This window comes from Larus michahellis, chromosome 2 (genome assembly GCF_964199755.1).
Source record: "Larus michahellis chromosome 2, bLarMic1.1, whole genome shotgun sequence".
Lineage (NCBI taxonomy): Eukaryota > Metazoa > Chordata > Aves > Charadriiformes > Laridae > Larus > Larus michahellis.
Window position 1 is genome coordinate 160577290 of NC_133897.1, and position 120384 is coordinate 160697673.

Below are 120384 nucleotides of genomic sequence, written 5' to 3' on the forward strand. Positions count from 1 at the left end.
ATGTATCCCAAAAATATAGTGTATGCACTCTAATTCAGTCCTGAGGGAAGGGAACAGATTCTGTGACTGTGATATAGAACAAAGAGCAATAGGTTTGTACCTGCTCCGTGCAATTGCTGCGATGCAGCACAAACCCATCTTCAGTCAGCAAATCCATGGAGTTCACAGGATCACAGACTCACAGAATGGTTGCGGTTGGACAGCACGTCTGGAGGTCATCTGGTCCAACCCCCCTGCTCAAGCAGAGACACCTAGAGCCAGTTGCCCAGTTGTCCGGTTGCCCTGACCACAACAACCCTATTTCGGAGACTCCACAACATCCCTGGGCAGCCTGTGCCAGTGCTCAGCCACCCTCACAGTAAAAAAGTGTTTCCAGATGTTCAGAGGGAACCTCCTGTGTTTCAGTCTGTGCCCATTGCCTCTGGTCCTGCCACCGGGCACCACTGAAAAGAACCTGGCTCTGTCCTCTCTGTGCCCTCCCTTCAGGTATTTATATGTGTTGATAAGATCCACTTGAGCTTTCTCTTCTCTAGGCTGAACAGTCCCAGCTCTCTCAGCCTTTCCTTATAGGAGAGTTGCTCCAGTCCCTTAATTATCTTTGTGGCCCTTCAATGGACTCTCTCCAGTATGTCCACGTCTCTTTTGTACTGGGGAGCTCAGCACTGGACACTACTTCAAGCGTGTCTCACCAATGTTGAAGAGAGGGAAAGGATTGCCTCCCTCAGCCTGCTGGCAACACTCCTAATGCAGCCAACACACAATTAACCTTCTTTGGCAGAAGAAGACATTGCCAGCTCATTTTCAACTTGGTGTCCACCAAGATTCCCACATCCTTTTCTGCAAAGCTGCAAGTTTTTGCATACATTGACAATGAAGATATTAGACTACGCAGGATTCCATTCATGCATATCTCTCTGTCTCCCAGCTACACAAGTAGTTTTTAACCAAACCAAGGCAAAACTCAGAACATCAACTCCTTATTCTACAGAGCTTCTCTCTCCTCAGGTCTCACAAATAGCTGTGAATCGTGACATTCTGAGATGAAACAGGCTTCAGACCCTCAGGCTAGGTAAAATATGTATGTGTAGCTAAAATATCAAGGTAGGTGAAACATAGGTGAAATATAAAGTTAATAGTGGAATAAAGGCAGCTCTCAATCACAATATGAAGAGATAATATTCATTTGGCCAATTTAGGTTTGACTTTCTAGGCAGGCAGCAGATTTGAATATATCCAGAAACTCTTTGAAATATTTACATTTTCTAAGGCACTGATCATCCACAAAGAGACTAGGAAGATGTATGAGTAATAAAAGCAGGTTATGGGATAGAAAACTGATAGTACTTGAAATATCCAAAAGACAAGTAAATAGTAAACAAAACTGTTCAGAAAGATTTCAAAATTACTTTATCAAAATGGCAAATGTCAAGGACGCAGTTTCAAAGAAATAGATTTAGGAAAGCATAAATTCTCATATGAGTGGATTTGGAACAAAATACAGATCTTAAGCAAATGAGTACAATTTTCGTCATTCTTCAAGCTCCTGGTGAAACTGCATGCTTGGTGCTGCAGTGACAGTTTGTGATTTAATGAGAGGCTGTCCATGTAGGGAAAGACAGATGGTATGGGACTGGAGCGCAGAAGAAAACATAGAAGGTATAGAACCACAAGGGGGAAAAGCCAGAAGCTGAAAAATAGCTTTTTAGTTACAGATACTAGTTGTGTAGTCTTAGAATTAAATCAAAGCACAAAAAGAAAGAAATGACCCCTAATAGCAGCTGAAGGTTCATCCTTCAGAAGAAAATGCCGTTATTGATATATCCTGGCAGATTCATATGTATCACCATGTCCCACTGCTCCTACACAGCGGAGAAACTTACTAGAGGGCAGAAGGGTCAGGCTAGAGCACCAAGAATTTGTTTTTTTCCTATAACTATCCTTGGACAGGGTTACCCTATTTCTGAAAGCCAAAAATATATGACGCAGTCTTAGAGGCCTCAAAAGCAGCCCAACTTTCCAAAGGTATAATGGTATAAGAGCATGATGTTGAAGAGTTGATTAACCTCTCCCACAGCTCCCCGAACCTCACCATTCTCACCTCCAGAACTCTACCTTCCTAAAACTTCCAGCTCCCTGTCTGCTCCAAGCCCCTCAGTCTATCTCTGCTCTTCCTGCAGGTCCAAGAACCCAGTCTTGCACCAGGCAACATCAAGTCCTACCTTAAATGCCTTCTTGTTTATGCCAGCATCCCACCCGTTAAGCCCCAAACCTCAAGGTACCTCTGTCACTCAGATTCCCTCTGCCCCTTGTCTTATTCTGGTTCACAGTGCTGCATGTTCCCTGTATTTAAGCTCTAATGCCCTTTAAACTTTGAGTGGTTGCTGGCTGGCCAACTGTTACCTCTCTCACTGCCTCCTTCAGTAAGGCATGACCTCCAAGGTGGAGGGAGACTTTTCACAAGGGCATGTAGTGATACGACAAGGAGGAATGGTTTAAACCGCAATAGGGTAGATTAGATATCAGGAAGAAATTTTTCACTGTGAGGGTGGTGAGGCACTGGAACAGGCTGCCCAGGGAAGCTGTGGATGCCCCATCCCTGGAGGTGTTCAAGACCAGGCTGGATGGGGCTTTGAGCAACCTGGTCTAGGGGGAGGTGTCACTCCTATGGCAGGGGGGTTGGAACTACATGATCGTTAAGGTCCATTCCAACCTAAATAATTCTATGATTCTATGGTTCTATGAAAATACCACTTAGCTATCCAGGGTACAAGCTACATTTACCGAAACCATAGGAAGACACACAGTGGAGAGGAAATAAAGTGGACATACCTACCAGTTTGCTCTCATTTACACTGCAAAAACTGGGCTGGGCAAGGAAAAGAGAGAATACAAAACACATTTTAAGCCAATTTCCTTTTACTTGCCAGCAGAATTCTCAACTGACTCGAATCCTGATCAGCATGAACACCATACAGGCAAACATCAGAGCATGGGTGAGATAGGAGAGCAAAGAATTAAGAATATTAGTGGAATATGACTTCTAGACAGGCTTCTTTAAGTACTAGGGACTGGTGTGCAGCATTTTTCAGTTGAAACACCACATTGTCATAACATTCTTGCCCTGTGATTACATATACTTGGTACAGCCGGTCAGTGGATCCTTTCCAGCCAGGGAGGACACAAAGGGAAAATGAATTAAGCAACGCTTGTTCTGATCACCTGAGACGTGAGAGTACTGTATCATTCCTGTCCTCGAACCAAAAGGTTATCTTCCCACATCTGTGTGCCACAAAAATTTTGAAAAATTGATTTGTTTTTATTATTTCACAGGGGGAAAAAAAAGTAGGTAAGTTGCTTATTTTCAGTTATTTGAAAAATCCACCTTCTTACACATTTGCACAATACTGCATGTTTTGCAGAGTCTCTTTTCATATATAAAAAGCTGATTTTGTTGAAAATGAAGGAAATACAAAGAGTTCTGTTAATTCTGATTTTCATAATGTTCCTTTAAAGAGATCTTAAATCCTAAGGTTTGGCTGTATGATTAAATTGTCTTTCTGGAATGTTCCTTTTTTGGAAAATATGTCCTGATGGGAAAAGCTAGACTGAATAACTGTAGCTAGCCAGATGTTACCTGTAATTCAGAAACATTCCCAAGGTACTCTCAACATTTTAGGTATCTTTGTATGATGCCTGCTCAGATTATTTTACATACCTTTGGCATGCTGACAACTAAGTGGCCGGTTGTTTGTGATCTTTTAGCAGAGCTGATGTCTGGCTTCACTTCCTCAGGGAGAACAAGCTGAAATGGCTATGAGAAAATATGAAATTGAAGTATATCATGCTAAAATATCTCTTTTTTTTTCCTTTTTTTTTTTTTTTAATTAACCTGGACAGAACACGTGAAGAAACATCAAGAAACATCACTGTCACATCCTTTGATCTTAAGCACAGTATAGGTATAAATCCTCTCACTTTATATGTAGTATTACTAATCCTAATAAATGATTAGCATGCTAAACAGCTTTTACTTACAAGTAAATTCATATGTGTATTCCTGAATTGCTGTCATTCCTGAAGTGACATTTCTAAAGAAGGTTATAAAATGATGCTTGACTTATATTAGCAATTAAATGAGAAAGATTATCCAGCCTGTTTCAGACGTAAAGTAATTCTGAAGTTTCGTTTATGCAGTTGGTACAGTCAAAAATAGGGATTTTGGTTTACTGTTTAAGTACTTTGAATTTTTTTTAAAAATTGATGATAAAATTAAAACTAATGAGAAGAGAGAAAACTGGAACAACATCTTAAATGCCCTTTCAAAAGAATATACATACATTAGTTTCTGTCAGCTATAAATTCCAGATTGTAAAATTGCTAAATTCTAGCCTCGGGCAACTGGAAAGCTCTCTTCTTTGGTGAATTATGGTACACTGTGTGAGGGGAATAAGAAGCGAGAAGGAGAGAAATCTCATTTCAGGCTTTGCTCGTCTTCTGGTTAGGTCTTCCACAGTTTATTCGTGGTCGAAAATTGTGCAAGTATGAACGAATGGTTTTTCTGCATAAGTGCACACGGTTAGTAACTCAGAAAAGTCAGATCCAGAGCCCACTGAATAACTATGGTAAGCATTAACTCTTGATTTGAAATGAATGTAGTAAGGAAACACTAACCTTTCCCTTCACCAGTACTCGTATGTAAGTTGGCTGGACATCAACATCAAGCAGAGAAGTGTCCAAGTGTCTTCAGAATGAGATATAAATAAATGAATCAATCTACATTACAGTCCAGTAAATAAGCAGTGCAGACCATATAACTCTTAAATGGTGATTTCACAGCTTATAGAATACAAACTTTAATTTCAGTTAGTAATTTCTATGAAACATTATTAGGATTTAATGTCTTTGGAAGAAAAACATGATCTTCCTGTGTGTTCACAGAATGTCAATTCAAACAATGTCTAAATTCTGTCAACTAAGAATTCAAAATCTCTGTGGAAAATGAAAAGGTCTTTCTTCTATTAATTTAGTGCTTTACATTAATATGAAAATTAATTTATTTGCTATTTAAAATTGTAAAAGTATTTTATCATTTTTCTTTCTGAAGACTTCACTAGTGAATTATAATGAATTCTTCTTTATCCATAGAATTTGCTGGAAAACAATGACCAGAAATACTTTGTATGCCCAGAAAACACAGTACTTTTAAATTTCAGTACTGTCAAACAAAATTTGTGACCTGTAAAAGCTCCACTTTAATATCTACTCTTCATCATGTGACAAATACACTCATGTTTCTGTGACCTACGAGTGAATGCACAAGTACTTATTCCCTATTTCCCTTCTGTTATAAAGTTAATTCTCAGATGAGTTTTTCAAACTTTTTAGTTTGCATTTCTCACAAGGAAGCATAGAATATTACAACATGTCCAACATTTTATTGCACCTGAGCGGATTTTCTGAGGCTCCAAAAAGAACATGGAGCCGGCCTCTTTTGGGGGAAATTAATGAGCTTTAAGGGAAGAACGCCTGGCATGAATAGTGTTTCTGTGCTATAAAACTAGTTCAAGCTTTAATCTAACAAGTTCCTATTATGGGTAAATAAGTTTGTGGGTTTACAGCTCTCTCCTGAAGTGTGGGCAAGGCCACTGTACTGCTTAGTAGTATGAATTGTCAAATAGTTATCTGGTTTTCTTGTCATATTTTGGCCTGGTTCAACCAAAGTTCTTCCAGGCAATGTCCTGGCACAGTTTGGGAAATAGCACGGGCCATGGACTTTTTCCAGAAAGAAAGGAAAATAGGACAAGGTTAATGTATTCTGTCTTGGGAAGAAGAAGAATTTAACTAGAAGGACATGAACTCTACTGGAGCACTTGTAGGGCCTGAGAATGGGCAAACCCCACATTCCCTAATATTGCAAATGAAGAATGGAAAAGATTTTACATACATCTAAAAGCACTGGTGTAGAGGAAACCTGCTTGTGGAATGCAGGAAAGATCAATTCCAAAAAGGACTATTAGACTCATTCAGAACAGTCTGAAAGGTTTTTGGTTTATTCAGATTCATTTCTTTGGCACAAACTTCAAGATTGATTCGGTTACCCCCTATGTTATTTGTTTGCCTCTCATTATTTGCTTTCCTCTCATTACAGAGAGGAGTATATTTGAAAAACTGTGTATTTGAATTCAAGAATGGCAAAAATTAAGAGGAAAAAAAATACCGACCTGTAAACAGCAAGATCCAAGATGATTTGGTTGTTTTCTTCATCATCTTTCAAAGAGAAATGAAGCCTAATAACAATAACAAGAAACACCTCCAGGATAATTACAATTGAAGTGAATAACCAAACATTATGGCATAATTCAAATTCAACTGCTAGCAATTTTAGATGAATACAAATATCATGTAGATGTTATGTCACGTGATCATTTTAGAAGCAGTTGCAATTTTCCTCATAAACAGAAAACAATACTGGCATTTGAACCAAAGTCATTCTTACATTTACTTTCTGTTCTCCCCACCCAACCCGCAAGAAACAAACAAACAAACAAACAAAAAAATACTGCTGAAGGTCGGTTAAAATTCAGATCAGACTGTCAATGCAGAAAGAGAGACATCTGCTGGTGAAATCTGTCTTCTCTGTTAACATCTGCATAGAAAAAATAGTTCCTGCGAAGCCTGGAACTTGGTAATTCTAATCTTATCATACGTTAAAAAGAAAAAAAAAAATGCATCTTTTTTCATAGCAATTAATTTGCCCTGAGTATAAATATCTGCCTGTGCATTTTCAAAATAAAACACAGTTTGCACGATATCCTTGATTCTACAAGCTTTATAATATTTGTTGAAAATGAGACTGCAGATTGTATCAGCTGCATGTTTGTGATCTGCTGGCTGAGTTCTTAAAATTGTGAAAGAATCTTACCAGTTATAAATTGAAAAGAACACCTATTACCACAGCTGTAAGGAGATCTAGTCTAGGCTTACAAGTTCTGCTCATATACTCAAACATTTCCCATGTATTGAAGTAGAGAAAAAACAAAATAAACCCCACCTATAAATAAGAAGATTTTTATAAATTAGTTATTAGTATAAAATTAGAGGGTTTTGCTTAACGTAATTTATCTGGAATATTTCGGTGACATTAAAATCCTTAGATACTTTGGGTTCAGGTAACAGAAAGCAGCTCAAATGTTAAAAGTTTAGATGATACATTTTTTCATCAATCAAAATATTTGCCAGATACACATTTTAACTCTTTGCTCTCCTGTATTCTGACACAGTCAACTTGTAAGAAAGCTTATGGAGGTTTTAGTTTATCGGCATTTTTTAACGGAAAACTGCACAGAATGCAAAACAGCTTTGCTTCCCGTTCATGTTTTTTCTCTTCCTGCATCACACATTTTGAGAATTCACTAAAACATGAAAGGTGAAAAAGAGAAAATAATTGTATAATTTTCTAGAGGGAAGTTTAACCAGAATTGTTCTCAGCAGCATGCAGCCATTCCTCTTGCTAACCTTCCAAAAGAACATCAGAGAAGCTTGGACATTGCTTTGGACATTAGACTTTCGCACTGAAGCAAAAACTTTGGAGAATACCATCTGTCTACTTGTGTCTCTTTATTTATTTCTCTCCAATACATTGCCATATTGCGCTGAAGAGCTGTGATATTCTTGTTGAAGCCATGACAAAAACTGCTCATTGATCTGTCTTTACGTGGGCACAAAATTCTAATCCAGAAACCTTGGGTGACATAAACAGGACTGCTACTATCAGCGAAATCTAGAGGACTGGATTTCTTCTAAAAAGATAGCTAGAACTTTACTCCAAATGTCTCTGTTTTTTAGAGATGTAATCAAATTCTATTAATGCAAGATGTAAGCTATTTTAGACTTGTATTCTTTGAACTAGAAAATTGTTTAAATTTTTTTTCCGTGAACACATTTTTAACAAAAAAATACATCAATACAACGGTAAGTATCTTCTGGTAACGGAGTGATGGAAAGCACATGGGCTCTTCTGCCACTACCTTTAATTTTCCCTACACCACTGAAAATTATGCACCGATCGTGTAATGTAGGTTTTCAAATTCCTTGAAATTGCATGGATTTATAAATTTTCAAGATTTAGAAACCATTCTTCATGCTAACAACAAGCATGCTCTTAGCTTTGATTTTGCAGCTAAATCAGTCTTAAGATGGAAAAACTTGTTCAGAGGGCAGCAGACAGGTAAGTGACTTTTTATCAGTCTCCGTTCTCCGGGGAGCCGTTTATAAGGAAATAGTGTTTGCACTCTCTATCTCCTGTTCTCCCTTTAGAAAAGGAAGGCCTCGTTCAAGCGAAACCAATCGTACCGCTATTAGCAAGATTCCACTATTAGCAACATGCTTCAAGAAAAGACCCTTACCATAGAAGGGAAAAGAATAAAATGTCTTACATCTTTTACAGAAAAACAAGCTTTTCTATCATCAAAGACCTTTACTTACTGAAAACTAATTCTTTCCAGCATCAGAGCATAATTTTAGAGGTCAGTTTTCCCACCAGAAATATAATACTGCAACGAGAATTTGTCAGCCCTCTTATTTTTGTATTGTCGCGTATCTTGGAATAGTTGCCCAAATCAACTATAGAGAGGTTAGCCTGTTTAGCCTCTTAACATTACGTACTTAGGCACATTCACATTCAGAACTTTTCCTTCTGCAGTGACCAATGTCCGAGGAGGCTTCTCTCTCTTTTTTGATTCCCTTAACAAAACAGAAAGAAAAATGGTTTATAATTTCATATTCTATTATTTTATGTCATAGCAAAAAAGAAAGAAGAGGATGGCAAGAGGTAAGAATTATCTGATATTTGATGTTAAGGATACAACTTATTTTAGGAAAAAACCAGGTTATATCAAATGTCCAATTGCACGTTAAATGCATCACGTAAAGATGAGCAAGTGCTTGTAATATTACATCTTACATTGATAATAACTTCTTCTGTACGTCACAATGTCCATTATCAAAGAGTAATATATCAAATTTATGTGGTATAACTTAAGAAATCAGTGACTTGCTTAAACATATGAAATGGGACGTTTTTCTAGTTATGAATAGTCATACTAATCATGAGGTATCATTACTGTTAACTGATTTGCAAGCATTTCTAAAAAAAATTTAATCACGCTAACAATTTCTTTTACTGAACAAATGCTTGTCATATCTCTAAATAGCATGTCTATCAGTCACTATTCTGCACTAGTAAATAGAATTATAATGGTGAAAAGATTACGAGCAGCACCAATTATGACACAGTATGACCAAAGTGTGTGGCATGTAGATTATTTATTGATGCATCTATTATGTTTTTGTTGTGTTCTTCCTTCAAAATATACAATATATATTACTGGTGGAGACTTTAATCATCACTATCCATGTTTGGATATCAGCAATTAAACTATATCTGACTTTCATTTAGTGCAATGAACAAGCTACCTTAAATTTATCTGACAGAACAAAGCAGATCACTTTAAGATCATTAAGACTTGTAGTACTGGGATTTTCCTGTAAAAATGTTTAGATGATAAGCAAGGAGAGGAAGAGTAAGGAATGTTAGTAACATGAAAAGGAAAAATCTGCTTGCACCTCGGTAAAAAATGTCTATGTTTTCTTTAAAAATACAGTACTGTAATTGTTGCTTTGCATTAATCCACTCTTCAGCTGGTCAATATAGTGTGCATAGCTACTAAAGCACATCAAAAAAATAATTCTCAAAAAGAAAACAGTGATACACTGCTTTTTGTGTTCCCAAATCTATTTCTTACTGTAAGTTCAAGATTAAGAGAACCCTAAAGGTTAATCACTAATGAGGGAAATAAATTATATGAGATTTACAGAATCACAGAATCACAGAATCACAGAATTTCATGGCTGGAAAGGACCCTTAAGATCATCGAGTCCAACCAGACAACCTACAATCTCTGCCACTAGAGCATGCCCTGAAGAGCCACATCTAGACGTTTCTTAAATACCTCTAGGGATGGTGACTCAACCACCACCCTGGGCAGGCTATTCCAGTGCCTGACCACTCTTTCAGTAAAGTCATTCTTCCTAATGTCTAATCTAAACCTCCCCTGGCGCAGCTTCAGACCATTTCCTCTGGTGCTGTCATTATTCACTTGGGAGAAGAGGCCAACACCCACCTCTCTCCAACCTCCTTTCAGGTAGTTGTAGAGGGCAATGAGGTCTCCCCTCAGCCTCCTCTTCTCCAACCTAAACATGCCCAGCTCCCTCAGCCTCTCCTCATATGACTTGGTCTCCAGACCCCTCACCAGCCTGGTAGCTCTCCTCTGGACACGCTCCAGCACTTCAATGTCCCTCTTGTACAGCGGGGCCCAGAACTGAACACAGCACTCGAGGTGAGGCCTCACCAGTGCCGAGTACAGAGGCACGATCACTTCCCTGCTCCTGCTGGCCACGCTATTCCTGATACAAGGCAGAATGCTGTTGGCCTTCTTCGCCACCTGGGCACACTGCTGGCTCGTGTTAAGCTGGACGTCCCCCAGCACCCCCAGGTCCTTTTCTGCCGGGCAGCTTTCCAGCCACTCTTCCCCAAGCCTGTAGCGCTGCTTGGGGTTGTTGTGACCAAAATGCAGGACCCGGCACTTGGCCTTATTAAACCTCATAGAGTTGGCCTTGGCCCATCGATCCAGCCTGTCCAGGTCCCTCTGTAGAGCCTTCCTACCCTCAAGCAGATCAACACTCCCACCTAGTTTGGTGTTGTCTGCAAACTTACTGAGGGTGCACTCAATCCCCTCATCCAGATCATCGATAAAGATATTAAACAAAACTGGCCCCAAAACTGAGCCCTGAGGGACACCACTGATGACTGGCCGCCAACCAGATTTTGCTCCATTAATCACAACTCGCTGGGCACGGCCATCCAGCCAGTTTTTAACCCAGCGAAGAGTACACTTGTCTATGCCATGATTCTCCAGTTTCTCCAGGAGAATGCCGTGGGGGACGGTGTCGAAGGCCTTCCCAAAGTCCAGGTAGACAACATCCACAGCCTTCCCCTCATCCAGAAGGCGGGTCACATGGTCATAGAAAGAGATCAGGTTGGTTAAGCAGGACCGCCCTTTCATAAACACATGCTGGCTGGCCCTGATCCCTTGGCTGCCCTGCACTTGCCATGAGAGCTCACTCAAGATGATCCTCTCCATGATCTTTCCTGGTACCGAGGTCAGGCTGACAGGCCTGTAGTTCCCCCAGTCCTCCTTCCGACCCTTCTTGTAGATGGGCGTCACATTAGCCACCCCCCAGTCATCTGGCACCTGCCCTGTTGACCAGGATTGTTGATAAATGATGGAGAGAGGCTTGGTGAGCTCTCCTGCCAGCTCCCTGAGTACTCTTGGGTGAATCCCTTCTGGTCCCATAGACTTATGTGTGTCTAGGTGCAGAAGCAGATCATTGACTACTTCCTCCTGGATTATGGGTGGGTTGTTCTGCTCTCCATCCTTATCTTCCAGCTCAGAAGGCTGAGCACCCTGGGGATAGCTGGTCTGACTATTGAAGATGGAGGCAAAGAAGGCATTCAGTATCTCAGCCTTCTCCTCATCATTGGTTGCAACTTTCCCCCCCACATCCCGTAAGGGATGGAGATTCTCCCTGGCTCTCTTTTTGTTGATGTATTTATAAAAGCTTTTTTTGTTGTCTTTAATGTTAGTGGCCAAGTTGAGCTCCAGCTGGGCTTTTGCCTTCCTAAATTAGATCACCTTCGGGGAAAAAAAAGCGTAAAAAAAGATTCAGTCTATAAATACAATGGATTTGAAGAAATAAAAACATTTGAGTGGAGCTACTGGAATGACTACATAAAACAAATTCTGTCTAAGAAAGATGCACAACTCCTATTCTATTGTATAAATCAGAGCTTTAATGAGGGATTTGTGGGCTAGCAGTTCCTACACCTGAATCCCTACTCTTGACACTTAAATGCAAAGCAAATGAACCACCACTCTGTTCTAAAGACACAGTTCTCAGAAATGCTCCAGGAAATTACTTCCTACTACCTCTTACCTGTTAGTAATCTGTTTCTAGATGAAATCTGTCTGCTCATGTGAACCATTTCAAAGCAAATTCAGTCATGTCATAATCATCAGACTTTAAGGTAACTTGTTTAACTTTGTGCTGAGATGAGCTGAAAGGCCTTGTTTTGGCAAGGCCAAACAGGAGATCCTGTGGACCTACTTTTACACTTTTCTGATTTTTTTTTTAATGAACCTGCAAGTATTCACTCATTTAGCAATAGCCAAAGGTGCTCAGTTTATTATCAACTGCCCAACTATAACCCAGTTGGCAAATTTAATGTGTGCTAACATGTCATAAATAGGTTCAAATTTACCATTGGTCTGATTGAGTTAATCACAGAATCACAGAAACTTCAGAGTTTCAATTTTATACTGAAATGAGCATCCTTTTATACCGAGTAACTTACATTAAAGTTAAATTTCACCGGCAAGGATGATTTGAAGTTGTTAGGCCACTTTTCTGTTCTCACCTTTCTCATGCTACCTAACAAAAATCTCACCACCAAAACAAAATGAACCGTGAAAGGATTTTTAACTCCTTTAAATCTGTTGGAAACTGAGAAAATTTCAGAAAGGAATTATTCTTTATTATAATGCTATTTGGACTCTCCTTGAATGCTTAGAGGGAAGTATTTGGAACACATTTTGCTTTTGACTAGAGCAAGGCATCCCCAAACACAGCAAGATTCTAAGTAGCTAGAGTCTGAGTTTCACAGTAGCTCTTCTGGGAAAGTGCTAGACCTTGAATTAATAATAGCAACAATTCATGCAGATTTCCAGATTTCTTGGATAGTTCCCTAGAACTGACTTTTTCAATATTTAGGCTTGAAAAATCTTCTAAAAAGCATGTCCCTAAAAAGAACAGCTAGAAAAATCTCTGGCACAGAGATGCTGTTATATAAGCAAAAGAAAAAAGGAAAAAAAAAAGAAAAAGACATTGCTTACAATGTTTGTGGAACTGATCAGCCAGCAGCAGTAAAATAACTTCTTTTGCTATCATCTGCATTAATTTTCCATGGTCAGCAAAACAAGTGGCAACTTTAGAAAGATTTAAAGGCTTTTCAGGGGCCAGACATCTTCAGATCCACCCATGCCAAATAGCAAAGATAATGTAAAGAATCTTATTACTCAGGACAAATATCTTTGATAAAGTATGTGAAAAAATTTCTAAATCTCATAGAAAAGGTGCCTGAAATGCCACTTGTGCAAAAATTTTGCAGCTTGGCCGATAGGGCATTTATGTAATGCAACCTGCACTCCGGATAAATGTTTTTAGCAAGAATATTAAACATTAAACTACACAAAACACATTAGTTAGATGGCAGAAAAGTGCAACTTTTAAAGTCCATAAAATGGAGTTGAAAAGAGAAATTATATTTAAAAACTCTATTTGAGAAAAACAAAATAAAAGGTTTCATAAATATCTTTTAGAAAATAAAATACACAATCTGAATATTTTATTTAGATTTTATAAGTATATTTGCACTGGCAACAGGGATTTAAACTGCCAGTTCTCATATTTAATGTGAAGCAGTCACCTCCTTCTACTCTGTACCTTTGAAAAATTTCCCTTCCTGAAGTCATAGAGTACATTAAAATGAAAATGTACCTTGTATTGTCTTTAGCTCTCCGTTTTTCTTCAATATATCTGTGAGTTTCTAATCTAGTCTCTGGAGTATATGGTGTAGGCTCCTCCCAAAATCTTCTGTCTTCTTCATCATCTTCAGCTGTTCTCCATGTTTCTTGTTCTCTGTCTCCTTCTGCCTGATGGTTTTCTTTGTTCTGTAGAGAGTCTGGGCTACACAAGACCATACGGAATATTATCCCAATGAAACGAAGGAAGACTAACAGTACTTGCTAATGAATTCTTCCAATAATATTTTTTTAACCCAATAATAACAGTTGTATAATTCCTACCAAGAACAGTATCTTATAGATTTGGACAACATTCTCTGCTCTGCTTCTTTCAGCAATCAACGAAACATTTCAACATAATGTTTTTCATTGACTTTACTAAGAAGTGATCCTGTGGTTATGCCTAACCCTCTGAAAACCCTGATAGATAGTTCAACAGATTTAATTTCAGGAGTAGAATTTTCAGATACCCCCACAACTTTCAGGTGAAAGAAAACCTTCAGTCTGTGTGATGTTTAAGTATTCCCAATATCAATCAGCAGCAGATTAGACATTTTATAGGGTAGTAACATTTTACTTAGGCATTTCCTGAAGTGTCATCTTAGAACCTGGATCATTTTTCCCCCTAGCTCTAAGCCTCTGTAATCTTCAGAAATTCTCTATCAATGTAGAGAGTAAATTAAATTTATATTACATATGTGATCTGTGAGGAGAAAGTTCCACAGCCAGCCCCATGGATCTTAGTCTCTATTGTGTTAAAAATAAGATGGATGGCAACTGCAGTGGAAGATGACCCCAGACAAAAATCCTTCTGCTATCTAGGTAATTGGGTGATATTAAGCGAGGAAGTGATATTAGGTGGAGGAAGTACAGAAATCAGCATTCCATAGCCTTTTGCATCTCACAAGATCTGCAATATTCCGTTCCAGTCTTCATATCTAATAACTCTAAAGCAAAAGAAATTATAGGTGAACAGCTGCTTTCTCTGGAACCCCTCCATTACCTTAAATAACAATTTCCAGCTGTTCTCCTGAAAGAAGCTATCAATTACACTATTTTGGCACCCAGACAATTTAGCTTGGAGCTTTGGGACAAAAATTCTGTACTGTCTGCAGGTCAGCAATTAATTATGTTTGTAATTAATTATATTTTTCATTAGAGTTAGCATGCATGAGGAAAAATAATTCAGCTAGAATCAACAATAAAGATAAAAAAATTAAGTGGAATTATATAAACTATATTTTAATGAGGAAAAATAAAATTCATAATGAAGGAAGAGATGAATGACTTTTACTCACAAACTGTTGTTTCTTGCTGTTACCTGTCAAATTCAAGCTTAGATTTCATTTGTTTTTCTTTCTTGTCCTTTCTTTCTTGCAGTCTTCTTTGAGCCTCTTCTTTTTCTCTGGCTCTTTTGAGAAGGTAAGCTCGTTCCTGTTCTCTGATTTTCTGTTTCACTTCTGGATAATTTTGAAGTGCTTGAATCCTCTCTGAACGTTCTATTTCTTTACTATCCAAACACTTCAAAAATGGAAAAAAAAACCAATATAGATATATGAGAAATTTTAAGTATATTCAAACCAATAAATCCATTAAACTGTAGGTTAATTTTGAAAAATTACTTCCTGTATAAAATTAAAAATACACCTTTGAAACTTCAATAGCACTACGTAAATTATACTGTATTAAAAAGAAGTACAATAAGTTGCTATTCAGGTCTGAAAATGGTTTTGTGTGCCTGACGGCTGCATTTTGCATTTTCCAGGAATTTCAGTTGGTCTTATTAGACTATGCAGCAGAGAGGGTCCCTTCAGCCATTTCTGATAGTTGTCTGACCTTGATTCAGCTCATGGAATTATTACAAAATTATTTATTTTGATGTGTTAGTTTATTGCCAACTAAGTGAGCTGAATATACTCCTAATAAGTTAAGCAAGCGTCTGTGCTTCTCCAAGGGAAAAAGTGTGAGCATAGTTCAGGACTGGGACTGCCTGTTTCGATGGCAGGAAATCGTTATATCAGAAAATCATTATACAAAACCTCAATCTCAAAGTATCTATTTACAGTCAATGCGATATGGTGCATTTTTACATCAATTTCTATCTTTCTACTGCCTTACACTGTTGGTTTGGTACATATTGTTGGTATGGAACCAACAACCTGGTAACTTTCTTCAATCATGAAAATAATTTAAAAATACATTGTGTATATAAAAACAAATGAAAAAAAAAAGCCAAAACTGTACAGTGTATTTTTTTTTCAGAACTTTAAGATTCTCCAACGAAAATGACAGAAAAGTTAACAAATGAATGTGGTTCAGTCAGAATAGAAGCAATTTATTATCACATTATTTACTGTAGTCACTTATTCTTCAGAACAGAATTCAATGTCCTGTGGACAGTAAGAAAAAGACACCTAGTTATCCTACCACAGGCATTTATTTTCTTTGAGATTAGTATATTCAGTCCACAATCCCGGTTATTGATTTGGAAATAAATTTACTTTTAAAAATCTTACTTTTAATTGATGAAGAGTTGCTACCACGTATTGCCTATAACCTTCAAATTCAGTACATGGGTTACCCACGAGAAACAGTTCATTCAGGTGTATATTATATTTTAGGGTTTCTATACTGGAGAGTTCACCAATGAAATTTGCTGTTAGGTCAAGTTTCTTCAGTTCTTCACAGCCTGGTTGAAAAAAACACAATTCAATTTGTCCATAACATATATGTACATGACACACACACCCACATGCACAAATGTACATATGTACACACTTGGATATAAAACTGTCTGCATTTGTTGTCTGTATACTAGTTTCATCCTATCAGAATACATCTCCTGCAAGCCACACGTGAAAGAGTGACTCACAGCTTAAGTTTATGAGGTCACAATATTTATAGAAAAAAAGAAAATCTCAATAAAATACAAAATAGCAAAACTTATTATAGATTTAATCTCTATCACAACTTTGTGGTCGGTGCTGGTATACTACATGAGCTATTAAATGTTTCATTTACGGATAAGTTAGATTTCAGTTTTAACAGTCTGATTGCCTTGGCACCCCTCCTCAACTGAGTCTTTACTGTATGGCTAAAAGAGTGTCTAATTGCTTCAGGAGAGCAGGATCAATTATGGGTTTCATTTCTGTGTACCGTGAATCTTAGGTAACATTATTCAAGTGTAAAGATAAGGTTATCTAAAAATTCACTCCAAGACAAGATGAGGTTTTCCACTCTATGGACACAGCTATTGTTGTAAATGCTTTATCACCGTTTAAATTATGAATACCACTCAGAAAATGTTGTTTGTTAACCAAAACCGATTCATTATAAACAGAAACTCTAAATTAGCTAACAAGATGCTCTGGAAAATCTGGATCCAAAATTTATCAGCCTCTCCTTTTATCATAATCTCCCCTTGATTCATAACCTTGACTCTAAGAGTAAAAAAGTTTAGTTAAAAGCAACCTCAACTTCGGTGCTCATGATTGTATTCACTTCTTTTCCTTTGCAGGTCTATTTGGCAAGTATTTTATGCATAATGGATCTGCAAGAAAATAAACAACTCAAAATTATTTATTATGGGATTTAAATAACCCAAATTTTTGCAAGGCTCACTCCCAAAGTTTATGACTCCTAAGCAAATGACAAATCACCATAATAAATAATGCTGCCTGATAGAGGAACTTAAAATTTACTGGCATAAAAACAGATGCAAATTTCTCAAAAAACTGAAAAATATGTAATGTACTACCTATTTCTTCAACTGTTACAAATTTGTGTTTAGCCTATTTGCTTATTTTTTTAATTTGATTTAAGCTATCCTCTTGTAGACTTAAAACAAAACAAAATAAAACAACAAAAAAACCCCACCATTTTTTCACTGTTCCCTTGTCAAGGTGGACATTTTAAAGATTCAGCAACTGGCCTACTCAGACTCAAGAAAGAGAAAGAAATCAAGTAAGAAATTATTCAAGTGATAAAGAATGTGTTTATGGGTGGCTCTAAGTCCTAGATTTTGATCTTGGGAAATGCTAGATCTGTGCACATGCAATTAGCTGGAATACTACGTCCAGCTCTGGAGCCCTCAGCACAGGAAAGACATGGACCTGTTGGAATGGGTCCAGAGGAGGGCCACAAAGATGATGAGAGGGCTGGAGCACCTCTGCTATGAGTCCAGGCTGAGAGAGTTGGGGTTGCTCAGCCTGGAGAAGAGAAGGCTCCAGGGAGACCTTATAGCAGCCTTCCCCTACTTAAAGGGGGCTTATAAGGAAGACAGGGACAGACTTTTTAGCAGTGCTTGTTGCAACAGGACAAGGGGTAGTTGTTTTTAAATTAAAAGAGGGTAGATTTAGATTAGAAAGAAGGAAGAATTTTTTTACACTGAGAGTGGTAAAACACTGGCCCAGATTGCCCAGAGAGGTGGTAGATGCTCCATGCCTGGAAACATTCAAGGTCAGGTTGGACAGGGCTCTGAGCAACCTGATCTAGTTGAAGATGTCCCTGCTCATTGCAGGAGGCAGGGACTAGGTGACCTTTAAATGTCCCTTCCAACCCAAACTGTTCTATGGTTCTTTTCTGTGATTCTATGAATTACAATGGTAGGATAGAGGATTAAACACAGAAAAAATGGAGCAGACTTCATGCAATGACAGAGAAAATGACCATCTGAAAAACTCTTTAAAAATAACCCAGACTGCCAGTTCAACCTCTGCACAGAGTAGAACCTTCTTGTGTCTGACACTTGATTGCTGAAGTGAAGATGACTGCTGAAACGTTACACAAGAGAGACTTTTCACAGCCTGCATAGCGTTAAAAAAACCTGCATTGCTCCAGCTAATCTGCATAACAAATTATCTTATCTTTAGAGCGGGGAAATACAAATTTCATGAAAAAAGCGAATTCTTGCCTTGCAAAGTATTAAAGAATAGAGCTATCATAGCTAGCAATACTGACGAAAGAGAATACAAAAAGCAAATTAAAATACATTTACAGAAGTTCGATGACAAAACCACAGTGGTAGGAAGCATTTGATATAAAGAAGCATTTGTTGAAACTCTGCACAAAAAAAGGCTCTTCCTAAGAATCAAGAAAGTATCTCTAGTGGTGGACATACTTAATGGCTTCCACCCTATTTTACCCTCTTTTAAGTCACAACTTAAGTGTTTCAAAAGGCAAAATGGTTTGTTTAAAACCTGACCTTCCAGATTTTCAATTCTTTCAATGTTGTTCAAAGCTACATTTAAATATTCCAGCTTCTTGAGTTTGCCCACATTTTCTGTAACAAAAGAGAGATCTGTTATTTCAGTTTTCTTGTAAAGGGCATTATCATTTTACTTGCTCACTTGACTTCAAAGAAACAATAAATCAGAAAAAGAGGAAGAACAAATCAGAATATGTATCAGATTACTTGGCATTAATATTTTAATATTAATGAAATACAAAACAGAAATGATCTCTGAAAACACAAATTAAAAAATAAAAAGAAATAAGGGAGGTTATGAACACATTTTTTATCACATATCCATAAAACACTTATATCATGCGAGAGGACTGGCCAAAAAGCATGGTGAAACATACCATCTGTCTGGAAACTCAGAAAGGATCAGGCCATACTTAGTCAAGCTTTATAAAATTAGACTTTTGCACTCATATATATAAAAAAGATTGGCTTCTTTAGTATATATTTAATTTTTAAAGATCTTTTATCTACTGGGTTAATACAAGAATCCTCCTCTCCTCCCTTTTTAAAAATTTTACAAATAAGGATTTATATGGCTTCAGTATGAACAAAAAAAAAGCCTCCCCCCCTCCCCACCCAATCTGGAATCTAATCTGGATTATTTTTGCCATGAACTATTGAAATTAGCAGGTTCACAACCTGTGGGGTTGTGTAATAATGGCTAGCATTTCCTCCTTTGAACACAGAGCGGGGATAAAGAGGGAATAGGGTAGCAACAATCTTCATCAGTCCCCCAAAGGTCTGAAAAATGCCAATACCCCTTGAGATACATGACACAGGTCAGCCCTACATCTGAGATGAGATACATACTATAACTTGGGTCACATTTCAATAATTTCTCGCCAATAACCAGGTGTTTCGAAGATCTGACTGGAAAACCTATCCAATGAAGTCATCAAGTTTACCCCAAACTCTTAATTCACAAGCCGCACTGATTAACTGCTGTATAAACTGCCCCTGCTGAGACAAAGGAATAAATTCAAGCAGGGGGAGCTTTATCTAACCAACACAGATCATGTCTACAGCTGAATTAGTCGTCTAGGATCCTCTATAATCAATAAGGAGAAACAGGCTCTTCAAGGTGCAATTTGTCTTATCTTAATTTGTCTGTCTAGAACCAGTGAACCAAATCATGCTCAAAAATACACCTTTTCTTCATCACTGCTTATAAAGGGAGGCTTCAGTAGCTGTCTAAAACATAGAAGTCTAAAAGTGTGGTGACGTGAATCCTACCACTTGGTTTACTAAGACCTTGGAGAGACATTTTCTTCTTAATTCACAAACATGATGAAATTAATTTCTCAGCAAGGACCTGCGCAGCTTAGGTTGGCTTTTAGTTTTTCTTACAGTATTTCTGTAACGGCAGTGCCTGTACACATGAAAATGTGGGAGAGACAAGTGTTGAAGCCAAAGGCATCTTGTGGGTTTTTTTCCATTTATAGAAAAGAACCAGGACTCATCGACACAGTGGATGCCTTGCAACTTGCTGTCTGATTAGTAGGCAAGCGGGATCTTGAGGGCTGTGTAAAGGTTTTCTTTAAGAGGAGAAAAGACACACCCCATGAGAGTAAATAGAAACCATTCAGCTATAGTATTTTGAAGTGTGCTTGGAAATGCTGGGTGCTCTGCACGGACGTGTTGGTAACCATTGGGAAGAATTATGTCTCAAATTCAGTACTTTGTAACACAACCCCTATTGGAAACCCTTTTGATCACTACTTATATAGTGCATTTTTTTCCCCATTTGTTACTAAGGCAGTATCTTGGAAAGCTATTACATTATACAAGAATATATGAAGTAGGAAGTTGCCCACTTTTCCAACTCCTAGAGCTAGAGTAACTTAAGATAAAAATTGAATGTCTCAGAAAAGAGATTGCTGAAAAAACCTTGTGTCCAAAAAGCAGTAATTTGAACTGCAACATGATATACCGCAGTAACCTAAAGGGGGTATAAGTGTTGACAAAAGAACAAGATGAAGTCTTGTGCATTACTAAGGACACAGTAACAGAGAGAAAAATGAGTTCTTTTAGTCCCATTTTTGATGGGGCAGAGCAGCATAAAGCAGTTTCAAAAACCTTATTCTCTGGGAGAAGATTCCTCTAAGAAATGCAGATGTTACCAGTACAGATACTTCCTAGGGGTTTCCTGATGAGCTCCTGAGAGGATTTTAAGCCTTTGCCTACAAGTCCTGAGCACACAATTTCACCCTAAAACTATATTTTTGTCTTCCTCTTAAGGAACTTCAAAGAAATATGCTAATATAATTCCTGAGCACTTTTGACTTCCCATTCTTCATCTACACACTGTGTGTAGAGTCTAAGCTTTTCCAGCCCAAGGCCTGATGTCATATCTTTAGAGAGCCTAGCAAACACGTGAACCTCTACCACAAAACACAGACCATAGGAAATTATAGCTTCTCCTGTCATGCAGGATGACCATTGAGACCTCACTGTAAAAAGTTGCCTTTCTGCACAAAAGCAAGCATTTTATCTGAATGAAAATTATTTCAATGTTAACAAAAAAGACCGTTAGTATAAAAACTGAACTTAAAAAAGAGCATGAGGAGAGCTAGTCCTACGATATCACAGTCCACGGCATACGCTAAATGGTCTCCCTGTTTGCCACAAAGACAGGATATTTAAGTTATACCTTGATTCATGAGATTTTAATTAATAAATGGTATAAATGGTGTTCCACACTCATATTCTAGTGACTTGTATCTCCGTATGATCTTTTAAGTTAAAATTTCTCTTTCAAATTTCTGAGCTTCTTAGAAATACATTAAAGAGGCAGGGAAAGTAAATCTTATAGGAGCAGATCCACAAACAACTTCTCTGCAGTTACTCACCCTGCATTCCCTTAAAGTATAACACAACAGACATACTTTTCCTGATTTCAAAATTCTGCATGTAAAACCATTTAAAAAGAAACACATCCAGAAAATACTTACCAATTTTTGGAATTAGATTATTCTGAAGATAGAGAATTTTTAAATCTCGACACCATTTGTCAAGATACTCTAGTTTTTCTATTTCCTGCTGATGTAAAGAGATTTCTTCCAGTGAAAAAATTTCACAGTCGTTATGTTCTGCACGTCTTCTAACGAGATCTTCAGTGACTGAAAGAAACATTAGATGTCATGTCTCCCTTTAGTCATGTTCCACCACCTGACTTATGAACAACTTATAAAATCATTATAATCTTTTGTTGTACCGTAGCAAATACATAGCCGGTAGGAACACCACCACCACCACCACCAAAAAATCTGCTAGAAAAGACATCAAGTGCCAAGTAACTTCACCCCGATCTGCCACAGTAAACAGCATTTGTGAAACACACTTCTGTCACCTGTAGCATTTACAAAAATCCATATGAAAACTGCTGAATCTTCCATAAGACTGTGACACTACCCCTGCAGAAATCAATCCAGCATCCATTATTTTCAGCATAGCTTGGGTTGCAGATTGATTCATGTAGACAAGCAACGGTGGTTTATGCTCTTTTATTTCCTGATGCCAGATGTTAACAAAAAGTAAACTAGCTACGTATTCTTCCGCCAGCACAGTGTGCACGGGAATAAGCACGATGAATGCTGAAAGTGGGCAGACATTTTTCACTTTTTCAGTGCTTGAGGCAACTCCATAACTAATTCATGCTTATAAATGTTTACATTAGAATGAAATTTAATCCTGGGTATTTCTTAAGCACTACCAGCTCATTAGCAGCCCAGCAAAGGAGTCTCAGGGGCTAAAAGACATCAGAGACTTGGGCTCAGAGTTTTCACATAGTAATATTTAATGCCAGGCAATCTTTCAAACAGTGAAAAGGCTCTGTATAATGAAGGTAAAGAAATTCTATGAGAACCAGTGCTCACTCTTTAGCTAGACGTTATTACTTCGTTTCCAGCCCACTGCACCAAAAAAGCAGCAGCATTTTCCTCTCCTTGACAAGCAGTGAACTACAGTGAAATACTGATTAAAAAACTAGGGTTTTCTTAAATTAGCATAGGTATTTTCTTGATGGTTAATGCCAAAAAAAGACTCGCAAGCCTTTCAAAAAGACTGAAGAAAAATAAGTAAAAAGAGGAAATATACAGAGGACTGTGAAAACAAATTGTTCCTACCACGCATTAATTAAAAGTATTCTTTCATTGCTTCTTTGTCTCAGGGACAAACCTCTCAGGGAGGCTTTGTGAAATCATCCAGTTTTATTAGTGGTCCTCAAATGGCTGCACACATTCACACGGACTGGTCTGCTACAAGCTGGGTAAACGACATACCAATACAGCCCAAACTTGCATGTGTCAGTGTAGCTCCTCTATTTACAGCCTTTGGGAAAAAGGTGAAACTGGCTTTGCATCTGTTGTATTATTTACAGATGAGCAGGCTTAAATCTCCCTTCTATTCAACATTTTCATCTAACGCGATTTACAGAACTATATAATGGTGATATTGATGTTGATGTAAGAGAGGACCTTATCTACACATTAAGCATATTGGGGAAGGTAAGTGTCTTTTTCTTTTTTAATCATGTTGGGCAGGTTCGTTGCATCTGAACAACCATCTTCCCTTCAACAGCCCATTGATTAAACCTGATTAAATTAACAGAGAAAACAGAAAAAAAGTGGCAATAATGGTGACTAAATATTTTAGTCTTCACAGAAAACATGAAAAACATCAGCATATATAATAAGTTACTTCGCAAATCTTCTGGAAATTAAAAAAAAAAAAAAAAGGCCTGGTTACTAATGTGTTTGGTGGCAGATCTTCCGGTGCCAGCTTTTCCAGTACAAACAGGTATGTTTGAGCAAGAAAACAATATTCCACAATCTGTGTACATAAACTCTGAAGGCAACATTATGCTCTATACCTTTTATGTAAAAAGAAGTCATACAAATTATTCCAGACAGTTTTATTACAGCCGGATTTCCCTTTGCTGATGAAAAGAAAATTGAAGTGACTGTTGCAGTGACTATGCAAAACCTCCACTTTCATTACCAGGTGGTTTTGCAAAGCAGAGACAACCATTCCCAACAGATGCCACTGTGGAGCTTGAGAGACCCATTTTGAGGACCTGCTGCAGGGAACTGAGTGAATATTTGACATTTTATATGCTATCTAGTTTATTTAAGAGGAATGAGGGAAACAAACTTGTAAGAGAAAACAACAAATTATTTTTTTAAAAAAAGCTTTACCAGGACATTGAAAAAACACATTGTAGCATTACTTCTCACTGAGAAGTTTGTTAACCAGAATATCTGATGTGTGCAGTAATAGGAGAAAGGATCAGTGACCTGAGAGATCACAGCTACTCCTGTTTTCTCATGAACACGGGAGGAAGTAAGAGATGGCATCAATCAACTGGAGATAACAAATCTTGAAAATCTTACAGCTGGACTTCCAAAAGCTACATGCTTTACTCAAAAAAGAACAGATATGAAGGAAAGCATTAAAGAAATGGAAAGAATAAGCAGGTGGACAGCTGCAGGTATATCAAGAAATGGTGGAGGCACCTGTGTTTCAGAAAAGTAAAGTATTCAACCATTATTTTAAGACTCAAATTCATAGCATGCTGTTCAAGATATGAAGCCATTCTCCTTTAGGTAGTGCCTGCTAAAAGGGGGCGTCTGCCAGCTTCATGCAGAGGGAAGGAGTTCCTTTCCAAAGCACTATTTTGGCACAGCAAGGGACTGACAGTCCAGTGACAGTATATAACCAAAATAAATTACAGGGAAAAATCACAGATAAAGGGAACTCCTCGGAAGCTTTTTTCTTGACTGATATGTATGAGCACTCAGTATTTTCTGGTCATACTGCTTTACCTCTAAAAGTTTAGCAATTCATAAGTAATAGTATGGTGTATTTTAACCTTATACAGCGTTTTTTTACGTGTCTGATCAAGTGTCTGCATTGGCTACTTCTACCTAAAAAAAAAAAAATTATCATGTGATGTTGAAAATTTATAATTTCAGGGAAAGGCTGGCGCTGACAGCTCTAGGCCCAGACACAAGCCATCCCGTTGAGCATCTCCCCACACACTGGGGGGTCCATGCCGGGACCACCTGTGCTATGCTGGGTGGAATGAAATGGATTCCTATTCCCAGGAAGGAGGGAGACCAGTTAATGCAGCCAGGCGAGGAGAGCAAGGAGGCAGGAAGGGAGAGGGCTGTGGGGGATGGCGGGGAAGGGGGGCCAGCGTGAGAGGGAACACGGTGGCCAGGGAGCGGGGCGCATCCTGGGAAGGAGGACAGGGTCCCGGGGGAGGGGAGGAAAGCGGCTCTCGGCGACACTCACTCCGCACCATGGCCGCCCCTCAGCTTCCCGCCGCCGCCATTACAGGACGCCGCGGCGCTGCCATGGCAATGGGGCGGGCGGGAGGCGGCGGCGGCGGGCGGGCGCTGCTGTGGGCCGGGCCGGTCAGGCCTCTGCCGCCGCGGAGCCGCTGCTGCCCTCCGTCCCAGCGGGCGGAACTGCCCGTGTGCCCGCCTGGGAAGGAAAATGGCTTTTGTGTCATCCAGAAGTAAGATTTCTATGACTCCGGCTGCTCCTGACCCCTTTCTTTGGCTGGGCAATCCTATATCAAGTGCCTCTTCCTCTGGCATGTTTCTTTCTTCTGACCTTTGGATAATACTTTTGTCCTCCTCCTGCATATCCATCAGCTAGTTTGCCTACTGCATTTTGGGCTGAAAGCATTTTTTCCTGTTGTCTGTGGAAGCTCTGTTTCCCCATGATTCATAGAATCATTTGTGCTGGAAAAGACCTTTAAAATCATCGAGTCCAACAATTAACCCAGCACTGCCACGTCCACCGCTAAACCACGGCTCTCAGCACCACATCTACATGTCTTTCAAATGCCCCCAGGGATGGCGACTCAACCACTTCCCTGGGCAGCCTGTCCCAATGCTTAATAACCATTTCAGTGTAAATTTTTTTCCTAATATCCAGTCTAAACCTCCCCTGGTGCAACTTGAGGCCATTTCCTCTTGTCCTATCGCCTGATACTTGGGAGAAGAGACCAATCCCCACCTGGCTACACCCTCCTTTCAGGCAGTTGTAGAGAGCAAGAAGGTCTCCCCTCAGCCTTCTTTTCTCCAGGCTGAACAACCCCAGCTCCCTCAGCTGCTCCTCATGAGACTTGTGCTCCAGACCCCTCACCAGCTTTGTTGCCCTTCTCTGGAACCGCTCCAGCACCTCAGTGTCTTTCTTGTAGTCTAATCAAACCTAAATGTCATCTCCCACTACCAGGAAATTCTCATATAAGTTTAAATAAGGCTGTAGGTTTTTTTTTTTTTAAATGATCAAATTAACTTATTAAATCGTTTACCTCTGATGTAATACATGGAGCTCCCCACAGCCACTCTGCAAATTTCTCATTGTGTTGCTATTTAGAAGATTGGAGAAAGGAGGTGTCAGCTACTAAGTTTTGTGGCGATAACGGGGCAGAAAGGAGCAGAAGTAGTTTATCCACTTTAGTTTAACTCATAGTATTTGTCCAGGTCTGTCAGACTAGGTAAGTAACAAATCCTGAGGGCAGGGATGTTCATGTAGCTGGTTGGATGGCACCACCATGTGGCCCACGGCCACCCCTCAGAGCCACAGAGATTAAAGAAGGGCCACTGGCCAGGCCTTGCGCTGCTTACCCATTTATTTCATATTAAATTGCAGGCCCCTTCAAATAATGACTGTTATAGCTGCACCTGTTGCTAGTACTATGCATTTATCACTTGAGAGCATTGCTCGTAATCAAAGTAAATCAATTTCAAGACGAAGAAAAAAATCCTGTTCTTGCTGTGTCCACTATTTTAAATGCTGTTTCTACATTGTATTGCACAGAAATAGCTGTGTTATTGCGTTATGCTAAAAACAGAGGGTTTTTTTCGCCACTTGTGCAGAGATTCCATACAATAGTTCTGAAGAAAGAAATATAAAATCTTCAATTAATTAAATTTCAATATAGTAAGGTGTGGCGGGTCAGCCTTGGCTAACTGCCAGGTGCCCGCCCAGCTGCTCTCGAACTCCCTCTCAACAAGACAGAGGGACAAAATTCAATTAAAAGCTCATGGAATGATATAAAGACAGGGAGATCACACAGCAATTACCATCATGGGCAAAACAGACTCAACTTGGGGAAATTAATTTAATCTATTGCCAATTTAACAGAGTAGGATAATGAGAAATATCAACAAATCTAAAACCACCTTCCCTCCACCTGTCCTTTCTTCATTCCAAACTCTTGTACCTGTATGTCCTGATTTAAACCACACTTATTTATAATCAGTGTATATGCAGGTCCTGGTTTGCCAAAATTGGTTAAGCTGCAGGATTACTTGTCTGAGCAGGTAACTTCTCACTTGTGATAAGCATAGAAGAGGTATTCTGTGTATACCAGTGATTGAAAAGCTCTCAGAGTGTATTTGTTTTCCTCTTGTGAAGAACAGCTTTGTTTCTGACTCAGGACTAAACTATTCAGGAAGTCAGAAAGCAGTACTTTGGAGCGTGTGTTTGCAACACGCTTGTCCTAACCTGGTGGCTTAGCTAGATGGCGGAAAGCTAGATGCTGAAGTAGGATAATCACACTGGTTTCTTGTCCTTTTTAAAATTGCAGGCTCTTTAGAATGAATCCTTTAATCCGTGACCTTGATTTTTTGGGAATAATGACATAATGACATAATGACAAAGAGTAACATACCATCCTTGAGTATCCAAGGCGTTGTGCTAAGACTCTTGGATGCTCAAAATCCAAGACTGTCATTGCAATACGGCTCTCCAAGTTGTGCCTTGTTGTTTCTAACTTCCAATATACTCCGTTCAAAGGCTAAGAGGTCTGCCAGATTGTCTTGTTGCCCTTGGGATTCCTTGAACCCTGACACAGTTTCAGCAACAATGTCCTTTTGAGCTTCATGTTTGCCATGTAAAAATTCAGATAAGCCCAAATGTTTTTAGCCTTAGCAGCATTTTAGATTTTACGTGCTCAGAAGAATTTTCTGATGCATAGAAAGAATGATGATTCATAAATCCAGAACAGACGCACATGCTCTCAGCACGTAGACCTACATGTGAGCTTCATTGAACGAAAGGTTTGCAGCCCATACAACTTCAACATAATATAAATATACGAAATTTGGTGTAACTTGCAGGTATGGTGTTGTACAGCTTCTCAAGAGACTTTTGCATTCATTTATTTTCAAATTAAATACAAATTTTATATTTACATATCTTGACCTATTTTGTTCGTTATTTTTATGCACTTATTTTTCACCCAAATTATGTACTACGGGCTTTAAGTAGCACAAGCCCGAATTCTTAGCATGAAGTGATGTACATGAAAGAGATATTTTATGAGCCACATTACAAACAGGAGAAAGGAGTTGAGAAAGAAGAAAAAGGGTCCCATCTGCATTTTTTCCCCAAAGAAGTTCACTTTACTGCCTTAATACACTATAAGTTTATTTGTTACATGCGTAAAACAATGCAATACAAAATATATTTCTATGTCATAACAAAAAGAGGCTTTACAGCATTTTTATTACAGTGCATCAGAAGTATTTTGAATATGTGTTCACTCCATCAGTACATACTCATGTAAGGTGCTACAGCCCCAGCAAATTGATATCCGTGGACAAATCTTAGCTGTTAAAATGCTGCAGGTCAGAGTCTTACGTGGAATCAGCTGATTGATACCCACCCAGAATCTGAACCTATGTCTTTCTATTTATTTCCTATTAAATTATTATTATTGGTTTTTGTTTTGTTGTTAGGATTTATAATTATTGTTGTTATTATATTCTCTGGTGGTAATAGTTACATAGTAACTGTAACAAAATGAGGCTTTCATGTTCACACCAAAGTACCAATAAATCCTCTTCCAAAGAGCACACAATCTACAGGGCAGGACATAACCTCACAAATAACAAATTCATTGAAATATATGTAATTCCGAACAATAATCTTCATTATTGACAACACCCTCAAACACAGGAAGAAATGAAAGCAGGAACAACTTCACTGATATATAAATGCCAGAGATAAGGAAAAAAAAAAAGCAGCATAAGGAACCATAAAAAAGAAATAATATGAAATGAAGTAACAGTTTTGATCAGTGTATATTAAAATGTACAAAGAGTTTACAAAACATTGCAGCTAATTCACAAAAAAATACATCAAAGAGGGGATTCTGCAGAACTGGACTAAATAGCCGTACCTGTATTCTGTACCAGTGTGGTTTACTCCATGTCATTGTTAATCTTTTTATGGTTTGGCTTCTATAAGTAATGCTTTCAGGGTAAATACAAAACAGACTTGCTCACAGACTAGGATCATTATAAGCTAAGGGATGCCATAAATATCATCGTGCTTGCTGCTGTTCCCTTCAACATGAACATTCCCCTCTACGCAGAACTATGTGATATATACTCAGGAATGACCCTGAAATTCAGCTGAACAGAGCAAGAAATAAGAGAGTATAAGACAAGGTGTAGTGATAAAAAAATAAGAGTAACGAACGGTATGAGATAATGCACAGGGGGTTATAAATCTCTATCTTGAAAGTCTTCTTTGATTCTCTTTTTCTAAATAAGGTGCTATATTAAAGAAGAGTAAGAGTTTAATCATTGGGGACAGAAACATAAAGTTCTAGTTGTTTTCTCTGTTTGTAGATGTGTCAGTTAATCATTAATCAACAAGTGGTTGATCTACTTTGCTAGAACTACATTTCACAATTATCCTAGGCTTGATACTGTAGTTAACAGAAGCTGCCAATACTAAGTACCTCTGAAAGTCTGGATTTGAACATTTAGGTTAAAAAATGTCGTCTTCAGTTTTTCATCAGACAGATCCTGGCTTCAGTTTTTCATCGAACGGGATTGACCCTGTTATTGTGCCTCTTTTCAGAGAAACAATACGAGGCTTGCTTTTATGTCCACTGGAATATACGGAAGGGAACTGCCAAAACCAACCATTCTGGTAACTGAGTAGAACTTTGTTAATTCAACATTAATGAATATTATGGAGGGCACATCTTAACAGATCCCGAGAATCTTATTTATAGCCCCTGAATTCCAATTGCCAAATTGTCCCAGAACTTCCCTCTCTCCAGATCAGAACAATTCTAATTTGCAGCTTATATTTATTCATAGACAGATTATAGCAATTCATTTTAGACCAAATTTTTGTCAAGCTGTATCAGTTTTTTCTTCACTAGTTTGCAGTGAACTAACTTGTGTACAGTGAACTCAGGTTTTTCTAGTTTTCAGCATAATTGCTTCAATGACAGCAGGGCAAATGCAGTCTTAGACTTTTCTCTCGGTATAGAATTTAGTTTTCCAGATTATTCTTCCAGGAGATTATTTAAACACTTAAGATCTTTGTAATAATTTCATTTTAAAAGTGAATTTAGTAATGGACCTGTTATAAGTAGCAATAAAATAGGTAACAAAATATTTATACATAGTACACAATGATACTCTCAGTTGTCTCCATAGTAAAAGTAAAACAAGAAGAATTGTTTAATACTGAAAAAATTATTCAAGTGTATTAACTGTAAGTAAATATGAGTATGAGTTTTATAACTACTATTATAGTCACATAATACAGCAGTTTTATGAAGAACATTCTATTTTCACCATTTATTAAAACTATAAAACCTGGTCTTGTTACGTCAAATGGTCTGTCTTCATATAAAGTGAATTTAATGCAATGGGGAAAAGTAAATTACTATGCACAATTGGTAATTTGGGTGAAACTTCCCTCTTTGAGCTCTTAATGCTGAGCTATTGATGCCTATCTTCAAAATACACCAGCGTATATGTCCACTTTGAAAGAGAAATGTGCATTTTAATTGAATTTCAAGTACCCTTTTCTTCATTGCATCACTTGTTCAGATTTTTGATGCTAGAAATACAGCTATGACCTGCTCGAGTTTGGCTTCGGTATAGAGTAGAACAAACACTGGTGTTCCAGTTTTGTCGATTCTTTCTTCCACTGGAACCTTTTGCTTGCATGCTTTTGCTGCAGAGTTTTCAAATGCCGGTCATTATGCCTCCCAGCTTGATTGTACCTCACCAGCAGACCTAGCCCTTCCACAGGCAGCATTTTGGTGTCTATTTACCAGCTGGGGCTGTGCTAGCACTGCTTTTAGCACACCAGGGGACAAGGAGACGAGAAGCAGCACTGGTTATAGAATGATTTGGTGGGTAACAGCATCCTCACACATTATCATCATTTTGTTGCATGGGAAGATGAAATCCATGCTGTCCTACCTAAACTGGCATGCAGGGAGATATTTTAAGAAGCAGATTATTAAAAGCTTGGAGTCACGAGATAGCAGTTTTTGGTTACTCACAGGTTCTATGTGTAATTTAGTCTCTGTTGTAGCAAAGATCCAAGCTGAAAAACAGGGCTCAGTGTTTCCACCGTGAAGCTAATACCTGCAAGTCTCGTATTTTTGTATACGAACCAAGTAATTCAGATTTGTCATTGCTTCTCCACATCCTGATTCCTGGTTTTCTGAATAATGCTTTCCTTCCAATAATATTTATTTCTTCCTTTTTTTTCTCTTTTCTCAATGCTCAGCATAAAGGCCAAAAGGCAGTGCAAAAAAGCTTCTGAAATACGTTACCACATGTACTCAGCCACTCTCCAAATCCATCATCTTTGACAGTATGTTGCTACAAGAAATAAATACATAAAGTATGGGAAGACATCAGTTTTTTGTAAAAAACTGATTTAATGGGGATTAAAAAACACTTTTTACCATGACTTTATTATCAAAAAGCTTGTAGGACCCCATGCCTATATAGGACTTCATTGACATAAGAAACTACAGCAATTATTTTGCACGACTGCTTTCAGAAAGCCACAAACAAGTAGGGCCTCACTCACAGTTTTGCAGCCCGTATGAATGAATGCCCCCCAGAATGAAAAAAAGCTAAAATTAATTGTATTTATTTTGCAGGAAGAACACTAACAATTCCCTTTATTTTTTCCACAGGAATGCGTGTAACGATAGCCATAAGGAGGTAACCAGTCATTTGATGCTGAAGAGCTGAGGAAAATAAATTTGAGAAGGAGGAGGAGGAAAAAAGAAAATTGTTAGTGAACTCATTTCGAAATATACAGAAGTAACTATTCTACTTTTAATTTTTTATGAAAGGCAAGAGACAAGCTTGTTTTGAAATGTTGGAGGTCGTGTCTCTCAGTAACCTCTGCCAGTCTGTATTTAGTTTACTCCTGCTAGGCAACAAGTCCCAAGTTCTCTGCTCCCTCCTGTAGCACCTGCTTTAGTTAATATTGATACTGGCTTTCAAAATCAGAGTCAGTGTCAAAGCTCTGGTGTTACAGCCCTTACATAAACAATCCCACTGGCTTTGAGAAGCGCCATATTTAGCGTCCACTGCTGCGCACAGTGGATGCGTAGGATGCGTTTTTCATCACAGGCTTTAGTAAGTCTGCAAAGTGATGAAATACCTGCGTACAGTTCTAAAATGCTTTGTTCTCAGGATGAACATCCTCTTTCTGAGGGCCGATTGAAAGGTTTTCCAGGTTGCGTCTGCAGCTGTGCAGATGCCTTTAGATCTCACAAGCTGAACTGCACTCAACCAGCGAACTGATGAACGAGGCTGTTCTATCCACACTATAAGGAACACAAAACTGGGCATAGCACCACTTAGTTCCTTCTTTTCATTTTCATTTTTTTCAAAGTAAAGATATAAAGGAAAGAATGGAGCTGGAATTGGGATGGCTAGCTCCTATTAGAAATAAATCAGTCCTCTTGTTTTAAGGGTTCCAAGCTCCACCAATACTGAGAAATGCTTGATAAACAGAAACTGGAGACCGAGAGTGAGGCTTGACTGAAAAAGAATACGGAAAAGAAGAATCTGTGTTTTTCAGATATTCCGGACTGATACATGTTGATGTTGCTTCACTCCTTCAGTGGAATGGTACCAAGTTAGAGCAGTACAGCACCTGGCCCTACTGTTCAGTTTAAACTTGGAAAAAGAAAGACTTGCTTTGCCCGTTACTGAAAAACATGGTTTTTTTTCTGGGCTGAAGCACAGCACTTGTTTAACAGCTTACACTATTTATCAACTGTTGTCAAACAATAAAAAAATATTTCATCCAAATAAAATGAAAAAGGAGTTTCAGATAGAGAAGTGGAGTAATTCGCAGTGGAAACTGGCAGGGGTCCTGCAGCTAAACCGCCTTTTAATGAAAAGTCCAGGGAACCTTTCTGGCATGCTTGAACCCTATTTCAAAATAGGGTCACCCCCAAAAGTATGGAATTCTTTCTAAATTTAGAGATATACTCACCAATTGTTCTTTCTTTCCAATTATTTCCTGGGGGGGGGGAAAAATAGAGCATACAGTTTTGTATGTCTTGATTTAAACCACAGTTTGTTATAATCAGTATGTATGTAGGCTCTGAATTGCCGAATTTAGTTAAGCTGTAGGACTGCTTGTTTGAGCAGGTAACTTCTCACTTGTGTGAGCATAAAAGAGTTATTCTCTATATACCAGTGACTGAAAAGCTCTCAGAGTGCATTTGTTTTCCTCTTGTGAAGAACAGCTTTGCGTCTGACTCAGAGCTAAACTATTCAGGAAGTCAGAAAGCAGTACTTTGGAGCGTGTGTTTGCAACACGCTTGTCCTAACCTGGTGGCCTCGATTTTATTGGGAGTGATGACATAGTAACTAAGAGTAACATACCATCCTTGAGTGTCTGAGGTGGTGTGCTAAGACCCTTGGATGCTCAAAATCCAAGACTGTCAATGCAATACGGCTCTCCAAGTTGTGCCTTGCTGTTTCTAACTTCCAATATACTCCATTCAAAGCCTAAGAGGTCTGCCAGATTGTCTTCTTGCCCTTGGGATGCACTGCACTCCTGAACCCTGACACAGCTTCAGCAACAAACAACGTCCTTTGGAGCTTCACTTTCACCACATAAAAATTCAGATAAGCCCAAATGTCTTTAGTGTTAGCAGCATTTTAGATTTTACATGCTCAGAAAAATTTTCTGCTGTGTAAAACGTGAAAGGATGGTAATTCAGAAATCCAGCACATACATACATTCTCTCAGCATGGAGGCCTATGTATGAGCTTGCTCTAGAGATATAATTCAGACCTTCTAAATATGTAAGTCTCTTTCTCCGGAAGGATTTAGAAGCTACAGCTCTGTGCAAAACTTTGAAATAAAGCAGTCTGAAACAGCAACATCAGCACCTTTATTCAACTGATCAGACTGATTTAATACTTCTTTCTAAGACATTTACCAGACTACAGTGTAAGTCAAAGGCAAAGCTCTGTCCTGAGCCTAATGGTGCATGGGCTTAGTGGGGCCAAGTCATATCAGTTCTGTAGTCCCTGGAAGGTGGTGATGGGGCTAGCGTCATAGTTAGCTGGTTTTGTTTTTTCCAGTTAAAAGTAAAGACTCAATTTTGTAGCCTGGGAGGAGGCTTCAGTGCAAGGTTTGAACACACACCTCTGGATTCATGTAAAGTTACTGCCCTTGGTCTGTCTCTGGATCTTCACGTTGTGACATACTGGTTTATGGTTATGGTTTATCTTCCTTTTCTGCTAACAGATAGGTGTTACAACACTTATAGTGCATTATGAAAAGGTGGTTTTACAAAAGAAATGGAAAGTTTCTATGAATACAAATCAGTAACAGGAAAAGTCAAATCCTCCATCAGTAACTTCAGATCATGCCTTCTATTTTTTGACATGAAAACAACAAAAGGAATCCCTCCTTCCTCTTCTTAATGTAAAATTTCTCAATTCCTCTACTCATCACATGACACTGGAGCCACTTACCAAAACTTAGTTGTTTTGAAAGATGTGTCAAGACTGAAGAAAGATGACACAGCGGCATCTTGGGACAAAATAACTGTGAAATGTAAATGTAAAATCCTGTAACTCATTGAAGGTTACATTCTGTCCCCATATGCCCACATATTACTCTTATTTAGCATCAATAAGAGCTGTGGATGTACATCCAAGGATGGATTTTCGTCCTCAGATGTGACTTAATAAAATATTGTGTGTTGAATATAAAGGAAGTCTGTACTTACAAACTAAGATCATCAGCAACAAAGTGGCAGACAATCCTCCCAGAAAATATCTGAGAACATAACAATACCCATAAAGGTTAGAAAAAAGACCAAGGGATGCATATTGGGTTAATAGAGGTGAAGCCTGGGTGGGAGAAGGAGAGAAGGTTCTTGCAGATGAACCCTCCATACTCTGGTAGGTGAACTACAATTTGAAACTTTAAATTACTTAAACTGTTGAGGATAACCTCTTAGAAATAAATACCTCAATATTCCCAGACTGAGAGAAACACCCACATTGGTCACTTAGAAAGGCAGCGATTCATCTGATTCTTCTCAGCCTTTCAAAACCTCTGTCCAATCACACTTGACAAAGTAGTCATCATATCTGCGTGCATATTTCTTATTGTTGTGCTTATCTATATAGCTCAGATATTTAGATATTTGCCTGCACTGACTACCATGTGAAAATATATTTTCAGAGTAATATATATCTAACTTTGCAAATGTGACCCTTAATTTAGGTTTTATTCACCAGTTGAAATGGACTAAGCAACATTATCAGAAACAACAAATAAAAGAAATAAAAATTACCTTGTACATATTGAAATGATTAAACACGTCATCAGTGCAACCATCTGAGAAAGGACATTTTGCACTATCCTGGATTCTAAAACAAAAATCAGGAAAATAATTTTCATGAGTTTTCAGGAAAGTAAATATATGACAAGAGATGTTTGCAAAGACTTGTGAGGCCAGTCCTTTCAGTTCCTTTTTAAGAGAATTCGCCCAGAGCGATTCAAAGCGGAAACCTAATTTTCATGCTCTGGGTGTCTCTCAAGAGTCTTTTTTCCCCACGACCATAGAGACACTGTGCCCTCCACGCTCTCAGAAAACAAGCCTTTCTCAATAATGGCCTGTTTCAGTTCTTGTCCCCATGCCCTTTCCTCCATTTTCCTCTTCACTCCACTTTTTTTCTTTTTCCATTTATCCCTGAAAATAGGAGAGGAAAAGATGCGAGCAGGGAGGAGTAAACAAGTAGATATCAATTTTAAGATTTTGTTATTTTCAATCAGTTATTTAAAATATATGTTTCAGGAAATGAATTCTATTCTGCAAGGGGGCATATCAATATTTTTAATGTGAGTATTCTCAGTTCACTCTAAAAACGAGGCATATCAGAATAAGAATGTGACATACCTGCATTCCTCAAAGTCTCTTCATTGTCATTTGTCATAAATGGAGAGCAGGATTTTGAAGACCAAATTGATTTTTCAGGCTGGATATACTCATCATGTTTGGTGAGAGAGGCTCCATTAGCTGCTGGAGTTTGTCTTTGTGGCACATGGCTGTCATATTCAGAAGAAATGTCTGAATCACCTACAAAAAAAGTGCATATGTAACTGAGATTGCACAAAAGAATCGCTTTGAGGCTTTGTGTTAATGAATTTTGTGGGGGAGAAAAAATAATTACTTAATCACAGGGAGGTTTCCAAATTGTTAGGAGTAGGGAATTGGCAGGTTCAACGTATGCAGGAGGAAATATGCGGAGTAAAGACAAAGCTACATAGAGTGTAACACAATGAAATCATTAAAACAGCCAGGTGAAAGCAGAGAGTGACGCCTATTAATGACACCAGCATAAACATCACTGGTGATGACTTTGGATTCAAATTCAGTCTAAAGCCTTTTTGGCACAAAGGTCTTTGTGGGCTCATACTTTTTTAATGCCAGGAGCTCCATTCACCACTTACTTAAAATTCTGTTGTTCATCTATCCTTTACCTGCACTTCTTGGCCAACAACCCCTGCAAAACCTATAGAAAGAGATAGCCAACTCCCACTAAATATAGACTGTAGTGTTGTAGCTCGATTACTTGGTACCTGGTCAGAGCTTACCAATATCGCTCTGACTGCTTTCGAGTTTACTGCGTCCATCAAGCCAAGGATCATCTATGTGGGAGGGATCCATATTGCTGAGAACGGTGCGGTTGACCCATGAACTGCAGGCATCAAGATTGAACAAGCTGTCCAGAGAGCGACGGATTTTCTTCCTTCGCCTGAATATGCTAGAAAGAAAAGATACGTTGTCAAGGAAGCCTTCTGATTGACACACCAGAAGGCTGTGCTGCTATACAGCAAAACCTGGACAGGCTGGAGAGGTGGGCGGAGAGAAACCTTATGGAATTCAACAAGGGCAAGTGTAGGGTGCTGCACCTGGGGAGGAATAACCCCAGGCACCAGTACAGGTTGGGGGCTGACCTGCTGGAGAGCAGCTCAGCTGAAAGAGACCTGGGAGTCCTGGTGGACAACAGGATGCCCATGAGCCAGCAATGTGCCCTTGTGGCCCAGAAGGCCAATGGCCTCCTGGGGTGCATCAAGAAGAGTGTGGCCAGCAGGTGGAGGGAGGTCATCCTCCCCCTCTACTCTGCCTTGGTGAGGCCGCACCTGGAGTGCTGTGTCCAGTTCTGGGCTCCCCGGTTCAAGAAGGACAGGGAACTGCTGGAGAGGGTGCAGCAAAGGGCTACCAAGATGATTAGGGGATTGGAACATCTGTCTTATGAAGAAAGGCTGAGGGATTTGGGTCTCTTCAGTCTGGAAAAAAGACGGCTGAGGGGGGATCTTATCAATGCTTATAAATACTTAAAGGGTGGGTGTCAGGAGGATGGGGCCAGGCTCTTTTCAGTGTTGCCCAGTGACAGGACAAGAGGTAATGGGCACAAACTTGAGCCTAGGAAGTTCCACCTAAATGTGAGGAGGAACTTCTTTACCCTGAGGGTGTCAGAGCACTGGAACAGGCTGCCCAGAGAGGTGGTGGAGTCTCCATCTCTGGAGATATTCAAAGTCTGCCTGGATGTGATCCTGTGCAGCCTGCTCTGGGTGACCCTGCTCTGGCAGGGGGGTTGGACTAGATGATCTCCAGAGGTCCCTTCCAACCCCTATCATTCTGTGATTCTGTGAATAGAGTTAATTTTTCTCTTTGAGCAGAGACAGAGCTCTAAAGCTTGCAGGACTGACATGAAACAACGAGGTTCTGGGTGTTGTTCCTCGCTCTGTTCTTCACACTGGGTATGTCACCAAAAATGACTGCTGCACGTTGCAATATCAGGGAATGTATTAGCAGCATGGCGATATATCACACTGCTGTTATACTGGATATCGTGATACCAAATGATACGGAAGTTATTGGGCTCTGATATTGCTCTGAGTGGTCTCATGCTACCTACGAGTTTCACCCTACCATGTCCCATTCCGTGCAGCCTGACTCCACTGTACTTCAACTTTTTTGAACTACATTTTATATACTTTCCTAAACTGATGTTTTTCTGAAATCAAGAGAGATCTTTTCCCTGAGTAAGCATTTCAGGACTAGACCTTTTTATTTTTATACATAAAGGAGCATATATATGTACACACACTAATTTTCTTATTGCTAATTATGGTAACACCCCATTGGCAAAATGAGGTGTAGCTCTCCTTTTTCTTTATTGGTCACAACTCCAATTACAGCAACAACTGTGTACTGAAGAGTTTTTGGGTAGTAAGATTAGACATGACTGAAAATTAAGTTATTTCAATCACTGCATTCTCTAAACCAAATCAATTGAGATGAAGGCTGAGGGGAGACCTTCTCGCTCTCTACAACTACCTGACAGGAGGGTGTAGAGAGGTGGGGGTTGGTCTCTTCTCCCAAGTAACAGGCGATAGGACAAGAGGAAACAGACTCAAGTTGTGCCAGGGGAGGTTTAGACTGGATATTAGGAAAAATTTTTACACTGAAAGGGTTATTAAGCATGGGAACAGGCTGCCCAGGGAAGTGGTTGAGGCACCATCCCTGGAGGTATTTAAAAGACGGGTAGACATAGTGCTTAAAGATATGGTTTAGTGATGGCTTTTGTCAGGGTTAGCTTGATCTTTTGCCAAGCAAAAGGCAGACAGACACACAGATACCTTCAGAGAAGTCCGGAGATGTGGAGACAACTGAGTAAAATCTGCATATAGTTCACTTACCGAACTAAATTCTCTTTATACGTAACACTTGTCTGGCATGGTGTCAATGTTATGTTGCCTTCTTCATCAGACAGAAAACTGTCTTCTGTCAAAATGTAATAACCATTAGAAAGCAGGCGAGGGCTGCGGCGACATGTGGAAAGGGAGCTGGGCAGAGGATTTGTGGAACAACACTCATAGGCAGGGTCGTAGTCCAAAAAGGCACAAGCATAACTGAAAAGGAGAATTGAAACCCTCTAATTTAGTGAACGTCTAGACAGTGCAAACCCATGATTTAATAATAATGAATTTACATTACCAGCTGATGGGGGCTGGTAATGACATGGATTTAAAATATGGGAATAATGATGTTACTTCTGGACCTAGGGGATTTCGGCTAGCTCGAGTGTGCCTGCATCACACTTTCCAGAGCTTCACATGGCAGGAGGGCTCCATGCCAGGTGGAGCATTTATTTCACGAACGTATGGAGCCAGCTTGAATTGAGAAGTGGATGGTGTATTTCTGTGGCGGTGCTCTTGGCCAAGGAATCCTGCCAGATCTACACCTACCTGGAGCCATCAGAGGAATTCCAGTATTTTACTTCTCTGAGTTATTCTGCATGGCGTGAGCCTGAGTGCCCCTGAACCAGGCAGGATTTATTTGCTTTTTATAACCTAGCCATACTTAATGAAGATTCAAGGATACCTGACTTTCAATTCTCACAAATCCTAGGATATCATACAACTAGAATAACATGGGATAAAGTCTACATGTGGTGATAACTTCATTCAGCACTGAAATATCATTGACTTTGAGATGAAAGGTAGCACAGAAAAATATACAATGTGTTATTTAAAACAGAAGTGAGCAGTGACAGAGGTGAAAGAATCTAAATGTTGTAGACAGACCTTATCACCATGTTCCAGTATTTAAAGGGTGGCTATAAAGATGGAAACTCCCTTTTTACAAGGAGTCACATGGAAAAGATGTGGAAGGGGGATGGGTACATGTTACTCCTGGGAAGATTCCGGTTGGGCACAAGAGGAAAATTTTTCACAGTGAGAACAATCAGCCATTGGAATAATCTCCCTAGGGAAGAGGTGGATTCCCCATCATTGGACACTTTTAAGATTCAGCTGGACAGGGTGCTGGGCCATCTTGTCTAGACCCTGCTTTTGCCAAGAAGGGTTGGACCAGCTGATCCTTGAGGTCCCTTCCAACCTGGTACTCTATGATTCTATGGTAGCATTTTAGGATTCTATGATACTTAGCTCAAGTAAAATTGGATTTATGGTTAGTCTTTTCTCCTCAACACCTTTGAGTTCCAAGTGGCCATGCAGTGACATCCATGGACAGAGAGGAAGACACTGGATTGATTCAGTATCTGACATGGGTTTCAGCAGCAGGTTTAACTATCCCATACGGCCTGTCACAGAGGGACACCATAAATTCAGTGGAGGGAAAAGCAGTTGGAACAGAGATACTCCAAAACCTTGTAACTGCAAAGCCAGTGCTTCCAATCTCCACAGCAGTACTTCTGAACTTCCACTTAGAGCAGTAATTGAATTAATATCCGCACTACGGTTCTAAGTGGCCCAAAAGGGATTTTACAAAATCTCCAACAAAATACAAATAAAATGAAACAAGTATAATTTTCCTCAGTACCTTGGAAAAATACGTTGTGAGAAGCTGCATCCATGTTCTCCATTAAACGCTGTTGAACCTGCAGAGGCAAAAGCCAAATGAGGAGTCATTACCATATCCACTGACAGCTCAAACAGTTGACCGGTCTTCACTGCCAGCTACCTTGTGCGTATCAAAAAGATCATAAAAGAAGCTAAAAAAGAAAAGGAAATTAAGAGAGAGATTAAAGGAGATAAAACAGATGAAAGAACGGGGGAAAGACATAGCGTTTATATGAAACTTATCTCAACCAGGACAACACAGGATCAGAGCCGGTCATAATCAGCTACTCGTACTCTACACAGCTTACAACCTTGAGAGAAATATTTATGGACACAAATGTAATAGCTGCAGTAATTTTAATGGTGTTTTCCCAGAAATGTGCTTCATGCCAAAAATAGTACATGTGCTGGCAGCAGATACAGAGTAGAATGGAAGGGCCACCATTACCATTACAATATATTTTTCGGATTAAAATTGCAGACATAGCACAAGAGGCATAGGGATAGTGTCAGTGACAAAGATTTGACAATAATATGGTGGCAGGAGAGTAAGGAAATAGAATTTGTCTGGATTACCATGGCTCAAGTCTGCAAAGGGCTGCCAGGCGTTCAGCATCTGACAGAATCAATCTTACAAAATATGAGCAATGGCTACCCATAGGGAGGATTTATATCTGTTATTACATGGAAAGATAAAAGATATGATCTTTCCCTAGATTACCTTGCCTCTCCTGTATCTTTAGAGCATCATGCTTACAACAGCGCTAGTAAATGCCCATCATTCACCTCCAAGAGGAGACAGGTCTAAGAGAATATTCTAAGAGAATATTCTTTTTTTTTAATGTTCAATTATGAGCTGAAGAAAAGAAATGACATGAAGGTCGATGTTTCAACTTTGGTAATCTTGTGTATCCTCATTTGGAGCTCAGTTGTCAGTCACAGCCTGGACGTGAAGCCTGCCTGAGCCTTGGGACCAGGCAGGGTCACCGAAGAAGAGAAGTAAACCTGCCAGAGTATTTTTTACGAATCAGTCCTATTAGCCTACTCCTATACATATCGCTTCTCCTACGCTTGATAAAGAAAAAAAAGAAAATCACTTTACATGAGAAAATTATGCTTCAGCACTTGCAAAAACAACTTGAGGAGGAGACAACTGGAAGAAACTTGGTGGAGGTATAAAGAGATCAAGAGATCATTCTCTTGGTGGAGGTATAAAGAGATATAAATAAAGAGATATAAATGGTGGAGGTATAAAGAGATCATTCGGTAAGAATGTCACAGAGCAAATTGTAGAAAAAGTGAGTGTATTTCATAGAATGCTGTATTTCATAGACTGACATGTTGTAGACATTTATTTTTTCGTATACAATTAGGTCCTGCAATAATTTATCTTATTTTGGGCAAAACTTTTAATAGTGCAAAAATACTATGCTCAAGACCAAGAAATTCATCCATACTCTAAAAGTAAATACAGGAAGAACTCGACAGGTGGTTTGTAGATCTGGATATAAAATAAAACCTGCAAAATCTCAAATCTTATCAGTCAAACAAGATCCCCTCCACAACAGATTTTTTTTTTAAATCAAAATCCCAGACGAATGTGCACAAATTTACTTGCTCCTGGTGTCGATGCAACACGTGGTATTCCATACATCTTGCAAAGGATTGTTTCATACACCTTGGGGTAACAGGCAATGTAGATTATCTGTAAAAGAGTTTAAAAAGGAACAGAAGTATGTTTTCTTTTGTCTTTTTTGCAAATGAGGATATATAAGATCAATATATGTCATATTATAATATATTCTCTCTTAGACAAAAGTGATTGATTCAAGGGCAGATTTGTTTGAAAAGGGATGCAGACCTATACCTCAGCATCAGTTATAGCGACTACAACTCTTTAATAATCTGAGCGAAGCTTTCCAGCAACTGAAACCCTTAACACAGTTGTATGGCATGTGATTTTCTCAGTTATGATAATACAAAGTAGCAACCACTAAAAAAGATTAACATTTAAGAACAGTAGCTTACATATGGGTAGTGCTTTCATTCGAAAGTGTTGACACCTTCTGATCAAAGCGGCAGAACAAACCACAGCCCTTCCGTTACTAATCTGAATTGTCTCATAAATTTGCAAGGTACGTCTCTGCAGGACGCTTGTTTATCTGCCACCCTCAGTGGAAGTAAAATTTAAGGTAAAATAGAGTATATACATATATTTATAAAAGAAAGCGAGAGATACACGTATGCAAATATATTACTGGGGAGGCGATGGCTTTCTCTCTTTTGAAGAACAGTTAATAAGCAGTTGTAATTTGCTTTCAAACGTTTTTAAGTAATTATAATATCAAGCTTCTGTAAACAGTCATAGAACAGGCAATCCAACAGGATTTTTTTGCTGCCCTCAGTGACAAAAATTTTTGTCTCATGCGTTAATGAAGAGGGTTCCTGAAAATCATGATTGAATCAATGCTGGAGAAAGCACAGAAACATCATGTTGTAGACAATGCTGCACAGTGTTCTGCTTTCATTTAATATTCAATCCCATTTCTGGGCTATTAACAGCGTGAGAAGCTATAGTAACAATATAAGCAAGCCAAAACAAAGCATCTCAACCACCACTGTACAATGAAGCAGTAGTATTGTATCTGTAATCCCCAGAATGAGCATCAATGCAGAACCTTTAAACTATGTCATGAGAAAAGGCCAACAGCTTTAGGAAATCTCACTAAAAGTGGATCTGAGGTGAACGCGGCAATATTTTATGCGAAGAATTCAAACAAAAGCTTAAGGCAACAACCCCTGCTTGAATTTCAAAACACTCAAAAGCCCATGTCGTAATATTAAAAAAAAGGTCACTGTCCAAACCAGTTATATTTAATCACCTTTCCCTCCAAAAATCAAATTAATCTTTAAGCCAATGATGCCCCTCACTTGGTAGCCAGCAACCCCTCGTCCATCTTTACATTCTGAATATTTACATTAGTAGGTACCAAATATAGTGCTAATTATTAAAACAGCTGAAGCCCAGGCAACCAGCTCTATTCTGCTGTACCTACCAAACACAAGTGTCTACAAAGATAGTTTTATTTGTTCACACACATCAGTCATTTTTGAAGAGCAGTCTAGTCTTTTCTTCCTGCAGATCACGATAACAACACTCACAAAAATACAAAACTTCCTGAAGAGCAGCATAGAAATGAATCCAAAGCTTAGTTATTCCTCAGCTGCCAAATGTATTAAGAGATAAGTATGTGTAAAATCTTCCAAACCTGGAAAATCCATTTCTATTAACACATGGATGCAAAAACGTTGCTCATCATCAACAGGGGAGCCTCGGAGACGTGAAGTGGAGGGTGCTCCTTCTGCGGCTGGCTGGCAGAGATCAGCCCTGGGGCTTGGGAACGGCAGGTCGGTGAAGTCCCCTGTTTCCTTTTGAAAGCAGCCCGTGCAATCAGCGGCACGGCGGAGAATGAGGTCATGCTTCCTGTCAAGTAGCCTCACAGCAGAAACACTCGTTTTGAAGAGCAAAGCGAAGATTAAGATTAGCCCAGTGAACGCTCTCGCGGGCCGTTGCGAAAGAGAAGATACACTATAAATAACGGTTCGCTCCAATTATGAGATGGGGATCAAAGACAGAACCTGTTCTCATGAAGAAAACCAACAACAGATTTTTGTTTCGGATTTATTTTTCTACCTCATTCACAAAACTTTAAAGTAGTATCTCCAAATCGCTCCATTTGTTGAAATACTTGTGAGCCTGACAAGCTTTGATGTATGAAAATTATCCAGCTACCAAAAAATCTGTATACAGTAACAAGGCATTTTGCAAAAGCACTGTTATACAGAAGATGCACTTGGTGAGAGTTGAGAGTTGTTTAAGTTTCACAGTCAAAACCATTATTGCAAATATATACCGTGCAATGTTAAGATAAATTCCTTTGAAAGGAGAAAGGAATAAAGTAGACATATTCATTGTTCCACTCTATATGTTTCATACTATGTAAGGTATCTATTCATCATACCTTAAAGTATACAAAAATAAAGTCAAATCCACGTAAGAGAAATGGAGCCTGAATAAAATGTCCCGGCGCTCAAGATGATTTGGCAGTAGAACTATCACACACAGAAGTAATATAAATCAGCCGCTCGACACTGAAGAATTATACAACCTCAGCAGGCAAAACTTCATCTCCAGACAAATAGATGAGATACGCTAGTAGGTATCTGTCCTGGTGTCTATATGTACCGCTGCCAAAAAGAAAGCATAAACCTCATAAAGTGTGGTTGATTTGATTTAACGATATTTTGTTTCCCTGGAGAAGGAAAAATACTTCCACTGATAACAAAGGAATGTAACATTCTCACCTCACAGAAAAGGAAACAAAAATAGGAATTAGGCAATTAGGATGTTACAAAAGAGCTTCTGTTTGGGAGCTACACCAAAATGAACATTTTAAAGTCCTTTTGCTCAAACACAAAAACACAGGGCCATGTTCATTCTTTGCATCACTTCTTTTAATTTAGTGGAATTATGCCAGGGAGGAAATTTAGTCCAACACTATTTCCATGGATGCATGGGCTTCATCACAGCAGGATTTCCCAGGCCACCCTGTCTCTCTACAGGCAATGGACATAAATTCCCAATAGTCTTTAAAACTAGGTCACCCACTGAAGAATTTCTACACATACATTAATTTACTTCTTGGGAGTATTTTTCATTTCTTTTTGTATTCTTCTCAATGGGAAGCAGTTAATTCTGAACTTGGGCTGCTTTTTGGAAGGACGCTGGCCTTTCACGTTTGTCTATATAGTTAAAACATACTGCGTCTATATCATATTTAGACTTAGAGGTGTTTTCTTTTTTAATCACTAATGTTCATATCTGAAACTCACTGTTCCACAAGCTTCTGATGCATAAACTTTGTGCATTAGTGAATATTTTATAGGTAGGTGCTAGCCTAAACCTCTGTTTATACACAGACACAAAGGTTTATATACAGCTTGTTTTTGTTACCTGTTGCTCCTCAAACTTCCTGCCCCACCCCAAGCCCCACCTCAACCATCACATTTCAAGTTCTAAGAAATTAACCCCCCAACAAGCTTGTTGCGCAGCAGTTTTATGCCCGTTGCATACATTGCAGGCTCAACCCGCAAAAGGAAGGAAATGAGAAATCACAATACTAAATACCGTGTATCTTTCTGCTCTCCTCCCAGGCTTGCTCTGCTTGTGACAACACGACAAATAAAGGAGAAAACATATTGTGCTGGGTCTGGCAGTCCAAGAGAGGTGAGGCTGGGGCCTGAAGGTCCCACTCTTGTAGTAAAATTGATATTAACTAGAAAAATGAAATGTAACCTGTAATCGAAGCAACCAAGGGAACCTGTTGCTGCTGTTAAAGGTCCTTTATACGGCCCCAACCCTATTTGATCATTTATAGAGAGATAGTAACTAGACATGATTTATCTAAGATGAAATTAAGGAACTAACTACTAGACAATGTAGCTTTGTCGATAAGCAGGATATTCCTGTCAGAGAGTGATGAACTGTAGGCCTGGTCAGCAAACCGAGAAAACCACCTGGAACTGCCACGATTAGAAAAGAGGTAGGTAAAAGGTAATTTCAGCACGGGGAGATCGTGACCACCGACTCATTGACCACCTACGCAAATGATACCCCCTACTCCAAAGAGAACAATGGAAGATGAAAAAACAGAGTCTGCGCACTAATTTACGCAGAAAGTGAAGAAATCTCGACCAGTCATTAAGAAAATAACAATGAATATGTATTAATTGTATGAATATGTAATAAAAAGTGTATGAAAAGGGAAATTTTTGAAACTGAGGCATGCTTCCGTTTTGGGATGAGCACCCTATTTCTGGGCATTAATGGAATACACTTGGAAATACCTCTGCTCTGTGTGTTACTGGCTTGCACACCGGGTAAAGAACCCAGATTTAGGCCACCACCACCAGCATGGAGGCTGAAGATGTATACCTGGTAGGCACAGACAGCAAAGACAGACACACGGAGCACTCACATGAACACACACACACCAATGGCCTCATCCTGCTCCCCTCTCTGGCTGAGCAGGATGGAGGTCCACTAGTGAGAATACACACACACACACATATATATATATATCTGCACAAGCTGGATCCCTCCAGAAGCTGGGCTCAGACACTCAGTCCGTCCAGTAGTTGCCCCGAGTTCCCAGTCTCCCCAGCTGCTGGCATCTGGACATATGAGCCCTCAGGGTCACAGCCCCACTCCATTTGCTGGTACAGACCATCACACACTCACATCTAGATGGTCGGGCTCCCCCGGTCCTCCACAGCCCATTCCGTATGCCATTACCCTTAGAGACACCCCTGGCCATAATGTGTCCCATGCCCCCAGGCAGCAACCCTCCTCAGTCCCAAAGGTTCTCTGGTGTTGACCCATCTGGGTGGGCTTCATGCCTGGACACAGGGGCTGAGGCTCCTCTGGGCCAGCCCTGGGAGAGGCCCAGACAGAATGTCCCTTCTTCTGAGCCCTTAATTTGGGTTCCCCCCTGCCTTTGTGCCCGGGTGCTCCTCTGGGCTGGTGCAAACAGGGAATTTCATGGGCTGATGGCCCTTGGGATGGGCCTGAGAGCCTTTGGGGCAGGCTATTATTTGGGGTCCCCCTCCTGCCATTGTCTCTCTGTGCTCCTTTGCGGGTGTGCAGATGAGCTTTTAGCACATATTACACCATAAGTCTGCCATCTCAGCAACCCACTGCAACTCAATCACAGAATCACAGAATGGTAGGGGTTGGAAGGGACCTTCAGAGATCACCTTGTCCAACCCCCCTGTCAGAGCAGGGTCACCCAGAGCAGGTTGCACAGGAATGCGTCCAGGCGGGTTTGGAATGTCTCCAGAGTTGGAGACTCCACCACCTCTCTGGGCAGCCTGTGCCAGTGCTCTGCCACCCTCAAAGGAAAGAAGTTTTTCCTTATGTTGAGATGGAATTTCCTCTGTTCCTATTTGTGCCCGTTGGCCCTTGTCCTGTCCCCGGGCAGCACTGAAAAGAGCCTGACCCCATCCTCCTGACACCCACCCTTTAGATATTTATAAGCATTGATAAGATCCCCTCTCAGTCTTCTCTTCTCCAGGCTAAACAGACCCAGGTCTCCCTGCCTGTCTTCATAAGAGAGACGTTCCAGTCCCTTGATCATCTTTGTAGCCCTCCACTGGACTCTTTCCAGCAGTTCCTTGTCTTTCTTGAACTGGGGAGCCCAGAACTGGACACAGCACTCCAGATGTGGCCCCATCAGGGCAGAGTAAAGGGGGAGGATGACCTCCCTCCACCTGCTGGCCACACTCTTCTTGATGCACCCCAGGATGCCATTGGCCTTCTTGGACACAAGGGCACACTGCCATGCACTGTTATGCTAAACACACAATTTTCAGAAAGGGTATTTTTCCGGGTAGAGTGGATGGAGTGGCCATGGTGGAGGGACTAGAGTGCTTATTGACTGAATGCAATTGAGAGTAATTTTTTGCTTCTGTAACTCTCTTTGAACATCCTGGAAAGCTCACAGCATTTAGCTTCAGTGACCATCAAATCAGGCCATGTGACCAGCAGAAGGAGGGAGGTGATTGTCCCCCTGTACTCAGCACTGGTGAGGCCACACCTTGAGTCTTGTGTCCAGTTCTGGGCACCTCAATACGAGAGAGATATCGAGGTGCTGGAGCGAGTGAAGAGGAGGGCAACGAAGCTGGTGAAGGGCCTGGAGAATAAATCTTATGGGGAGCGATTGAAGGAGCTGGGACTGTTTAGTCTGGGGAAGAGGAGGCTGAGGGGAGACCTCATCGCTCTCTACAACTGCTTGAAAGGAGGTTGGTGCTGGTCTCTTCTCACAGGTCATTAGCGATAGAACAAGAGGGAATGGGTTCAAGCTGCAGCAGGGTAGGTTTAGGCTGGACATTAGGAAAAAATTCTTCCCAGAAAGAGTGGTCAGACACTGGAATAGGCTGCCCAGGGAGGTGGTGGAGTCACCATCCCTGGATGTGTTTGGGAGTCGTTTAGATGTGGTGTTAAGGGATATGGTGTAGGGGAGAACTTTGTAGAGTGGGGTTGATGGTTGGACTCGATGATCCCAAGGGTCTTTTCCAACCTAAATGATTCTATGACTCGTCCCATATCACAGCTCTTTGCTAACACTGTATATATAGTACCCAATGAGTAAAAAATAGTCTGAGATATCTGTAAATTGGTTGAACCATCCAAAAAAATAGCAGGGGAAGGGCTGGTCTTGTAGTCTTGCTGCAGGGAAAACTAAGACTCATTTTAATTCACCTTTGTGAATGATAACATTTTAAGCTAAGCGCATTCCTTTATCCAGCAGAACCATTTAGCAATGTTTGAGGTACCTTGGTAATTAAAAAAAAAAAACAACCCAACAACTCAGAAATCCAAACATTTTATTTCAATTTTAAGAGAAGGCTGATCCTGCATAAAGTTAGCATGTCATTGCAGTTTACAGAACTGGCACATCATACACAATTTTAATAACCTTATCAGGTCAGCTGTATGAACAAAGATTAATTTGCTTTAAGACAGGAACAAATTAATTTTTAGTGTTATCAGATGGAAATCCCACTCCACCCTATCAGAGACTTTCTCAGTTTCAGGGTTGATTTTTTTTTCCCTAAATTCATTATTTTAGCTTAATTGCTCTTGCAATACAGGCAACAAAGGGCATTTCTGTTTTGCATGCTGGAGTACAATACATAGACCTGTAAAACTTAGAATTAGCTCTGAGCTCGCTGATACACCCACGCTGCTTGGATCTCAATCGCTGTATTATACTAAACACACAGTCCAGGCAGACAAAAAGTGTTTAGAACGTATCCGAGTCAAGGAAACCTGTGATGTACAATGACACTTCTCTGTGTAAAGCCACAACCAGTCTGTGTTGCATCCCCTTGCTCTTTGATTACATGGTATCAGTAGGAAATTTGGTTGATATATAACTTGATGTAGCCATGGGCATGTGCTTGAGAGGAACTTCATACAATGTCGCATGACAATATAAGAACAGTGGAAAAGCATACATGGGGCAAAGAAGTACTTCCATTAGAATCTGCAGCTCCCCCACCTTGCATCCAAAAATATTGCTCCTCTAAAAACAATTTTAGCAGAGGAAGTAAACAAAAGGAAGAGGCTAATAATCAGATCCATCAGTCGAGACAGAATTTAGTCAAGGTCCCTCATAGACCTTGGGTGGGTCCTCATTAGAGTTCTTTGTAAAGAACTGGCTGACTTAATTTTATTAAGGATTACAAAAACTCATGAACTAACACTCTGCAGTGTCTGCAGTGACTAGAAGCAGCCAGGACAGAGCTGGCTGTTGGCCAGTTGTGCTCTCGCAGCATCTTATCTGTAGACAATTGAAACGTTAATGCCCTGATCACTGGTCTGAATGGAGAATAAACGGGAACGGGGCTTGAGGTGGCAGAGGAAGCACTGTATGAATGGTGTGTGTTCATGGTGCCTGGACTAGCTGGTCATTAAGCTTCCAGCACAAATCCATATGCAGCATCTTAGGACACCCATACTGAGAGGGAAAGGACAGGGAGTAAACCAGGCAGGACAGCATGGGGAGACTGCTCACTCTCAGCTTTAAATGGTATCAAGGGGCATGTCCAAACACAGCACAATCTTCACAACCTAGGAATAACCCATAATACATGTTGAAGACTCAATTGCCAACATTCCTTGTCTTCCATGTCACCAGTTAATGCTAGCCAGTCCACCTCCATAGCAGCACCTTGGTGGCTGAAAGATGAACAAGCCACCTAGAGGTACACAGCTTTAGGTTACCAGCTAGGTTCCGGCTCTACAGAGGGCTCTGGACAGGCTGGATCGATGGGCTGAAGCCAATGATATGAGGTTCAACAAGGCCAAGTGCAGGGTCCTGCTCTTGGGTCACAACAACCTCGTGCAGTGTTACAAGCTTGGGGAAGAGTGGCTGGAGACCTGCCCAGGGGAAAAGGACCTGGGGGTCTTGGTTGACTGCCAGCTGAATATGAGCCAGCAGTGTGCCCAGGTGGTGGCCAACAAGGCCAACAGCATCCTGGCCTGTATCAGTAATAGGGTGGCCAGCAGGACTAGGGAAGTGATCGTCACCCTGTACTTTGCACCAGTGAGACCCCACCTCGAGTGCTGTGTCCAGTTTTGGGCCACTCACCACAAGACAGACATTGAGGTGCTGAAGCATGTCCAGAGAAGGGCAACAAAGCTGGTGAGGGGTCTGGAGAACAAGTCTTATGAGGAGCAGCTGAGGGAGCTGGAATTGTTTAACCTGGAGAAAAGGAGGCTGAGGGGAGACCTTCTCGCTCTCTACAACTACCTGAAAGGAGGCTGTAGAGAGGTGGGCGTGGGTCTTCTCCCAAGTGACAGGTGATAGGACAAGAAGAAATGGCCTCAAGAGGCAGCAGGGGAGGTTTAGATTGGATATTAGGAAAAATTTCTTCACCGAAAGGGTTGTCAAGCATTGTAACAGGCTGCCCAGGGAAGTGGTGGAGTCACAGTCCCTGGAGGTATTTAAAAGCTGGGTAGATGTGGTGCTGAGGGACATGGTTTAATGGTGAACTTGGCAGTGCTGGGTTAATTGTTGGACTCAGTGATCCCAAAGGTCTCTTCCAACCTGAATGATTCTATGATTATGTGACCAATGGTGGAGGATTTTGCACTGCTGGTTCCTGAGACAATGGTACTGGCAAAATACTGATGATACTGATGCCATGGTCATTTCTATAATAAATCAAAATGACGAATGTATAAATGAAGACAAACAACAATTGACAGTGATACTCCAATAACATGCTTTAAAATGCCTGTCTTACGTGCTATTTCACACAGCGCCCTTAACAGTTGTCTCTCTATTTCTGTGTAAATAACCACTGCTCCTTTCTGCCTGAATGCCAGTATTTCAGCAAAGTCTAAATTTGGGAAGCTTGTACTGAGAGTCCGTAGGCCTTTCTGGAAGTGTTTGCAATTTTTCCAGATATGCTCGTGCCATACCTGTCACATTTCCAGCTGGATTCAAACTGATGTTTTGGACTAATTCAACTGCTAGGGAGAGGAAAAGGCACAGGCAGCCTTGGTATCCAATGGAGGATCATGATACACTAGAGGCGGAGTGGTTTTATAGCTTGGATGCTATCCAGCATTGCATAAAGATCAGGGATTTGAATGTGGCCTACAAGGCAATTGAGGACAGAGACCAGAACTCTGATAGCCTTCCAGGAACCTGTCCGTGGGATGCCAGCACAGACCCAATGGCCAAGTATCAAGAAACAAGTGACCCCTCCCATAAACAAATGCTTTGCAAGCATTTCACAGGCAGGGTTGGACACTCAGGGATAATCTCTTAATTGATGACCATCCTTCAGTCCCCGAGGACAACCGAATTTTCACAGGACCACAAAGGAGACAGGAAAATGTGACATTAGTTTTACAAAGGAACTGCTATTGCCTGCTGGCAGAGGTGATGCATTTTTATTTCCATTCTCACTGTTGGATTCCACCAGGTTGGACAGATGTGAGTTTTGGAGTTCTGTTTTCCTTCAGTCCAAGTTGCAAATTCTCTCTGCGCATACATCTTGGCGATCTGACTACAAAACTGTTCTTGCTGGACTGCGTGTTTTGAGGTGATTTGCCTGTTAGCCTCTCCTTTCCTCTTACGTTACTCCCCAGTATCGTTATGACTGCAATAAACATCCTGCTGCTGAGTGCTCAAATGGTGACTCCAACACAGCCATCGCCTTGGCTAGACATTCCTTCTGTCCCTTTCCCACCCTGAGGTCAGCTCTCAAAATGGTAGACCATGAAAAACTTACCACTGGGATATGTTTACGAGTCAAGTGCTCCGTTGATCGACCGTAAAGTATATGCTGAATTTCAGTCTCACAGGGAAATAATCGAGGAAATCAGTGTAAAATCAGAGCAGGTATTAGCACATTTTCTGTTCAGGCTTTCTGTTCTCATCAAGGCTTTAAAAAAAATCCTCAGTAAAATATTTACTGATGTGTGTGTTCCAATCTACTGACTCCCCCCTCAAACCAAAACACAATCCAAGACATATGGCTGCAATATGTAAGGCAGAAGTAAGCAACACATTGCACGACACTGTTTCCGAGGCAAAAGCACAATTAAATCTCAGGAGGTCTAGCATTCATTGCAAAACAATATTCATAGCACAGCGAATGTTGACTATGCCCTCCCAAAATATCAAATGGATACACAGAAAGTGGTTTAACCAGGCTGTAACATGGCACAGCAAAGCTGCCTTCATCCAGAATGGGTAGCTGCTCCCTTCCAGCCATGCAGAGCATCAGGAGATACCACTCTGGTAGGGGGCAACTTCACCTGCCTCCCATCCCATCCCTTTCATCTCCACCAACAGTCAGCGTTTGCTCTTTCTTCTCTTTCTTCTCTTTCTTTGTGTGGATTTGGGACTCTTTCACTAATGTGAAACTATCTGTACAAATGCAAATTTCATTACTCACCTGACCTTAGCAGGTCCTTACCATCCTCATCTTACCATACTTCACCCTTACAATATTGCTTGTAAGGAACCTTACTTCTGGTTTATAGCTTCATGTCGCCTCTCCAGCGTGCAGTGAAATAAAGTGCTGTGGTTGCAACACCTGTCAGCAAACAGACGGGTCTCTGGGAGGAACCATTTATTGAGTTAAAGACGTTCTGCAAAGACCAGTGAGCAATTGCATAAAAAAATGTCCAGCTTCAGTGTCTTTCAAAACTGGAAAAGACTGGGGTTGGTGTCCCAAACCCATGGGGTTACTGCTTTGTTTGGTGACCATGGTAATGGCTGTTAGATACTTGCTTTTCCCATAGAAGGCCAGATACTCCAAAACTCAGACCCTTTAGGATATTTCCCAGCATCTGGAAAATTTAGGGCTTTAAAAGGAAAAGAGAAGTATTTGCTGAGATACTGGAAATCTTCACAAAAGGAGGGAGGAATTTCAGGAGGGGAGGGAGTTTCTAGGATTAGAGGAAAAGAAGGGCAGAGAAACTGAAGAGGAGGACACAGCAACTGACGCCAGAGTGTCAAAATGGACCAAGGAAATGGCAGAAAAACGATAAATGATGACAGAGCAGAGCCAGGCTGTGACCAAGCTGCCTACACAGACGGATAGAGCAGGGCAGAAGTGCTGCTGCATGTTTGCTAGGCTGAGGCCGTGCAGGCACCATTTAAACACAAGCACCAGCAGTCACTTTAAACATGTCTCCCTACTACGAAAAGGATAAAGACAAAGATGAAGTTTTATTCCATTGACTAGCACCTCGTGATTGCAATATCTGACTTTTAAAGTAGTTCTTTTATGGACTAATCCAATCGCCCCCAAGAAAAAATAAATGGCAAAATAAACAAACTGATGTCTGGGTCTCTCACCATAATATCTTTTTTCCCAGGTGTTTGATCATTCTCCCAGGTCTTTCCTGAACCCTTCCAGTTTTTGGATGGCTTTTCTGAACAGTAAGTTATTTTAATAACAACATACTGGTGCCAAGTGCAGAGATAATGTCACCTCTCTACTCCTACTCGGTATTTCCATGTGCATGTGCTTTGCAAAGACTGCATTAGTCTTTTCAGCATCAACAGCACACCATGAGCTCATGCTCAGCTGATTATGAAATCCTCTGTTCCCCCTCCAAGACTTTGTGAGTCACTGACTGGCAAGATAAAATCTCCTATCCAGTTTGGTTTCCAATTTATGGTCTGTATAATATTCACAATGCTAAATACATGCTTTGTGACCGGATTAAACACCAAATTTTGCGAGGAGACGAAGTAATGAAATCTCCTTTCCTGCATCTCTGCCTTGCGATGATGTTCCGGTGCCTGAAGGAGAGTAAGCGCTGAGCTTTTCTATCATGGAGGGGTCGAGGCAGTCACTCTTCCCTGACCAGTTGAGCATTTTAACAAAACAGGTTGGGATAATGTGATGAGACCTCTGTCTCTCTGTCAAGCTTGAAGTTAGGCAGAAGTTCTGGAAGTAAATGGAGAAAAGGAAAAGGGAAGGCAGACATGCAATGCAGCCATGTAAGCCCCGTTTTCCTAGGAGACGAGACTAAATATCAGAGACGTTTTTGTGCTAAAAGAATAAAAAAAGATCTTGGCCAAAGTTGCTCCTCACTGGCTTTATGGTGGAACATAGTAGCTGAAATGGGGTCCTGGGCCATGGGCAGGGTGGGGGACGCACTGGGGTCAGCAAGTCAAGGCCAGTAAGGGCTGTGGGTGCCCTCAGGGCAGGGCAGGGTGGGTATACCTGAAATGGCAGCAAAGGAATGGGGACACTGGCTGGGGCTCCTTGACTCCCTAACTATTCTGATAATACTGGAACAAAATGTTGCCTTGTACTGCTGGACCACAAGTGGACTTCTGTGTTCTGAAGGCAGCACGGTAGGAGTCATACATAGCACTCTGCGTTGGGGCACCCCTTCCTCTGAGTCTTTAATTTGGGTTCCCACCTGCTGTTGTGCCCCTGTGCTCCTCTGAGCTTGAGAAAATGGGCCTTTGATGGGCTGATGGCTCCTGGGAGCTGCCAGGGCAGGGTACTATTTGGGCTCTCCTTCCTGCTGTTGTCTCTCTGTGCTCCTTTGTGGGTGTGCAGATGAGCTTTTGGCCCATATTACTGAACACCTGGGGCTTGCTGTGCCTCTGCAGCCTGCCGTCAGCTCTGCCTCCCCCTCCTGACAGCCTCAGCAGTGAGGTGATGCTCACCGTGCCGCGCACTGCTCTGAGCCCTTCTCACGTCACAGCACAACCCAGACAGCCTCCGGCAGTCAACAGAGCATGACTCAACCACCCACACGTACCCGACCCCATCCTCGCTACTTCTTTTATCTTTCCCCCGTCTCTGTCTCATTGGACAGAAGCATCTTCACTTTTCTAACAGCATCCTAGTGCTGCATGTTCGTTGCCACTCGGAGAGGTCGCATTGCCGACACAACCACCATCACCACCCTGTAACAAACCCTCGAAACGAAAGCCTGCACCAAAACTACGCAGACACTAGTAACAGCTGGAGAATCCAAATAAATGCAATGACAATGTTTTTATTAAAGAGAGAAGAAAAAGTGCTTTTTTTGGTTTCGTTTCTTTTGCTTTTCTTCAAGCCTCCTTCCTCCTTCAGTGTCTCCTGCTTGCCACCACTATCCAGAAAATGGGAACAAGGAAAAGTCAAAGGAGGAATAAAAAATCCTGTAGCAAATCTAAAATATCACATTGCACAGTCTCCCTGTAAATACTCTGAAAGTGGGAGGCAGCCTCGCAGGGACTAACCAAAGTGGATGGGTTGACCTCAGACAGCAGCCGAACACCCACACAGCCACTCGCTCACTCCCCCCGCAGTGGGATGGAGGAGAGAACAGGAAGAACAAAAGAGAGAATGTTTGTAGATCCAGATAGAGATGGTTTAGTAAGTGAAGGAATGCAAAAAAAACCCTGAACCAAACAACACAACCCAAAAAACCCCCAAGCAATGCAAAGCACTTACCACCTTCCACCAGCAGACCCATCCTCAGCCAGTCTCCCAGCAACGGCTGCCTTGGAAGACAAAAGCCCCACCATTCTTCTTCCTCTGCCCCAGGTTTTATTGCTGAAGTAGATGTTGCATGGCATGTAATATGCCTTTGGCCAATTCAGGTCAACTGTTCTGGTTATATCCCCTCCCAGTCTCTTGCCGACACCCAGCCTACTTGCTGGGGGGCCAAAGTGGAAAAAAAAAGCAAGCCTTGATGCTGCACAAGCGCTGTTCAAAACATTTCACCATACAGACAGCTACGAACGTCAACTCAACGCCAGCCAGACCCAGTACAACCTCCACCCCTTGTTCCACACCATTCGCACCGTACTCAGGTCCTACACTCTCCAATACATCCCCAACAATCATGACTCCCCCCCTCCTCATCTTTTGACATACACACAGACATCATTCCCTTAGGCTGTGGGACATCCCGCTTCCACAGAAGTCCAGTCAATTCATTCAGTCCATGACTTGCACTCCACACAGCAGCTTTCCACATCAGATGGTTTCGCACAACACAACAGGATACACTGGTAAACAGGGCATATTGCCTTTCACTTTCTGCTAATTGATTATACTCTTGGGCCTAAGCCACCTCCTCAGGTGATGATCTGAAATCTCTGCCTCATGGCCAAACTGTGATCTCTTCCAGGATTCACAGGCAGCTGGGGTTGCCTGTTTGAGGCTGTTGCATGATCAACGCTACCCACTTACTTCATGTAGTGTCAGTTGTATAAGGTATAGGAGGGACCCTTCCTATGAACATCTAGTGCAGCACAGGTACCTCGGACCCTTGATACCCCCAGCTCCAGAACCCTAGAACACCCTGGATCTCTCCAAGTGTTTTCTGCCAGAGGCTCCTGGTGAGACGATGTTCCCCAACTGCAGTGTAGAGCATATTTCTCACAGCCCAAGGGCTACCTCACAAACTATCTGCTGTCTGTTCTGCTGCTGTTTAGGGCCTAACTTGAAATAGTTCTTCTTTTGGGTCACTTGATAGAGAGGACTCAAGCTGAGAGTGCCCCAGAATGTGCAGTCTCCAGAAACCCGCTATGCCTAGGAAAGGTTGCGTTTCTTTTTTGTTAGCTGGTGGTAACTCGACTGTTATCTTACTGACATGGCCATGGGGATATCGTGATGCTAATCTTGCCATTACAACAAGGTTGGAAACATCTGTCCTGGAGAAGAAGAAGGAGGAAGGTCTCCACAAGATGGTTCCCAGAGTACTGGGATGGCAGCAACGGAGGGGCCAGATACCAGACTTGACTCAAGGCCAGTACTTTTATCATAGGTCTCCCAGGCAAAGCAAACCACGGCAATAAGCAGCACAGCAAACACCAAAAGCTGAAAGCCACCCTGGAGTTTAGTATGCAGCAAGAAAGGGGGCAAATAAGCCAGCGCGTATCAGCTGTAATAGCTATAAACCCAGCCTGGCACACCCGACCGACTCCGTCATTGCCTGAAGGCCCATGCCGGGTGCCAAAGGGATGGCGGTGAGCAGGCCCCACCAGCAGCCAAGCACCCACCCAGCTGCTCGCCCCCCCCGGCGAAGAGGGGAGGGACTGGGAAGAGCAAAAGCAATGAAATCCACGTCTGGAGACGCAGCCGGTCCCACAGGCGAAGGCGTGAGGTAAATGCAGGCCCTGGTGAGGCCGCTGCTCGGTGCCCGCTGACCGGTGCCTGGCCGCCCGTGGGCCCTGGCCACCTCAGCGGCCTCCCCGGTGGCCACCCCCGCCCCTTCTCCCTCTCGCCTGTTGTGACGGCTGAGGTACAGTATGACAGCAGCGGGGAAAGCCGTGACGCTGTGCCAGCGCCGCCTGCGTCACCCGCGGGCGGGCGGGGGGGGCGGGGAGACCTGCTGTCAATCAATCACTGGCGCTGTCAATCACCGGCGCATGTCAATCACCGCGCGCCGCCGCGCGTGCGCGCCGTCGCCTCTCTTTGTCTCTCTCTCTCTTTCCCCCCCCCCCCCCCAACCCGGCGTCACGCGGCGGCGGCTCCGCAGTCACGTGGCGGGGGCGGGGGGGCGGTGGCAATGGCGGCGCCGGGCCGCGCCTCGCGGGCGCGTCGCGGGGTGGTGACGCGGCGGCGGGGCGCGGGGAGGATGGGGCTGTGAGGGCGGCCGCCGCGCCGGACAGCCCCCGCCGCGCCGAGACGCGGCCGCCGCAGGCCCCGCCGCTGCCGCCTTTGCGAGTCGGAGGAGGAGGCGGTAAGGAGCGCGGGGAGGGCGCGGGCGGCTGGGCGGGCGGGCGGGAGGCCCCAAGCCGTCGCCCCCTCCGGGCGGGCCCGGCGCGACGCGGGGCTCCCTCACGGCGCCCAGGGCCTGGCGGGGCGGCGCCCGCGGCCCTCCCCGCGCCGGGCCCTGCCCGCAGCCGGGGGTCCGGTGGACCGCGACCGCTCGACTCTTCCTCAGGGCCTGCGGGAGCGCCGAGCCCCCGCCGGCCGGGGCCCTCCGGCGCTCCGAGCCGGACCCCTTTGTGTCTTTCGCGCTCGGGGAGCGGCACCGGCTTCCCTCAGGCCGGTCACCGTCTCCGGGGCAGCTGGCCCGCATCCCGCTGCCGGCCTTGGCAGGAGAGCCCCGTGTAAAAACTGGTGAGCGGGTGCCGCTGTCCTGGTTGTCCGGAGCGAGGGGGCTCTGGCCCTGCGGGCTGGCACCCGCGCTCCTCGGTGGGCAGGCAGTACCCGGCCCCAGCGGCAGACCCCTCCGAGCTGCGGGCTGGTAACGGTGGTACATCAGAAAGTCACGGTAATAGCGGTAGTGGTCATAACAGAGAAGTGGTGGTTTTTTTTTTTCTTTCAATTTTTCTTTCAATTAAAAGGCACTTGTCAACGAAACTTACTTCGTGCAATGAATGAGACTCGAGAGTGCATAGAAAAGCTGAAGACGGCTTTTTTGTTTCTTTATTTTTGTTTTTGCTAATTTCATCTTACTTGTCCTTTAGGCCATATTTGTCTGTAAATTTCTCTGCTCGGTAAGGTATGTTTTTCTTGGTTTTGACCTTTTCTACAGCAGAGGAGAGAACACACTATGTCTAGGTAACTCTAAAAATTATGCTGCAGAGGGATGTCAAGGAATTACATTGTAGTACCCTTCCAGACGTGAGCACCAGATTTTTTTTTTTTTTTTGGCTTAAGGTTGATGACTGTTTTTTGTTGTTTTTGAGGGAAGAAAATCTGAATAAAAATACGTGCGGCTTTTTTAATGCCTTCTTTAATGGGCTTTGACTATACTTGTGAAAACTAAGCAGTTAATGGAAAGTCAGGATAGAAATTTTGCATCTTTTTCCACCCTCTGGAATATATTTGCTGTCAAGTGACATGTTTTAGACAACATTATGTGTTTTATATGACCTTTTTTTTTATTTTTTTTCTCCAAAGGCATTGAAAAAGAAAATATCAAGATGAGTAAAAAGCCTCCAAATCGTCCTGGAATCACATTTGAGATTGGTGCTCGTTTGGAGGCACTGGACTACTTACAAAAATGGTATGGAAGCATTGTAGTGTTTGCTAAGAGCAAAATTATTTTGTGTATATTGTATGTTTTGACGTCTAATTATAAAAGTGAGTGCACCTATTAATTGACTGTTTCACATAAGAACTTTATGAATTGCCACATAATGCTTCTGTTAAATCTGTTATCTTTTAGGAAAATATTCTCTCTTCAGAAATCAAATTACATTTTTCTATGGGTTTTTGTTTGTTTGCTTTTATTTGCTTGTGCAGCTGTAGTATGCAAAGAGCATTTCCAGAGTAGTGTAGAATGCAGTGTCATGTGCGGGGTGATCAGTGTGTTGATGTGGCAAACTTCTGTGACTAAAGACTTCTTTTGTTTTAGTTTGAAGGCATGCAAGCGAATTTGCTTTGTGTTCGGTTATCACACTTCTTAGGTTCAGAAAACTGATTTTTAAAAAAGAAAACATCCTTAATTGGAGTTCATGGAATAGGTAAGTATGATTGTATTTGTATCAAACAGCTGGAGGAATGAAGTGCTTAAAACTGACTCTGCACCACCCAGTCATGAGTAAGAGTCTAAATAAGGTCTATATAAGACCATAAAATGGAAATTTATGGGCACAAGGGCCACGCCACACAGCATGCGTATTGTGAAAGGAGTTGTTCTTTTGAAATTGTTAGTCAAAATTTTATTAGTGCAAGTGGTCTAATTTCATGATGTACGCTGTCCCTACAATTTCGGTTTGAAAAAATCCCTAGTTTTATTAGAGAAGATAACACAGGCAGTTGATGCTTCTGACCAGAATTTTTTCCTCAGCTGCTTGCTGATTAGTTAGGGCTAGGAAATATAGAGGCCTGTGCCTGCTTTTCTGTTGCATTCCTGGAGAACTAAGTGTGTTCATATAAATATCTGATCCTGCTGACTCCAGGTTGTGTGATATAAAAGTCCGTGTATTATTTGCATGTTTACTCCAGTAGTTATATGCTCCATATAAAAAGTTGGGTTAAACTTTTTTATCTGTAGAGCTTTGATTTTTAATTGTAGCAAAAGTGTTTTAATAAATGGTCTCTAAAAGAAAATATGGTTTACAGAACAGTCCTTGTTCTTAGTTGTTGCTGTAGAGTGGGTTTTCAACACACTGATTTTTTTTTTTAACTGAATGCCAAGATCATGAAACTGTCTGAATAGTGTTATAAAAATAAAATAATTTTACTAGAACTTTTTATAGCATCTCCTGTGACTAGAGAGAATTGGTTAATGTTACTAGATAACAAAAGTTAATATGTAAAAATAGCTTCAGCTTAATTGTGTATATAAAAAAAAAAATAATCACTGAATATCCAGTGTATAGTTTGTATCAGATCTGCCCAGCCTTTTCACAGGGGAGGGTCGCGTGCCAGTTCTGGAGTTCTTGGCTAAGTTTGGACTTGTCAGCCACGGTCTCCGTTGCAAGCTCTGCAGCTGAGCTGCTTGGTATTTTTGTGCAGAAGAGAGTCTATTCTGAACTTTCTGGGAACTGATTCATCATGTGGACCACCAGGTAGAACAAGTCAAGTTTATATGCATGTAAATGGTTGTGGTGCTGTATTCGGGAGTGGAAAGGTAGTATTAAAATTTTGCAGTTACAGCAACTCTGAAAACAGAACTTTTTTTTTTTTTTTTCCCTTTTTCAAATGAAGTAATGTCCATGCACATAACCACAGAGTTTATTAGAGAAATCCTATTGTCATGTTACTGTTGTGACATGTGCTGGAATAATAGTCTGTGTGATTTCCACCCCCCCACCCCCCCCCCTGCCCTTAGCTTTCTGTTACATAAGGGGGTGGTGGATGTTTTTTAAATTCTTTCTATATATAAGCTGTATGCGTTCCCCTCATCTGCATGCAGAAATAGAACATACTTCAAAGAAAATGAAGTTGCTGAACTTACATGAAATCTCTTTATATTCTTTTTAACAAAACCAAAATTGAAAAGCAATAGTATTGCTTAGCTCAGTCTTTCTACAAGCAACAAATTGGGAATGCTTGCTGAAAAACAGCCTTTGAAAGGGTTTTAATTTTTTCCTCCATTTTTCTGAAAGCCTGCTGTCATTTAAAGGTCCGGAGTTCATGACCAGTTAAAATCTTAATCAAGAAGGGCTTCTAGAGGATTGGAAAAAATAAAGTTCTACTCTATTTTTTAGCTTTCTGAGGCACTTCTATGGGTCTTAAATTTTCATCTATTTAGTAGTTGCTGAAATTAATCTCATGGAATCTGGTGTTCTCTTTGAATTCTGAAAACTTTGGAGAGGGTATTGTGTACCTTGACTATTTATTGCTTAAAACCTGGGTACTTTTAAATGAGGAAGTTTTTTTGTAGACAGCATTTGGGTCGCTGGTGTCATTTGGCATGTGTAATTACTGAGTAGAAGAAAGCCTGGTCAAACTGATCAGCAAAGACAGGCTGTCAGTGAGCATGTTTATTTTTGTTTTATTGTGGAGGTAACTACAACTGCTTCCTTATCAAGTACAAAACAGTATATTGTTGCAAGGGAGGTCATCTTCTGTAATGAATTTGTACCACTTGTTAAATTTAAATTCACTAAAGCAACTATGAAATGCAGCTCTAATGGAAATCAATGTGGTTGGCAGATAGTGAATGAGATGGGACTGACTGGTAATAGAAAAATTTTAAATATATATGAGATGATCAGGGGTCTGGGGTGTATGACCTGTGGAGAGAGGGTGAGGAAACTGGGCTTGTTTAGCTTGGAGAAGGCTTCAGGAGACCCATGATCAGTCTTATAATACCTACAGGGATGTCTTCAAGAAGACTTAGCTGAGCTCTCCACAGTAGTGCGTGATTGAAGGACAAAAGACAACAGGCACAAGTTGAAACGAAAGAGATTCAGGCTACGTACAAGGAGAATCTTTTTCCCTGTGGGACAGTTAAGCAGTGCATCAGGTTGCCCAAAGAGTTTGTGGAGTCTCTGACATTGGAAGTTTTCAAGGCTGGGTTGGATAAAACCCTGGAAAACATGGTTTGATCCCATAACTGACTCTGCTTTTAGTGAGAGGTTGGACTAGAGGCTTTCTGAGGTCCCTTCCAACTTGAATTGCCTTATGATACAAAATTATACAATGGTACAATATGCATACTATGATACAGTATCATACAAAAACTGATACATGTGCACTCGCAGCCCTATGCCTCTTGCCGACAAAACAACTGAAACAGCATTAAAACTGCATATATCTGCAAGTACATTCCCATGTGGAAGACTGGTTCTTAAGCTGTTAGCTCCTACAGTAGGACACAGGCTCTGCAAAACTGATGTATTTAAAGATACATCTCTTTTTTTTTCTTTTTTTCTTTTTTCTTGTGCCTTTCGGGGCTCTAGCTTCTTTACTGGTTTCCCGTAAGTGCCAGATACTGCTTTGAAAAAAGCAACCTTGTTGTTTATCTGAGACCATAGTCTTTATTAATCTGCTTGATCTAAACTATGTTAGGTAATGAAGAAAGCACAGATACATGGCCCTTGTTTCGGTTCTGAAATGGAAACAGCTCACTAAAATAGGTTAGTTATCAAAACAACAGCACTTTGACTTGCTATATTTGATTATATGGATGGATTATTTTTTTTTTCAGTATGGAGGAAGCTTTTTTTCCTGTAAGACTTTAGGAAATCTTATTTTGTACAGTCCGTCCTTCACATTTCAGTTGACTGTGTTGCTTGACAGCCAGGTATTTGAAAGGACTGTGAAGGCTCTGTTTTATATTGATATAATACTATATATATAATGAAAAGTGAGGAGTTAGAAATAGGTGTTTGTAGGTACCAGAAGACTATTTGTGAAGAAGTCAGAATGGAGGGCGTTTATTTTTATATCCTCTATGAGGTAGAAGGAAAGACTTTTTATACTGTTACTGTGAAGGCAGGAAGTATGTGTCTGTTTATAGACTTCGTAGGTGCAAACTTAGGTAAATTTACTAATGTTTTTGCACCCTTTTTGACAGTTTGAAATAACTATTGTCACACCTCCCAGGGCAGTTCACCACTGTTTTTGGTGGCTTTTGAAGGGTCAAAAGGAAGATGATGTAAAAATGAAAAATACTGTCCATGTGGCCATTAATACGTGTTCGGAAAATGGTGGTGTTTTTGTTTTGTTTTTATGCTGTCAAGAAATGAAAACTGTAAGTTTTCCATTAATTTTTCCTATAAGAACATTGGAACATGTTTTCCTACATGAACGTCAGACTAGTGCTTCATAGTGTAGATTTTGTAAACTGTATTAAACTTTGCGGCTTTACAAAAATGTTGTGTAGTTTTTACTCGTTGGAATCACGGGAACCTGAGAATGGAGAGTGTGTAATAAGTGAACTCGGCAGATACCATCAGCTAGCAATAGTTTTCGTGTTCTCTCTTTAAAAAAACATGAACAAAACCCCCTGAAATTTGGATGAGAGTTTATTTGGGATTATTAAATACTATTTCCAGCATGCTATTAAAAAAACACACCCAAAACTTCCAGGTTATTGTTTCTTCCCACAAAAAGAACACTTGCATTATTGAACTGGAGTGCGGTGGTCAGGTTTTTTTTTTTTGTTTGTTCGTTCATTTTGGGTTTTTTTCTTCTGTGAAAAGTAAAGACTTTTTCCTCAGTTTTTTAGAGCATATTTTCTGATTTGTGCTGAACAGATGTTGGCAAATCTGTGTACCAAATTCATTTTAATCCTTTAGTGTGGAGTGCTTTCTGGGGGCAAACGGTAACTGGAAGACTGTTAGGCCTTACATGTCATTACATTTCGGCACTTTAAAGAGTGACATTGGTATTTCCCTTTGTCATACTTTTTCATAATGCCTATTTGTAGCTTTGTGATGGAAGGAACTTCGGCATAAAATTTCTCATGTGTGTGAGATGTAACCATCTTCATATTAATCTTCTTCCTACAGAATAAATATTAAAAATTGCCCTTAGCCATAGTAGAAGCTTTCCTGTATGCGTTGTTACTAGAATTCTTTAAAAAGGTTGATTAATAAATTTATGTTGCCATTTTATCTTTTATTAGTGGGAAATGCATACTTGGCTTTGAAATATGTGTATAACTTTGCAGTTTATGAAATTGATGATTTTCGATGAAAGTACAAAAACCATAGCACCAGAAAAATGCTTCTGTGCAGTGTAAAATTTGCAATAGTAAATTCTGCAATACCTATGGTCTGCTCTTTTCCACTGTGGGATCAGTATTGTGAAATATTACTGTTTATACATATTTGTGGCACACCGTGTCTAAATTTAGTGGATATTGAGGGTAATAGCTTATTGCTAAATACATACAAAGTTATTTTTGGGCTGCCTAATAACCAATCATATATAGCTTGGGTGGTTCAGAGATTTGCTAAATCTTCCATCTCTGAGGACTGGAGTTGAGTGCAGGTTTTGGCTCTGTCTTGCAACCACAATACATTGACGAAACAGATAATTGGAATAAAGACATTATGTGATGATATCATTAAGATTTAACTGTGCAAAGCCAGTACCATGGACTTTGATTCAGAGCTGATAATGATATTTTAAAAAGACCTTGATAGCAGAAATTATGTTTATCAAAGAGATATTAACCAATAAATACCTGGTGCTGTCTTTCCTCTGTTGAGTGATCCCTAATGAAACTTAATATTTTGCTTATCATCTTTTATTAACTGATGTTGGCTTTACTCTCTTGTTTCTTTTTCTTTTCTATATATATTAATGTCTCAATTCTTGACTTGCTGAATTTTCCTTAAAACTATCTTCATTTTTATGTATTGGTTTCTAAACTATACTCTGTATTTTACTTCCCCTTCTTTCTCAGTGTTCTCTTTACAGGACAGCATACTACATTTTGCCAATTTATCCCTTCTGTTGTCTTCTACACACGGTGTGTGGAATGTTGACTTTGCTGATGATGACCAGTGAAAGCTACCAGCTGTAACAACAATAAAAACGTGGCAAAGGAACCACTATAGGGCAGAGCCGTAACGGGAACAGAGGATTTCCATTGTAGATGCATAGGAAAAGGAGAATTCTGTCTTTTGGCTGATGGTCCCTGAATTTTGTAAAATAACTGTAGTTTTGCATCACTACCTGGCTGGCATGTGATAAATCTGAAATTTCCAGCTATAGTGAGAAAGAGCACCATCACTCTTGTCTTTGATTTCACTACTGCAGCCTCAGTGCTTGTGCACAAGCTCTCATTTTTGATTGCTGCAAAGTGAATTTCCTGTCCTCTTGCTTTTCTGGTGTTCTTCCTTCCTTCCCTCTGAGAAATGCTTTTTGTGTCATCATTTATTTCTATTTGGAACTCTTTTAGGTAACGCTTTTACTCATACATTTGCTGTAGTAACAGTAACTTTACTTTTTCCTCTGCTTTGCTACTCTTCCTGCTTGATCTGACACTTTGTGTCTAGTTACAAGAAGTCTGAATTTGGAACGCTCCAGAAGATGAAAAAAAACTAGTAAGAAATTTGTGATAAAATTCCTAAATGTGGCAGCATGTAGACTTAAGGAAAAAGCACCATCAGAGGCAGGGCTTAGAAAAACCATCTCTTGGCTGACTTATTTTCTTGAAGCCTTGTTCAGAGTTAAACCAGAATGCTGCTGTGGTTTGGTCAAACGAGGACAAATGCTGATGTTGGGATTCAGGTTTTGACCTGTGAGTTTTAGTTTCTGTTTTGATACAATATATCATCAGTTTCACTGTTCTTGTTAGATTGTTGTTGTCAGTCTACTTGAGAGGGGAAAGGAGGTTGATCTTGTTGCTCCTCTGAAAAAAATCCCGTGGAGTTCTTCTATCTTGAAAAAGACTTTGTTACCAGGGCAGCAAATGAGAATCTGCAGTTTGAGACTTAGACTTGATTGGGTTTTTTTTTTTTTTGAAGTTCAGTGAGAAGAAATTGACAACTTAAAGAATGGCTATGAAAACATTTCGCATTTCGGAAATGTATGGATGAGACAAATGCAACAAGAGATTGGACTGTCTGTGCTTTCTGATCTGAGGGTGAAATGTGGCTGAAGTAGTTGCAGTTGTAACCTAGAAGATCAGAGAGAATTTTTCTTATTCAGGAACTCCTGAGATGTTTAGATGTTGGAAAGCCATATGCATCACTGCAGCTGAAGAAGCATGACTGAAGAAATGAAGGAGCAAATTGAGTTTGACACCTTTTGTTTTAATGCCCTGTTCTAGTCACCAGGAAATAAGGAAAAGCCCGTACTTCCTGAAAACTTCTAATCAGAACATAGTTCTAAAAACTTCTTTATCAGCACTGTCAGTATTTTGGAGAGGAAAATATTAAAAATGGAAAACGTTGACGGGGTTCCTGTATGTTAGTTTTGTTTCTAGCTGATAGAATTTGCAGTAGGACTGGAAATGGGTCGCTCGAGCTCTGCTGTCTTACTGTTGCTCAACAGTAGCACTTTGTTAGAAAAACACGTTGCCTCTTACTGAAAGTGAAAGACGGTTGTCCTTTTGCTGTGATTGTTCTTTCAATACATGTTTTGTTAACTTTAGAGCATCCCTAGTATATTGTCTGAGAAAATTTGATGATCTAATTAACTTTTTTTTGTAGGAGATTCTTTGTGCTATTGAATCTGTTTCAGTACTTTTGTGAAAGGCAGAAGGAGCTGAATTCTGCATCATTCCAATTTTCTCTGCACTTCATACAGTGGAAATAACGGGATCTAATAATTTTGGTGGAGGAAATAGTGTGACGCAACCAGTTTGTGCCTTGCTAGCTTACTACAGTTTTGTGAAATACATCACTTACGTGAAACTGAAATAAGACTGACTGAAATAATAATTGCTGAAATTAAAGAAATATGCTATTTTTTTGCCTACAAATGTAATCTCAAATTTTACAGTTCCTTATCTATATATATGCCACACCCAAGATTAAATCCTAAGACTTGATCTGGTTGCAGCTCAGTCCTGGTTAGTTTTACTGAGCATAACTAATGTTTGCTCAGAGTAAAATCCACATGTTAATTAAGACTGACGTATTTATTTTAGTGCGTGGAATTACAGAGAGATGACTGCTAAAAAGTCATTATTATGAATCAAATTTAATGGCAGTGAAACCATGAAAGTTGATCTATAAATTAATAAGCCACTTAGATTAAGTAAGAATGTTCTGTTGAGTTATGGGTTTGATTAATTGCTCAGATTTGTCTGGAATCAATGGTATAGTTTGAGACATTTCGTATGATGAAAGTAATGAATGTACTCTTGAAACTATTTTATATTCTTGCCATCCAAGCAAATGAAAATGCTTGCACGATTCTGCTTTAAACAAACTCAGGTTTTAAAACTGATAAGCACAAACTTCTAATGCCAGTTTCAGGCCATCGTGGTCTGTGAGTTTGAGGTTTAAATTTGTGTATAATCATCTGGCTGGGATGAAACTGATGACATATCACTGATGTGTATAGATAACTCTTAAACTAAATGCTATCCTATTGTCAATTTAGTAACTTCATCTTTTTCAGACTTGTAGATTTTTCACTACAAGGTGTTAGTATAACTTTCTGAATGGTCATGTAAGCACTGTTGTGCTTGTTTGGATAAAAACCCTGGAAAAGGCTTATGGATTTATCAGTTTACGTTTGTCATTCAAGGTATCCATCTCGTATTGAGAAGATAGATTATGAAGAGGGGAAGATGTTGGTCCATTTTGAACGTTGGAGTCATCGCTACGATGAGTGGATTTACTGGGACAGCAATAGGTTGCGACCCTTGGAACGACCAGCATTAAGGAAAGAAGGGCTGAAAGATGATGAAGAATTTGTTGTAAGTTGCACATTTATTTCGTCTTTGACTTGTCCTGCTTGTTTTCCTGCATTAAATCTTTCTAGCACATAATGTTAGGAAAAAATCTGAATGATTAAAATATTAACGACTAAATTTGTATAAAATAGGATTTTAAACCTGGAGAAGAAGTCCTAGCTCGTTGGACAGACTGTCGATATTACCCTGCGAAGATTGAAGCAATTAATAAAGAGGGTAAGCATTCATGTATGGTCCATTGGTAAGGACTTTTCCGATGCTATGCTGTAGCTGTAGTCTGCTTAGAAAATTGGCATGCATAGTAAGTTTTCCTCACTGCCTCAGTATTAAGTAAAAATGTTTCTATCCTGTGAAACTTAATAAGAGGTTTGTCTTTTATCTGCATGGAATTAAACTATTGGAATTTCTCCGGGATAAGAAAATGCTTAATGTTTCCTCAGCGATGAGCAGAATTTTTTGTTACAAGTATTTTGTACTATTGTTGATTTGGGTTAGCGATATATTTAAATTTTAGTAATTGTTTTAGGAATGGTAGGTCTCTTTACTGAAGAAAGTTCTCTTTATTGAAGAAAATGGAAATAGGGAAATAAAGGAACAACTTGGATGCAGTACTTCGCAGTGAGGTGATATTTCTAATGAACATGAATAGAAGTTGAAGTTTTTACTGTAGTTTAATGCAAACGAGGATTTGATTGTGAATAGGTTTCTCTGTTGTGGCAACTTAAATATTACATAATTCTTCCAATGAATTATGAGCCGAAACGGCGCCGTAGATTAAACATGCTTGAAATTGTCCAAGTGGACAAGGAACAACTATATAAAAGCAGGATTTCATTGAGGCTGTCATTTATTTTTCTTAAAATTCTTGATCCTGACCGTAGGTAGCACCTGGTTACTTTGATCATATAGCCTACAAAACATTTTGCTAAAGCTTTCATAGTAACAAGGCGTGTTTGTTTCTTAACTACTCATAGTGATTACATCAATCCTCTTCTAGGAACATTCACAGTACAGTTCTATGATGGTGTTATTCGATGTCTTAAGAGGATGCATATCAAATCTATGCCAGAGGATGCAAAAGGGCAGGTAAGAATACTTTAGGTATCTCTTTGTGAGGTTTTATATTGATTATCTTTTTTAATATCTTGAATAAATGCCATCTAGCACAACTAGTTTTAGATTACAGTCTTTATTCTAGGTCCTGCACTGCCTTGCTTCACCAGTTTTATGGATGATGCTCCAGAGTGTGCTGCTCAAGTAGTCTTGCCGCTACCTGAAATGTCTATCTGCCATACACTCCATTGCCAACTAATCTGTTCCCAGAGTTTTGTCTCGCAGAGTTTGCAAAACGAGGGGCATCCAGAGACTTTTTCCTCTGGTGTCCTGTCAGAAAAAAGCTTTAGCTTGTCAGTAGGCTGTGCTGCCGATTTATTTATTTATTCCTCGCCCCATCTCTTTTGTTTGCTACTGTGGTAGCTTTTTGCCCACATGTTCTTATTAATATGACTGTTCTGTGGGGGGTTTCTCCCCTGTATCAGAACTTTTGGGGATTCAGACAGATAAGTATTTCTTTATCTCTGATAATGTCCACTTGCTGTTAAAGAAGAGCAGCTCAGTAGAAACTGAGGGAAGCTGTGAAGTACAGGGTATGATTTAGTCACTAGGTGTATCTTTACTTGCAAAAGAAAAGCAACATTGAAAATGTTACATGCTTTCAGTGGAAATACCATGGCATTTATCTTGTATGGTAACTGTATTCTTATAGTTAATGAGAAATTACTCCACTGAAACTATTTGAGTCTGGGAGACAAGAAATGTGAAAAACCCCTGTTTTTAATTGCTCCCAGTTTTCTTTAGAATACTCCTTGTAACTTGGCAAACAAAATCCAGGTATTTCATAATTACTGTTGTAACCATCCAGATCACAACAAGGGCAGGTGGATAAGCGAAATGGCTTGAAAACCTTTCTGTGTCCTGGCCTCCAGGTTACAGGTAGCTGCATACTGGGATCGATCACCTGTGCAAAGAACACTGGAACTTTGTGCAGGCAACACTGCACTACTTAAACTATGTTTCCTTAAAAAGATTAAACTGAAATCCGTAGTCACGCTAACACTGGCTGCTTGCTGCAGTCTTACAATAACTCTCTTGAACCAGAATATAATATTTTAAAAAATATTTTCAGTATGACAGTAAGCTAGGAAGCTAGAATATTTCATTTTACTTCATAAAAAGGATCACTTGGGTAATATGGTTGTGACTGAATTGAAACAGCTCTTCTGTGACGAGGTAAAGAAGTCCCTCACTTGATCCTTTGCTTTTTCTAGGGAGCTATGTCATATCTAATCTTGAGTTACTACTCTTAGGCCACAGGTATTTTAAGCTTAAAAAAAATAGTAAATCCATTTCTTAGCAACCATTTTTATGTCCAGACATACTTGGTGGCAGTCCAGCTCATCTAGTATTTCTAATTTTTCTCATTAGTTGAGAGTTATGGTGTCAGTCTCATGCATCTCAGGGGCTGAACATAGGTGGCTTCAGTGAGATCTTGAGAAAGACTAAGGGGACCAAATTTACACTTTCTGAGTTGGATTTAGATTTTTTTAAGTTGCCCTGCAGCAAGAGCAACACCAGTTATGCTTTCTATAATGCTAGCTGAAACTAGTCTTTTAGCCTTTCATTTTGCAAAATTAGAGTTAGGCAAGAAGTTCTGTAGGTTTTAAAGGCTTTTTTTTCTGCAACATCTCCTACATCATTATGCTATGGTAAAAATGTTTGTTTTTCAAAATATTTTAGTGGTATTTAAGAATAAAAAAGTGATCTAAGATTTGGTTTGAAAATCAGTTATCTGAAACTGAGCTTTGTACAAGCCTAGAACTCAAACGAATATTTTTAGTTTTTTGCATTATTTTATAAGAAAATATTCACTAAAAACTATATAAATATTAAAAAAATGCCAAGAACATAACTTGATTTGAAAAGTAGTGGAGTTGGCAGATCCAAAACTTCATGCTTAATTTAAACCTGTCTTGTTTTTTTGTCTGTTTCCAAAGGAAAAAAAAAAATACATTTCAAGAGATGGGCATTAGCAAATTTAACAAATGTGAGATCTGTTTGGAAGGTGTGTGCTAAGCATGCAGAATTTGAACTATGTGGAGAAAGAGAGATATAGACTAGTTTAGTTAATTCTTTGATTTGAATTTAGTGTGTCTTAAAGGGAGAGTTTGTAAACACTGTAACAACCTATTTTTGAGTTGCAGTGGAAATGTGTTTTAATAAGACTCAGCTGTGAGGATGGAAAGGCAAAATTGTTAAAGGGTGGAAAATATTTGTGTGGCTCAATGCAATGAGACTATAGGTTAGGTTACTCTGCAGATAAGTTCAAATTAATGGAAATCACACAGAAATGTGGGTAACGTAGTACAGAGGAAATAAAAAAAAAAGATGGGGATATTGAGACTGCCCTTGTGAGAGCACGTATGAAGTATTTGGATAACTTATTTTTCTGTTTCATGTTTTTTGTTTTATCTTCGATATAATTAGGCGCGCGAGAGGGAGCAGATAGCGCCGGAGCTGAGATTAGTGACGGAAATCGAACCAAAAGAAGTGAGTTTTGAGGAGGGTTTTGAAGGAGAGGGAGGGGACTTGGCACACAGGAAGAGGAAGCTGAGGAAAAAGCATGGATTTGCGATTGGGACAGAGGAAAAAAAGAAGATGTGACAGGAGACAATGTGAGCCAAGATGTAGGTGGGGCAGACTGTTTAGAATCGAAAGGTGAGGGTAAGGATTCCAGGCTTGATGTGGAATCAGCCAGTCAATAGATTGATGATGTTTCATGTGTGTGTATGTATGAGTGTGTGGGTGCTGGGAGTTGTGTGATGTGTCAGGAGAAGAAAACCAGCTGAATCTTTAATACTGTAGAGAAGCAAAAAACTGGTGGTGGTAGGCAGGTGAAGGGAGAACGATAAGTGTGTGTGAATTCTGCTGTTGGCACAAGGGTTGGATTTTAGAAATGATTCTGGGTTTTGCCTTCCCGCTGTTGTGGGTTTAAGGTAACGCAAAGGAATATTTTAAAATACAAGTGTCTTAGCCAATTAATGTGTAAGACTATTGGGTAAGTTCTACTAACGTATTTCTTGGTCGTGCAATTTCCTGTGTTTTGATTTAGTGAATCTAATTAGCGTAATGACAGTTTTCCTTGGTAGTGATAAAGTAACGTTTTGTCTTCTAACTACCATGTCCCATTACTTCTCTCCTGTCAATTTTCTCAGCTTACTTGAAAGGTGAATTTTAGTAAGAATAAAAAAAGAAGGAAATACACATTTTATTTTTTTTAAGTTATATATGTAAATGAGAAACTTCTCTGGGGTGAGATGCTATGGGAAGTGGGAAATCAGACTAGATGGTGCAGCGTAACTGTGGCAGAGTGACAAAAGCACAGCCAATAGAGTGACAATGTCAGGGAGAAATAGAGGAAATTTCTCTTTGGAGGGTTTTGCTTTTTGTTTATTAATTTGTGATGCGTTCATTTTTGGGCCCTTGGCTTTAGGTATGCTGAATGCTCTGGGGAAAAGTCCTGCTATCAAAGATTTGCAACTAGTTTGTATGATATCTGTGATATTTAGTGTCTTGCTGTTATGGTTGACAGAGTAGATATCTTACAACAACTCTGAGACAGATTTCAGAATTCATTGCGCTTTAGCCTCCCACTGTTGTTCTCCCATTTTTTTGTTAAATTTTTCCAAAAATTCTGAAAAAGGCACAAATACATCTTTTTAAAGAAGGAGTTCCTGTGCTTTTCAAAGGAAATTTCATCACCTTAGCATCTTAGATGCTAAATAGTTTTCACATGTCAGGAGCTGGGCAGCTGAGCAATTGCTCTGTGACAGTTCAAGGCTAAAAAGCAGGAATTACAGGTGTCACTTCAGTCCCTATATATTTACTCCAGAGTCAAAAGAAAAATGGACCCACAGAGCTTCTGGCCAATTCAGAACCACAAAATTGTTGTGGTTGGCTGGGACCTCTTGAGATAATGTTGTCCACCTCCCTGCTCAAGGTTCTCTTCACTGAGTTTGAATTTACATGTTAGTCTAGAAAAAAAAGTATAGCTATCACTGTAATTAATGTCTCTCTGCTCTGGCTTCTGAATGTTTAACCTTTGTTTCCTTCATTGTTATATGTGTCCTGCTACCCTTTGTAAGCTCCCTGTCTTAAGGAAGGTATCCAAACAATGAAATAAAATGCAAACAAAAAAACCCTTCATGTTGCACCAGAACAGCTACCATTAGAACAGGATACTTAGCTCATTGTGATCCTTGAAGCTCGATATCTTTGACAAGCTTCCAATTTCAGGGTGCTTAGCTTGACTGAAAACTAAAATACTGCTTAGAAGCTGTTTTGATGCAGGCTGTGCTTCCTTTGCTTCCCACTTTTATCATAAGATCCAAGCTCCAGCCATGTTACTGATCCTCTTCATCCCTTGGCCAGGGTACAGTGTAAGACTTCTACTCTCAGGTCTCCTAACTCCTCACCAGCACAAATAGCTCAATCCTTTTTTTGTCCTGCTGGATGGGCAAGGCTCTGGATGGACTGGAGCTAATGTGTGTGCTCGTTTTGGCTGGCCAAAAAAGAGGTATGTGTGTTTTTGATTGACTATGCAGCTGGCAGTTAGACACGCTCTTTGTGGCTGGCATGTCACCAAATGGCCTTGGTAGTTGCCTGTTGTGTAAGCATTGCCAAAGTGCTTCCAAACTTCTCTGCTGCTAGTTAGACTGAGTGTGTGCGTCTTGCATTGACAGTTTGGACACAGAACACTTCATCTTAGAAGAATCAAAACTGTTGGTGTTTCTAAGCATATAGCTTGATGCAATGTAGAAGCATAATCTATGGAAAGCAGTGATTTAAAAGTATTGAGCTATGGAAGAGGAAAAGCATACTACAAGGAAAATTAATGCTACGTATATTATATTATGCTTTTCTCATACACCAAAGAAGGAAAAGAAACCTCAGTAGAAGAGAAATTTTCAAGACTTATAATATGTAATGAGTGGGGGAAAAATTGCATTGAAACAAGATTTATAAAATCAAGATACTTTAGGTATCTTGCATGATAACATAACGAGGAAGCAGTCCAGAATAAAATATAGTCTCTTCACAGTTGGGGAACCAAAAAAGTTTTACTATTTGCAAAGCACTCATGGGAAACTAGACAAAAAATAGTCTTTATCATACCTTTTTTTTTATACGTGGTAGTACAAATCTACAAATACTCAAGTTGCCATTAAATTAATTATCGTTCAAAACACTCAGTTGCTTAATTTTTACTGGTGGAGGATGAACATTGTTACTGTTTTTTTTTATATTGCATATAACTACTCCATGGAACAATATCTGTACTTTGATGTTATGGAAAATTTGAAAAAAATAGTAAAAAGGATCAAGTTAAAATTTTTGCAGTCAGATTGATCCCTGACACTTGGGAGACATAAGGCAGGAGACTGATTAAACTAATGTAAAGAGCTTGGATCAGCCTTGGAAGTATTTAGTTCTCTCTGTTGACTTGTAGGTGGGTAGACTTCGTCGGTACGCTAAAAAGTAGATGAATTTGGGCTGTATGTTCTGTTGTTCACTCCTTGGATGTTTCTGTGTGGTCAAATAAGCCATTATTCCAAATGGCACTTTTATTACCTTAAATGTGGATTATGAAATTCAGTCACGTTATAGAGCACTCTATTGAAATTGAGTGAAACTTGTAATGTGTAATACAAAAAGAGTGCTATCTGTAGTTATTCTAGAAACACAGATATAATTAGAAAAGGGTTGTTCCTGCTTTATCAATTTAATTTGGGAAGAACTCTGCCCAATCACGCAGCTGACTGGACCGTGCTTTGAGTTGATTGTAGTTTTGAATAGTCGTTAAATTCGAGCAACAATGAAATTGGTGCATTTCACAGCCAGAAGGGTAAGCAAACAGTCAGTGTTCTGGGATTGGGAGTCCTGGGTTTCTAAGGCTAGGACACATCAAATAGATAGTGGGGAATGTGTATAGCCGGAATTCTATATGCAGTGGTTTTTTGAAGTGTGTGTTTTTTTTTTTTTTTTCTTTTTATCTGTGGCATTCAAGTTTATTTAGGCAATTTGGGAAACTCATTTTACACTCTCTGAGTAGTAGCCATAAAAATAAATTCAACTGCTTTTGAACATTTCTAGATGAAGTTTCACTGGGTTTATAAGTATTTTCTGTTTGAATCTCAGGCACTTTTTAATACTTACTCACCATGTTTTCCTTTTTGGAGGATTGGATAGCTTTGGTCAAAGCTGCTGCTGCTGCAGCAGCCAAGAACAAAGCAGGAAGTAAACCTAGAACCAGCGCAAACAGCAATAAAGATAAAGAGGACAGAAAATGGCTAAAAGTTCCTTCAAAAAAGGAAGAAACCTCAACCTCTACAATTATGCAGGAAGTCCAAAAAAAGGAAGAGGAGCCTACATCCAGTGACACATTTGGTAAAAACAAATTCTATAAAAGATAAATAGGCTTTTCTGTAGTGCTGAAGTAGAATTCCTGTTGTTAATTTTGCTATTAAGTAAGAACTAGTATTTCTAGAGGAAGACATCTCATTTGCTATTATGATAACTTTATGATACATAACATTAATCAGCTTAGAATCAACACTAGTTCAGTGCGCATTTACTACTTGTGCAAAACTTCTAACAAGCTCTAACAAGAGCAGAATGTAGGTTTTTTTTAATTACTTCATTGTACACTTTTATTCATATTCCTGCATCTTCTATTACCTGTGAGATAATCCCTGATTCTGTTCTAAGAAAAAATATTCCAAACATGGATGATATATCAGTGTTCAAGGATGTTTGAAACTTTTTGTGGTTTGATAAGAATTTATTCATTTTAATAGTCTTTAATACTAATTTCTCATAATATTGAGTAAAAAATTAGAAATTTTGAGGTAACCTGTGCCTAATGCTTCAGTGTGTAATACTAAATCTTCAGAATGTGTCATTTTAATTTTTAATAAAATTTTAAAGTTTCTTTACTGCAGTATTCTAATAGCAGTTCTGAAATACTTGAGTATTTTAGGTGTTGTTACGTGTTTATGAACTGTGAGTTTATTAGGTTTCTCTTCTGTTTAAAAGTAGGATTTCCTGTAGTGGATGTTCCAAAGATGGCCTTTGTGCAGGCAGAAAGCACGTTATCACACAAGAGGAAAAGTAATCTAGGCAACTCATTTCAGGCAAAGAGAGCTCGTCTTAACAAGATCACTGGTAAAATACTTTTTTTTTTATTATAGACTTTTTTCCTTTTTAATGTAGTGCTTACATGTAAGGTACTAAAGTAGATTGATAAAAGCACATTCATGTGCAGGTACTCACTACAGTCTTTTACTTGTTAGGAATTTTAATGGAATCTATAAAAGGTAATAAATTCTACCTTGTTCATAAAGTCAGAATGGTCTCAGACTTGATGTTTTTAGTTTTCTAGGAAGGTAACCATCCTGAACTGATGAGTTTCTTCAGTATATTTTAACTCCAGCTGTACAATTTCCTTCATTATCGGGTGAATTTGGGGTTTGTTAGCAGTTCTTAACGTGGTCATGAATTACATACCGCCACTGTAAATGAAAGCTTTTGTTAGCTGTGGAAAAACTAAAAGTTTTGTCATAGTTTGTCATAAAGTAAAACTGTTGCTGTAAAGAGTTTACCGTATGCCATTTTAAAGTATACCCACCTAACTACAAATTGAAGCAATGAAGATCTGAAACATTTTTTTTCAGTGTCTAAGACATTAATTCCCTACATTTATTACTCAAAGGTATTAACGGGAAACAAGTATACAGTTATAGAATACATTTTATACAACGGGAAATGGAGTAATAGATCATTGGTCTTATCTTTAAAAGTTGAAAAATGCATTTTATTCCAAAATTTAATAGAAGTTTACTGAACTGTGGAAAAATTCTTTCAATTTGTATCCCTCCTCCCCCATACCCCCCAAAAAGCAAGTTGGGTTGCCGGCATTGATCCTGTCAGTATTTAGGATGAGGTAATATGTTTGTACCTGTGCTGGGAAAGTATCAGGTGCTTTTCAAAAGCTGCGTGAAAAAAAGTTAACAGAGGTGGCCCTTGGAGGGATGGTAGGATAGAAAAGCATTCCACTCATTCTTCTAGTAAATATTTTGTGTGAAATCTGACAAACTTTTGTATGCTACAGATAAGAGGGGATTTTTGTGTTTGTTTTTTTGTAGTAGGTAACATATGGCCATTCATCTAAAAAGCCTTACTTGTTTCTGTAATGTAAAAATAACCTGATTTACTAAACTGTGTGATGAGGTGGTTTCTTTTTTTCAGGCTTGTTTTGGCAGATCCAGCCTTTCATAGGTCAGCAGTGGAGGATGCTTAGTCAATTTTCTTACGATTGTGGTTCCATTTCAGTCTCTTAATTAGTACTTCAGTGTAAAGGAGAAAATAAATGAAATGGGCTGGTATGGAATATGATATGAAGGAAGCAGTCTTTAGAAAAACAGTTCTTCTGCCTCCAGGATTTTCTTTCCTGGAAGGCTTCTTATTTGGTACCGAATTTAGTTAACAGATGTCTGATTTATCATCCTCATATCTACTGTCCTTTGCCCATACTGCATACACCCTCAATTAAGTCCCGATTTAATTGTTGCCACGAGCAGTAGAAGTATAAGTTATATACTAGTGATGTGTATTTACAGAGCCCTGTTATTTCTTTCCGGTATCAGTTAGTAGCAGAAGATACCAAAATCAGCTGAAAAACCTACAGCTCTAGAAATTGTATTTTTCTGTGCTTGTGACTAGATTCTCCTTTCCTGAGGAGCTTTGTGAGAATAATGGCAGTTGGACGGGCTCATGTAGACTGAACTGAATAACCAGAAAACATAATGTTGCAGCCATTGACTTCGTTATCATTCTGAAAAGAGTGTCTGTCTCTGTCCATGAAAGCATACTCTGCTAGCAGAGAATACGTTACCATTCAGTGAAAGTGAATGAATGCTTTAATTACAAGATGAAGTTTGTCATGCTTGGTAGATACTTTGTGTAACTGCTCTCAAATTAACACGCTTCTGCAGCTCATGCTGTAGTAGGGGTTTTTATTGTTGCATGTAATAGGTAATATTTTGAAAATGTAACTGTTGATGATCAAACTTTTTCTTTGTTGTGGATGGAGTGATGCACTTCACTCAAGAGTGAAGCAGCAATATATATTTATTCATATAAAACAGTGATTTAACAAAATTTGATATTAAATGCCACAGTGGTTTAACAAGATTCGATGACAAGGTACACTTGGTTATTTATTGCATAGAAGATGGGGTCAGACAAAATTGTCAGGGAAACCTTCCTGTTGAGTCACGAGGGTCAGAAGGGACCCCTGGCTTTCTGAACCCCTTCTCAGAGAGGAGTCTGGGTGCAGCTGGATCCAATCCTAGTCCCAGACTTGGTCGATGGTCTACGTTCTAAAGGATTGTGTGCGCACAATCAATCAAGATATAATCTTAGTGACGCTTCAAAGCTTAATGCGCTGTTAGTCACTGAGGATCTGTTGCAGCAAGGAATCTCTCAGCCTCAAGGACTAACCTTGAGATGCGTCCCAGCTCCATGGGAGATCTGGTGTGCAGCCCACTGCTGTGCAGGAGAGCTCAAAGGGCTCTTGGGCTGTTGACTATGTATGGGGGTAAGACGATTGACTCAGTCATATATGCATACCAACCACAGATTTTAGTTTCTTCAAAATTTGGCTTGAGTGGGATGTTGACCAGCACTTTGGTTGGGTGGGCGCATTGCCATTAATTAACCCTTGACTATTGTGTTATTTGTGTCCCCCAAATCCACTTTGACCAGATGCATCCATCATGACCACCACTGATTGTTATTACTTGAGCAGGGTTATAGGAAAAGGTCAGGCTGGGGGGTGGGGGGAACCCACCATCACACTCTTGCTACAGGCTTATTTCTTATGCTTGAAATACTTGTAAATTGTCATTTGTGTCTCCAGCATGAGCTTTTAGATTTGAAGGAAGGTTGGGAATCATGCTGGTGTATCTATCATAATGGCTACAAAGGAATCATAAAGTGTTTTAGCTGTTAGGAAAACGGTCATTTACCAAGTGTTTTACAGCTGTTTTGGGGAAATGGAGCAAAAAATGTGATTGCAGGAGGCTGTTTGAAGGCAACTGTTTTCTGGATTTCAATTTAATATTTATTGCAGAAGGTTTTCCTTGTCTGCCACAAGGGCCACATCTGCCTCTGGTGTTCTTTGCTCACCATTCAACAAAATAAAGTTGCTTCCTTTGCTCCTTTTTCTTCTGTTACCACCACTGAGCCAAATTACATTTCCCGAAGGTGAAGGATATCTCCTGCTAAGCATGTATTAATGTCTTCTTCCAATTAATTTTTGCCTCTGCTGCAGTGTTGATACCTAAAAGAACAGATAACATCTGCAGCAAGCTTACAGAACACAGCACTTCTGGTTATGCAGCCAGTGACGAGTGGTGTTCCCTGGGGGTCAGTACTGGGTCCAGTCCTCTTCAATATATTCATCAATGACCTGGATGAGGGGACAGAGTGCACCCTCAGCAAGTTTGCTGATGACACAAAGCTGGGGGGGGTGGCTGACACACCAGAAGGCTGTGCCGCCATCCAGAGAGACCTGGACAGGCTGGAGAGTTGGGCAAAGAGGAACCTTATGAAATTCAAGAAGGGCAAGTGTAGGGTGCTGCACCTGGGGAGGAATAACCCCATGCACCAGTACAGGTTGGGGGCTGACCTGCTGGAGAGCAGCTCAGCTGAAAGAGACCTGGGAGTCCTGGTGGACAGCAGGATGCCCATGAGCCAGCAATGTGCCCTTGTGGCCCAGAAGGCCAATGGCCTCCTGGGGTGCATCAAGAAGAGTGTGGCCAGCAGGTGGAGGGAGGTCATCCTCCCCCTCTACTCTGCCCTGGTGAGGCCGCACCTGGAGTGCTGTGTCCAGTTGTGGGCTCCCCGATTCAAGAAGGACAGGGAACTGCTGGAGAGGGTATGGCAAAGGGCTATGAAGACGATTAGGGGATTGGAACATCTGTCTTATGAAGAAAGGCTGAGGGATTTGGGTCTCTTCAGTCTGGAAAAAAGACTGCTGAGAGGGGATCTTATTAACACTTATAAATGCTTAAAGGGTGGGTGTCAGGAGGATGGGGCCAGGCTCTTTTCAGTGTTGCCCAGTGACAGGACAAGAGGTAATGGGCACAAACTTGAGCCTAGGAAGTTCCACCTAAACATGAGGAGGAACTTCTTTCCTTTGAGGGTGGCAGAGCACTGGCACAGGCTGCCCAGCAAGGTGGTGGAGTCTCTGTCTCTGGAGACATTCCAAACCCACCTGGACGTGTTCCTGTGCAACCTGCTCCAAGATGACCCTGTGCTGGCAGGGGGGTTGGACTAGATGATCCCAGAGGTCCCTTCCAACCCTACCATTCTGTGATTCTGTTCACTGTGCTGCCCTGTGCTTTTTATTTGCTATCTGCTGTTGCTGACGGGATGGTGAACCTGTAGTCCTGCCGCTGGAGTAGCTTGTGGAGTTGTTTTGTCTTTCTACAGGCATGATAATTGGTTAAACGGATACTTAATGGGGTAGAGAAGACAGACATAAGAAGAATTATATATTCACAGATCTGAGAGAGCCTAAGTTCATTTCATGGCTTTACTTTCTGAGCATCTAGCTAGAAACAAAAGTCATAGAATCATAGAATAGTTTGAGTTGGAGAGGACCTTTAAAGGTCATCTAATCCAAACCCCCTGCCATTGGCAGGGACATCTTCAACTAGATAAGGGCTCAAGGCTCCATCCAGCCTGACCTTGAACACTGCCAGTGATGGGGCGTCCACAACTTCTCTGGGCAACCTGTGGTTTGTAGAACCACAAAAGCTGCCTTATAGACTGTGCTTAATGTTAAGTACTTAAACCTCCACTTCTCTAATTTTTGAAAATTAATTTATGCTTTTCATTGTAGGTACGTGCTTGTCCATATAGAATCGCCTAGATTGGAAGGGACCTTTCAGATCATCTAGTCCAACCATCAACCTAATTCTGACAAAAACCATCACTAAACCATATCTTTAAGCACTATGTCTGCCCGTCTTTTAAATACCTCCAGGGATGGTGACTCAACCAACCTGTTCCAATGCTTAATAACCCTTTCAGTGTAAAAAATTTTTCCTAATATCCAGTCTAAACCTCCCCTGACGCAACTTGAGGCTGTTTCCTCTTGTCCTATCTCCTGTCACCTGGGAGAAGAGACTGACACACAACGCTCTACACCCTCCTTTCAGGTAGTTGCAGAGAGCAATAAGGTCTCCCCTCAGCCTCCTTTTGTCCAGGCTGAACAACCCCAGCTCCCTCAGCTGCTCCTCATCAGACTTGTTCTCCAGACCCCTCACCACTTTGTTGCCCTTCTCTGGACATGCTCCAGCATCTCAATGGCTTTCTTGTAGTGAGGGCCCCAAAACTGGACACGGTACTCAAGGTAGAACCCCACTAGTGCCGAGTATGGGGGATGATCACTTCCCTAGTCCTTTTCACCACACTGTTCCTGATACAGGCCAGGATGCCCTTGTCCTTCTTGGGCACACTGCCAACTCGTTTTCAACCAGCTGACGACCAATGCCCCCAGGTCCTTTTCCCCTGGCCAGCTCTCCAGCCACTCTTCCCCAAGCCTGTAGCGCTGCATGGGGTTGTTGTGACCCAAGAGCAGGACCCTGCACTTGGCCCTGTTGAACCTCACGCCACTGTCCTCAGCCCATCAATCCATCCTGTCCAGGTCCCTCTGCACAGCCTTCCTACCCTCAAGCAGATTAACACTCCCACCTAACTTGGTGTCATCTGCAAACTTACTGAGGGTGCACTCAACCCCCTTGTCCAGATCGTTGCTAAAGATATTTAACAGGGCCCAATATTGAGCCCTGGGAACACCACTTGTGACTGGATGCCAACTGAATTTAACTCCATTCACCACCACTCTCTGGGCCTGGCCCTCCTTTAACCTGGTGTAGAGTACTCCGGTCAAAACCATGGGCAGCCAGTTTCTCCGTGAGAATGGTGTGGGAAACTGTATCAAAGGCCTTACTAAAGTCCGGGTATACAACACCCACAGCCTTTTCCTCGTCCACCAAGTGGGTCACTTTGTCATAGAAGGAGATCTGGTTTGTCGAGCAGGACCTGCCTTTCATTTACTCACACTGACTGCGCCTGACAGCCTGATTGTCCATCATGTGCTGCATAATGGCACTCAAGATGATCTGTTCTATGACCTTCCCAGGCACCGAGGTCGGACTGACAGGCCTGTAGTTCCCTGGATCATCCTTCTGACCCTTCTTGTGGATGGGATATTGCTAATTTTGCAACTTGATTTAAACAGGGTCGTTTGAGTCAGGTTTATTTATGCAGAATTAAAATCTTACCTGATAATTGTATTTGTATTAAAATAAATAGGGCTAAGTAAGTTTCTACTTTCCGGTTAACCTATTTAGCTGTAAAATCAATTACTTTGCACCTCTTGTTATGGACATGGTATTCTGAAAAAGTTTGTTTAAAACACAACTACTTTCCAGTAGACTGAAGCATAACTTAATCTAAGGTAAAGTGGAAATGGGAAAAAAAGCACCTCGTATTTACTGTGGAATGCTGAAATGTGGTAGCTCTCTAGCAAAATACCACACTTTTTTTGTATGCATGTTTTTTGTTGTGGTTTCTTTTTTTTTAATGTCTTAATGCTTCCTGAGAGCCCAGGCTTTTTTATAATTCCCTGGGCATTATGCACTGCAAATTAATTTTGAACGTATCTAATTTTTCATGGAATGTGAAAGGAACATCTTGTGGATCTGTAAGCTCAAGTTATTTTTGAGGATTTTAGCTCTCCACCCCCAACAGTGACATTCCCAAGGATTATGATAGTAACTTTTATTCAGGTTTGTGTTTTTCAGGTTTTATCAGTTCTGCCTTGTCTTATGGCGTAGAACTTTTACTTTCTCTGCATGCTTAGGTAATCGAAGTTACTGTGTAAAGCAGAACTGAAGCTATTGCTATACGCTTAGCCAACAGAAAGCTTCCTCGTATTTATGTTGCGATGTCTTTTACAGATTTTTTTTTTTATAGTAGCGATATTGTATATGAGTTCATGAACGAAGTGACATATTTTCATGTATTTGCTCCTAATATAGTCTTGTTGCTGAGGCAATTCGGGAGCTCCACTTTGAGAGCTCCAAATGAGAATATTCATTTGGAAATGAAATCCCTTGTTCTAAGAAAGGTTTGCATGTGTTAAAAGTTACGAAGTAATAGTACAAATTCTGACGGGAATTTCTTAAGGACTGAAAAGGGGAGAGATAGAAAAGGTTTGTAAATAATTTTGATCTCTCAATTTACTTAATTATCATAGTCTTGGTTTTGTAGCCAAAGCGCTTGGGCTTTAAAAGGATGGTAAGGCATTATTTTACAATTGATGATTTGATTTTTATTTTGTTAGTGGAAATGCCAGATAAGTACCTCTTTTGGAAGGCCACCGTCATGGAATGTCCTTTAACTTTTTGTTTCTTCTAATTTAAAGTGTTCAGCTTTGTGTGGAACTGTTTCAGAGAGAATTATGTTGTAGGTACAAGCAGTTCCTATTTCTCGTCTCACTGTTTTGCTTTGTTTTCCCCAAATTCTTGTTGCAAGCTTCTTTAACTAAAAAACTCTGCAATTTTTCTCCTAAGGTTTATTGGCATCCAAAGCTGTTGTTGCGGATGGTGCTGAAAAAAAGGAAGGCAACAAAGAAACAGCTCCAGTCCTGGAGCAGGTATGAAATGGTAGAGTTTGATTCTTTTGCAAGGTTCCCACTGGAGTGTGCCATGGAGATATAGTACCTACAACATTAAAATTTGCCCCTTCAGATATAATAGGGAACTGAAAATTGATCTTATGTTTACATTTCTGGCAGAGCCAGAAGTACGGAATTTAATTGTCTCTAAACACAGTGTTGACTTGAATTTCAGTAATGAGCTTTTGTGTTAGAGAACTAACAGAAAACAAAGAAAAATGAAGTCTCCATGCAAAAAATGTGAGGAGACCAGTGTCCCAAGGTCCAGTTTTATACCTGGAACCATGTGACTGGCTTAGGAAAAGGCCCTTACACAAATTTGATTTGTGTTTGAAACAGGGTTTTTGACATCAAGTAGAACTTCTTTTAAAAGAAGTTTCTTTTATATTGTAAGAATTTGGTGTTGTAGGCTTGTATGTGTTTTATGAACTGCTCAATGAGCCATACGTTTTGCAAGGGTGTGTATTTTAATAAATACAAAAAAGAAACTTTTAAATAATGTTAAGGGTCTGATTTTTAAACCTGCATATTTGCAGGACCTGCTGCCATTTTATCTTTGGCTGCTTCTACTATGTTCAGGCATTGCTTGACTCCGAGTTGTGCATTATCTTGCATATTAAAAGGGCTGAATGCCTAAGCATGGTAAAGCAAGTTAAGGATGAGCAGTAGTTTTGTTTCAGGACATCTTTGTTTTCCAATGATTTAAATCAGAGCCTTAATGTAGTTTTAATACAGCTTTTTTGTATTCATTTTCATTCTTCTTTAACAGCAGCATTTGAATAAAATAGCCTTGCTGCCCACAATTCTTAAAAGAACACTTCTGTTCTTAAGCCCCGGCACACTCTATGAACAGTCCCTACCCCAAACTTTATTTGATATTTTGGTTGTACTGGTTCTTTAGAGCTGATATATAATTACATTGCTGTGGTTTTTCCATTGACACCGCATTGGATGCGAGTCTTGTCAATGGAACACGGTTTTCTGTTTTTAATGCTGTCACCGTAAGGGCTAACTGAGCCACTACGGTGTCAATGCATTGACCGATATTTTGCATAAAGGTTTACAATGTATTGACATGACATTCCATTTCTCAAATTTTTGCATATTAAAGATGCTATGATTTTACTGCTACTGTGTGTGATATTTTCAATGTGCAAAAAACTGTGAAATGGCTTACAGCATGTTGTTTTTGGAAGAATCATTACAATGTAAATCTTACCATGCAGAATCCCATTGCGGTGAATGGGACTTTGTGGTTTACATAGACTGTGTATGCAACAGTATAAACGACAGTGCATATTTACTACAAACTTTTTGTTACTTCTTAGACTTAGTAACTCGGCTGTTTCTGTTTTATTGATTAGATATATAAAAAAAGATGTCTCTGTCATTGTTTACATGCTAATGGTCTGAAAAACCTCATTTTTGGGAATACTAGTTAAGCTCCTTTAAAGAGGCATCTAAAATCCCGAATTGTCCTTTTCCTTTGCTTCTAATTAAAACCAGAAACCTCACAAACATTTAAATTATTAACTGTGGGGAGGAAAATTTTTAAGCTTAAAGCTTTTTTCACTAATTTGCTGCTCAAATTCAAATTAAAATGGCCGAGTTATAAACCTCCCCAAAAGATTTTCCAGTAGCAAAGCTGACGTTCCTTAGAGGTTTTGTCTGCTACTGCTATAAAGTTGGATGGGTAAAATATCTTGTAGGGTTTTTTTTAAATAATGTGATACGGAACATGGTAGAAGTGTTCAGGCCAATAGCCGAAAACTGACTTTGTTGATGGAAGTTTATTTTATTTATATTTATATATTTTTAGTTTACAGTTGTCTTAAACCCAAAACCTCAGCCTATTAGTTGCAGATACAGTAGTTTATTTAACTGTATTAGGGTATGTCATGTTATATTTCCTTTTGACCAAGACCTGATTAGATGAATAACATTAATTCATTAAGGTTTTTAATGTTAATTTGTCCTGTTAAGAGGTTAAGCACCTTATCAAAATATTAATTTAATTTTTTTAATCTTGTTTAAATAACTTTGTAATTTGAAAGTAATGGATGCTGTAGTAATGTCTTTCACATCTGTGAAGATGAACAATAAAATTGTTTATTTACAAGTTATGACTCTAATTAATTTCTGGTAATACCTCTCATAACCAGCATAGGTATACTCTACAGTTCATGGAATATTTTATTTAAATGAATAAACTGCACTTAGTACATGTGTAATTGAATTATTCAAGGTAGAACTGGTGTCTGCTGAATGGGATGTTTTGCACTGGATCTTTACATGATAATTCCAGCCATCTCTTCATGTAGCATTCAGGGGTGCCCTTTTACAAACATAGAATGTGCACTTGGGGTTTTTTGTTTTGCCTTTTTTTTTTTTCCAGTGGAATGTGGAAAGTTCCAGTGGAAAATAAAACTGTGATTTATAAGAAAAACCAATAATACCCTCAAATCATCAAAGGTGTGATGTTTTTAGTTTGGATAAAGTGGTGCACACTTTGTAGAAATATCTTTCTACTTTCTTAGTTATGGTTTTCTTAGACGGTATTATGCTGGGTGATGGACCTGGGACAAGAAAGGGGACAGGTATAAGAAATGTTCAGATATTTTAGTTTGCCATTATTGGGCAAGTTTGTAACACATGCACAGTTTATTCAGTAAAGTCGGAAGATCTTCCAGTTAAAAATCTAAAATGCTAATGTCTGTCAATGCATGCTAGTTGTCTAAAAATAATACTTTAGTATCTGTGTTAAGAAGGATGAAAATTGATGAAATTGGAAAGCTGCGTTATATGTTGATTACTTTTTTCTTCAAAAACTGTTTTAACTCTTTATCTGCTCCCTTTTCCCCAACAGTTAGCAATCTGTTTAACCCTGTGGTGCTAGAAGTTGTGATTTCTTCATGTGTTTGCACAAACATATAATGTGGTGAAATCCAGACTCCCAGCACTGAAAGGGGTTGTGTGAGAGTGTGTTCAGAATTTGGAAACTTTTTATTGTTTTCAGACGTTCCTTAAAGGAGCATTATCAACTTTTTCAGGCTCTTCTCTAAAAATGAAATTCGTGTTAAAGTTTTCCTTTGGAACTTTGTAAATTTTTCTTGCTGTGAAAGACCTTGCAGTCAGGGAAATGACTGTGAAGGGAAAATCTTGGCAGCTTTTTTTTAGCTTGCTCGTAGTAGTGCAAAAGCCTGTTGGCGTTCAAGGAGCATCGGCTAGATGTTCCTAGTCATGTAATTTAGGTTTGGGTAGTCCTGCAAGGAACAGGGAGTTGGATTCGGTGATCCTTTTGGGTCCCTTCCAACTTCAGACATTTTAATGATTGTGGATCAGTGTATATATTCTAGCAATCGTAGCCTGTGACAAATGTTCCCCAAGTCATACTTGGAGACAGCACTGCCAGTCCTGGTCTACTGAAGATGGAAGAGACAGAAACTAAAAAAGACTTTGGTGAATTTTTAAAATGGGAACAGAGGAAAAAACATTTCGTTTCCAGACTTTTTGCAGGTATTTCGAGTATTAAGAAATGAGGGTGTTCTGAATACTGAAAAGAATTGATAGTGCTCCTTTAAAAAAAAAAAGTTTAACATGATGCATTTTAAATCGTTTTCATTTGTATTGAAAATAATGTTGCTTTTAAAATGTGTTTTGAATACTAAAGTTGCTTTTAAAAAGATCAAAATAGAAAACAAGAACTACAGTGAAGAAACTGAAATAAAAGTATCAATTTTTTATTATTTATTCAGGAGATTTCACCTAAACCACAAAGTCAGAAAAAAAATGAAGCTGATATTAGCAGTTCTGCCAACATACAGAAACCTGCACTGTTATCCTCAACTTTGTCTTCAGGAAAGGCTCGCAGCAAGAAATGCAAACAAGAATCTGGAGATTCTTCTGGGTGTATAAAGGCCCCTAAATCACCACTTTCCCCAGAATTAATACAAGTCGAGGATTTGACGCTGGTCTCTCAGCTTCCTTCTTCTGTGATAAATAAAACTAGTGAGCACAGACATTTTAAAAAAAATACCGTAATTACTTATAAGAGATATACAGACAATTTTTTTGGTTGTAAATGGCTATTGCTTTTAAAAATGAATCTGCTTTAAATAAAAGGTCCAAGTGGGAGAATTAGGGGTAGCTCAGTATTATAAAATTCAAGTCACATAATAAGGCGTATGAATTACTCTACCTTAAATAATACATTTATATTTATAAAGTCGTGGCTTTTCATGCTTGGCTTTCCCTCCAGCTTAAATCTCCGCGGTAGTATTAACAGTGATACAGGAAAAATCAAACCTCTCTTCTGAAGGGGCCTGATTCATTAAAAAGAAAAGATGTACACCTTGGTTGTGGACCTCCCCTTCTCTCAGAAATTCTGCCCTCAGCTGGCTTTTGTGCTGTACCTGTTGGCTGTGGCGTTCTTCACCTTATGTGATATTTCCTGCAAATATGATGCGGAAGAGAAGATGGGTTCAAGATGTGTGGCGGGGAAATATTAAAAAAAAAAAAAAAAAAAAAAAAAAAAAAGCCGGTTTCTTTGTTGTAGAAAAATGGCATAGGTGTTCAGCTTCTTAACGTGTGCAACTGATTTGCAAAGTACCAAAATACTGGTTATCAGAACAGGGAAAGGTTTACGCCGCATCCTTGAATATGCTATTTTTTGTGAATATTAAAATGTTTCTGTAATATTTTTTTTTTTTTTAGATTACATTAGGTTTTTAGTGTTGTTTAGGGTCAGGCCTTTTGTTCCCTGAAGAACATTAAATGATGAGGCCAAGAGTTGAAATAAATGTGGATTCCAGTAAGTCAAGAGCTACATTTTTGTTTCACTTTTAGAATAGTGATTGAGGATGGAAGACTATACCTGCATCGTGTGTTCTCCTTAACCTTGATTTGATATTTTCCCTTAGGTGTTAAGTTTCTCGTAATCTTTTCTCACAGATAACTTTAAATGAATGGGAGAGGGAGGGGTGCAAATTCAGCCATCTTTATTCAGGACACATTGCTATAAATTGTATTTTGTCCCCACAAAATATTAGCAGTCTTCTATATTGTAATATGCCTTCCTTCCCCACCCCTAAACTAATGGTAAGTAGCTTTCCTTGACCATGTTTGTATTTTGGATTAAGTTAGACTTCTCTGTAGCAATATTTTAAAAATTAGCTAATTTAAAAATTGGTTACTTAATAGCTTAGATCTCGTTAGTGCTGTCACTTAGTCTTTGGCTTCTGAGTCTTTACCACCTTTAATGGAAATTTAATTTTGCTGCATATTTATTTTTAAATCTGTACATGTTTGACTGTAAAAACTGCTTAAGAAAAGGAGAGAACAGAGATTTACAGTGTGATAATGACTTAATTTAGGGCAAAAGTTTGTGAAACTGGGTAAAACTGGAGAGGTGTAGGGGAGTGTGGGTTTTTTGTTTTTAATGAATCAGGCCTATATTAACCTATATCAATTCCTTCCCCCCCCTTTTTTTTTTTTAAGTATGAGGTTCTTGAGCCTTCTTACTGTGCCATGCTTTGGCAGTGTGCATTTGAAATATAGTTGGAGTATTGATATCAGGTTAACAGAAGACGGGAGGTGGGATATAAAATTAACCACTGCTTTTGATTATTTTTTTAAGTTGTATGTTACCACTATCCATGACTTTTTAGATCTTTAAGTGTGATCATTTGTTCTGCTTACTGTTAAATCCTATTGCCCCCTCCCATTATAAGTAGCCTACTCTCATGCGTTGTCTGGGGGGGTTGCTTACTGTAAGTACAGTGTTTGCCTAAAATAACAGCCTTTATCAGTGGGGAAATACATGCCCTAATAATGTATAATAAGCAAAAAGCAGAATCATATCTTGAGCATAACTCTTTTTTTTGCTCCGGGTAATCACAGTTTTTAATTCCTTTTACCGGTTCTGCTGTGATTCCCAGCTTTGCAAATAAGAGCTATTTAAAGCACTCTCCATCTTTAGATCTCAAATACTGCGGTAAGATTATGGTATATCTCTCTGCTTCATGAACATTGAAAGATCTCTTTTTAGGTCCATCACAGCCAGTGAATTCCCCTAGATCCTACAAACATAGCCAACGGAGAAGAAGATCACAGCGTTTAGCCACTTGCTCCTTGCCTGATGATTCTGTAGAAAAAGTTTCTTCTCCCTCTTCAATTACTGATGGAAAAGTGCTCTCCATCAGTGGTCAAAACCAACAGTCATCAAAATTGGAGGGTAATGTATCTTAATCTAATAAAGAACTGCCCAAGAGAAATTGAATCATAAAAATTAGACCTTTCACGCTTTTCATCTAACGGGATGTTTTGACTTATTGTAGCTAAAGCTGTGCCTATGTTAAGTAACGCTGCAATCCAAACTGTTGTTTGTTGGACCTATGTATCTATTTTAATATTACATTTTTTCTTTTATGTAGTACCTGATGTTGCTCATATGTCACTTGAGAAGCGTGGACCGTGTCTCCCTCTTGATTTAAGCCGTAGTTCGGAAGTTACAGCACCATTATCCACAGAATCCACTTTCCGTAATGAATATCCCAGTAAAGAGAAGGAAGATATTCAGATGATTACATATCTTTCTTCCAAAGCAGTAACTGATGGAAGAGTAGCTACAACAGCGTCAGGTAAAGAGATTTAGTATACAACCAGTTAGGTTTATAGTTGTAGGGTTTAAAATGTGTATGTATTCAGTCACACAGAAAGAGGCAATACTTTTTGTTTTCCCTTTTTGCACACTCACAAACCTGCCACTCTTCCTGGGGTCCATCCATCTGCATATTCTTCGTCTCCCACTGGCTTTGAGCTGCATTAACACTTTTTCTAACACACTTAGGAGGATCTGAGAATGTGGAATATAAAAAGCAGTATTTCTTTCACAAATATTTTATATTGTTAAAATTTGTAAAAATAATCTGTGAAGTTTTTTACTAACATACTAATATATACTAAATGTAGATGTACTCATTGATCTTGTGGCTTCGGCTTTAAACATCAGCATTTTGCAAGGCAGTCAGCATTCCTCTACCTTTGCTTCTATTTGCAGTGAAAATTTTGTCATTTGCTTGCTGCAAAATGAAAATATTTCTGAAAAATCCTCTAAAACTTATATAGACTTGGTTCACCCTCACAGAGTTAGCGTAGAGCCCAATACTGGAACTTCTGCTGCCTTGCACTTCGGAAGAGTTTACTGACTACTATGGTTTAAGTGAATCGCTTGGATAGAGGCAGTTGAGAGTTTGGGGGAAAGGTTTACATAGTGATTTGCAGACCCTAAAAGTGGGTTGTTTTCATCCAGTGTATGTTAGGTGTCCGTATACTTTTTTCATAAATAAGTCTCTTATGTGGGTGAGTAGCGTACCATTTTTAATTGGCTTCCAAAAAAGAACTCTCACAAGCCTTTGTTTGTTTTGTTTTTTTTATTTTTGTTAAATGAGAAAACAGCTCAATAAAGTAAGAGGAGGAAAAAAAACCCACCGAATTATTGTACTCTGCTGGAGAAGTTTTTGGTAAATATGATTGATAGTAAAGGAGGACAACATGACCTTAAGGTATATAAGTGTGACACTCAAATTATAACTCAGCCTTGTTTAAAGAGGAAAAAAATAACAACTTTGCATTCAGGTGATCGTATAGCTGCAGTGCTCAGTAGGGTAGTGAAGCATTTTGTTTAGTATGTACAGCCCCTTCTTGGCCGTCTGCTCCCACATGCCGCCACTGAGAGCGGAAGGTGATCACTTCATGGAGCTGTAGCATCGCTATAAAACCTGATGTAGGAAAAGCTGGGTAGGATTCTTGGATCGATATTGCGTAGATTAAAATAGATGACTGTAATTATCCTTTCTCTTGCTCTCCAAAAAAAAATCTATTAATCTTGTAAACCAATTTGTCAAAATAAGGACTACGGGAATTTCTAATGAGTTGCCACTTAAGCTTTTGAAAATACTACTTAATCTCTCAAGTGAAACCATGTGATAGTCTTTGTTTGCCTTTTATGTATTACATAGCAGTAGAATCGCAGATTTCTGGGAAAATTAGTTCTGTAAAAGTCCTTTTATCTCATGTCTTTTGCAACTAAGAGAAACGCTTTTGGGAGATGTATATTTGCCCACTCATAGAACAAGATCATAAAAGAAACTAACAGCCTCCAACTGCCATCTGTTTCTTGTTTATTAGAACTGATTTCAGTTACTAGGAATTTAACTTCTGGCTTTTCTGGTATGTTTTCTGGATCATTTAATGCATAGCTGGTAACGCTGACAGGTATTCATTTTGTTGTCCACTTCCGTCATGGGACTGGCTTGGACTCTGAGTGAGCTGGTTCTAAACCCCACATCCATCAGTAGGCTTGCGCCTGTTTGTTGGTTGAACTGAGTCTTGATCTTCGCCACAGATGAGTCTAATTAAAGAAACAGTATGTTTCATTTATCACCGCCTTTATTTATGACTCAAAAATATTTGACACATCCACATGCTTTGTGTCAGGGGAAGCCATTCCCTGAGAAAATGATCTGGTATTACTATTTGAGTCCAGAATGGAAAGATGGAAGCACTTGCAACCTATGCTGGAGGATACAGTTTATACTGTATTTAGAACTTAATAGAGCTTTTTTGGGCCTATATAATTTTAGGAGTTATAAGCTCTCAAGGAATTGATTTGCCAGCTACTTTTTTGTCTTCTGGGTTTTTGCCTTACAGGCAAACCTGTGTTTTGTTCCTAGTTTTCATGTATTGCAGTTTTCCGCCATGCACTAGAACTCTGTCTTGAGCTTTCAGACTGACTTTTTGTCCAAATGTTAGAAGTTTTCAGAAGTACGCAGCCCAGCACCCTTGAGCAGTATAAGCTTTGTGGACTAAAAGACTAATCTAAGCAGTCTGATATCTTTAATTCAGAAATTCCATGGACAGTTTTGGAGCTAGCTGCCTCTGTCATTAGTATCTCTAGGACTCTAACTGAAGTTCATATGTCTTTTGGGTGCATCTCAGGCTTCTAACTCTGGTGCAACTCATTTGTCTCCTCTCCATCTCATATTCTTCTTGGAAGAAAAAGAAAAATGTAGCTTTTAAATTCAGGTTTGAAACCTCTGGAGTTACTCTACGCTGTTGAATAGTTTTTGTTGTGATCTCTGCTTTAGAAGGCATCTTTTTACTTTTGAAATAGCACAGGTTCTCAAGTCACATTACTTAAATACACATAATCATACTAAATTCTTGCATGCTTCAGGAGAAAAAATAGAATCCCCTCTATCACTACTTTTCCTTTTCTAATGAACCTCTTTAAACAATGGCAAGCTAATATATAAAGGAGAGATGTCCAAAGCTTTCCTTTCTCATTCCTGTCAATGCTTGGAATTGTTGAGAAAAGTTAATTTGTATTATGCAGGAACATCTGCCTGCCTAAGTGTAATGTAATATATTGCATTGTTTAGGGTGTGCATTGTGAGTGTAGATTACAATTTGAGAACATTGGTGTACAATCCAGATTCTGTAATTGTCTGCATTTTTTAATCTAAAAGAACTATTTTAAATCTGTGTCCTTTTATGATATTTTTGCTGTTTAGATTTTATTGACACAGTCTGGACACACTGGTGTTCGAGATTTTGACAACACTATGGAGTTGGCTAAGTGCGCTTACGTTGGACCTGCTGTCTTCATAATCATTGAAATGGATAACTGTAGATAATTTTAGAAATTATGGAGGTGATGGAATTATTTAGCCTGAAACAGGCTATTATGGTTGCCAAGCCTTCTGTAAAAGAGCTGTACTGTTATAGGCCCAGAGATCCAATTTGTGGCTTGCGAGGTCTAGACTTCTGATGGGTGCTATCAATTGAGTCAATTGAAAAATAATTTAATGTTGTTCAAAATGATGTATTTTGATGAGATCTTTATGCAAAAGTTGTTAACTTGGTGTTTTCGTAGGGGAGGGATGAGGCACACTGAAGCACAGAAGCAAAAATGGCAACTCATAGTATTAATTTACACACAGATCCCTTCTCAAAATCATTGCTCAAAACGAAAAACTTGTCATTTCGTAAAGGCAGCCCAAAAACAGTAGGATCAATTCCTTCAGTCTACAGGCTGCAGGGAAGTACTGTGAGCACTTTGGTAGGCAGTGGTACGCTACCAGTTAATTCGTGAACAGAGGTACTGCTTTGCCTAAACTGGTGTACAGACCTAGTTGTGATCACCCCATGCTGCACATGTAACGAAGAATCCTTGCTTTCATTTGCCAAACGGCTTAAAATGTAGATATCTGGCTTTTTGTCACTTAGCCTTTCATAGGCTTTAAATTTGCAGTCGGTCTGAACACATGCAAAACACTGTAGTTTTCCAGTTCTGCCTACGTGAAGTCCAGATCTTTCTGTAGTTGTAATTTTCTTTAAATTTGCATTCACTTATCTTCGTTTCTGTAACTCTACACCGTTTGTGTTAGTTTAACTGTTGTGTATTGAGCAAACATAATTTCAGCAATCAGTCTAGGTTTTAGAAGTTAAGTAAAAGGAAAATATTGTTACATTTACTAATATAACGATATTAATATCCTATTTATAGTAGTAATATTACACTATTATCATTAGCTCTTATTTCCTGTTCTAGCTCAGTCTAGATGATTTCGCTAGTAGGGTAACAATAGGTTAACTCTATGGGAGAAATTTGCACTTATGCTAAAAATAAAAAACACTGTATACTTTTACATAATTTTATTGATAACAGTTTACTGCAGCAGGAACAAGAAATGGCTGATGCACAAGATTTTCAGAGAACAAGACCAGTTGCTTTTTTTAATAAACTCTTGCCAGCGTTATTGGTTACCCTGCTTTTAAGAGGTATCTAGTTGACTAAAGCTCTTGTTACTTTGGAGCTGTTTGTTTTACTCCTAATATCTATTGACAGTCAGGTTTACTCCCTAATTTGAATGTCTGCCCTTCTAATCTCTGCCCTGAAGTTCCCAGCTGATTCTTGCAGTAGGTGGCTGGAGGCAAGAACCTTTCATGTCCTCATCCTTCCTGAAGATCGTTTTGTGCAGGATCTGGTATTAATCTGTAATATGTATTTAAAGTGCATTTAGATATGAAACTCATCCTGTGCACTGGGAATTCCAACCAACAAATTAATTATGGTAAAACCATGAATTATGCTGGTCATGTTATGATTGAAGTTGTATATTAATGCAGATAATGACACGTTTCTTATTAGGCAAATTGAGAAGACATCGAAATCTGTGGAATAGAATATCATGCAACAAAATAAGTTGCTTCACAGTGGTACAATTTATTTTAATTTGCACTGAAATAAGTAGTACCGCTAAAAGCCCGTCTGTGCTGTTGCGCTTGTGGCAGAGCGTTCTGTTCTGTGCCTGCGCACGTGGGCTTGTGTCACTCCACCGTGCCAGACCAGCAGACGTGGCGTTGGAAACGTGGCATAAAGCAGACTGAAAAGTGCTGGGGTTTGCATTTTTTTTTTTTAAATCTGAAATCAGTCTTCAGGTGATCAAATTGGTCTTAGAACAATGACCTAATCAGGAGTTTATCAAGTCTAATTTCTAAGCATCTTTCTCTCTGCTAAGTGTTAATTGCAGAACTCCCACGCTTCACTGTGTGGGAGGTGGCTGACTAGACAGAAGGAATTCCTCAACAGGAATAAAATTGCAATTAAAAGTAACAGTTAAAAAATACATGGTCGTATTTCCAGAAAGGAGATAATTTTTATAAACTAGTATTTTTCTTGTGGTATCTGTTACTTGCCCTTCAGACTGTGATTGTCTGCTTTGTCTAATGTTGTGGTTACATGTAAGGCAAAGTGATTGCACAATTGAAAATTAAGCTTTACAAGCCTTCACACCTTATTTAGAATTAGGATTCCAAATTTAGAATGGTTTCTGATTAATAGAAGTAAAAACCAAGAATAACATTGCAGTGTACACAGGCATAATAGTAATTTCTCTCTTCAGGTTACTATAGACAGACAGTTTGGAGAGTTCTGTCATTGAGATGGGTATTTGTGTGACTGTAGCATGTTTCTGCCCATCATAAATGTTCCCTCAAACAGTTATTTAATTACTGACTGATTACTTTGTCAGATGTGCTTGTGTTGAAAATTATTGAGATAGTGAAGTTTGTTGTGTTGTGATCATCAATAGCAGAGCATGTTTGAATGCCTGAGGTCAGGATTTCTTCTTAATAATGAAGTTTAAATACTAATTCATCTAATATTGAGACTAAATTTCTCTTGAGGTTGTTTGGATGGAGTATTCTCACATCTTTTCATCAAAATGTCAGTGACCTAACTGAATTGTGTGTATTTGGGTGATCCTTTTGTGCTCTTTTTAGAAACGAGACAAGACGTTGATAACATGATGATGTGGAGAAGTGTCACTTTTTTATTTTACTGAGGTGCTAAAATATACTCGTTGCTCCACAGATGGCAAAGCCGTTCAGTCCTGTAACAGAGACAAACGTTAATTAGGAAACCCAAGAAAGGAGTAATTTGAATAGTGTTTTGTGTGGATGACAAGTATCCCAGCAAGCTAAGTCCGCTTGAAATACAGACAAAGGCAAGAGCCTGAATAGTAGACCAGTCCTGAGAGGATTATGGTCTTAGGTGGGTGAGATGGTTGATTTGAAGGAGTGGAAGGGTTCAGGTGGCCTCAGCCAGGGTCATGCAGTTTGTGTCTTCTTCGTGTTAGAAGCCAGAATGCAGAACTGAGCAGCTGCTGCTGGCTGGATGGCATGGTATGGTGATGTCTTGCATCCCACAGCTGGGAACATGTGGCATTTTGAAGTGCTGTGTGGTGTGGCAGGCGATGTGCTACTTGCTCTTGCTGCCTCTGCGGCATTCATGCCCTGTGGCATTTTGATTGTTACCCTGAGAGGGGCTGCGTGGGAGCTGGAGTAGGTTCCATGTAACACGTATGTTGTATCCTAGTAGAATTGGGTTGGTCTGTCCAAGCCTGGAAGGCCACCATATGGAGTCAACCCTGAGACGTTGTTACCTTCCCCCCAGAATCCTTTTATGACTGATGAATTTACTAATTTATCTTAACATTGCTTATTTAAATACTTTTTGTTGTTTTATTACTGAATACTTAAAAAAAAAAAAGGGGGGGGGGGAATAAAGAGGGAGCTCAAAGAACATTCCAGATCACCTTCATCTTTTGTCGTCTTTAATATCTTGACCGCTAGCAGGTATTTTTCAGGACTTCTTTTAGTTCTGCACTTTAACCCACAAGTGTTTTTTACACGTTGATGCTTTTGTTGGGCCTCTGTGTTGAGAGACAGCGAAGGTGACAGGTGCCTCCAAGAGCCTTGCAGAGTCGCGTTTTGTACAGTATGTCCTCGGCGTGGTCCTGAAGTGTCCTCAGTGGACTGATGAAGATTAGGCTTTCCTAATTACATTTAAATGAAACTTTAAGCTCTCACAATATTAATGAACACAATAATAGAATTTTGAACGACCTCAATAATGTTCTTTATAAATAACTCTTATTTTAGTTTGATTATTTGAAAAATCCATTGCCCTATTCGATTATAAATTGTAAATATTACCAATGAAAATTATAGCTTGAGGGGTTTTTTTGCCATGTGATTTCCTAATTTGCATCAGATGAAGATTAAAAAACACCTAAGTATTTCACTAAATAAACTTTTCTGAATAGTGTAAGATAAGAATTGTCAGTATATGATGCTGAATTCTGAAAAATGATCATGGTGTCTTGCATGTTAGTTAAATATGGATTAGCTATACACATGAAAGACAATGAATGATTTAAATATTATTAAAATCAATTAAATGCAATAAGCAGAAGTGTAAATCTTATACATAGCACTAAAAATGTTGTACCAGAGCTTAGTTTCGCTGTTCACATAATGGAATGATAACTTGAACAATATTGACAATGTCAGCACCCTTAACCCTTACTGTTGACCTGGGTTTCTACTATAGTGAAATAAAAAGGAAACAAAAAGGCTTAAAAGTAGCAGCAAAAGCAGACTTTGCACAGTACAAGTAGTTTCAAAGTGAGTGCAAATTCCAAAACAAAGAAACCTTTTGTGGCATGTATTGTCTGGTATGTAAGACTAAGACCTAGACATTCATGCGCAGTAATTATATCTTAAGTGTGATGATATTATTACCAATACTTGACATTTCAGCGATCTGACGCAGCCAGTGATCTGGCTGCAATCCTTACGGAATGCCTAGTAAATCTGTCTTCTTGTTTTCAGCACCCTCGTCCCATGTACATGCCTTGCATCTGGAAATGCCTTTAACCAATAGTCTAAAGTTACCCAAAGGGAATAGTAAAAAAAAGAGGTCTTCCACATCAGTGAGCTCTGAAGGGACAGAGATACAGTGCTCTGTGCCCATAAAGGAGAAAAGTTTTGAGAGTCTGAAGGAGAAAATATTAAAGAACGTGATTGAGAAGGACAAGCACTCAGAAGTTGGTAAACTACAATACTTTTTGTTTCCAGTGCTTTAGCCAATAAAAATAATCGTAAAGTGACATTAAAAGTAATTTTATTGTTTCTATGTTTCTTATTATCATGTACCATTAGGACTTTTTATGGTCTAATGACTTTTACAAGAAAGTGGGTCATCAGCCAGACATTACACTTATGTCATATATTCTTCTTCAATTTGCAGGTGCAGTGAGAATGGAAAGAAAAGGAAAACTAGAAGAGAAAAGTTCTTCAACATATGGTACGTACAGAGCAATAATATTTTTAGGAAAAAAGGAAAAAATCCGGAATGCTTGATGTCTCTGAAGAGGAAATGTAAACACGTAAAATATTTCCTGAGCCCAGCTGCACTTCTTTTGTTTCTTGAGGTCTTAAAAATGTTTTTAATATATATGACAAGTTTATAGTAGAAAAATGATTTTATAGAGAAAATGAAAGTGCCCAGAGCAAGGATTTGGAAAGATCTAAATAGTACCTGAAAAAGAAAAGCACTTTTTTTTTTCTTTTTTTCAGTTTAATTAGTGATACTGCCTTAATTTCCTTGTACTGACCAATTTGAGGGGATCTATAAGGGGCATGAGTGGGAAGGAAATGGGTGTTACTAGCCAAACATTTGGCAATTCTTGAAAGTATAAATTAAGACGTCTTTGGTTTTACCCTGTGTTTAAAAAATCAAATAAATTTTAAAAAATCATTAGAGGTGGACAAGAATTCATAAGTTTTTCTGCCTTGTTTTTCCAGGAGGTAAAAGTTCTGTTTCTGTATTCCTCGAGAAGATAATAAGACTGATTTGTGTGCAGGCAACAATCCTGAAATACTGACTCTAAGAATTTAGTTTCTGGAACAAGTCAATTTCCTCATTATTTATCTCACTGCTGATTGCTTGGAAAATTATTATGGAGTGACAATATTGTGCGATGTATTTTGTCTCGGGAGAATTAACAGGATAAATAGATTTTTTAAATTTATTTTTTTTCCTGCGACAAAGTACTTGTCCTCTTGTGTATACCAACAGCGCTTCGGAGTGAACTGCAATGTAAAAACATATCATAAATTTTAGTCAAAACCAGTTTTCCGTGAGAATGTTGCTGTGTAGTAGAAAGTGCTGACAGCATCGCCAGTTTTTCAATACTGAAATTTCCTTCAAATGACTTTCTATAGGCCTAACGCATGTTTTTAAGACGATGTTATCCTTTTTAGTTTTGAATTTTGCACTTCTGAAAGCTTCTTCTCTTGCTCAAACCTTTTTGTTATAAGCTGTAAGTAAAATAGGTGTTATAAGCTACTTAAATAATGTCACTTATTTTGTGTGCTTTGCTATATCTTCTTGTACTATGACACCTCATTTGGAAATATTTGAAATAGTAAAACGTTGTTTGTTGAGAGAGATTTCTCTGAACCATTCTACCAGCAATTAGTAAGAGACGTGCCAAGTAAATTAACTGAATGATTTTGATCTGACTAGGCAACTGGAATACTTGATTTTGAATGTCATGTTTAGGTTAAGCCAAGTGAAGCAAGTAATTTGGAATGGTACTGCTGTTTTAAAATGTTTAATTTTTATTTCAGGTAAAAAGAAAGAAAAGGAAAAGGAGAAAAAAGAGAAAAAGGAGAAAGATCATAAATCAAAACAGAAAAAGAAGAAGAAAAAAAAGAAGAAATCTAAACAGCATGGTAAGTTCAATTTACTTTTTTTTTTTTTTTTTTAAAATAAGCCAAACTACTCAGGGTATTCCTGGCATTAGATATTAAAACTTGTGTCTAAACAATATGAATGTCAAATTTTAGGAGTTCCAAAGAATAGCTTTTGGCCTTAAGTGTTGAAAGGACACTTAGGTCTATGACCTCATTTTTGTAGGTAGGTAGGTAGGTTTTGTAGGTAACAGACATATATATTTCACAGATGTTTTTTCTTCCTTCAAAAGCTATGCTCGCTCTTCTCGTATCTTCAAATTCTTCACGTGAAGCTCTGTATAGACGTCCTGCTTATTCTGCTTGGACATAAATTGTTCTAGTATCTAGGCTGTTGCGAAATTTTACTGGTTTACTGTATAAAATGTAGCCCCTTCTTAACAGATAATCCCTAACAGCTGAGATGGGCATCTCTTTTGCAACAGCCTTGGCTGTTGTCTTGATAAATGGTGATTCCGTTTGTCTTCATCTCACTTCCCTGTTCTGATTCTTTGATCGTATCAGTCATCTTTTTCTGTTCTCTGTTATTTCCATTCCCTAGAGGGACAAAAGTAATTTGGTTTTTAGATATGAGGCTCTAGGAAGCCTGTGCTTTTTTAACAAAACAAAAAACCCTTTCAAACCACTTGGTGCTTTTTTTTCCTCCTTCTTGGAGAAGTATTCTGTAAGAGTGTGGTTTAACGTTGGAGCGCCATCCCTTCTCTAACTCTTCTTGGCATGATTCTGTGGAAAAACTGAACAATTTAGGGGTTTTCCTTTTTCAATAAAAAGTTAACTATCCTTCTGACCAGTACAGTTTTACTGTTTCTTTCTATTTCTTCCCCTTTTCCAATTCCTTTGGTGCTTTTAATCCCCCATAAAATCACATTACAGGTTCCTTGGTTTACCTTTTTTTGCATTCAGTACAGTCTTAGCTGCAGCATTGTGGCAATAAAAATAACAGCATGGGCAAATGCAAACTCGTTCTGTCTTTTCTTCTTGCCAAATACTGAACTTTATTTTTTTTTTCTACTGTGCCTGCTTACTTCAAAAAGTGTTTCAGGACTTAAAATAATACTACTTATTTTTATCTTGCTGATGGTGGGGTTTGGTTTTCTTGAGAACATTTTTAAATATTCAAAAATTTAAAAATGAGAACCTAGACTGTCCTTTCTGTACCTATCAGAATCATAGAATTTCATAGAATCATAGAATAGTTTGGGTTGGAAGGGACCTTTAAAGGTCATCTAGTCCAACCCCCCTGCCATGGGCAGGGACATCTTCAACTAGATCAGGTTGCTCAGAGCCCTAACCATAGAATCATAGAATTGCTGAGGTTGGAAGGGACCTTTAAGATCGAGTCCAACCTTTAACCTACCCTGACAAAAGCCACTTCTAAACCATGTCCCTAAGTGCCCCATCTACCCTTTTTTTAAACACCTCCAGGGATGGTGAATCCACCACCTCCCTGGGCAGCCTATTCCAATGTTTAATAACCCTTTCAGTGAAAAAATGTTTCCTAATATCCAATCTAAACCTGCCCTGACATAACTTGAACCCGTTTCCTCTTGTCCTATCACTTGTCACCAGGGAGAAGAGGTCAGCCCCCATCTCTCTACACCCTCCTTTCAGGTAGTTGTAGAGGGTGATAAGGTCTCCCCTCAGCCTCCTCTTCTCCAGGCTAAACAACCCCAGCTCCCTCAGTCGTTTCTCATAAGGTTTGTCCTCCAGACCCCTCACCAGCTTTGTAGCCCTTCTCTGGACACGCTCCAACACCTCAATGTCCCTCTTGTAGCGAGGGGCCCAAAACTGAATGCAGTACTCGAGGTGGGGCCTCGCCAGTGCCGAGTACAGGGGGATGATCACTTCCCTAGTCCGGCTCACCACACTGTTTCTGATACAGGCCAGGATGCTGTTGGCCTTCTTGGCCACCTGGGCACACTGCTGGCTCATATTCAGCTGGCTGTCAACCAACACCCCCAGGTCCTTTTCTGCCGGGCTGCTTTCGAGCCACTCTGCCCCAATCCTGTAGCGCTGCATGGGTTTGTTGTGACCCAAGTGCAGGACCCGGCATTTGGCCTTGTTGAACCTCATACCATTGGTCTCAGCCCATCGGTCCAGCCTGTCCAGATCCCTCTGCAGAGCCAACCTACCCTCAAGCAGATCAACACGCCCGCCCAGCTTAGTGTCATCTGCGAACTTACTGAGGGTGCATTTGATCCCTTCATCCAGATCATTGAGAAAGATATTAAAGAGAACCGGCCCCAGCACCGAGCCCTGGGGGACACCACTTGTGACCGGACACCAACTGGATTTAACTCCATTTACCACCACTCTCTGGGCACGGCCATCCAGCCAGTTTTTTACCCAGCGAAGAGTACACCTGTCCAGGCCATGAGCAGCCAGTTTCTCCAGGAGAATGCTATGGGAAACAGTGTCAAAAACTTTGCAAAAATCCAAGTAGATAACATCCACAGCTTTTCCCTCGTCCACTAAGTGGGTCACCTTATCATAGAAGGATATTAGGTTTGATAGGCATGACCTGCCCTTCACAAACCCATGCTGACTGGGCCTGATCACCCTGTTCTCCTGCATGTGCCGTGTAATGGCACTGAGGAGGATCTGTTCCATGACCTTCCCAGGCACCGAGGTCAGACTGACTGGCCTGTGGTTCCCCGGATCCTCCTTCCGGCCCTTCTTGTGGATGGGTGTCACATTTGCTAACCTCCAGTCAGCTGGGACCTCCCCGGTTGTCCAGGACTGCTCATCAACCAACGTGACCTTGAATGTTACCAGGGATGGGGCATCTACCACCTCTCTGGGCAACCTGTTCCAGTGTCTCACCACCCTCAGGGTGAAAAATTTCTTCCTGATATCTAGTCTAAATCTTACCTCTTGCAGTGTAAAGCCATTACTCCTTGTCCTATTGCAGCAGGGCCTACTAAAAAGTTTGTCCCCATCTTTCCTGTAGTCCCCCTTTAAGTACTGAAAGGACACAATAAGGTCTCCCCAGAAGCTTCTCTTCTCCAGGCTGAGCAACCCCAACTCTCTCAGCCTGTCTTCGTAGCAGAGGTGCTCCAGCTCACTGAGCATTTTTGTGGCCTCCTCTGGACCCACTCCAACAGGTCCATGTCCTTCTTGTGCTGAAGGGTCCAGAGCTGGACACAGTGCTCCAGGTGGGGTCTCACCAGAGCAGAGCAGAGGGACAGAATCGCCTCCCTCGACCTGCTGGCCATGCTTCTTTTGATGCAGCCCAGGATACAGTTGGCATTCTGGGCTGCAAGTGCACATCACTGGCTCATGTCCAGGACCCTGCACTTGTCCTTGTTGAATCTCATGAGGTTCACGCAGGCCCACTTCTCAAGCCTGTCCAGGTCCCTCTGGATGGGGTCCCGTCCTTCAGGCGTGTCAGCTGCACTGCTCAGCTTGGTTTCATCTACAAACTTGCTGAGGGTGCATTTGATCCCACTCTCTGTGTCATTCATGAAAATATTGGACAGTACTGGTCCCATTATGGACCCCTGAAGAGCACCACTTGTCACTGATCTCCACTTGGACATTGAGCCGTTGACCACTACCCTCTGGATATGACCATCCAACCAATTCCTCATCCACCAAACAGTTCATCCATCAAATCCATATCTCTCTAAATTAGAGAGAAGGATCTTACTTTCGTGTACCTTGAGAGTGTACTTTACTAAATATCAGTCACAACAACTTAGATTAAAGTTTGATTAAAATTTCTTAAAATATGAGACAGCAAAAAATTTAAAACTTATCAAAGATTTTTCTAGAAATTCTTCCTCGAGCATTTGGAAAACCCTATGTATTAAAATGAGCTTCAGTGCTTGAATGAGAACTGCAGTTTGATAAGAGTGAGAAAAATGTTTTATAGGTCTTATTATCCTTTGAGTGTATGACACTGAGTGTTGGTGTAAAACTTTGAAAAAGAACTTGCATAAGTTAAAAATAACTTGCATAAAAAGAAATAACGATTGAAATATTTGAAAAAAGATCTTTTGAATAGAACTGTTTTAATAGGTAACAAGTTAAGCTACAGATTTGAAATAAGTTTAAAACTACAAATGTATATTTTTGTAATGGGGAGACATTGACATCATATTTCCCCAAGGCTTCTGTTTCATGTATTTCCAAAGAAAAGGGTAAATTGAGGTTATCTGTCATCGTTGGTGTTGAATTCTGGAATGTAGGTGAATCATCAGAAACGGCTGATGTGCATGATATAGAAGGTTTGGGAGGAGCTGGTCAGCCTGGTGGTTCTCATCTGAGCTTGGGATACTTTGCTACTTCATGAAGTGCTGTGCTTGAGATCGGAGAGTCTCAGGCTTGGTGCTGCCTGGGGTGCAGCTTCTTCTCTGGTTCCATACAGCTCCCACATGCAACAGGTTCTGCAAACCCTATTCATCCAAACTGAATCAAATCGAGCACCTCTTGCAAATTCACATCAGAGCTGTGTTCTTCTGCCCGGTGTTGTTCTTTGGTTTTATCTTCTTGAGGTTGTAAGGTGGTTTGTTGTGATTTTGTGGTTGTTTTCTTTTTCCTTCTTCTTATTACTCTGGGTTTTTTTGCCAACTTGTCTTGAAACTTAGAAACTTGGCAGAGGTACCACAATTAGGTCCCGGCTGCTAGGGGCTGTACATATCCAAAGATTGTAAATATTAGGAGAAAACTATATGTTGTAGAGAGGTGGGTGTTGGCCTCTTTTCCCAGGTGAATAATGACAGGACCAGAGGAAACGATCTCAAGTGGCACCAGGGGAGGTTTAGATTAGACATTAGGAAGAATGACTTTACTGAAAGAGTGGTCAGGCACTGGAACAGCCTGCCCAGGGAGGGGGTTGAGTCACCATCCCTAGAGGTATTTAAGAAACGTCTAGATGTGGCACTTCAGGGTGTGCTGTAGTGGCAGAGATTGTAGGTTGTTTGTTTGTGGGGGGTCCTTTCCAACCATGAGGATTCTGTGATTCTGTATATGTCCAATGCTGCAAAAAATAGAAATCTTAAATCCAGATGCAGAAAGCAGTGTGAGGAAAAACTTGTGCATTTTATTCTTTGCAAATTCATCTTGTGAGAATCTGTTTCTAAAAATCCAGAGATGTTCTGCCTGGATATTTTTTTTTTAACTGGTGGAGAAAAAAAGACAAATGCTGTGGCAGATTCTGACTCTAGTGTCCGACCTTGAAAAAGCCCATTGAAAAATGATCTGTCAAAAGAAGTCGTTTTTCTCTGGGACAAGCTCACTCTACTTTCAGGGCATGGCAGAAATGAAAGGGTGTGAGGCATCCTCCGTTCCTTTGGAATCAAATGGAGGCATCTTGGGGAAGAGGAGGGAGTGGGCATGTTGTGTGATCCAGATAGGTTTTATGCAAGGCTTTAAAGCAAACAAAAAATCCCAAGAAAAACATTTTTGTGCTCTGGCTATATGCTCGTTTGTCAATCAATGTTCATATAAAACCCACGTAACACAGAACGTAGGTAATTTCTGTCACTTACACTGTTCTGTCACAGTGAGGTCAACAGCAGTATGACTTGAAGTAATTAACACAACTGCTCATTGAGTTGACTCCCCTACAGTGAATATACTTAGGAAATGCAGTAGACACTCCGGTGAGTGTGTTTCTGACAGGAGAAAGTAAATATGAGCAGTGGCTTTATGCAAGGTGTTTACAAGAGACGCATGTTATGGAACCCGTTGCAAGAAAACTGTAGATACAGGTGGTAGCAGGCATGCTTATTACAGAAGGATGAATGCGTAGAAATCAAATGACTTGCTTATATTCAAAGTAATAAGTTTGAAGGAGGAGTAAATGGGTAGCTACTCTTAATTACCATTTGACCAGCATAAAACAGACATGGACCTGCTCAAGTGGGTCCAGAGGAGGGCTACAAAGATGATTAGGGGACTGGAGCACCTCACCTGGGAGGAGAGGCTGAGAGGTTGTTTAGCCTCGAATACAGAAGGCTTCAGGGAGACCTTATAGCCCCTTCCAGTACCTAAAGGGGGCCTGCCTGAAGGATGAGGAGGGATTCTTTATCAGGGAGTGCAGTGATAGGACGAGGGCTAACAGTTTTAAAATGAAAGAGGGGAGATTTAGATTAGATATTAGGCAACCGCCCTTAGTCCAAAAGGTGATCTGGAGAGCTGCTCTGGGTAACGCATTGTGATGGGTTTCACACCTGGATAATGGGGTGATGACACTGCTGGGACATCCCTGGGAGGGGCCTGGGCAGGGTGTGTTTGACAGCTCATCATGCTCCTCTGAGCTTTGCATACCCTACTGGGATGGTCCCGTGCCCATCCCAGCAGCCATCGGCCCATCAACCAACAGCTGATGGCTCCTGAGCTGGGCTTCGGAGCATCCCAGAAGGGTTTTCTTTGGGCTCCCTGTGCCCCTCTGCAGGGGTGCAGATGAGCTTTTTTCACTTAACCTGACAGGACTGTCTGCAGTTCCTTCTACGTAACAATGTTACGTAGAGAGCTACCAGCAGCATCTCTAAGGATTGCAGATGGTACAGGATGAATTGTGGAAAAAGACGACTGCATAATCTTCTAGGAAAAATTATTCCTCTGTACATTCAGAGATGGGGGAAGGGGGAGTTAAAGGGGTAATTCTTGTCTTAGCTATTAAACTTCATTGTATTTCTCACTGGAATTTTTTTTAATAAAATATGTTATGAAGAGCTTTTGCCATTTCATACTTAGAGTTTCATCATCCTAATGCCTCAATGTTGATACGCTTTACTTCTGAACATAATGTTGCAGTATACTTAAATATTCTTTCTTTTTTTTTTCATTTGTGTCGTAAACTTTTCTCTACGTTTATAACAGTGACTTATTTTCTTTAACTTTTCAGATTATTCAGATTATGAAGATAGTTCTGTTGAGTTCTTGGACAGGTGCTCCTCTCCATTAACACGGTCCTCCGGGAGCTCTCTGACTTTGCGCAGCATGTTCTCAGAGAAGAATACATCATACCAGTATCCAAGAGCTATCTTGTCTGTTGACCTTAGTGGAGAAAGTAGGTTGGCTGAACAGCATTTTTCAGTTTGTAGGTTTAATTCTTTAAGAATGAGAGTTTTAAAGGAAATTATTTGGTTTATGTTTGTGATTGTAGCTATAAATATGGTGACTGATTTTACTTCATCTATTTAAATCAAAATGCTTACACTCCTCAAGCTGTTCTGCATTGTACTTGTTTTGGTTAAGTGTTGCTACTCTGCTTCTGAGGAGATGATATTAAAGGCATTTTGCAGAATTCATCAAGAAATCTAATATACCAGCAGTGTGTTTGTGTATGCAGACTAAGATTTTTAACTGCCAAAAACCCCTTTTATCTCCATAAAATATTGTATCTCTGCACACAGAATTTCACATATATTTATTTTTACTAGACCTGTCAGATGTGGAGTTCTTGGATGATTCCTCTACAGAAAGTTTGTTACTTAGTGGTGATGAATACAATCAGGATTTTGATTCAACTAACTTTGAAGAGTCTCAGGATGAAGATGATGCTCTCAATGAAATTGTTAGATGCATTTGTGAACTGGATGAAGAAAATGGCTTTATGATTCAGGTAAAGAAATCTGGGGAGGGATGTATTTTCCATGTGAATTTCTTGCTTGTGAAGGTGCCCTTTTGATGTGTTGGAGACCGAAGTTAATGTAGAGAGCTGTAAATAAAGTGAACGATTACAAAGTATTTCTGTGTTCTGCACTTGGTGTGACTCTGTTCCACGTATGCAGAACTATTACTCTAGGATGGGGTTTCCCTAACAAATTGATATGTAGAACAGGTTTGGAAGGAAAGGTAATGTTTTTCTTTATAGCCAGTTGATAACTTTGGAATAAAGTATCCTCTCCCACACACGAATCATCGCTTCTGTCCACAGACCATCCCGATTGTACCAGCCCTCTTGGTTTGGCCCTTGTGCTTTGCGGTACCAATTGTAGAAACCACTCTGCTCACTCTAAATGTTCCTCAGCTGTATCCAAGATCTTTGCTATACAGACGTTAATATTGTCACTGTGATGTGTGTGTGATATGCATTCTTCATCGTTAGAACAGCAGTTCTCAAACTAGAAATCAGTGCCTGGTTTTAGAAACTGCTAAGAATTTAAGTCTTACTTGGTGTAGAAAAAAGGGAAGAGGAGCATAGAGTGTCTGCATAGCATTCAGGTGCTGGTGGATTGCAACTACTGCTGCTTATTTATTTGTACTCCAGTGAGGGGAGCATTTCCCATCTAGTAATGAACAATATAAAGTCTTTGTCTCAAGGAATTCATAATACAGTGATTAGATCAGATGCAAACAACAGTGAGGAAGAACTCAGTTATCAGTAACTTTATAAAAGCCATGAAGTTCTTGTGGTGTGTTTTTTTTTTTGTTTTTTTTTTTCTCCCCTGCACTCAAAAGGCGGGTTGGTATTCAACTATTAATGTGGTACAGTTTCTGTTGAAAATACAGAGCCTTTTTAGTTGAGATTTGAAGGAAGGCAAGTGTGGCTGTCACTTAAAGTCTTTTGGAAATGACAGAAAGACCTGAAAGTGAAGGACACAGAGACTGTCCCTGGGAACACATTACTGAAAGGCTGTGCTGTGTTGGAGGAACGAAGCAGGAGTTCAGCTACGGTAATAATGTGAAAAATGGACTGGTGTAGAAACCTTCAGAGAGGGGAGAGGAAATCATAGCCATAGCAGTAGGACGAGAGGAAAGGTGACTTCAGTGTTTTGAATAGGTTGATGATGCTCAAAAGCATGTCAAAGCAAAGAGGAGAGACTTTCTGTAGTAAACCAGCAGATATTTAGAACACAGGCAAACACAGAGTTGAGAAAAGGAAATATGTTTTTAAGTGGTAGTTTCCTGCCTGTTTCTGAAGTCCAGTGACAGCCTGGTTTTTCCTCTTCATGCCTTGTCTCACTGAGAGCAACCAGTTTGCTGTTTCTAGACCCTCATGTCTTACCACTTCTATTTTGCTCTCCTATTCTCTTGTTTCTCCTCTTTCATTTTCTCTTCATTTTCTTTTTCTTTTAGATTTTCCATTGGTGCGATATTAAAAACACATCTTTCTAGCGCACTGGAGAGATGCTTTGTAAATATAAATAATTAAACTGAAGAGTTTTCTACTTTTCACTGTTATGCTGTAATGTATTACATTATCTTTCTACTTTACTGTAATATTATACTCCTGTCTTATGTTTCACTACTAAATATTTAGGTGCTAAAATACTGAATGTTGTAATAAAATATTATTAAATATTACATCTTCAATTTTTTTTTTTCCCCAGTCTGGAATTTGTGGTTGAGGTAACTTTCAGAACTAGAGCTATTTTTTAGCTTGATGTCTTTGCCTACCCAAACACAAATTGCCCAACTAAAATAATCTTACTCAAACCAGATATTTAAGTTAAACTGCTGTTCTCTGCATTTTGACAAGAAATAGCTTCTGATTTTATTTTTTTTTAATTATCTCAGTTTTAGTTTGTGCTCTTTTTTTTTCTTTTTTTTTCCCCTGATGTCAGTGTGAAGAGTGCTTGTGTTGGCAGCACAGTGTGTGCATGGGACTGCTGGAGGACAGCATTCCAGAGCAGTACATCTGTTACATCTGCAGAGATCCACCAGGTAGGGATAAAGCACCTTTATCTGCAATGGGCTGCTTAGGATTTTTAAGCAGAGATGTTATGCATTGCTTAAACTGTTAAAGATTTGTCTGTTTTGTGTTATCTGTTATACTTCTTTGGGGCAAGTGCTTCCAAGTTTGGCTGTGAGTAGCAACTTCCTTTCCTGTTAGTAACATCTTGTTCAGCTCTGCTAAGTCTCATTCATCATCTTAATTACCATCACTTTAGTTGTTGAAACCTCCTTCCCCCAAAACCTTAGCACTTTTTCATGTCATCGTAGTTTGAAGAGTCTTTCTAAACAAATCATTCTTGTTCAGCCATCTGTTTTGCCTCTGCTTGGCATCACATCTGTTCATTTAAATATTTTTTTAGAGAAAAAGGACTCATTACTACAGTACACTCAAGTATGCTGTGGATGGAATTTCATATCAATTGCAATTTTATAATGTTTGCATTTGTACAGAATTGTGTAAATAAAGGTGTGGAACTGAATATGTAGAATATGAAAAAATCTAGCACTTTTTATGGTAAATGATAGTGCACGAACAGCACATCTTGAACTTAGGATTGTCAGGATAAGTTTGAAATGCTAAGCATTAGGAAAAGTATATTTACTTTTAAACTGATTTAATTTGATGAGGAAAATGTTGATTTTAAAAATGATTCTGTCCATAAGCCCGTTTTTCTTAGCAGTTATTTGGAGAAAAACTGTACAATTTGGAAGAAAATTTTTAGTATTTTTCCTGACAATTTATACAAACTCACGTACGTGTCTCTTGGTGAAATATCCAGCAGTCCAGCTGTTTCAAAAGGGAAATGAGACTACACCCTCAAATTGAGTTTCATTCCGAATTTAAAAAATGAAATCTGAAAACTGTTTGCAGATGTATAAAACAGCACAAGTTTTATTAGTTATTTTTGAGAAGAAAATTTAGGAAAATAATGCTGGACAGATGTGACTTTCCATTTGCCCCAATCTGAGTCTAAGTGGGTGGTATAGAGTCTTGTTTGATAGCACTGTGTGGTATGTTCTTTGAGCAGCCAAATTTTTTTGTATTAAAACCAACTAATTTGTCATGTGTCTTTCCTGCACTGTACTAGGTACTTCGTTATCCCCTGCTATGCAGAGACTGTGTCCCTAATTTTTATCTTCTCTCTCTTCCTAACCATTACTTCTTTTCTTTCTATGTCAGGAGAAAAAGGTCATTCACAATGTCAGTATTTTAAAGTGTATTGGGATAATGGGCAGAAAGGAGATAGACAGGGTATTCTCCTGAAAGGTATGAAGGGCTTCCATCAACCCATTCTTTGTTCTGTATATGATGATAGTCTGATATGAAATTGAGTGTAAGATATTGCGGTCTTAGTCAGTCTGTTTGTCTGGGTTCCTCATTGTAAACAATAATATTGGAATAATTAGCATTACACATTTCTAGATTTGTTTTTCGTTTTTTTTTTTTCATTTTTTACTTTTAAATAGTTATTGAGTTACTATAGAAGCATTAGCTAAATACTCATTCATGCCTGTTGGGTTAAGACTGTAGATGGTACCGTGGCATGGGAGACCTAAGGCCCACTTACATCGGGATCCTGTCTTGTAGTGTCTGGTAAAAGGCACCTCAAAGGAGAGTGTAAGAGCTCTGCTGTCAGATAACTTTTGAAATGTCTGCTTTTCATGAAGCCTGTTCCTGACTCCTACAAAATAGATATTGACTTTTCAGTATTGAGGCATAATATCTGTCTTTTAGAAACAAACTAGGTGTTTTGGATATGTCCATATAAAATCCACTCTCTAACATTTCTCTTGTAACTTTGTTTTTCTTTTTTTTTTTTTTTTAAGTAAGCTGCAGTAGTTAGATAAATAAAATGCCAATTTAAACTTTTTTTTTTTTTTGGCAGTTAGATTGATAATAGCACAGTTCTTAGTATCCTGTACTTTGATCATAAAGGTGATTAGGTTTTCATTTCAAATGCCATTTAGAGAGGTGTTGAGATTTCAGGTTTATTTTTGTTTTTGTAAGTGTTAAGTTTCCTCTTAATCCATGAAAACTATATTTTAAAATATCAATAGCGAGATCTTGCTTGAGTCATTCTTTCATGTTTGTTGGGAGACATTGAGGAGAGTACAGCATATAGTTATAGCACTCTAGTTTTAAATACAGTTCTGCTGTGGCTTTAGATGGCCCTCAATTTGTTTATTGCTTACCGCAGGTCAGAGGTGGAGTGCCAAATATCTTTATGATAAAGACTGGCTAAACAATGGACACATGTGTGGATTATCATTTTTGAAAGAAAACTACTCTCATCTTAATGCCAAAAAGATTGTGTCAACGCATCACCTACTGGCAGATGTATATGGTGTGACTGAAATACTGCATGGACTGCAGTTGAAGATTGGGATATTAAAGTAAGTATCAGTCCAGGGTTTTTTCTCCATCTTTATATATTTAGGTAGCACAGACTGCTGTTGTTCCATATGTATTATTATCTCACGTTAAACTTCTTTCATGTGTATTAGTCCAAATAATTCAAGTGCAGGCTGTAGAGTACCTCCAGGTTCAGTGAGAGTTAGGTGTTCAGAACCTGAGTGGATCTGGCGTATTGGGATTATTGGTGATATTTTTTTAATATTCAGTTTTGTGTTAAATGGACATTCTGGATTTATCCTAAATTGATACGTGACCTAGGAATACTTACATGTTTGATAATGGTCCTTATTGATAGCTGTGATCTAGCAGCTGTGGATGCTTAATAGTTCCATGCTATAAATGGCATTCTCTGTAAATTGCTTTTTTTCCTCCCCTTTGTTGCAGAAATAAGCATCACCCAGACCTTCATCTCTGGGCTTATTCAGGGATGCGAAAAGAACAAGAACAAATAACTGTTGGGGTAGAGAAAAAATTAGTGACTTTGCCGGATGCTGTTAATCCAACTGAAAGGACGTGTCATGGTCAAAACCATAAAGAGCCGCCCAGTATACCCCAGAAGATGGAAGAAACATACATCACAAGTGAGCACAGTTACCAAAAACCACAGAGTTTTCGTCACGACTGCAAAGCAGTCACTGATCTTATGAGCTCAGATGATGAAGATACAAGTAGTTTTGAGGAAGATCAGGAATTTCACACTGAGAATAAAAACTGTTTACAATATTCTTTTAAAGATGATGGCCTGAATGAGCAGGTAAGTATCATTCTTCATCTGGGTAGTTTCTTAGTTGGAAAAATATGTTCAATCTGATAAAACTCACCACATTCAAGTATTTAGAAACGTTCATTGTTGTAAGTCGACATACTCTATCAAATAAGTTGGTAGAAATCACTACAAGCAAAGTTAGACCACTGAGAAAGTTTTGGGTGAAGTATACCCATTTCAGCTGGTGAATGAAACGCAAAGCGTGGTTAAAATATTGCCTATGCTAAAACTGTTTATGCTTAATCCGGTCTTTTCGGGCAAGAAACAATCCTATGCTTAAAATGCAGAGTCTTGAAACAGAATTTACGTGTTTTTTGCGAGATGAAGAAAACGGGACAAGCTTCCTCTTTTCTCTCAATTCTGTTTTCTGTAAGTGGAGTTTCTTTGGTGGTGGTGTTAAACTGAGATTTGTAACAGTGTTTATTATTGTAGCATATTCTTGTTCTAAGAGCAACACTGTCTAGAATTCTGTCCACAAGTAATGATTTACTGACCAACTAATTTCACCTCATGTGCAACATCTTTTGAGTCCTTTATATTGCGTATTTCTTCTAATCAAACGTGTCACAGGCTGTTAGTCAGGATTATGTTTGGCTGCTTAACGCATTTCTCTCTCATTTTTGCATTAATGGTTTGAATCCATTACTCTGAAAAAGGTCTGAAACTTGTTAGTCTGGTTTTTAGTGAAGAGTTCTCTTTGAGCAAAAACCAAAGTGAAACAAACCTTTCTGTTTTCTACAATACCAACTGTGTGAGAATAAATGACCCAACTCATCTCCCTTTTGAAGTACACTTTCTGGTGTGGAAGAAATGAGTAAGATATGGTTTGTTTGTTTTCTTTTAATTTTAGTTTTAAATGTGACATGTAAGCTGTATCGTCTGAATGGAAAGTCTTGGCTCATTCTAGTTAGAAATAACTGTATGCTAAATTGCATTATTATGTTCAGTTTGTATAGTAAGGAGACATGCAGTGGTGTAAAGTACACTTTCCTTCAAACAGTAGCTTAAATTGTCTTTGTAAATAGCGTAAATACTTTTAGAATGAAAAGAAAATACATGTGAGCAGTGAAACAAAACTCCAGTTTCCTTCAGAGGCTGAAGCATGTATCTAGGAAGAGATCTGATTGCGGCAACGTCAGAGTACTCTTTTCTTTGGAAGACCTTGGTTCACCTTGTTGTCAGTAGTCTGCCTTGGTAGCTGAAATAAGGCTTCCTGTCCAGATTTAATACACATTGAAAAGCTCCCCTTGGTTTCTCCATGAACCTGTTTGTACTTCCCTTAAAACCGTGATGATACTGACATTGAAGTGCCGTTTTTACACGAACCAACTTCTCTGTAAGGTGCCTTCTTCACCTCTCCTTGTCAAAGTTTTGGTTGGGACTTTGCAGTCTCCCTTCTTGCGTCCCTCAGAGCCTTAAATATTCTGGTTTTCCATACTGTTTTGTCTTGTCTTAATCTACAGTTCCATTACATATCTTCTTTTCTCGTATAAACAGTGTTCAGATTGCCTATTATCAAGACCCTTTTTGGACTACACATCATCTTTAAAATTGTATTTATTTTCCTTGTTCTCGTTTCTGAAAGCACGAGCCTTTCCCACCTGAACCTCCTGTTTATTTCTCCTTTGTGAGCTGGATCCTGTACTCTGCTTCTTGTGCTACCTGTGCCACCGCTCCCTGATTGCCTCCATTGATCTCTTAACTTAGAGGAGGACCTGTTTGATCTTGAGGGTTTTTTTCCAAGGAGCACTTACTAACCTTTTGAACAAATATAAAGGTCATTAAAAGGAAAAGAAAATATTTTATTATGTTATTTAGATATTAAGTTATTTATCTTTAAGATATGTTCATGTGGGCATTTGAAAGAATCAACTAACAGATGATCTTGGTTCTACAGTTATGGACTCGAGTCCTTATGTAGAGAGGGAAAAATGTCATTCTTCTCTCATGGTTTTAGAGAGGGTCTGAAAATTGTAAGAAATAGGGCATTTCTTATTTACGTTGAAAATATCCTTTACAAAGATTAATACTTTGAATAGGGAAAACACTGTTGAGACAGACCTGATGCCTTGAGAGATGAAAGATTTTACCTGAAAGGTTTGAGAGTTTAGAGGCTTTCCTGACTTTCAAAATCTATCTTTGGTAAATACCCTTAAGCCCTTTAGTTAATATTTTGAGTATTAACAATACTTGTCCTCCAGGACCCTCTCTTAAAGCTACCGGCAGGTTGGTCCAAGTTTGACTTTTTTTTTTAATGGATTTTGAGTCTTAAGCAAAAAAAGTGACTGTTTAAGAAGTAACTTAAAATCCATCAGTCGCAATTTTCTTCTTCCTCACTCTTCTTACTCTTTCCATTCTTCGCTAGAAAAAGAAATGAAGAAAAACACTGAAGAAAAAAAAATGGTATTAAGTCTGTTATGTGACTTGAAAAAAAATTAGCTTGAGCATTTTATCAGAAAAGTGTGTTAATATGATGAAACTTACTCCTCTGGCATTTGTCGTGAACTTACACTGTGTGAGCACACGTATCCAGTGTTTTAGTCCCTAAAACAGAATCATTGATAGTGAAAGAGCTTCATGAGCTATGAAGTCATAGCGGATATAAAATAGAAACTATGAATCGTGCTAATTCATGGAGGTACTGAATATTTTAACTCATTAAATCTGGTATGCTTCCTTTGGTTATTTCTGTTAGCTGAAATGTGAAATACAGAAAGATGAGGAGCTTGTGTGTTATCTCTGACTTGCTGTGAAGATCCTAATTATTTCAAAGAAGTCAGTCTTCCTCAGATATTGTGTTTGCCACAACTCTGCATGTTACTGCCCTCGTAGCTATCCCCAAACGTGTTCAATTCTGTCCCAGACTTGTGCTTGCAAGTTATATGGGACCATAGCGATGATAGGAAGAGAGAAGTCTTTTGTCCTCATCAGCAAATGGAACGTCCAGGTTATTTGAGCAAAATAATGACTTCGATATCTTGGATATTACTGCATTTTAGGGAGTTTTCCTTCATTCTCTGGCTGAAGTTGAAACAAACCTTAAGGTTTTTGCACACTTTTGGTGACAGTAGAGCAGTGCACTTAGTGCTTTAAGTCATGATTTGTATAAAAAAGGCACAGAAATGCAGTCAGGCTTACTGCATTAAACAAAGTGCTTGAGCCGGTAAATTTTACCTTGTCTCCTCAAGTGCTGTACATGCTCATTTCTATGGAATTTGCATTTTGCTTGTATTAGTTTATTGATTTGTCGTGGTACATGGCTCTTTGAGTGTGCTTTTAGTCAAGTAGACAGAAGTACAATTCTAAAACATCATAGTTTATCATGTGACTCAAGTGTTGAAATCAACACCAGAAATTAAAAAAAAAAAAAAATAATGAAAAAACATCTTAAATGACATTTTTTTTTCTTTCTGTTGCTGCTATAAAGAAGAATTCTGCTGAAGGCAACACTGTGTTTGTTTGTAATGAAAGAAAAGGCTCAGAAGAACAAGTGGACACACATCTTCAATGGCAGCTAAATCTCCTTACCCATATAGAGAATGTACAGAACGAAGTCACCAGCAGAATGGACCTGATTGAAAAAGAAGTTGATGGTAACTGCATTGCCAGATACTTGTTAATATACCTGTAACAGCATCTTTCATAGCGACCGTGTTGAAAGTGATCTGAGGCACTGAGGATGGATTTTTAAGTATTGTGTTCAAATTTGGGTACCCAATATTATGACCAGAGCTTGTACCCTTGATGCTCCAACCCCCTTCCACAAGTTTTGACTGCCCAGTAAAGTAGCTTAAGCACTCAGGGCCGCTGAAAATGTAGCTCAAGTTTCTGATATTAGGCAGACTTCAGAAAGCTTAGATAACTTGTCTCTGTCCAGACGTGGTTCATAAAGTTGGTGGATTTTTATACGCCTGGAGTGGTTTTGGCCTGATTGTTCTAGTATTTGACAATAGTTAAGAAAAAAAAACCCAACGTTCATTCTGCTGTCAACTTCGGTTTGCTGTATATTAGTAAGTAACTAGTTTCAGGCAGACAAATCAGGCTCCGTGAGAAAACTTGAATGAGATTGTAGTGTAGAAGTAAATCTGACAGCATGTAAGTTTACTCACCAGTCATAGAAATAAAGAATGAGAGGAGCTTGTAGTCTAGTCATAGGAGGAGTCCTTACTGATATTTTGACAAATAAAGTTCCCTTATTCCCATTTGCAGTTTTGCTTTCAATATTCCTGCTTGTACTAGGCAATATTTCTAGGCTAACAGGGTTGACCTTTCCCCTTCTCTGTCTCTACAAGCATAGAAATTCCTTGAAAAAGATTGGAGGAAAAAAACATTCTGTAACCTGGACCTTGTAAACAGGAGCCTGCTAAAGTGACAGAAGCAAGTCTTGCATTTAAGGATTGCATTTTCTCTTGCAGAACTGTCATAGCCAGAAAGCTCTGAACTGAGGTTTCTTTTATGTGTGTAGATTGTAAATTGGAAGATACGTTTGCATTGTTTAAGTGAAATTAGTTCGTGTTTCCCTAATTAACATTTCTTCTGTTAAATAAAAATCACAGCCTCAGTATATTTTCCCTTCTCATAAAAGACAGACAGTAAGAAAGAAAAGTTTAATTTTTATGAAAACTGCTTCTCGAAGATTTATTCTAATCAACCTCTTCATTTTTCTCCTGTAGTTTTAGAAAGCTGGCTTGATTTCACTGGAGAACTGGAACCACCAGATCCTCTGGCAAGGTTGCCTCAGCTCAAGCGACGTATCAAACAGCTCTTAATTGACATGGGGAAAGTACAGCAAATAGCAACGCTTTGCTCTGTATGACAAAAGGAAGAATAAAGAAATAAAAATAGGTTCTTTACAGTGAATGTTCTTACTAGCCACAAGACCGACAGGAAGACAGTGGAAAGCTGAGCATTTATCTGGTTCTTTGCTGATTACATTCATAGCCTGAAGCTTTAGAGAGGGAAGAGAGGAAATCTAGAGGAAGGAATCTGTTATATTGAAAATCTGAGTATTCGGTGTCCAAGCTTCAAAATGTAATATATTGCATACTGAGAAATGCTGATATGATTTTAATATGATAAACAAGAAAATCCCCATATATAAGAAAGTTGAACAAACAAAAACTCTGTGAAGAGCAATGCTACTATTTTGAAACCTTTGGCAAAGAATTCTAAATTCACAGAATTCAGCTGACTAAAATTTCTTCCAAACTGCTTTTTTAATGAATTCCTCTTATCTTGCTAGTGAAAGATAGACACAGAGAGATCTGTATCCTCTCTACAAGGAAAGTTTTTAGATTGTTTCCTTCTCTCATGTAGGTTCAGGGAAATGAACATACTAGCTTTGATTTTTTTGAAAGAAATTACTTATCATGGTCTCTTTTTTAAAGTATTTTTTTAAATAGAAATCCTTATTACAGCACCCTTAGGCTCCTTTAAAACATAAGTGGCAAATAGTGGTCAGATGTGCCAAATAATATTAAAACCACTGGGATGAGAGGTTGATTATGACTTAGACGAAGGTTTTTTTCCAAAGTTCTACTTGGTGCCAGCAATCCATCCAAAATTGTATCTAGTTTATATTTTTTTATGTTCTATTGCAGTATTTGGGATTCAAGGTACCGTTTTTGTCCTGGGTAGCTCTGTTCCGGTGTTGGCCCTCTGAAACTTTACCATCCTCAGCTGGGATGAGGAATGACAAGAGCAGCAAAACTGTCTGTGGCTGTGAATAATGCTAAACCACTAGAATAAATGTCACAAGATACATTCTCCAAGATGGTTTTTATAAAAATCTTTCGGCTTCAGTGAATGAAACGTCATGAAACCAAAGGCAACCTACTTGCTCTGTTAGCTCTTGCTGGATTTTGAGCCCAGGACTTTCCCTGTGCTTATAAGTTGCCACTGTACCCAGTGCTACATACATATTTGTATGTGTATGTATATGTGTATAGATACACGTGTACGTATATACATACTATACACATTTATATCTACACATGTCTAGTTTTATTACAATAGACTATAAGAACTGGTGGTTAACATGAAATGTTACCTTTTAACAAGCAGTTTCTAAAATTGAAAATAATGTATGTACAGGTTTTGAAATTTGTAAAATATGACTGTTAAAAGGAGGCTATTTAACTGATGACGTTAAGATACTTGAACATTTTATGCCTCGCGTCTGTTTATCAGTTCTAGTTATCTGTATAAATGCATTTTAGAACCGATAGACAGTAAACTTGAATTTACCTTTTGATAAGAGTACAAGCCACTGTACATTCAAAAATTATTTAAATTTGCAAACACACTGTTCTATATGTAAGGTACTGTATGTAAAACTGTTTATTAAAACTATTCTGCATACTCTCCATTTTCCACTTTTCTTCCTGATCTACGTACAAATGTAAAAAAGAAGTGATTGTTATAATGTACAGACCATCAAAAAAAAAACAAAACCAAAAAACAAAAAAAAACCCACAAAAAAATCTTGGAATGCCTTTTGAGGATGCGTAAAACCGAAAAGCGTGCCAAAGATGGATTACGTGGGAAAGACTTTGCAACCAGTGCATTGAACTTTCGTGGTAATACCATTATGGAGAAAGGAAGCAGCGTGGCTGGTTCATTGCTCAAATAAACCTACCCTGACACTTCCCGTCCGTCTGCCATGTCTGAAGTGAGTTGTCACTCGTGACGTCCAAAGCGAAACGTAAAACCCTGTTACAGAGTGGTTGCTATTTAAAAAGTCTTGCCACATCGAGCTTATAGGAGACACTCCAGAGCTGTATGGTAACGAGGAAGTTAATTGCGGAATCACGATTGGCAACTTCGTAAGGCAGAAAGAACATAAGAGCTGAGGAGTTGTTGACGTTTTTGTAGCAACTGTTAATAAAATACTCTGTGTTATATAGTTGGATGCTTAAATAACTGCTTCAAACTATGAATAGTGGAGTGACCTACTTGCTTTTGGATATGTGAGACTCTTTTATATATTATTCACTTGCTGCATAGCCTTGAATGTGGTACTGTGTGTACTGTATAAGAGA

General features: G+C 39.5%; 2 protein-coding genes across 21 annotated transcripts in view; one reads left to right on the plus strand and one right to left on the minus strand.

The window, feature by feature from the left end:
* LOC141739827 (dynein axonemal assembly factor 11-like) overlaps positions 1-44253 on the minus strand; it is a 57981-nt gene extending 13728 nt beyond the window's left edge. Inside the window, exons 1-14 of one of the 5 annotated variants that reach the window (XM_074577857.1) lie at positions 43932-44253; positions 42277-42367; positions 40643-40700; positions 38998-39210; positions 36886-37055; positions 21897-22064; positions 18904-18981; positions 16217-16389; positions 15022-15221; positions 13675-13863; positions 8665-8742; positions 6222-6287; positions 4672-4741; positions 3716-3811 (exon numbers count right to left, since the gene is read on the minus strand). In XM_074577857.1, coding sequence (XP_074433958.1) covers positions 3716-3811; positions 4672-4741; positions 6222-6287; positions 8665-8742; positions 13675-13863; positions 15022-15221; positions 16217-16389; positions 18904-18981; positions 21897-22064; positions 36886-37055; positions 38998-39210; positions 40643-40700; positions 42277-42316 — 1599 coding nt within the window. In that variant the 5' untranslated portion in view covers positions 42317-42367; positions 43932-44253. Of the gene's footprint in view, positions 1-2833; positions 2867-3715; positions 3812-4671; positions 4742-6221; positions 6288-8664; positions 8743-13674; positions 13864-15021; positions 15222-16216; positions 16390-18903; positions 18982-21896; positions 22065-22294; positions 22456-23691; positions 23870-25239; positions 25304-36885; positions 37056-38997; positions 39211-40642; positions 40701-42276; positions 42368-43931 lie in introns of those variants that run through there. The other 4 variants (XM_074577855.1, XM_074577854.1, XM_074577856.1 and 1 more) reach the window with 4 other exon arrangements.
* Positions 44254-58249: 13996 nt separating this feature from the next.
* On the plus strand, positions 58250-119707 carry PHF20L1 (PHD finger protein 20 like 1). 16 transcript variants are annotated; one of them, XM_074577859.1, is made up of 23 exons: positions 58321-58453; positions 59623-59728; positions 68332-68503; positions 68632-68716; positions 69498-69586; positions 72044-72106; positions 75796-76003; positions 76652-76780; positions 84265-84347; positions 88124-88376; positions 90415-90600; positions 90800-91006; positions 98607-98825; positions 99025-99081; positions 100410-100514; positions 107386-107550; positions 107924-108105; positions 110051-110150; positions 111343-111429; positions 112361-112556; positions 112963-113332; positions 116772-116937; positions 118018-119707. In XM_074577859.1, the coding sequence occupies exons 2-23, from the start codon at positions 59646-59648 to the stop codon at positions 118158-118160; spliced, it is 3348 nt and encodes a 1115-aa protein (XP_074433960.1). In that variant the 5' UTR covers positions 58321-58453; positions 59623-59645; the 3' UTR covers positions 118161-119707. The 16 variants fall into 16 exon arrangements, with proteins under 16 accessions (XP_074433976.1, XP_074433960.1, XP_074433961.1 ...); XM_074577860.1 differs by having other exon boundaries at positions 116775-116937; XM_074577861.1 differs by having other exon boundaries at positions 76655-76780.
* Positions 119708-120384: the final 677 nt, after the last annotated feature.

Bases quoted from the DNA above. Each gene is read 5' to 3' on its own strand.
- PHF20L1 (XM_074577859.1), top strand. From the start codon at position 59,646: ATGAGTAAAAAGCCTCCAAATCGTCCTGGAATCACATTTGAGATTGGT. The intron at 69,587-72,043 runs GTAAGAATACTT...CGATATAATTAG, and splicing joins CAGAGGATGCAAAAGGGCAG to GCGCGCGAGAGGGAGCAGAT. The intron at 76,781-84,264 runs GTAAAATACTTT...TTTTCTCCTAAG, and splicing joins TCGTCTTAACAAGATCACTG to GTTTATTGGCATCCAAAGCT.